Raw genomic sequence first — 106627 nt, forward strand, 5'->3', positions numbered from 1 at the left:
GTCATATTTAAAGCATTATAATTATTTCATGAACTTTGATTAAACCAATGGGATTGTAGCTAAAACGTCTTTGCAGTGCTTTGTAACACAACAGAATGCTGAAACCTGAAAGTTGAATGGTTGGGCTAAGGGCAACGTTTCTGTGAGATAGATAAAGTGTTTCTGAACATAAGGATAAGGTTATAAATTATTAACGCGAGTTACAGATTGCTAAATGAGTCTTTGTGATGAAATGTGTGCTTGCTTTTGGAGATATGAACATACTGTTGTGGAAGATGAGAGGAATAGCATCTGGCTAGACAATGGCTGACCGCTGGGACAAAGTTTACTTACTGGGCTCGCTGATCCTTCTGGTAGGCTACATAGCAGGTAATGTAATATATTTTATAATTTAGTTTAGTTATTGATATGTTAGGTTAGCTATTGTATTGCAATATAGTTCTGGCCTCAAGTATTAATATTTATCTGCATGCAAATCACCGAGTCCACTTAATGTGGGAAATAGATCCACTTCATCAACCCTGCAAGAAAATATTTTTATTGAACTTTTCACATTTTATTTCAAAAATTTACAAAGCAAAACAAAACTAACACATGTATTAACAAAAGAAAAAAATCCAAAAGAGAACAACAAGAATACCTCCCCTTAACGGAAATACAACCCAAACAAAACCCTCTCCCCCCAATAGATAACCGTGAACAATTCCTTAAAGTACAGGATGAATGGCCGTCATCTATGGTAAAACCCATTAATCAACCCTCTCACAGTGAACCTGACCTCTTTGAGGGACAGAAACTCTCTCAAGTCACCTAGCCACGCAGAGGCACTCGGTGGCATTGCCGATCTCCAGCTCAGCAGAATCCGATGCCGAACATCAACGAGGCGAATTCCAGGGCATCGCCCCTGCACCCATCCTCAACTCCAGCTGGTCCGACACCCCTAAAATAGCAGCTAACAGACAGGGCTCTAAATCAGCATTTAGGATTGCTGATATGGTGCTGAAGAAAGGCCCCCAAAAACCCACCAATTTGGGACAGGACCAGAACATGTGAGTGTGTTTTGTGGTCCCTCTCGAATACCACTCGCACCTATCTTCAACCCCCACAATAGATCAACTCATTCTGGCCATGGTGAGGTGTGCCCTGAACACCACCTTGAGCTGGATCAAGCTCAACCTCGCACAGGATGATGTAGCATTCACCCTTCGGAGGGACTTACTCCATACCTCCTCCTCCAACATGGGTCCCAGCTCCTCCTCTCACTTAGCCTTCACCTCTTTCACCGAAACCTACTCTTCCCCCAAGATCCGTCCATACATCTTGGATGCGCTGCCCTCTTCCGACCCCGCACAGGAGAGTATCCTCTCCAATGAAGTGGACGTTACTGGGAATGTCGGAAATGTCCGCCGAACAAAGCCCAATACCTGAATGTATCCACCCCCCCCCCACCCCCAAGTCCTGTTTTCTCCTTCAACTCTTCCAAGCTGGCAAACAGTGCCTTCAGAAACAAATCCCTCACCCCCTCCTCCAGCTCCTTACCTTTCCGCCCCTCAAATGTGACATCCAATTTCACTGTCTCAGACAAATGGTTCCGACAGATAGGAACCCATGTTGACACTGCCCACAGTTTAAAACCCTGACAGAGTTGTCACCATATTTTCAAAGTGGAGACAACCATCGGGTTTGAGGAATATTTCGCCAGAGCAAATGGCAGAGTCGCCGCCAGCAGCGTATTGAAGCTAGACCCTTTACACAACCCCAATTGCATCCGCACCCAAGTACCAAGTAACTTCCTGGTCACCACACCACCCTGACACCTTTTGCACATTGGCTGCCCAATAATAAAACATCAAATTCAGCAGCTCCAGCATCCCAAACACCCCCCCCCCCCCCGCCCCCACCCAGCCTGCCTCTCCCTGTGTAGGACCCCCCTCCGAATCCGCTTCTCCCCACCCATCTGAAACCCGCCAAGAGCCGCTCCATCCCCTGGAAAAACAAGAAGCATCTCAGCAGACCAATTATATCTACACAGGAGACATGGACAGCGACTATGAGGGGAGCACTGTAGTAGAATCACTGTGCACTGCTGAGCTGGAACAGGATAAGTAGGCGGAGGAAGAAAAAGAGGTTGCAGCACCAGAAGACAATAGTCTCTGCCATCCGCCACACAGGCAGTGCTCCCAGATTTTCATGGCCCTATATTCAAGCAAAGAACTATTTCAGAGAATGATAAACTCTTGTTGTGAAAACCCAAATGGTTCACTAATGGCCTTTAAGGAAGGGGACCTGCAGTCCTTACTCAGCCAGTCTATATGCTTCTCCAGTGAATGTGGCTAACTCTGAACTGCCCTCTGACCTGGCCCCACCAATATTTCCTTAGGACAACTGGGTACAGACAATAAATTTATTGTTAACCATATACTAAAAAAATCACTTAACTCTATCAGCAATTAGTTCAGCAGAACAATCTACAAAGAGTCAATTCACTAAGTGCCCCTTCTTCTATCCAGTGCGGTACTGGAGAAATAATCCTTTAACAACTGACCTTCCTAACTGAAGGAGGGCACCTCGACACAGATAAACATGAGGCAACAAAGCTGGGTTGATGACAGGTTTCGGCAGTGCGTGCAAATAAGCTAACTTCATTGCTAACTTGACAGTGGTTTATTCGTCAGCATGCTTTTACAGCCAGTTTTTCAACTTTGTTTTAACTGTTTCACTAATGAAGTAACAATTTAGTGCATTTATAATCCTGGAAATCAGAACAATGTAAAATCGGAACAGAATTTTTCATTTATATCAATCTTAACATATTCCAATTAGCTACTTACACACATGCCCAGAGGTCTTGTGGTGCCATGGGTCGTGTCCCTGCCTCTGAGCCAGAAGCTCTGGGTTCAAGTCCCACCCCAGGACCAGGTGGCCAAGGAAGGTGTGTTCATAACACATCCAAACAAGGTTGAGTATCAACTGCAAAGTTCTTCCAACACACCAATGGATGGTGGGAAGAGCGAGCGAGACCTCTGGTCAGCCATGCTTGATGCAGGGCAGCGCTCAGTGACCAGTTCCGGGCATAATTAGCTATAGAAACAGACGGAAGTCTGCCTTAATGCACCACTAGGTGAGGGAATAGAATTGGAACACATGACAGACTAGATTCAAATAGTGCGTCCTAAAAGGTCAAAAAGTAAGGAAAACCTTTGTTTATATTGCAGTTAATGGGAATATTTCACAGAACTGTTCTGACTTTCAAACTTCTTCCTGGAGGAATCTTTTACAAAGGTTGGACCCCAATGTCCAATTTATGCTGCTCACCCGCAGGAACCCAGATTGTGCCCAGCCTGTCAATAACAACAATGACATTCAAAATTCAAACTTTAATGGAAGTCTGCCCACCAAGCTAATAATGCACGGGTACAGGTAATCTGACAATTTCAGATTTTCTTCGTGAACTCTTGTAAGATATACCGACAAGCAAGCCGTAAAAGTTATTCTTTGTGTGCCTACGGTGCAAAATTACAATAAAATTATTTTAACTGTGGGCAGGTGTTAATGAGGTATATTGGAAACCCACCTGTTGCTATGAAAATGGTGTCCAGCCTATTGTAACCTCCCAAATGTCCCTCATATAAATCACATTTTAGGTGGATTATTGGTGGAATGAGATGGAAAATCCTATAGCCCAAAGGTCGCCCATTGACAACACATGAATGCCGGGATTGCCTCGAGAGGAACTCATGTTAAGAAAATGGGGAGCTCCTGGTGTAAGCTTTTCTTGTTGAACTCAGGGGACCATTCTCTTGAACCTCTCCTGCCTCTGGGTGTTCCCGCTGCAGGGGCATCCACACTCAGGCCACCAGTGAATTTGCAGTTGAATCCCGATAACATCATTGGTAGCTAAAATTTATTTGCAAAGGTCTTGTGGCGCAGTGGGTAGTGACACTGCCTCTGAGCCAGATGATCCTGGTTCGAGTCCCATTTCAGGACTTGATTGCCAAGGAAGGTGCATCCATTACGTGACCAAACTGGTTGTGTGCCAACCTGCAAATGCTTCCAAACATGCCAATGGCTGGCAGTAAGAGCAGGTGGTCAGCCATGCTTGATCTAGAGTGGCACCCTACACGCTCTAAACCTCTGGTGACAGACTAGCAACCTGCTCCAAGAATAACTATCTATGAAAACAGAGGAAAGTCTGTCTTAGTGCACCACCAGGTACAGGACGAGAATTGGAATGGATTTATATGCACAGAACGTCCCAGTTTTGGGTGGGTGTCCTTGCTGTCTGCTCAGACAATGTCAGCCTTGGCTCAGTGGTCGCACTCTTGCCTCTGAGTCAGCAGGTTGCGTGGACTGTTTTAATTGTAATACAAATTATAAGATTGTCATGTTTCAAATGTATAAAGATAAAAATTGTTGGGGAGGTTTTCAGGCCACGTTAGCAGTCAATGGGAACAGCGTCGCAAGTGCAAAATATGGAGAGGATCGGGAAATACGATTCCCACTGGCAAGATCACATTTTCCGATTTCCCAGGCCGCTCGTCATTGACATAACGGGAATCTCGCCATCGAAGGTTGGGAAACTAATTTAATCATTAGCGAGCCCTTCCACCAGGACTCCCCCCCCCCCCCCTAATACCAAATATTCATCAGTCGCCACCGTGGCATCACACTGGCACGATTTACAACAGCTGCTTAAAACTGAGAACCTGGCGACCTCACCTCCAGAGCGGATATCGAAGGTGGCTCAGGTCGCCATCAGGATGTCATTTGCAGAGGGGGCACCGGAAATGACATGGGGGACCCAGATAAGTGCAACTCGGGACTTGAGTGGGGGAGTAATTCAGTCTTGGTATCTCGGTAGGCGGGGTCGCTCACAGGCCTCAGCAGCCCTTCATTGCTGGAAGCCTCAAGGTTTACAGGGGTCTGCTGGTAGCGCCTCCAGAATCCTCCGTGCTGGGCTTGTGCCGATATAACTGCTGAGGGATTGCCCATCCAGAGTGGCAGCTGGAACGTGAGTGGGAGCAATTCAATCCACATGGTAAACACAGGGGACAACAGTGAGGTCCCTGGGTGGGGTCCCCTGAGATGACAGGCTGCATGGGGGACTCTGACAAGGGGTCGTTCCCAGCCTCATGAAGACTGAAGACCTTCACACACTGCAGTCAGAATGAACCCCTACACTCAGGCTGCACTTTGAAGTCAGAGGGCATGAGCTGTCTGGAAGTCCAAGTTTGGCTGTTAAATTTGGAAGGCTCATTTAATCTGCAGCCCATGAGAGCTGGGGGAATGAGAGTGCCATCTAAGGATGAACAAGACTGCAAATTGCAGTCTTCTCATGCATCAGGTGTGCCTCATCTCCCACATGGGGGAAGCCAGTTACCTAATCAGCTCCCTGACCTTCCCTTCATGAGTCAATTGTACCAATATAGTCAGCATTGCAATGCATGAGTGGGTCACTGATCGGCACCCAATGTTAACTCTTTGGAAGCATTGAACCCTAAGGCTAATACTCATGTCTCCATAAGAGAAAGGTGCCACAGGTGTGGACCCAATGCAAAGTGTTCTGATGATTTTGTTCATCAGTCAGAGATGACATGTGGAAGCGTCTCGTTCCCCCATGAGGTTAGAACGCAGGTCCATTGAATGCACTCAGCTGCTCTCACTCCTCATCCTTGGGGTGTCACACAACCTGCTGAGGCTCTCAAGGGCCAAAGCGCTTCATTGAGGTGGAGTTGAGAGGGGCACCCATCAGGAAGTGGCTATTGTGTGACGGGAGAGAGTGAGGCTCATTGGAATAGTGCTCACAGAGGGGGAGGCACATTGGTGGATGTCCCAGATCCTGAGAGGGCTGTGGGTCAGGGCATTGTCAGGACTCCTCATCATTAATTGTAATGTTCTCTTCCTTTCAATATTTAATTTGGGAGAATCATGGGGCCAGTTGAGCTGATAATTCTTTTGATTGCGATCAAGCAGCAGCAGCAACATCGACCTGCTGCACGCAGCCAGGACCAGCGTCCTGCAGAGGAGGGGAAAGCAGGGCCCATTGATCTTCCCGGAGCAGGGTGGCAGACAGCGGAGCCTTGGAGGAGACACCACTGGCCATGGGTATTCCACCACAGAACTACCTACCTCCAGATATCAGAGATTCAGTGCTGGAGAAGTCACCCTGGGTGGACCACCTGTACTACATGATACAAGAGTTGGCACCACATGGACTGAGAGGTGATCCATTACCTGCGACCCTTAAAGTTACTGCTGTTCAGAACTTCTTTGCCAGTGGCTTGTTTCACGGCTGCACGGGTGACTGTGTGGCCTCTCCCAGTCGGCAGTGCACAAGTACATAAGGGTGGCCACAGATGTGCTATTAGCGAGGGCCCCAAGTACATCAACTTAAACTGGGACCAGGCAAACCAGGTCGGCAATGCCATGGGCTTCGCCCACATTGCAGGCATGCCCCAGGTCCAGAGTGTCATTGACTGCACCCACATGGTTCTGTGTTCCCCATGTTCCCCATGGTTGCATGGGGTGACATTGGGAACCACAAGGGACGACTCCCTCAATGTCCAGATCGTCTATGACCACGCGATGTGCATCATGCAGGCATGTGCCCGTTTGAGTCATGAACTTAACCATGGAGCAGACATCCCCTGCCTTGGAATGCACATCCTGCGCCAAGGTCTCCGCAGGAGACTCCACCCTCGCAGTGTTGACCTTGTGGCATTGGAGTGATGGCACCATCTCCTCGGACAGAAGGTGATGGGACTCCTCCAGTCAGCCTTGCAGTTTGAGTAGGGATACTTTCATCCCTTCTTGATGCTCACGACTCTGCCTCTGCAGATTCAGCAGCTCTGGAACAACCGTACTCTGGGGCACTTCATTGGCAGAGCCCTGAGCTCCAGCATCCCTCCAAGTACCGGATTCCTGGAACATTCCTTCCTTCACCTGTTGTGGATCTTCAGCCGTGAGGTACTCACCAGTGAGTGACTCAAAAAAACTACCTATGCTTATTCCCACCAAGTTATGGAGAGCACGGTGGCAGCTGCGATGCCTCCTCGAAGCTTGTCTCCGAGATGTCTCCCTCAGAGCTTCTCTGGTCTGTGGTCTCCAGAGGGTGCAGGGATGGTCAGGGCTGGTCGACTGATTGACCTGCAAGGGAAGCAAGATGTCATTAGTACATCACTGGGGCAGACTGATGGGGGAAAGTTAACCTCACGTGAGGCTTACACCATGACTACATGTGTTGAGGGTTCTCACTTTTGTCTGGTGTCCCCACCTCACCCTCTGCACAGGTGCTGTCCTACTCCTTGCTGGCCAGCTCAAATCCTTGTTCCTCAAATGGGGTTAGGGTTTTCAGCTCAGGCATGACTCCAGCAGGCTGTGTCCGCTCACACCGGTTGTTCTCGGGTTTGTCCTGCAATGAGACAAATGGGGAGAGTTTAGGCAGGAATTCTGCCAGGTCAGATGGTGATGAAGTCTGTGAGAGGTTAGTGGGAGTGTGGAGGGGAGGAAAGGAACAGATTATCTACTGGGGGGGATAATGGGGAGCATGAGGGATGGGGCATCATGACAAGTGTTGGGATCCTGTGAGGTGGCTAGGCAAGAGATCACCATGGAGGTCTGTCTGGTGTGTGAAGAGGTGCAGCTGGAGACATGAGGAGGCAGACTTACCCTGACCGCATGAAGAAGGTTATTCATCTTCTTTCAGCACTGTAGCCCCTTCCACTCACTGTCATGGCCATAGTCTTCCAGGCGGGGTTGGTTACCTTGCCTACTGGACGTCTGGCTGATCACAGGTACAGGATGTCAAACATCTGCTCAACACCATCCAGAAGTTTGGTGAGGGCTCCCTCCGTGAAATGTGGTTCTGTCTGCCCACCAGCTATGCCCCCGACTGGACTTGAAACAAGTGCTGGGAGGGTGTTTAAAGGATCGCCCCACTGATTACAGAAGTTAAGTTTTCCCGGGACATGAGATTCAGAGGCAATTGCCACGAACATGGCGTGAAACACATGGGAAAAATAGGTGTTCATGAGGCTGAATATATGGCAGGTTTTCCCATCGTCAGCGCCGGCAGGATTCTCCCCGGTTTTCTCACCAGGACTTACACTTTGAAAAAATATCGGAAAATTCCGCATTGTGTCTTTAATTTAGGGAAATGGAAGAAAGAAGGAGGCAATTTGACCTATTCTGAATTCTGCAATTAAAGGGAGACCAAGGTTGTCTTGCTGTGAAGAAGGTGCAGGGTATTCACACCTATTTAAAAAAATGACCTGGGCATCTGTGATGATGATGGATAGACTAGTAGTTTCCAAGTCCCAGGGAATGTCAAGTTGTGAACTGTTATACTTGAAACTCTCTATTTAATTCTAAGGTATAATAAAGTCAGTGTCTAAAAGATAGCAAATCAACATTTCTCCCTGGATACAAGGTCCATAAAATACACATTAACATGATATTGGGCTTTGAGAGTGGAAGTTTATCCTGAAGATATCCCTGAATCCCATAGCTCAGTCTGCAAGGTTCCAAGAGAGAGAGCAGGGATATAGAAATAGCAAGTCTATATGGTTCACCATGCAGGAATGTGGGTGGGAACTCCTGCTCAGATTGAAGAGACATGGGGTGGGTTTCTCCGTCCCACCCACAGATTTCTGGTGTGGCATGCCGTCGGGAATTCTCCGTTTCACCGGCTGGTCATTGGTGTTTCCCATTGTGGGGCAGCCCCACACCGTCGGGAAACCCCCGGGCTGCCAACAAAATGGAGAATTCCTGACGGCGGAGAATTCAGCCCCAGGTTCATCAGGATTTAAATGAAACCCGAAGACTCACCTAGCTTTATCGAAAGGGAAGAAACTTTAATTTGCCTTTCACTGTAAGAGTCAGTTCATGGAGTCAGAGTGACATCAAAGCGGTGAGCGCTGGCTGAAATGCAGTCCCACAGCCAAGCCAATATCTGGCAATTGCCCCCCCACCCCCACCCCACCCCACCTGCGCTTCCTCTGCAGCCAACCCAGACCTACCCACCCCTCACATCCTTCTGACAGAGCACCGAGGCAGGTTGTAACATTGTGAACAGGTGTTTAATATGAAAACATATATACAGATTTGTGCCCTAGCCCTATCACTAAATTGTGCCCTGCACGCATGCCAACTTATCTGGTGTCTAATTTTTTGGCCTTACGGGCCCTAATGCTGTGTCTAGGTGGAGCCCCAGATAATACAGCAGGGGTGGAGGTGGCCTGCTGTGATACTAGCCCAACGACCTGGGTCCGCTTTGGAAGCGGTCATCTGAATGGGCCCGGCTGCTGCTCGGGTATCCCAGGTGGAGTGGTGCCACCCTGTTCTGCCCGCTGCCCACTAGATAAGCCCGGGACAGGAAGGGGAATCCAAGGTACTGCAGTGTTCCGGCACCTCCCCTGCTGGAGTCACCAGCACAGGCTCCATCAGCTCCTCCTCGCTAGGGGTGCCTGATAGCCCCCGAGCTACTCCATGGGATGGGGATGCAAGCGGAGCTATCCCCTGAGGTTCCCCGCCACCTGGCACTGCCAGTCCTGGAGGCTTGCTGCCATCTCAACCAGGGTCTGCATTCTCATGGCCATGGACCACAGGGAGTGGACCACCTACTTCTGGGACTGCACCACATCACCCATTGACTGTGCCACCACCTTCTGGGTCAATGTCACATCAGCCAGTGACTATCTCTCTCTGGGACTGGATCATCTCCTTCTGCATCTGTGCCACGTCGGCCAGCGCCCGGACAATGCCGTCGACGCTCTCAGCCATGGCCCGCTGTGACTGTGCCACACTCAGGTGCGCAGCTGCAATGTCCAGATGGCTCTGTCCTGGCCTCAGCCTCAGCGGGTGTACAGAGAGCCCCAGGCCTTGGACATGCTGATCGATGGCCAAAATCTTCGCTCCCCCAAAGCCTCCACCGCGGACGGCACCCGTGCCGTGTTGGCCTGGGTGACAAGCATGGCCATCACGACCTCCTGCAACCAGGGCCTGCAGGTGCTGGATGCTCACTGGTGACACCTCATGTCGGCCCTGACTCTGCAACTCCATCTTCAGGACCGATGGGACTGTCTGTTCTAGAAGCCTGAAACCCAGCTTGACAGCAGCTGGTACCTGGGGTCGGCCCGCCCTCCGACCGTCCTCCCCCTCGGGAGTTCCTACATCCATCTAAACTACTGGAGCATTTGTCTGATGAGCACTAGATTGTCTCCCAGGAGCCTCATCACTAAAGTGCCCAAATGAGGTGAGTGTCTCTCGGATGGGGAAGGGTGTTGGAGACAGCTGTGATGGGAAATCGGCGTTATAATCACACTCTGGCTCTGGGGTGTCCTGGGTCTCAGGCATGTGGGTCAAGTCTGTGTTGGTGTCATCGTCGCAGCTCAGCAGCCGGGGCTCTGACTGGCTGTGGCTGTAGCTGGGGGCGAGGGAGATCAGAAGGGCCCACCACATCAGAAGCAGGTCCTGCAAGACATAAGACAAGATGCATGATTAGACTGTGGGCTGGGGGGTACTGAGGGTGTGGGGGTGGTGCAGTATTAAGGGTGATGTGGGCGTGAGAGTGCTGTGAGGGTGGTTGGGGATGTGAGGGTGAAGTTGGTGTGTGAGTGGTGTAGGGGTGCAGGTGGTGTGTGGGTGCAGGTGGTGTGTGGGTGCAGGTGGTGTGAGGGTGGTATAGGGGTGAGGGTGGCGTTGGGGGGGGGTGGCACACGTGTCATGGTGAACTGTAACTCAGCAGGGTCTCACTTCCTCACCCGAGGCCGATCTCCACTTTGGTGACTGCCCTTTCCTCAGGTCCGCCGACCATGTCCAGGGCCCGCTGCTCTGCCCCGGTGAGGGGCCACAGGTCCTGCGGTCCCACTCCAGTCTTCTCTCGCTCCCTGCGGTTATGAGTGGCTTTTTACTGGGGGGGGACGGGAAACAAAATGCACAGTGTTAGACTGTCTGACACACGCAGCCCAGGGGGTGGGTAGCTGGCGGCTTCAGTGGCCAGGGCACCCGGCCATGGCGGCTGATGTGAGTGCCGGCATGTGGGACAGGGCTGGGGTTCACCCATCTTCCGGGTTGGGGGAGCGGTTGGGGTTACGGGTGCGTCGGACGGTGGTTGGTGCCTGGGGTACAGTGCTGTCTACTAACCCTGGCTGCCCTAAGGAGACCATGCAGTTTTTTACGGCACTGCAGGCCGGTCCGGATGGTGTTACCCGCGATGCTGACGACCTCTGCCACCTGCGCCCAGGTTGGAGTACAGCGGCAGCTGGCAACCTCCTTCCCGGGCCGAGGTACAGGGTGGCCCGCCTCTTCTCCACGGCGTCCAGGAGGGTCCCAAATTCTGCATCGGTGAATCTTGGGGCCGCTCTCCCTGCTGCCACCTTGTTGGCTGGGATGGTGTGTGCGGGGCGTGAAATGTATATATGTGGCTGCAGCTTGTCAGCCTCCTGAGTGTCAATTGCGAAACCGGCAAATCCCACACCATCTCTCATTCGAATCGATTGTGTTCCACATGGCGCCGGTGCTAGTCCTTTAACAGTCGCTGAATCGGTCCAGGTGTGGCATCAGCTTTGCTGTCGTGGAAGCCCACAAATCCTTCCCCGGCGTCAACACTTAGTCTCAAGAATGGAGAATCCCAACAATGGTCTTTTGAGCCTGGTTCCATTCTGGGATCTTCCCAGCCAAACCAGAACACAGCTCCCTCTCAAAGGGTTTTCTACCTTGTCCTAGTAAGCTATCTGCCTTTGGTTGACTGCCTAGCTCTTACTGAAATTCACAGTGTGACCAACAAATTCATGCCCATAGCGGGAGATGGGTCAGTCCTCGTGCACTGACTCTCACTGTGGGAGTTGGATCCTCACATTCCTTTATTTCCTCTATTAGCTCTTCGGATACTGGGGGTTAGTTTTGACCTCAGTGGCTCATCACACGTGGCACACAGCAAAAACATTTCTTGACCATCAACGCAGGACTCCTCTCTACTCCCCCATTTTCCCCTCGCTCTGACACTACATACTTTAAATATCTGAACTCACCAACACCTAAGGTCTATGTCTCCATGTCCAGCGTTCTAGCTGACAGCTACTCGGCCCATCCCGGGTTCTGGTATGCACTGCACACATTGCTCCTTCTGCGAGGTGTCTCAATACCGTGTGTAAAGCAATCATTTAATCTTTGTATTGACAGTGACAGGAGGGAAAGAAGTAGGTTTCTCTATAACATATATACTTGAAAAAGAGAAGGTTACAGGGCTATGGGGACCATGAAAGAGAGTGGAACAAAGTGAATAGCCATAATCATACCAAGATAGCAAGTATGATTAAAAAAATAGTTGTAAAGCATTTCCAGGTGTAGTATTCTTTGTTTCTGCAAAGAGTTCTGATCTATTAGAGATTAAACAAGCCATGTAAACCGACTGGCAATCCATTTGTGTTATACGTTTGAAAAAAATAGCAGCAGATGATTTTCAGACCAAATTTTGTTTTTAAAATCTCTTGATTTATGAGGCATGGGGTTGGCAAGTCTGATAACTGTGGAACACCTTTACCAAACTGAAAGGGCCATAATCTGCTGTTAGTTAGAGTTTCCCTTACATGTTTCAGCTTTTATATTTTTTGCTTAGCAACCCAGTGAAAGTGTGCGAGCTGATGATGTCCCAGTGAGGGATACTGGGACCTGAGTGAGCAGGACAAGAACAGTTTGTCTGCTTCATTAAATCAGATTGAAGGATTGTGAAAATTAACAACCCTGAGAAGAACATATAAAAAATTTAAATTTTTTTTAGATTATCCAATTATTTTTTTTTCCAATTAAGGGGCAATTTAACGTGGCCAATCCACCTAACCTGCACATCTTTGGGTAGTGGGGGTGAAACCCATGCAGACATGGGGAGAATGTGCAAACTCCACACGGACAGAAGAACATGTAAATTAGTATGTGTGGATTTAATGTCAATTCAGATACAGAAAGAGAACTAAGGGAAGGGAAAGTAAGATTGGATAAGTAAGAAAGAGGGAGAAAAAAAGAGAGGAAAAGCAATTTTCAAAAACAAAGTTTAACATTTAAAATTTTTATTCCCCCAACAATTAAAACCTGAAGCAATGAGGCTTGTTGCGAGATCCAAACTTAGCATATCGATGAGCGGGGTTCAGGAACTCCAAGGCCCAATAGCCGTGGGAGTTTAGAGCATGTGCAGGTGGAGTAGGCAGCGTCTGCACAATCCGGCAGTTAAAGGGATTGGCTTATCCTGACTGCAGTGCACCTGCATGAGGGAAAGATCACAAATCCAGATCATGTGACTGGGAGAGGAGAATGATAATCAAGAAGACTCCCAGACAGGGGGAGCTCCCAAAAAAGGAGTCCCAGACAGGGGACAGGGTGAAGAAGGTAGGGAGCGATCCCAAAAGAAGAGTTCCCGCCTGGGGCACAAAATCCCAGACAGGGGGTAGAGTGACATCTTTTTTAAATTTTAAGTGTCCATTTTTTTTCTAATTAAGGGGTAATTTAGTGTGGCCAATCCACCTACCCTGCACATTTTTGGGTTGTGGGGGTTGTCATAATATACACCAGTATATCATGGTGCAGATACACACACACTGATGGACACACAGCAGGACCAATTAACACACACAACACCACAGCCAAACACCAGTTGGAGCACACGCACTATAAAGACAGGGGGCATCAGAGTTCCCGCTCATTCGAGATACAGCCTCCTAGTAGGACAGAGCTTACAGCTTACAGATCTTCACCATGTGCTGAGTGCATAGACTGGTTAGGACAAGGCATAGGTCTTTAGTACAATCTAATATCGTGTTAACCCACAGAAAGTATGTTCAACGGTTTCTGACTTAATAAAATAGTGTTGCACTATTTTAAGTGTTGGTGGCCTGTATGTGTTCCACGGATCCAGAGCACCCAACACATCAGGGGTGAGACCCACACAGACACAGGGAAAATGTGCAAACTTCACACGAACAGTGACCCAGGGCCGGGATCGAACCTGGGTCCCCGATGTCGTGAGGCAGCAGTGCTAACCATTGTGCCACCGTGCCGCTTTGACAGGGGAAAGTCTGAGAAAGAAAGAGAGGAACAAAGAAAGAGGCTTCCAGCAGTTAATTACCTGTAGTTGGCTACAAGGCTAACAGTAGAGAGTAACAAGGCTAAAATTAGAGAGACAGAACTAGGACAGCAATGTTTGGATATTTGAGTTTAACCACGCATCGGGCAATTTTCTGAAGTTATTGTAACATTTGCAGAAAAGTAATGACTGCACATTAGCCTCATTGTTATTTTGACAACAAATTATGATCCATAGATGAAGAATGCCAACTTGTTTAAAAAAGGAGAGAAAAGAAGTTTATTTCAAAAGAGCACTGTAACTCCAAATTTGCACAATGGCAAGCCATTCAGATAAATCCATTCAGTGTTTATTCATTAGTGGTGTAACACACAATTTCAGGTATAATTGTGAGGTGTTTGAACATTTTTACAGTGATGTTTCATTATCCCCCACATTTTGTCATTTTTTTGAGGATCACGGGAAGAAAACCTTCTTGGATTGACACCTTGGCAAAAGAATTGATTCGTGCAATGGATGTGAATGTTGTTGTTGTCGATTGGATTATTGGTTCGACAGCTACATACCATAATGCAGTGCAGAATTCCGCTCTGCTTGGATTTAATGTTTCTACCCTCATAGTAAACTTGATTGTAAGTATCTAAATAAATATGTTAACTGAAAGTGTATGTCCAAACAAGCAGCTATGTTAACACCATTTTAAAACATCGTCAACTATGGAATATCATACTGAAACCAAAGTACTGCACCAAGTAGTCTATCCAGTGAAAATGATGGGGACAGGAACATGTCGAAAATGTGCCGGCTCACCCTCACCCACCCGCCCTGTTCCAGTCAAATGACTGCAAGATTATTATCTGTTTCCCTGAAGATAAAATTAATTTACAGCAATACCCCCCTAAAATGGTGGTTTATAACTCTGATCTCTGATACATTCAGAGGCATAGTGGCACAGTGGTTAGCACTGCTGCCTCACAGCACCAGGGTCAACGGATTTGATTCTGGCCTTGGGTGACTGTGTGGAGTTTGCGCGTTCCAAAGATGTGCAGGTTAAGTGGGATTAAAAGGTTGTGGGCTTAGGGCGTGGGATTGGACCAGGGTCAGCGCAGGCTCGATGGGCCGAATGGCATCCTACTGCACTGTAGGGATTCTATGAATTCTTTGGATTCTATGGATATATATTGACCCAGCTAACAGTATATTTGTAAAGTGTTTTTGCACTGGCTTTACTTAGAGTTCAATGAAATGTCATAGATTTGCTCTTGTGCATCAAAACTTTATATACACACACATGTGTAAAATATTTTGTTATTTGCTTGCTGTCTTTCCACTTCAATTACCTTAATGCTGCACATCAAATCCTTTGCAAACTTGGATCTCTAACTTACCCTCAATTTCCACTTTGGCAATTGTGTTTCCGAAACAAAAAATCCAACTCCCCTGTTCCCAATTCAACACCATAACCCTCCCAAAGTACAGTGCTGTCTTATCTCTGTAGCCTTCACTAATATTACATCCCATTCCATACTTTTTGGAAGTCTAATTTAGGTTTCCTACATATCGCTCCTTCTCTCCATTCCATCACCAGTAACAGAGCCTTCAGCCTCACTGACCAGAACAATATCTTCAAGCACCTCTACCTCACAATCTATATATTCAACCACATTTTTGGTCGTATCTACTAACTTTATGACCACTCCTCACATTACGTTTTCCTCCTTGAACACTGTTCCACATTCATAAAAGCTATTTTCAGCATGCAGCAAAATCATAAAGATCTTGATAAATTTCAGTTCATTTTTAAATATTCCTTTTAAAATGATTAAGTATAAATGAACAACGTCTATTTTTTCAGTCACATGGAAGCACAGAGGACTCTTTCCATCTGATTGGGGTCAGTCTAGGGGCGCATGTGGCCGGATTTGTGGGTCGTATGTTCAAGGGAAAACTAGGACGAATCACAGGTAACTTTACACATAGAAAATCTGATTAATCATTTTTTCATGAGAAAATATGCGACTGATTCCATTTCTTTCCTCATTTTAAATTTCATCCAGATTACAGGTACTCATTTCCAGACAAAACAAAATGGGATATGTGTGCCATGGTCTTTGGGCTGTTGACATCTTCAGGATTACTAAAGTGCTTGGCATCCAATAAGTTAGTTGTAAATTGTTGACGCTGTTGTCATGTAGGCAGTTGCGATAATTTGCATAATGTAAGCTACTGCAAATGGTAATGAGATAAATGGCAAAGGATTTTAGACCTATCTATTGTTGAGAACATGGGGATGCAGCATCTTTACCCAAGAATGATGATGTCCCAGACTCTCAGATATTGAGACTCGGATATTATTATAAGGAGCCGTACAACATTACACACAATGGCAAAGATCAGGAGACCTGGGGCGAAATTCTCCGTTATCAGCGGAAAGTCCGGCGATCGGCGCAAAAAACGGCGCAAATCCGACTTGCGTCACGTCGGAAAAATGGGTCGAAAGTCTCCGGCCAGAAATGGGCTAGCAGCGACGTAACGGGATCCGCGCTTGCGCAGTGGTTCACGCCGTGCAGCGTCATACGCGCCGCACGGCGTGACGGCTCATAAGGCCGCGCTGCTCCCCCCCACCCGACCGGAACACCCGACCGGATGGCTGGCCGCCGCTCAGCCCCGAGATTCGAGTCACGGGATGTGGAGGCGCTCCTGGACGCGGTGGAGCAGAGGAGGGACGCCCTGTATCCCGGGCACGGCCGCAGAGTTGCCCCACGCCACAGCCGGCGTCTGTGGAGGGAAGTGGCAGAGGCTGTCACCGCTGTGGCCCTGACACCACGGACAGACACCCAGTGCCACAAGAAGGTGAACGACCTCGTCAGAGCAGGCAGGGTGAGCCTCCCCATATCCCCCCTCCCCCATATCCCCCCTCCCCCATATCCCCCCTCCCCCATATCCCCCCTCCCCCATATCCCCCTCCCCCATATCCCCCCTCCCCCATATCCCCCCTTCCCCATATCCCCCCTTCCCCATATCCCCCCTCCCCCATATCCCCCCTCCCCATATCCCCCCTCCCCATATCCCCCCTCCCCATATGCCCCCTCCCCCCATATCCCCCCTCCCCCATATCCCCCCTCACCATATCCCCCATATCCCCCTCCCCATATCGCCCCTCCCCCATATACCCCCTCCCCATATCCCCCCTCCCCCATATTCCCCCCTCCCCCATATTCCCCCATATCCCCCCTCCCCATATCCCCCCTCCCCCATATTCCCCCCTCCCCCATATTCCCCCCTCCCCCATATTCCCCCCCTCCCCCATATCCCCCCTCCCCCCATATCCCCCCTCCCCCCATATCCCGCCTTCCCCCATATCCCCCCTCCCCATATCTCCCCTCCCCCATATCCCCGCTTCCCCATAGCCCCCCCTCCCCCATATCCCCCCATCCCCCATATCCCCAAGTGAATCCAGCCCTAACCTTAACCTCGGCAATGCACGCGCAACTGATGGCGTGCATTCATATACCTGCCTAACAGTGTTGCCTTTTACCCCTGCCACCCCCCCCCCCACAGGATAGGCGCGCACACAACAATAGGGAGCATGTGAGGACAGGAGGAGGCCCCGCTGATGAGAGGCCACTGACCGAACACGAGGAAAGGGCCCTGGAACTGGCTGGCGGACCTGAGGACCGGGAGGTTGCTGATGCAGAGGTCGGGGGCGTAGTAGCAAGTGAGCCACCGACAGCCCGTCCCCATATCCCCCCTCCCCTACATCCCCCTCCCCCATATCACCTGATCACTGCCTGATGTCTAACCATGCATGCTTCATTGTGTATCGCAGGACCAAACGTCCAGGCACCCATCCCCGCAGATGCAGACCGCCCGCAGGATGCCCCTCGGAGGCCACGGGAGACGGAGAGACAGGGACCCTCCAGCATGCGACGCCCGCAGGATGCCCCTCGGAGGCCACGGGAGACGGAGAGACCCGGACCCTCCAGCATGCGACGCCCGCAGGATGCCCTCGCACACCACGGGAGACGGAGAGACCCGCACCCTCCAGCATGCGACGCACGCAGGATGCCCCTCGGAGGCCACGGGAGACGGAGAGACCCGGACCCTCCAGCATGCGACGCCCGCAGGATGCCCTTCGCACACCACGGGAGACGGAGAGACCTGCACCCTCCAGCATGCGACGCCCGCAGGATGCCCCTCGGAGCCACGGGCGACGGAGAGACCCGAACCCTCCAGCATGCGACGCCCGCAGGATGCCCCTCGCACACCACGGGAGACGGAGAGACCTGGAGCAACAGGGAGACGATACCCCCGTCACATGCGGGAGCGACCACCCAGCGACGAGGGGGGCAGCCACAGGCCCCCGTCACATCCGAGCCAGGACACCACTACCCAGGATACCACTACCCGGGACACCACTACCCGGGACACCACTACCCGGGACACCACTACCCGGGACAGCACTACCCAGGAAGACGAAATACCGGACAGTGACTCCGAGTGGATGGGTGGAGACGAACCCCCACCCCAAAGTGCCATGGACTCAGAGTGGGACGAAGAGCACGACACAACGCCACTGCTGTCACCAACACCGTCCACCATCGCAGAAACACTCACCTCGGTTGGGCACTTTAGTGATGAGGCGTCTGGTACACTCACTGGTGCGCACAACACAGCTGTCCCGGTACAGCAGGTGGAGGTAGGAGCAGCAGAGGGGCCGGGCGGTAGGAGGGCAGCCCAGCTCAAGCGAACATCTGCCGCCCAGATGGATCCCGGGTTCCTGCAATTACCACACCCACACATAGATCCGATGCAACCACCGACCCGGAGACGAGCGAAGAGGGTGACGCGTCCAGGAGCTGGGAGTGGTCCCGGTCATGCGTGCCACCCAGGCCGACACCGCACGGGTGGCGTCCGCGGTCGAGGCAATGGGTGCGACGGTGTCAGACATGGGGAACGGTTTGCGAGGCCTGCGGCTTTCCGTGCAGGCGGCGTCTGTGGCTCAGGACATGGCTGCCCTCTCACAGGAGGCCATGAGCCAGTGCCAGCGCCAGATGGCAGAGGCGCTCAACGCCATAGCCCAGTCTCTGCAGGCCATAGCCCAGTCTCTGCAGGCCATGGCCCAGTCTCAGCAGGCCATGGCCCAGTCTCTGCAGGCCATCGCTGAGGGCATCGGCGCCAGTGGCCATGTGCGAGGTGACGTCGCACTGTCACAGACAGGGTTTGCCAACCCCCTGGGCTCCATGGCTGCAAACCTGCAGACCCCTGTCGATACCAGCAGGGGCCTCCAGGACTGGCAGCGCCAGATGTCGGGGGGGCGTCGGATGGCCAGTCCGTTCGCATCCCCCACCCATGTAGAGGCCTGGGGGCCATCGGGCACCCCGAGGGAGGAGGAGTTGGTGTGGTCCGTCCCGGTACCCCTGTAGGGGAGGTCCCGGTACACCGCGACACCTCGGACTCCCCCCGCCCCCCCCCCTTCCGTCCCAGGTGCATCGGGTGGGCAACGGGCAGGACAGGCTAGCAGCTCGCCATCCTAGTCGCCCGGGCCGCAGCCTGGCCCATCTAGGCCAGGACGCCCCAGGAAACGGCAGCCAAAGGGATCCAGTGTCAGAGGGCAGGAATCACAGGAGTCCACCTCCAGTTCTACTGTACCGTCCGGGGAACCACGTAGACATAGTCAAAGGGCCTGTAAGGCCAAACAATTAGACACTGAGTAAGTTGGCACGGGTGCAGGGCACAGATGAGTTTTAGGGGCTAGGGCACGTGCATGAACTCCTTTGGTTATTAAAGTCAATGTTACACCTACAGAAGCTGCCTTTGTGCTCTGTCCAAAGCGTGCGGGGGTGTCATGTACGTTGAGCGCAAGTGTGTGTGTGAGGGGTGGTCTTACCTCAGCCCCAGGTGAGTCTGGCCCCTTCCCCCTGGGCCGCCATCAACATCCCCCGGGCAGAGGACGGGACCGTGCGCTGAAGTGTCACAGCCGCATGCAGGGATGGTCCGGGTGGATGGTGGTACTGTGGCCATGGGTCAGACATAGTCCAACGATGTAGAGCCAGGAGCTCACAGCAGGGCGGGTTGTCATCATCCTCCATGGCCTGCAATAGACACGCGTCCACCCGCAACTGTGTGAGCCCGGCCCGTTGTGCCGCAGGTGGATCGGCAATGGGGGGGGGGGGGGGGTGGTGTGCATGCGGGTGGGGTGGGTGGGGTTGGGGAGGGGGGTGAGGGTGCTGGGTGGGTGGATGGGTGCGGGGTGTGGGTGGTCGGCTGTTGCCATGGTGTGCGGTCTGTGGCCATACTACCCGATTCCCACGCCCATCTAGTCAGTGAAGCGGGCGGCTATCAGTCTGTCCCGTGCCCGCTGGGCCAGCCGGTAACAGTGGACAGCCACCCGCCTGTGTCTACCCCGTCTGCCTGACCATTACCCCCATCCCCCTCATCTGGGGAGGACTGCGCCTCTTCCTGCTGCTCCTCCACTCCGCCCTCCTCTGCCTGCGGCACATCGCCCCTCTGCTGGGCTATGTTGTGCAGGACGCAGCACACCACAATGATGCGGCCGACCCTATCTGACCGATACTGGAGGACGCCCAGGCACCCTCCAGATCCAGGCACCTGAAACCTGAGGAGGTCCAAACACCTGAAACGCATCTTAAGCAAAAGCACCTCTCTATCACTCCCCTTGTCGCTACATGGGCATCATTGTAGCGGTTCTCCGCCTCATTGCGTGGCCTCCGTATAGGCGTCATCAGCCACGATCGCAATGGGTAGCCCCTGTCGCCCAGCAACCAGCCCCTCAGCCGGGGATGGCGTCCCTCGTACATGCCGGGGATGGATGACCGCGACAACACGTATGAGTCGTGTACACTGCCTGGGTAACGGGCGCAGACGTGCAGGATCATCATGCGGTGGTCGCAGACCACCTGTATGTTCATCGAATAGGTCCCCTTCCTATTTGTGAACATGGCCCTGTTATCTGCAGGTGGCCGCACGGCGACGTGCATCCCATCGATCGCGCCCTGGACCATGGGGAACCCGGCCACGGCAGAGAAGCCCACGGCCCGGGCTTCTTGGCTGGCCCGGTCCACGGGGAAGCGGATGTAGCGGTGCGCCATGGCATATAGGGCATCTGTCACTGCCCGGATGCACCGATGCACCGATGTCTGCGATATGCCGGACAGGTCCCCACTCGGTGCCTGGAATGACCCCGTTGCATAAACGTTCAGGGCCACCGTAACCTTGATGGACACGGGGAGAGGGTGTCCCCCGCCAGTGCCACGCGGTGACAGGTGTGCCAGCAGGTGTCAGATGTGTGCCACGGTTTCCCGCCTCATCCGGAGTCTCCTTCTGCATTCCCGGTCCGTGAGGTCCTGGTATGACTGCTGGGGCCGGTACACACGGGGCGCCCTCGGGTGCCTTCGTTGCCGTGGGGCCGCGACGTCCTCCTCCCCCTCTTCGTCCTGTCGGTCAGGTGTCCCTCCAGCCTGGGCGGCTGCTGCCTGTCCCTCTGCGGCAGCCTGCGCCGCCTCTCTGGCACGCTCCTCCTCCTCATCCAGGGCAACATAGACATTAGCGGCTGCCGCCACGGCGGCCAACATCGCTGGATGATCGGAAAACATGACGGCCTGGTTGGGGGGGGGGGGGGGAGGGGAACGACGACATGTCATCATTACCCATATCCCCTCCTCCCCCCAGCCAGGTGGCATGGACCGCATGGGTCCAACTGTTGGAGGCTGGCACCTTGCCAGGTGGACCAACTCACTTGCCATCACATCCCCCTCCCCGGCACGGGCCCCCCCAACCTCCACCCCGGCACGAACCCGCCCCCACCTCCACACCGGCACGGACACCAACCTTCACCCCGGCACGGACCCTCCATCCCCCTCCCCGGCACGGACCCCCCCCCCCCCAACCTCCACCCCGGCACGGACCCCCCCCCATCCCCATCCCCGGCACGTACCCCCCCCAAACTCCACCCCGGCACGGACCCCCCCCCAACCTCCACCCCGGCACGGACCCCCCCCCAACCTCCTCCCCGGCACGGACACCCCCAACCTCCACCCCGGCACGGAGCCCAACCTCCACCCCGGCACGGACCCCCCATCCCCCTCCCCGGCACGGACCCACCCCAACCTCCACCCCGGCACAGACCCCCCCCCCAACCTCCACCCCGGCACGGACCCCAACCTCCACCCCGGCACGGACCCCAACCTCCACCCCGGCACGGACCCCAACCTCCACCCCGGCACGGATCCCCCTCCCCGGCACGGACCCCCCCCCCCAACCTCCACCCCGGCACGGACCCCCCCCAACCTCCACCCCGGCACGGACCCCAACCTCCACCCCGGCACGGAATCCCCCTCCCCGGCACGGACCCCCCATCCCCCTCCCTGGCACGGACCCCCCTCCATCCCCATCCCCGGCACGGACCCCCCCCAACCTCTACCCCGGCACAGACCCCCCCCCAACCTCCACCCCGGCACGGACCCCCCCCCAACCTCCACCCCGGCACGGACCCCAACCTCCACCCCGGCACGGACCCCCCATCCCCCGCCCCGGCACGGACCCCCCCCATCCCCCTCCCCGGCAAGGACCCCCCCAACCTCCACCCCGGCACGGACCCCCCCAGACCTCCACCCCGGCACGGACCCCAACCTCCACCCCGGCACGGACCCCCTCCATCCCCCTCCCCGGCAAGGACCCCCCCAACCTCCACCCCGGCACGGACCCCCCCAACCTCCACCCCGGCACGGACCCCAACCTCCACCCCGGCACGAACCCCCCATCCACCTCCCTGGCACGGACCCCCCCCAACCTCCACAACGGCACGGACCCCCCCCCAACCTCCACCCCGGCACGGACCCCAACCTCCATCCCGGCACGGACCCCCCATCCCCCTCCCCGGCACGGACCCCCCCCATCCCCCTCCCCGGCAAGGACCCCCCCCATCCTCCACCCCGGCACGGACCCCCCCCAACCTCCACCCCGGCAGGGACCACCCCCAACCTCCACCCCGGAACGGACCCCCCATCCCCCTCCCCGGCACGGACTCCCCCATCCCCCTCCCCGGCACGGATGCCCCCCATCCCCCACCCCGGCACGGACCCCCCCCACCCTCCACCCCGGCAAGGACCCCCCCCAACCTCCTCCCCAGCACGGACCCCCCCCCACCCCCCTCCCCGGCACAAACCCCCCCATCCCCCTCCCCGGCACGGAACCCCCCCAACCTCCACCCCGGCACGGACCTCCCCCCAACCTCCACCCCGGCACGGACCGCCATCCCCCACCCCAGCACGGACCCCCCCCCAACCTCCACCCCGGCACAGACCCCCCCCCCACAACCTCCACCCCGGCACGGACCCCAACCTCCACCCCGGCACGGACCCCAACCTCCACCCCGGCACGGATCCCCCTCCCCGGCACGGACCCCCCCCCCAACCTCCACCCCGGCACGGACCCCCCCCAACCTCCACCCCGGCACGGACCCCAACCTCCACCCCGGCACGGAATCCCCCTCCCCGGCACGGACCCACCATCCCCCTCCCTGGCACGGACCCCCCCCCATCCCCATCCCCGGCACGGACCCCCCCAACCTCTACCCCGGCACAGACCCCCCCCCAACCTCCACCCCGGCACGGACCCCCCCCCAACCTCCACCCCGGCACGGACCCCAACCTCCACCCCGGCACGGACCCCCCATCCCCCTCCCCGGCACGGACCCCCCCCATCCCCCACCCCGGCAAGGACCCCCCCAACCTCCACCTCGGCACGGACCACCCCCCAACCTCCACCCCGGCACGGACCCCAACCTCCATCCCGGCACGGACCCCCCATCCCCCTCCCCGGCACGGACCCCCCCCATCCCCCTACCCGGCAAGGACCCCCCCCAACCTCCACCCCGGCAGGGACCCCCCCCCAACCTCCACCCCGGCACGGACCCCCCATCCCCCTCCCCGGCACGGACTCCCCCATCCCCCTCCCCGGCACGGATGCCCCCCATGCCCCTCCCCGGCACGGACCCCCCCCAACCTCCACCCCGGCAAGGACCCCCCCCCCAACCTCCTCCCCGGCACGGACCCCCCCCCACCCCCCTCCCCGGCACGGACCCCCCCATCCCCCTCCCCGGCACGGAACCCTCCCAACCTCCACCCCGGCACGGACCCCCCCCCAACCTCCACCCCGGCACGGACCCCCATCCCCCACCCCGGCACGGACACCCCCAACCTCCACCCCGGCACGGACCCCCCCCAACCTCCACCCCGGCACGGACCCCCCCCAACCTCCAAACCGGCACGGACCCCAACCTCCACCACGGCATGGACACCCCATCCCCCTCCCCGGCACGGACTCCCCCCAACCTCCACCCCGGCACGGACCCCCCCCCCATCCCCCTCCCCGGCACGGACCCCCCCCATCCCCCTCCCCGGCATGGACCCCCCCCATCCCCCTCCCCGGCACGGACCCCCCCCATCCCCCTCCCCGGCAAGGACCCCCCCCCAACCTCCACCCCGGCACGGACCCCCCTCAACCTCCACCCCGGCACGGACCCCAACCTCCACCCCGGCACGGACCCCCCATCCCCCTCCCTGGCACGGACCCCCCCCAACCTCCACCCCGGCACGGACCCCCCCAACCTCCACCCCGGCACGGACCCAACCTCCACCCCGGCACGGACCCCCCCATCCCCCTCCCCGGCACGGAGCCCCCAACCCCTCCCCGGCACGGATGCCCCCCATCCCCCTCCCCGGCACGGAGCCCCCCAACCTCCACCCCGGCAAGGACCCCCCCACAACCTCTACCCCGGCACGGACCCCCCCCAACCTCCACCCCGGCACGGACCCCAACCTCCACCCCGGCACGGACCCCCCATCCCCCTCCCTGGCACGGACCCCCCCCCCCAACCTCCACCCAGGCACGGACCCCCCCAACCTCCACCCCGGCACGGACCCAACCTCCACCCCGGCACGGACCCCCCCATCCCCCTCCCCGGCACGGACCCCCCCCATCCCCCTCCCCAGCACGGATGCCCCCCATCTCCCTCCCCGGCACGGAGCCCCCCAACCTCCACCCCGGCAAGGACCCCCCCAACCTCCACCCCGGCACGGACCCCCCCCCCCAACCTCCACCCCGGCACGGACTCCAGCCTCCACCCCAGCACGGACCCCCCATCCCCCTCCCCGGCACGGACCCCCCCCCCACCCCCCTCCCCGGCACGGACCCCCCATCCCCCTCCCCTGCACGGACCCCCCCCCAACCACCACCCCGGCACGGACCCCACCCCAACCTCCACCCCGGCACGGACCCCAACCTCCACCCCGGCACGGACCCCCATCCCCCACCCTGGCACGGACCCCCCCCAACCTCCACCACGGCACGGACCCCAACCTCCACCCCGGCATGGACACCCCATCCCCCTCCCCGGCACGGACTCCCCCCAACCTCCACCCCGGCACGGACCCCCCCCCCACCCAACCTCCACCCCGGCACGGACCCCCCCCAACCTCCACCCCGGCAGGGACCCCCCCCAACCTCCACCCCGGCACGGACCCCCCATCCCCCTCCCCGGCACGGACTCCCCCATCCCACTCCCCGGCACGGATGCCCCCCATCCCCCTCCCCGGCACGGACCCCCCCCAACCTCCACCCCGGCAAGGAACCCCCCAACCTCCTCCCCGGCACGGACCCCCCCTCCACCCCCCTCCCCGGCACGAACCCCCCCATCCCCCTCCCCGGCACGGAACCCCCCCAACCTCCACCCCGACACGGACCCCCCCCCAACCTCCACCCCGGCACGGACCCCCAACCCCCACCCCGGCACGGACCCCCCCCCAACCTCCACCCCGGCACAGACCCCCCCCCCAACCTCCACCCCGGCACGGACCCCAACCTCCACCCCGGCACGGACCCCAACCTCCACCCCGGCACGGACCCCAACCTCCACCCCGGCACGGATCCCCCTCCCCGGCACGGACCCCCCCCCAACCTCCACCCCGGCACGGACCCCCCCAACCTCCACCCCGGCACGGACCCCAACCTCCACCCCGGCACGGAATCCCCCTCCCCGGCACGGACCCCCCATCCCCCTCCCTGGCACGGACCCCCCCCCCATCCCCAGCCCCGGCACGGACCCCCCCAACCTCTACCCCGGCACAGACCCCCCCCCAACCTCCACCCCGGCACGGACCCCCCCCCAACCTCCACCCCGGCACGGACCCCAACCTCCACCCCGGCACGGACCCCCCATCCCCCTCCCCGGCACGGACCCCCCCCATCCCCCTCCCCGGCAAGGACCCCCCCAACCTCCACCCCGGCACGGACCCCCCCCAACCTCCACCCCGGCACGGACCCCAACCTCCACCCCGGCACGGACCCCCCATCCCCCTCCCTGGCACGGACCCCCACCAACCTCCAACCCGGCACGGACCCCCCCCCAACCTCCACCCCGGCACGGACCCCAACCTCCATCCCGGCACGGACCCCCCATCCCCCTCCCCGGCACGGACCCCCCCCATCCCCCTCCCCGGCAAGGACCCCCCCCATCCTCCACCCCGGCACGGACCCCCCCCCAACCTCCACCCCGGCAGGGACCCCCCCCAACCTCCACCCCGGCACGGACCCCCCATCCCCCTCCCCGGCACGGATGCCCCCCATCCCCCTCCCCGGCACGGCCCCCCCCAACCTCCACCCCGGCAAGGACCCCCCCCAACCTCCTCCCCGGCACGGACCCCCCCCCACCCCCCTCCCCGGCACGGACCCCCCCATCCCCCTCCCCGGCACGGAACCCCCCCAACCTCCACCCCGGCACGGACCCCCCCCAACCTCCACCCCGGCACGGACCCCCATCCCCCACCCCGGCACGGACCCACCCCCCCAACCTCCACCCCGGCACGGACCCCCCCCATCCTCCACCCCGGCACGGACCCCCCCCAACCTCCAAACCGGCACGGACCCCAACCTCCACCACGGCATGGACACCCCATCCCCCTCCCCGGCACGGACTCCCCCCAACCTCCACCCCGGCACGGACCCCCCCCCCCCATCCCCCTCCCCGGCACGGACCCCCCCCCATCCCCCTCCCCGGCACGGACCCCCCCCATCCCCCTCCCCGGCACGGACCCCCCCATCCCCCTCCCCGGCGAGGACCCCCCCGCCAACCTCCACCCCGGCACGGACCCCCCTCAACCTCCACCCCGGCACGGACCCCAACCTCCACCCCGGCACGGACCCCCCATCCCCCTCCCTGGCACGGACCCCCCCCAACCTCCACCCCGGCACGGACCCCCCCAACCTCCACCCCGGCACGGACCCAACCTCCACCCCGGCACGGACCCCCCCATCCCCCTCCCCGGCACGGAGCCCCCATCCCCCTCCCCGGCACGGATGCCCCCCATCCCCCTCCCCGGCACGGAGCCCCCCAACCTCCACCCCGGCAAGGACCCCCCCCCAACCTCTACCCCGGCACGGACCCCCCCCAACCTCCACCCCGGCACGGACCCCAACCTCCACCCCGGCACGGACCCCCCATCCCCCTCCATGGCACGGACCCCCCCCCAACCTCCACCCCGGCACGGACCCCCCCAACCTCCACCCCGGCACGGACCCAACCTCCACCCCGGCACGGACCCCCCCATCCCCCTCCCCGGCACGGACCCCCCCCATCCCTCTCCCCGGCACGGATGCCCCCCATCCCCCTCCCCGGCACGGAGCCCCCCAACCTCCACCCCGGCAAGGACCCCCTCAACCTCCACCCCGGCACGGACCCCCCCCCAACATCCACCCCGGCACGGACCCCAGCCTCCACCCCAGTACGGACCCCCCATCCCCCTCCCCGGCACGGACCCCCCCCCACCCCCCTCCCCGGCACGGACCCCCCCATCCCCCTCCCCGGCACGGACCCCCCCCCCAACCACCACCCCGGCACGGACCCCACCCCAACCCCACCCCGGCACGGACCCAAACCTCCACCCCGGCACGGACCCCCATCCCCCACCCCGGCACGGACCCCCCCCAACCTCCACCCCGGCACGGACCCCAACCTCCACCCCGGCATGGACACCCCATCCCCCTCCCCGGCACGGACTCCCCCCAACCTCCACCCCGGCACGGACCCCCCCCCCACCCAACCTCCACCCCGGCACGGACCCCCCCCCAGCCTCCACCCCGGCACGGACCCCCCCCAAACCTCCAGCCCGGCACGGACCCCCCCCAACCTCCACCCCGGCACGGACCCCCCATCCCCCTCCTCAGCACGGACCCCCCCCCCCATCCCCCTCCCCGGCACGGACCCCCCCCCCCATCCCCCTCCCCGGCACGGACCCCCCAACCTCCACCCCGGCACGGACCCCAACCTCCACCCCGGCACGGACCCCAACCTCCACCCCGGCACGGACCCCCCCATCCCCCTCCCCGGCACGGACCCCCCCCCAACCTCCACCCCGGCATGGACCCCCCCAACCTCCACCCCGGCACGGACCCCAGCCTCCACCCCGGCACGGACCCCAGCCTCCACCCCGGCACGGACCCCCCATCCCCCTCCCCGGCACGGACCCCCCCATCCCCCTCCCCGGCACGGACGCCCCCACATCCCCCTCCCCGGCACGGACCCCCCCCAACCTCCACCCCGGCACGGACCCACCCCAACCTCCACCCCGGCACAGACCCCCCCCCCCAACCTCCACCCCGGCACGGACCCCAACCTCCACCCCGGCACGGACCCCAACCTCCACCCCGGCACGGACCCCAACCTCCACCCCGGCACGGATCCCCCTCCCCGGCACGGACCCCCCCCCAACCTCCACCCCGGCACGGACCACCCCCAACCTCCACCCCGGCACGGACCCCAACCTCCACCCCGGCACGGAATCCCCCTCCCCGGCACGGACCCCCCATCCCCCTCCCTGGCACGGACCCCCCCCATCCCCATCCCCGGCACTGACCCCCCCCAACCTCTACCCCGGCACAGACCCCCCCCCAACCTCCACCCCGGCACGGACCCCCCCCCAACCTCCACCCCGGCACGGACCCCGACCTCCACCCCGGCACGGACCCTCCATCCCCCGCCCCGGCACGGACCCCCCCAATCCCCCTCCCCGGCAAGGACCCCCCCAACCTCCACCCCGGCATGGACCCCCCCCAACCTCCACCCCGGCACGGACCCCAACCTCCACCCCGGCACGGACCCCCCCATCCCCCTCCCCGGCAAGGACCCCCCCAACCTCCACCCCGGCACGGACCCCCCCCCAACCTCCACCCCGGCACGGACCCCAACCTCCACCCCGGCACGGACCCCCCCCTCACCCTCCTCCCCGGCACGAACCCCCCCATCCCCCTCCCCGGCACGGAACCCCCCCAACCTCCACCCCGGCACGGACCCCCCCCAACCTCCACCCCGGCACGGACCCCCATCCGCCACCCCGGCACGGACCCCCCCCCAACCTCCACCCCGGCACAGACCCCCCCCCAACCTCCACCCCAGCACGGACCCCAACCTCCACCCCGGCACGGACCCCAACCTCCACCCCGGCACGGACCCCAAACTCCACCCCGGCACGGATCCCCCTCCCCGGCACGGACCTCCCCCCCCAACCTCCACCCCGGCACGGACCCCCCCCAACCTCCACCCCGGCACGGACCCCAACCTCCACCCCGGCACGGAATCCCCCTCCCCGGCACGGACCCCCCATCCCCCTCCCTGGCACGGACCCCCCCCATCCCCATCCCCGGCACGGACCCCCCCAACCTCTACCCCGGCACAGACCCCCCCCCAACCTCCACCCCGGCACGGACCCCCCCCCAACCTCCACCCCGGCACGGACCCCAACCTCCACCCCGGCACGGACCCCCCATCCCCCTCCCCGGCACGGACCCCCCCCATCCCCCTCCCCGGCAAGGAACCCCCAACCTCCACCCCGGCACGGACCCCCCCCAACCTCCACCCCGGCACGGACCCCAACCTCCACCCCGGCACGGACCCCCCATCCCCCTCCCTGGCACGGACCCCCCCAACCTCCACCCCGGCACGGACCCCCCCCAACCTCCACCCCGGCACGGACCCCAACCTCCATCCCGGCACGGACCCCCCATCCCCCTCCCCGGTACGGACCCCCCCCATCCCCCTCCCCGGCAAGGACCCCCCCATCCTCCATCCCGGCACGGACCCCCCCCCCAACCTCCACCCCGGCAGGGACCCCCCCCAACCTCCACCCCGGCACGGACCCCCCATCCCCCTCCCCGGCACGGACTCCCCCATCCCCCTCCCCGGCACGGATGCCCCCGATCCCCCTCCCCGGCACGGACCCCCCCCAACCTCCACCCCGGCAAGGACCCCCCCCAACCTCCTCCCCGGCACGGACCCCCCCCCCCCACCCCCCTCCCCGGCACGGACCCCCCCATCCCCCTCCCCGGCACGGAACCCCCCCAACCTCCACCCCGGCACAGACGCCCCCCCAACCTCCACCCCGGCACGGACCCCCATCCCCCACCCCGGCACGGACCCCCCCCAACCTCCACCCCGGCACGGACCCCCCCCAACCTCCACCCCGGCACGGACCCCCCCCAACCTCCAAACCGGCACGGACCCCAACCTCCACCACGGCATGGACACCCCATCCCCCTCCCCGGCACGGACTCCCCCCAACCTCCACCCCGGCACGGACCCCCCCCCCATCCCCCTCCCCGGCACGTACCCCCCCCCATCCCCCTCCCCGGCACGGACCCCCCCCATCCCCCTCCCCGGCACGGACCCCCCCCCCATCCCCCTCCCCGGCAAGGACCCCCCCCAACCTCCACCCCGGCACGGACCCCCCTCAACCTCCACCCCGGCACGGACCCCAACCTCCACCCTGGCACGGACCCCCCATCCCCCTCCCTGGCACGGACACCCCCCAACCTCCACCCCGGCACGGACCCCCCCAACCTCCACCCCGGCACGGACCCAACCTCCACCCCGGCACGGACCCCCCCATCCCCCTCCCCGGCACGGAGCCCCCATCCCCCTCCCCGGCACGGATGCCCCCCATCCCCCTCCCCGGCACGGAGCCCCCCAACCTCCACCCCGGCAAGGACCCCCCCCCAACCTCTACCCCGGCACGGACCCCCCCCAACCTCCACCCCGGCACGGACCCCAACCTCCACCCCGGCACGGACCCCCCATCCCCCTCCCTGGCACGGACCCCCCCCCCAACCTCCACCCCGGCACGGACCCTTACAACCTCCACCCCGGCACGGACCCAACCTCCACCCTGGCACGGACCCCCCCATCCCCCTCCCCGGCTCGGACCCCCCCCATCCACCTCCCCGGCACGGATGCCCCCCATCCCCCTCCCCGCCACGGAGCCCCCCAACCTCCACCCCGGCAAGGACCCCCCCAACCTCCACCCCGGCACGGACCCCCCCCCCAACCTCCACCCCGGCACGGACCCCAGCCTCCACCCTCCACCCCAGCACGGACTCCCCATCCCCCTCCCCGGCACGGACCCCCCCCCCCACCCCCCTCCCCGGCACGGACCCCCCCATCCCCCTCCCCGGCACGGACCCCCCCCCAACCACCACCCGGGCACGGACCCCACCCCAACCTCCACCACGGCACGGACCCCAACCTCCACCCCGGCACGGACCCCCATCCCCCACCCCGGCACGGACCCCCCCCAACCTCCACCCCGGCACGGACCCCAACCTCCACCCCGGCATGGACACCCCATCCCCCTCCCCGGCACGGACTCCCCCCAACCTCCACCCCGGCACGGACCCCCCCCCACCCAACCTCCACCCCGGCACGGACCCCCCCCCAACCTCCACCCCGGCACGGACCCCCCCCCAACCTCCAGCCCAGCACGGACCCCCCCCCAACCTCCACCCCGGCACGGACCCCCCATCCCCCTCCTCAGCACGGACCCCCCCCCATCCCCCTCCCCGGCACGGAACCCCCCCCCCATCCCCCTCCCCGGCACGGACCCCCCAACCTCCACCCCGGCACGGACCCCAACCTCCACCCCGGCACGGACCCCAACCTCCACCCCGGCACGGACCCCCCCATCCCCCTCCCCGGCACGGACCCCCCCCAACCTCCACCCCGGCATGGACCCCCCCAACCTCCACCCCGGCACGGACCCCCCCATCCCCCTCCCCGGCACGGACGCCCCCACATCCCCCTCCCCGGCACGGACCCCCCCCAACCTCCACCCCGGCACGGACCCCCCCCAACCTCCACCCCGGCACGGACCCCCCCACCAACCTCCACCCCGGCACGGACCCCAACCTCCACCCCGGCACGGACCCCCCATCCCCTACCCCGGCACGGACCCCCCCCAACCTCCACCCCGGCACGGACCCCAACCTCCACCCTGGCACGGACACCCCATCCCCTTCCCCGGCACGGACCCCCCCCAACCTCCACCCCGGCACGGACCCCCCCCATCCCCCACCCCGGCACGGACCCCCCCCAACCTCCACCCCGGCACGGCCCCCCCCCCAACCTCCACCCCGGCACGGACCCCCCCAACCTCCACCCCGGCACGGACCCCCCATCCCCCTCCCCGGCACGGACCCCCCCCCCCCAACCTCCACCCCGGCACGGACCCCCCCATCCCCCTCCCCGGCACGGACCCCCCCATCCCCCTCCCCGGCACGGACCCCCTCCCGGCACTCCCCCGGAGCCCAGCCCACTCTAACAACCCCAACCCCCCGCCGCACACACACACACACACAACCCGAGACACACCTCTCCTCACGCATTCAGACTGCGGCCACGCCATCGCCTGCCCAGAGCCAACCCCCCAGGCCGTCACTCACCTCCACGCTGGTCGGCGTGACCCTGGAGCACAGGGTCACGCCGATGAAAAGGAGGTTTAATTTACGTCGATGTGAACGGTCATCACGTCGACGGGACTTCGGCCCGTCCGGAAGGGAGAATATCGGCAGGCCGAAAATCGGGTGCCTGTGCAGACCCGTGACATTCTCCGACGGCAGCGGCGACATTAACGCCCCGCCGACTTTTCTCCCTTCGGAGACTTCGGCAACCGGCGGGGGCGGGATTCACGGCGGCCAACGGCCATTCTCCGACCCTCTGGGGGGTCGGAGAATGACGCCCCTGAGCTCAGTAGGTAAGTAGGCCCACCAGTTTAGTTAGAATGTGTTGGGTCGGGGGTTGGAGTGGGCTGAGGGAATGTAGGGCCGGGGATCAGCAATCCAAAATTAGGGGGTGAGGTAAAATGCAGCTGGAGATTGAAGATTGTTACGTTCTAGTGCTTTGCAACGATTGAGTCAGTGCACCAGAGAATGTCTAGTTCATGTCTAGTTAAAGATTTATTAAATTACAATACCGTGGGAAGGAAAACAATACTAATACTACTAAACTATGAACTGTTGATAACTATAATATGAGAGCTAACACTAAACACGGCTATCCATGATGACTTCTAACCCCAGCCTCCTCAAGGCTGCAGTATCACGTGGTACATCCGTACTGCCGCTTGCTGGTTGGAGGTCTGACATGTTAACATACAGAATTGCTTATACATATCATTACAGTGATCACAGGAGTCGGTGCTGGGGATCACAGGAGTTGCAGCCTGTGGTTGCAAACCTTAGGCTCAGGAATCGTAGGGTCACTGTTGGAATCACAGGAGTCAGTGTCAGGGATCACTAGGGTCAGCAGTGACAATGATGGATGTAGCCATCTGGGATGGTCACTTACCAAGGGAACATGGACACTTGCAAAGACTCAAGGGAAATATGGCCAACACAGGATTCAGGCAAACTCAGAGCCTAAATGTATATTTGCTAACAGAGAACCAGACAGTATCGAAACCCCTAGCCGATTTGCATTCTAATTGCCCATTTCCCCAGGGCAAAGGACTGGTACTCAGGTATCAGATACAATTCCAGCCACATCGGCGCCACTCCCTTCACCCAGGAAGCCCAAACAGCCAAGATCAATGACCACTCAGAACACGCCCAGCCATCAAAGCACCCGCCCCTTTATTGAGCTTTATAGGCTCAAATCGAAGGCAGTAATCGAAGCCTGCCGAATTATTGGGTCCAAAGCTAAGGACCACCCAAAAGAGCGCGAAACCCCAAAGGATAAAGAGAGACACTGCCATGTGTTCGATCTCTTTTGGCCCTGGCACACCGGCACTCTTCGGCCCGGCCTATACCTGAAGCCAACTGCAGCACCACGACCAGTAGCAAGTTCAAGATCAACGCTCGCTACCAGACGGATGAGCCCAGCAGAACCGAAGTTACTTCTCCAGACCCAGCCACTCCAGATCCGAACAAAGGCCTTGTTCCTCTGCCAAAGCCGGGTGCCTGAAAGTTAAGTACAGGTTGTTGTAGTGTTAGGTATAATTTAGCTTGTAGTGTTTTTATGTTGCATGTGTGAGTTAATCTTGTGTGTAAATAAACCATTATTGAACTTGAACTAACTGACTGGTTGTTGGGTCTTTGATCAATATCCGGTTGAACCATGTGGTGGTATCATTTGATACCTGGCGACTCTGAAAGCAATATCCTCAGTAATAATGGTCAGACTAAAGTAGATACCCCAGAATTGGCAACATTATTGGTGACGCTGGTGGGATAGTATTCCACTCATTAAAAAGACCAACATTATTGGCGTCTCCGAGCTGAATTGGTAATTTGGAGGTGTCAGGATCCATAGTGGTGGGGGTTCAGAAGTGGGGTAGATGAGGTGATTGGAGCAGCAAGGAAGGTGAAGCTGAGAAGAGGCTGACTGTGATCACTTCCTGTAATGGGGGTTAGGTGGGACATTTTCTGATGTGCAGTCCATGATGGGTTTCTTCAGAACCAAGAAGTCTTGATGAGAGACACTTACAGTTGCATCGGCCTCTTGTCTGCATATTCAAAGGACCTGGGGCGGGATCCTCTGATCCTGAGGCTAAGTGTTGACGCCGTCGTAAAGGCCGTCGCGTTTCCCGACGGCGTCAACATGGCCTCAGGATCAGCAATTCTGGCCCCTATAGGGGGCCAGGACAGCACTGGAGCGACTCACGCTGCTCCAGCTGCCGATCTCGGCCTCAACTGGGCGCTGCCGGGTCCGCGCATGCACAATGGCACCGGCGCCAATGCGTGCATGCGCAATGGCACCGGCGCCGACACGTGCATGCGCAATGGCTCCCTTCTCTGCGCCGACCCCGACGCAACATGGCATAGGGCTACAGGGGCCAGCGCAGAAGAAAGGAGGCCCCCAGCCCGAGAGGCCGACCCGCCGATCGGTGGGCCCCGATCGCGGGCCACGCCTCAGCGGAGGCTCCCCCCGGGGTTGGACCCCCCTCGCCCCCCCCCCCCCCCCCCCCTCCACAGGTCACCCCCGGACCCTTCTACGCCGGGTAAGACCCACGTGGACAGTGCCGGGTGATTCGGGTTTTTTGTTACGGCCACTCGACCCATCCCGGCCCGAGAATCGGCAGGGGGGCCGCCTAGAGTGGCCCCCGACCGGCGCCGCGCCGACCACGCCGGCGCCAATGACGCCGATTCTCCGCTCTCTTAATAATTAATGTATCAGCATCATAAACAGAGTTTAAGTAGGTAAAACAAACTTTTACATTACAAATTTCATTTTGGGATCTAGTTTATGATTCAGGAGGAACAATGATTCAGTACAAAATGTCCCTTGGGTTATGTGTTTATTCTGGTCACCATAACTGTGCCCAATTTCAGTCTACATATTACCAAAAATATATAGGGTTCAATTCAGCAGAAATAAATATAAGCCTCTTTTGGGCACGTTTGCTGGCGTGTTTCTCAGCGGCGCGTTGGCGAGATCACGGCCTGTGTTCAATGGCTCTTAATGCCAAAATGAGCCCCCACATGAATCACACCATTCCTGTCTCCCTCACTGTCTGATCTGCCAGACTTGTGCCTCAGTGTCTTGCCATTAACAAGGGGGGGCTGCTTTTAAATGCGCCCTCACCACTCACTCCATGTCAACACACAAGCATAGCAGCGCACAGGCCCGCTCCTAGCTTTGGTGATGCCGAACTGACCAGGCTTCTCGACACATCGAGAGGCGGGGCAGCCTATTCCCCTGAGGGGATTGGAAGGCAGCAGCAGAGGCCACAATGCCACCTGGGAGGCAGTGGGGGCCCTGTCAATGCTGGCAGCACTCCAGCTGCCCCTCCATCCCATGGATTCCCCCAGGGCCCTCTGGACAACCTCAGGGAGGAGAAATCACTGGGACCTGTCATCAAGGAGACTATGGCAGACTCCAGTTCTTCTGGATCCCCCCCCCCCTGATACCGGCGCATCTCAAGGGCAGCAGGTAGAACATGGTGGCACGGCGACGCCTGTGACACCAGTAAATCAGCCAGAGCCCTCTGGATCCAGGCCCTCCAGAGGACATTCACCTAGGGTATCAAAGGGCACAGAGCACGGGAAGTAGCAGGCTGCCGCCACCTTTGATATACATTCTGGGGACACTTAGCTGTAGCTCTAGGCCATAAAAGATCAAGAAGAGTGAGGAGTCTGCATCGGGGGCTGAGTGATCACTGGTAGGTCACTATATGTAGCTAGGGGGAACGGAAATGTAAAATATTTACTATTAAAACATGTTACACCCTAAATGTGAAGCGTCTGTCACATCAATCTTCACAGTGGGCCTGTCTGCACCCCCACACCTTGTCCGCCGGGCCCTGGGCACAGTGGTCCAAGATTAAAAGCCCCAATACAGACCCCGTTCAGAGGATGGGTGCGAGCGCACTGTCAGCAGAAAGATAGGAGTCAGGCTTTATCAGATGCTGAGGAGCACCAGAGCTTTCCTCACAGTGAGTGATCATCACTCTCCTGCCTTTTATATTGACCCACTGACAATGCCAACTCAGGCCTTCTCTCAGAGTACCATCCAATGATCATGTTGCACTGGCAAGCTTTGCTCTACACACTCTCCCCTGGCCACATCAGGAGCCCCTGGATCAAAGGTCTCTGCCAGGAACATTAAGGAGGTCGTGCTCAGTTGCCCTCCACTCATCTGGACACTTAACCTTTGGCCATGAGAGGATCCTCAGTGATGAAGCCCTATTTTTTTGTATTTGATTGTTGGCAGCTGCCTGTTCAGGCATCAAAGTATGCTGGACATGCAGTGCACTAATCATCCTCTGAGACATGGCACTCTTGCCTTTGAGAAGGCACTTGAGTGTTCAGGAGCATGAAGTGCTCTCACAACTAACAAGGCTAATTCCTCATTTGAAATAGCCTTCAACTGTGAAGTTAGAGGCTGCTCACAGTCAAAGGGGTTGAAGTTGACTCACAGGAGAGAAGGTGTAGCAGGGCTCCGTACTGGGAGGGTTTGGTAGGACAGACAGGCTGCAGCTGTGGTTGTCCCTGTTATGGGTCTCCACAATATTTAAAGATGGCTTGAAAGCCTCACAGATGCAAATCCCTACCCCGCCCCATGCCCGAGGGCAGCAGCTCCGGTGCCCTTGAGCTGCATGCTGGAAAATGGAAATGGCTACTCCCCTCCTCACTTCCCCTCAGTAGCCATTACGCCAGCTTCACATTTTTGAAAAGGAGTACCAAACGGCGCTCGCATGACTTCCTGCTGGGAGGCCGCTGCATTTGACTTCAATCTTGTTAATGAGATTGAAATGAATGCAAATTAGGGTAATGATATTCTCGCCATTTTGGGGCGAAATCCGGAACTTGCCATCGGGAGTGGGCCAGGTGAATCACAAAATGGTTGGTGCCCAGTGCAAATATCGATTTTGCCCTCGCCCGCTATTCACCCGGCGCGCCCGGATTCGTGCCAGACGCAAAGTGGTTGATGTATCACGCCCATAGAGGCATTGGAGAAGTTGCAAAAACATTTACAAGGATGTAACCAGAACTGAGAGGTCTATCTACCTGGAAGGATTGAGCATGCTCTTCACTAGAATAGAGAAGACTTATTAGTGACCTGAATGGGAGAGATTAAAAACCAGGGATCATAAATATAAGATTCTAACTAATAAAACCAATAGGGAGTTCAGGAGAAGCTCCTTGAAATGATTAGAATGTGGAACTCACCAGCAGAGGGAGGAGTCGAGGGGACTAGTGTTGATGCATTATAGGAAAGCTAGACAAACACAAACAAGAAAAGAATAGAAGGATAATCTAATACAGTGACGTGGGAGTAAGCAAGAGTGGAACCAACACTGGCCTGGATAGGCTGAATGGCCTGCTTCTATATATGTTTAACGTAATTAAATATAACAAAATGATTTGTCCTTCCTCCATGGGTCTAGAAAAGCAATTATCCTAATTTTCCATTTTTAGGTTTAGATCCCGCTGGGCCCAAGTTTTTTAAGGCAAGTATGGATGAGCGGCTGGATCCTGGTGACGCAGTCTTTGTTGAAGCCATTCACAGTGATTCTGATCGTAAGTTTCGAAAGTATTGTTCTCCTCCCCTTAGTACAGTCTAGAAGATTGCATTTAACATTTTTCATATCAGGAAAGTTTGGGTGTCCGAATAAGTAACCGCAAAGACTGCAGTATCTTTGGTAAAAGAAGAAATTGGGGTACCTATTTGTCTTTCCCCTGTATGGTAATCTGATTAAATGGATTGCTCATCCATTAGAGAACCTTTTTCACATTCATTCCATTCAGGTAAGTGAATGGTGGGCAAGACTGGAGGGAACAGAGGCACATGATCTTGTCCCTTCCTTTCCGCACATCTGGATCACTATCATGAGCCTGCCAGTACCTTTCACCAGAAAATTCCAGGAACCATGGTAACTAAAGTGGCCGAGAGGGAAATGGAGGCCCTCCACCCCTGGTGGATCAAAACCATGTTCTGCAGGAATCACCTTCTGCAAAAGCTGCATCAGTGTATTTGAAGACTTGTACTTTCAAGTTTAAAAGAGCTACTAAACAGCAATCTCAACTCTAGATTTTAAAATGAATGATTCTTATGGAATGCAACATGGAAAATTAACTCTGTATAGTAGGCAGATAACTGCAAATTTTAAATTGTCAATCCCTGATATCATTCCTTTTAACAAAACCCCGATATTGAGATGAGTGTGTGTAACAATTTCTTTTCTCTAATTTTCTAGCCAGTAGCTAATCCAGTATTCATGCATCGTTTTGATAATTTACAGGCTTTGGGATTTCTCGGCCAGTTGGGCATATTGATTTCTACCTGAATGATGGAAAAGACCAACCTGGTTGTGCTCGTCCCACTTTATCCTCAGGTAATATTTTAGAATTAAATAAGAATGGTTTAGCCTCACGGACATGATTTATTCAGTTACTTGCGATGAAGAAGAAGTGTTATTCCTGAAGGATTTTATGGATTCAAAAACACATGGGATAGAATTTTAAAGATGGCGAGTGAACGGCGCTCGCCAGCTTGAGAGTCCGTGCCAAAGGCATCCACCCACTTCTTTTATTTGCTGAGGCATGTTCTGCAAAGTTTCCTCCTGCTCCTACCGGCTACAAATAAAACATAAACTCCAGTAGAGTAATGTGATTTTACAATCTGCATTACACTTCTTCAACTAATTGTCATCTTTGGCTTAGAAGTCCACGGTCCTTGCGCAGAACAAAGAATTGAATGTAAAATATGCAGTAAATGTTTGAGTATGGTGTAAACATCTGCCTATGCTACATCAAAAAATATCAGTTCAAAGTACTTACGTTGTCAACAACATTGAGGAAAGAGAGGCAAATAATACACTAGAATTTTACATATGTGTAGCAATACTAACAGACAGTCATCAAGTATATTTGGATAACAGTCCTTCACCCTTCGTAGTTGTGGACAAAGTAATCGCACATAAATACGTTTAGCATTCACCCCATTCATATTGCCAATAAAAAATTTTAGGTTATCTTTCCACTGTTGTTTCATAATTCATTGGTTTTGATATATTTTGTTTTCACTTTAGTTAAAGAAGGCAAAGTTTACATCAACAAAGCGAGACAAGCTTAAATTGTTGCTTGATATAGCCAATTGGTCTTTTTGGAGGCATTTTGGGCGGGATTCTCCACTCCCGCGCCGAAGTGGCCGCGCCGGCGTGAACGCCGTCAAGGTTCACGACGGCGCGAAACAGCCCCGGTCCCGACCGATTCAGGCCCTGACAATAGGCCAGGATCGGGGCCGCGTCATCTACACGCGCCAGGTCTTGTCGCCCACGTAAAGGCATAGATGACGCGGCCGGCGCCGCATAACGGGCGGCATCCGCGCATGCATGGTTGCCGTCCTCTCTAGGTCCGCCCCGCAAGAAGATGGCGGACGGATCTTGCGGAGCCGCGGAAGGAAGGAGGTCCTCCTTCAGAGAGGACGGCCCGACATTCGGTGGGCACCGATCGCGGGCCACCCCACATTTGAGGTACCCCCCGGTGCAGGATCCCCCCTCGCCCCCTGCAGGCTGCCCCCCCCCAGCGTTCACGCACTGCTCACGACGGCAGCGACCAGGCGTGGACGGCGCCGGGGGGAACCCGCCGTTTTGGCCTGGCCGCTTGGCCCATCCGGGCCTGAGAATAGCGGGGGTGCCGGAGAATCGCCATCTTGGGTGTCTCCGGCGATTCTCCGGCCTGCGGCCCGCGAAACTCGACCGGGCCGTTCCTGTTGCTTGGGAGAATCGCGTGAGGGCGTCGGACCGGCGTCCCAGGAAATTTTGGTGGCCCAGGCGATTCTCCCAACCGACGCGGGAGTGGAGAATCACGCCCTTTGTTCCTGCATCCATGCAGTACCAATTTTGACCACTAACTCTTGTTAGTGTGCTTACTACAGTTTATTTCTAAACTTGGAACACAAGTGACTGATTACAAGGATAAATTATACAATTCTATTTAAATTCACAAGTATCATGCAATCCAAATATCTTTTTATTTTATATTTATTTGTATATAATCCCAAACATCTTTTCTCAGGTTTTAATTGTCTTATTTTAATTTCTATTTGTTTTTCTTTTCTATGGATGGGATTCGCTATTGCGAGACCACCCCGCTACCGCTAACGAGCGAGGACGGAGAATTTGGCACACAGCCAACTCTCCCATTCACTGCAGTGGGTCCGGAGAATCCCGCTGCCGTGAATGGGTCCCACGGCGGCGCTGCTGCCTCACAGCACCAGGGGCTGGGTTTAATTCCGGCCTTAGTTGACTGTGTGGAGTTTACACTCTCTCCCCGTGTCTGCGTGGGTTTCCTCCAGCTGCTTCGGTTTTCTCCCACAGTCCAACGATGTGTAGCTTAGGTGAATTGGTCACGCTAAATTGCTAAAGCATCCTATCAGGCTGCATCACAGTCCATCACACGAACCTGCCTCTCATCCATTGACTCCATCTACACCTCCCGCTGCCTGGGGAAAGCGGGCAGTATAATCAAAGATCCCTCCCACCCGGCTTACTCACTCTTCCAACTTCTTCCATCAGACAGAAGTCTGAGAACACGCACGAACAGACTCAAAAACAGCTTCTTCCCCACTGTTACCAGACTCCTAAATGAGCCTCTTATGGACTGACTTCATTAACACTACACCCTGTATGCTTCGTCCGATGCCAGTGCTTATGTAGTTACATTGTATATGTTGTGTTGCCCTATTATGTATTTTCTTTTATTCCCTTTTCTTCTCATGTACTTAATGATCTGTTGAGCTGCTCGCAGAAAAATACTTTTCACTGTACCTCGGTACACGTGACAATAAACAAATCCAATCCAATCCAATCCAATCCCCTTGGTGTCCAGGCATGTGCAGATCAGGTGGGGTTACGGGGTTTGGGTGAGGAAGTGGGTCTAGATACGGTGCTCTTTCAGAGGTTTGGTGCAGACTCGATGGGCTGAATGGCCTCAATCTGCACTGTAGGGATTCTATGCTCCATGACAGAGTATTCAGCCCTGTAGCTTTTTCCTTTGTACTATTTTCTATTTTTAAAAATGTATGTTTCTTTTATATCTCTAATTGTGATCAACTCTCTTTATTTTCTATTGCCTTTTTTGTTCATTTTACTAGTATAACTAGCGATACTAATGGGTTGGTTTGAATAATGATTAAAAATATAGGAATCGTACAGCAGACAGGATTATGTTCATGTTTGAAGGTGTTTGAGGGAAGATATATAGGTTTACTAATACTAGAACATTTTATCCAATCATCTTGTAAATGACAATCTTGTTGACCAATTGAAACCAGCCAATTTCTTATTGGTTTATAACATTTGATGACTTAATTGTAATTCAGATGTCATGGAATCAAGGAATATTTTGGCCATTAGAATATTTTTCAATTATCAACCTCCCCCCCACCACCCCTGTGGTTGGGGTACAGATTCCAAGGTACGGTCAGCTGTACAGAACCTCACCCAAGTATTTGTTCTTTGGGTGTGAGCCTGGATATCAGGTGTAGGCAGATAATCTGGTTTGTGAAGGGCAAAATAGCTGGAATTGATTCGCTTCTCGCCCATGCCTTCTCACATGTTCGTACACGTACACTCCCCAGCTAGAGGATGATAAGGAGTAGCAACCCAGACTTTCTTGTTCTCGCTAGCCCGAGGGTCCTGAGGCCACTTCAAGCATTTCAATTGCTGGCCCCTGGCTCAGACAGCCTCTAAGTTCTACGTAGCTCACTATCTCATGAAAATTCTAAGTGAAGCTAAAAATCACACTTTTATTTAGTTCAATTGTTCAAACAAAGATTTCCCAGATCAATTATCCTCCTATGTTTTATTTGACAAATTAGGGTCATTTTCCAAAAGAAATGTACATTGTGCAGTAATTTAAGTAAAAGAGTGTGATGAATGCATTACGTTATTTAGTTTCAAAATAATGGTGTGACCATAAAATACTGCTACTGCATAAAAATGTCTCTCTTTTTTTGCAGTGTACAAGTACTTAATCTGTGATCACACCAGAGCAATTTATCTGTATATCAGTTCCATCAAGAATCATTGTCCACTGGTCGCTTTCCCTTGTGAGACTTATGAACACTTTGCCAATGGGGAATGCATCGATTGCTATAATCATTCATTGCAGAGCTGTCCACGCATAGGTACGGAAGAAGTACTGACATGTTTTATTAGTACAATAAACAAAAACAGAAAATGCTGCAAATACTCAGCAGGTCAAGTAACATCTGGGCAGAGATTTAGCATGTTTCCGGTCAATAACTTTTCATCAAAACTGTTTTATTACAATATGTTTACTAATAATATTGTATCATCTCTCTCACAAAAATCATTCAAAATATTTAATTAACCAGGGCGGCACGGGTGGCACAGTGGTTAGCATTGTTGCTTCACAGCACCAGAGACCCAGGTTCGACTCCGACCTCAGGTGATTGTCTATGTGGAGTTTGCACATTTTTCTCGTGTCCTCCGGGTGCTCTGGTTTCCTCCCACAGTCAAAGATGTGCAGGTTAGGTTGTGATTGCCTATGCTAAATTGCCCATAGGTGGGGTTATGGGGATATGGTGAGGGATTGGGCCTCGATAGGGTGTTCTTTCCGAGGGTTGGTGCAGACCCGATGGGCCGAATGGCCTCCTTCTGCACTGTTGGGATTCTATGATTCTGTGTTTTGAAGAAGTGTCATATTAAGATACAAGACGTTAACTCTGTTTCTCTTTCTGCTGATGCTGCGAGACCTGCTGAGTTTTTCCAGCACTTTTTTTCTGTTATTATTTCAGATCTCCAGCATCCGCAGTATTTAATTAACCTACTTCTGAACAGCCTGCATGGATTCCATTAAGAAACGCGGGTTAGGCTGCTCTATCCAAGTACCAATAGATGGTGCATGCATGGAACATGTCCCATTTATTGGTATCCAAAAGTTGCATAGGAGCCCTTTGGACATTAGAAATACAGGAGAATGTTTTAAACATACTGACCATCTGGAGTTCCCATATGCATTGATTAATGCTGCCACAACCAGCATGGAGCTCCTACTTAAATGAGGAAGGATGAATGTAAGATTACCTCCTGCCTTATTTTACACTCACTTTTAGTGACACTCAAGAAAAACACACCTTAAGCATCTAGCCCTGCTTAGACTGAGAATCTGAGAAGGGTCAGGCAGCAAGATGGAGAGTAAAACTCAGAGTCCATTTTTTGAAGGCATCTGGCACCACCATTAATGAATGTTCAGGAAACTTGTTTCTTTGCTCCAAGTGGTGCTGAACATGATGTCTGCAACTACATAATGAAGTGCCTGTTCCTTCCATCATGCAGCAATGACTTGCACGCTGACTGAACTGAGTGATGTCTCCTGTTGTTGGGCTGGACTGTGCAGATGATGCAGCGGTTTAATTGGCTGGTCACTTTTGCTTCATCTGAGAGCCATCTAGATGCTGCCTGTGTGGATTGCAGCCGACACAGATCCGGGACTGAATCCCCCTGTTGTGGTGGCTGATAGATATTGCTTATAATCCACCCTTGTGTTTCTTGAACTGCCCAGCTGTCCTCTCCTGCTCTCTCTAAAACTGTGCTCTTGTAGAACACACGTTAGAAATACAGGAGAATGTTTAAACATACTGACCACCTGGAGTTCCCATATGAATAAACAACTTTCAAACTACATCCCTCTGTGCTTTTTCAGAAAGGTGAAATTACTTGAAACGACCCACATCTGTGTTAATCAGTCAAGATTTGAGATTCCACCCAAAGGGTATAATAAATCTAGGTTAATGCATCTGCCCTGGTATATTAAGTATTTATAAAGAAGCAGCAAAGATAGAGGGAATGGGAAAGAAGAAGGCAGCAGCAGCAGCCCAGGGGTGGGGGGGGGGGGGGGGGGGGAGGAACCAGAAGGACTCTCAGGGTTGTTAATATATATGTATAATATGTATAGGTCGTTGCTATAAAATAATTGTATATTGGACTGTTAAATCATATTTTTGGGAGAGTGTTTACCTGAGACAAGGCAGTTGCCATTTAGTTTTAGTTTCGTTTTTGTTATGTATTATTTATTCTTTGTTATAAAACAGGTCATTGTTATTTATACTGTTATATTATTGTGTAAAGGATACACAATGTACTGTGATGGTTGACCAAAAATTTTCAATAAAATATTTTTTTAAAAAAAATATAAAGAAGCAGCAAATGGTCAGAAAAGAGTCCACCATGGGTGGGATTTCTCCCATTCGGCGGCAGAGTGTCCACGCCGTCGGAAACGGGCCGCTAGGAGTACCAATTCTGGCCCCTACAGGGGGCCAGCACAGCGCTGGAGCGGTTCACGCCGCTCCAGCCTCCCATCCCGGCGCGAACTGTGCGCAGCAGGATCTGCGCATGCGCAGTGGCGCCGGCGCCAACACATGCATGCGGGGTGGCCTCCCTCAACGCGCCGGTCCTGGCGCAGCATGGCGCAGGAGTTTCAGATGCCGGCACGGAAGAAAATAGGCCCCGAGGAGCGAGAGGCCGGCCCGCCGGTTGGTGGGCCCCGATCGCGGGCCAAGCCCCATCAGAGGCCCCCCGGGTTCGAGCCCCCCCCCCCCCCCCACCCACAGGCCGCCCCCCAACCCTGTGCGCAGAGTTCCCTCCGGCTGCGACCAGGTGTGGACATCGCCGGCGCGACTCTGCGATTTTAGAGCGGCCGCTCGGCCCACCCGGGCCGGAGATCGGCTGACCGGCCACGTACAGCGGCCTGCGATCGGCGCCACGCCAAACGCGCTGGCGCCAATGGCGCTGATTCTCCGCTCTGCAGAGAATCGCATGCCGGCTTCGGGGCGGCATGGCCCGGTTGCGGGGATTCTCCGGCCCGGCCCCGAGCTGGGAGAATCCCGCCCCATATACTCCCAGGAGACCACTCAATTAATGTCAACTCAGAACATCGCTACCTATGTGTCATGATATCCATATTAACATATCATGGTGCAATCACACACACACACTGATGGACAGGTAGATGGACCAACCAACACACACACAACATCACAGCCAATCACCAGTGAGAGCAACACGCACTATAAAACAGGGAACACCACAGTTCCCACTCATTCTACCAGGAGATAGCTCAGAGCACAGAGCTCACAGCGTGCCACCCAGACATACACCATGTGCTGAGTGCCTCACTAAGATAGTGCTAGGGCTGGGTCCAACAGATTAGCTGGTGAAGTACGAACCACAGCCAGAAGTTAATAGTTATTATTGTACAGAATAATAAAACAGAGTTGTACCATCTACAACCGTGTTGGTTTGTTTGTGTATCGGAACACCCAACACGACATTATGAATATGCAACAATTGTAACACACAGAGTTAATTATCTTAAAACATCTCTGCAATTGCTCTCCCTTCCACTGAAACAATTACTCATTCCATTTGATAGTTTATACAATATAGCAAAAATTATTTCTACAGCAATTTTGTCATTCTTCCTGTGAACATCTTATGCAAATTTAACTTTGAAACAGGAATCACCATGTCTATTTGATACAGTGACTAGAGACAGGACTGAAATTCTGACATTTTTAAAAAAACGTTCCCTTATTAAGGGATGGATTCTTGCCCTTGGCGTTGTTTGATTCCAAGCATTTTGAAACGTGCCATTTTCTAATTCAGTAATTGTCACTCGGCGATCTTTAGTAACATTATGGCAGCAATATTAATTTTCTTAGGTTTTAGATCGTTAAATAATTAAGTGCTGGAATGGATAGGAGTGAGGACTTGGGGGAGATTTTGACTGTGCAATAGGTTAAAATGGACAAAAGCAAATCAACCACCTATTTTGCATCTCTGCCGATTTTCATTCTTTCCATTGAAGTTATTGGAAATAATGTCAGGAGAGAAGTAAAACAGGCTACCATTTTGCAGTCACCGGTTTTTCCACAATTGCACAAACTAATTTTTGACCCATTCAAACATCTATACATTTTATATAATTCCGTTAGGAAATCTGTGTAAGATATAATATTAGAATGTTTTCAAAACCTAGACTTTTGGAGCGTGCGGGTTTGAGTGCAGATGTGCAGCCAAAGGAAGTTAAGGTGTACCTGATGACATCAAGTGGTTCGCCTTTCTGTGGTAAGTGAGATGTTCCTCCACGTGGATGTATGCATGTTCTGTCATTCCAAACTTGAATCCATTTTAATAATAGAGGATGATGGTGCATCGCAGAGGCCATTATAGTGCTGATTACCCTGGAGCCAGTGTGAACTTAATAAGCTTTCCTTCTATGATTTATGGTGTCATTTGAACTCTTGATTGTGTTACAAACGTTGTAATGTAGTCCCAGCAATTTATAATCCATATACAACTCAGATGGACCACTGGGACTTATTGATTCATAATGCACCGTGACTGGTGGGTAGTCCTTTATTTATTATACCCGCAGAGTAGAATCTCAAACAACTCATTTAGACACATCAGAGTAGAAATCAAAATTTCCATCATTTTTTGAAAGCTATTTGTGGTTTCTGACTATAAATTGCTGCTCAGGGCATTATTCATAATATTTATCTTTTAATAGGTGGTGCATGTATAAATGTTAGGGCTCTGTCCAGGATTTTATTGGCACAGTGGGGCGAGTCACTCGCATAAATGGTCTGAACATTGTATATTTCGCAACATGCCTGTACTTCCTAACATCTAATAGCTCACCCTAGAGGTGTAACAGGGGGCTGTTCCTATCACCTGACTTGGATCTTTTAAATTGCTTCAAAGATGGACTGATAAAATATTTGGCAAGAAGAAGGCAGATATGAATCATTTAACATCATAGGAATAAAGAGAGCGACAGTTATGATTGGATTTGCTTATTAAAATCTGTTCAACTCTTCTCGTGCTGTAATAAAAAGCAGTGGGAACACATCAGTGGTTTGCTTTACATGAATAAAATAATTCCAACTTTACCCCTGTATGCTACTGCTGAACCTGACTGCTTTCTGTTTCCAGACCCCACTGGTTTCCTGTGACTCTGGTTGAATTTAACCCTAAAATCACTAAACATTATTTACCAAATCATTCCTACAGTCCTGCCGGCTTCCATTTTAATCACAAACTTTTTGGGGTGTCAGAAAAGACACCCACCTGAGACAGGTATGGGCCTCGCGAATACAAGCAAATTGGCATTCCACAATAAAATTAGGACCCATGCATCATGTTAATGTGATCTTGCAGGTCTTACACAATTCCCAATGCACCAGTAAATCAGGATTGGTCGTCTTTTTTCAGGGAGATTGAGGGAAGGATTAACTCATTCATATGGGGAGGGAAGGTGGCCAGAGTGAGAAAGGTGCTGCTACAGAGGGGAAGGCAGGCAGGGGGTTTGGGTCTCCCGAACTTGTTGTACTACTACTGGGCGGCGAATGTGGAGAAGGTGCGGAGCTGGGTCAGAGGGGTGGATTCTCAGTGGGTCAGAATGGAGGAGAGTTTGTGCAGGGGGTCGGGGCTGAAGGCACTTGCAACAGCGCCGCTCCCGATAGCTCCAGGGAAATATTCAGGGAGTCCGGTAATAATAGCTTCATTGAAAATCTGGAGGCAGTTTCGCCAACACTTCGGGTTGGGGTTAGGGTCAAGGGAAATGCCGATTCGGGGGAACCACAGATTTGAGCCAAGGAGGTGGGATGGAAGTTTTCGGAAATGGGAAGAGAAGGGGATTAAGACGCTAAAAGATTTGTTTTTTCGGGGTCGGTTTGCAGGATTGAGGGAGCTGGAAGCAAAGTATGGGCTGGAGCAGGGAGAAATGTTTAGGTACATGCAGGTTCGGGATTTTGCCAGGAAGGAGGTACAGAGCTTCCCAGAGGAACCTGCCTCCACATTGCTGGAGGAGGTGTTGACGACAAGGGGACTGGAGAAGGGGGCAGTGTCAGCGGTGTACGGAGCCATTTTGGAAGAGGATAAGGCACCACTGGAAGGGATCAAAGCAAAGTGGGAGGAAGAGCTGGGAGAGGTTATAGAGGAGGAGGTCTGGTGTGAGGTGCTCCGGAGAGTGAATGCCTCCACCTCATGTGCGAGGTTAGGGCTGATACAGCTGAAGGTGGTATATAGAGCGCACCTCACGAGGGCAAGGATGAGCCGATTTTTTGAAGGAGTAGAGGATGTGTGTGAGCGTTGCGGGGGGGGAGCCCGCGAATCACGTTCATATGTTTTGGTCCTGTCCAAAGCTAGGGGAGTACTGGAAGGAGGTGTTTAGGGTAATTTCCAAGGTGGTGCGTGTGAAACTGGACCCGGGTCCCCAGGAGACCATATTCGGGGTGTCGGACCAGCCAGGGTTGGAAACGGGAGCGGAGGCAGATATCATAGCCTTCGCCTCGTTGATCGCCCGAAGGCGGATCCTGCTGGGATGGAGAGCAGCCTCTCCACCCAGTGCCCTGGCGTGGCGGGGGGACCTGTTGGAATACTTGACCCTTGAGAAGGTTAAGTTCGAACTGAGGGGAAGCTTGGAGGGGTTCTACAAGTCATGGGCACTATTTATTATGCACTTTCAAGAACTGGACAACATTGAACATTAGTTGGGGGGGTGGGGTGGGGGGGAGGGGGGCTGTGTAGATTAAGGGTGACTATGGGTAGTCCCTGATTCCTTTTTGTCATTTGTTTATGTAAACATGTGGGCTGAGGTTTGGGGGTTGGTGGGCGGATGGGATCATTGTTATTGTGGGGATTGACATATCTTGCTGATTATTGTTTATTGTTGATGGGTGTAAATGTGAGAGAAAATGTGAAAAAGGAGGAGAATAAAAAATAAAAAATAAAAATAAAAATCAGGATTGGTCTTCCGGGAGCACTGAAGCAGGATTTAACGCGGCACTCACATAATGCATTTGGTTCACAGGATCAGTATATTATTGTGTTGTTTGAATTACCAGGAGAGTTTCCAGCTTCCAGATTGAATCTTCTCATTTTTCTTTTGCCTTACATCCCCTCAGTAAGCTCTATCTATTTATCATTAGGTACTATTATTGCCAGTTTCATTGCGAGGAGGAGGGAAAGGAGCAGCAGCAACAACAGAAGCAACTGGGCCAGTTAGTAGATGGGAGATGATGGGGTTGTTCTTCAAAGACCATACCCAACTCAGTTTTGGTGCACCTTGTGGTTGAGCTTCTCCGTGGAGGCTGTTGTAGACCTTCCCAGTCTCTTGCAAAAAGGCCTGCTGCCTTCCGGACCTGCGGGCCCTTCTTTGCCAATGGGTTTCAACTTCATGCCAGATGCTAAAATATTGGTCATTATCAGACCTGTCCAGAAAGGTATTTCTGTTCTCCCTTCCAGAGTCATCACATTACCATCCCTTGCCAAAAAGATGTGTGATTGACCATTTCTGAGCTTTTTCGAATGGTACCTTTGACAGACCCACTGCCACAGCAGCACGTTGTGTCAGGGTCATTATAAGAAGAACGTGTACTTTGGGACTGCACCTTATAAGCAATATTGGGCTGGATTCTCCACTTCGCGATGCCAGAAGTGAGAATCGCGATCAGGTGGAGAATCATGCAAAATGGAAAAAAATCTGTTTTGTGCCTGACGCTGAATCCTGAATCTGGTCCCTTGCTGGTGACAAAATTGAAGTTTGTGCCCCACGCTGGCGGGTCCATGCAAAATCATCATTTTCCTGGATTTTAATATTATTAGTCGGTTGGAGACTTCATGCTCCACCCCTCCACGATGCTCCACCCCTCTTAGATGGCGGGTGCAAATTGGTGCAAGTATTTACAAGTGGGACCTGGGTGCTATGGCTGTTGAGGGGGAGCGAGAAGGTAAGAAAACTCTTAAAATCTCTCCAAGACTGTTGGACTTGCTGAGAGGCAGCTACCTGGATCGGTGGGAGTAGCGGGGAACTACTTGGTGCCAGGTCTGTGGACTCAGGATGTCCCCCTTGGGATCGGGTTGGCCTGGCACAGATTGCCATTGCTGCAGTATGTGATTTAAATGTATCCCTTTGGTGCTACTTACAGGCCCCTGGCTGCTCACTCTGCTGACTGCTCACTGTGTCCTGCGAATGTTTACAGAGCCTCTGGTCATCTGGGAACCTACCCAGGCTGCCTCTTTGGAAATCCTCAGACCCCAGCTGACCCATCAATGGGCTGGGTTGTGGTCAAGCCCAATCAGTGACACACCAAGTGCTGCCACTCCTCAGTCCACTCATCAGAAGCTCAGCCCCACTGCAGGGGATCAGTGGAATATCAGAGCCCACCCCAAACAAAGGACACATGCACCATGGCCTTTGGCACCCTCCATAGCACACTGTCCCTCTCAGGGCAGAGGCTGCACCAGTGACGCTAGCAGTAGGCCCACCCCTCAGGACCACCAGATGTCTCCAAGCACTGCCTGCCCACAACGCCCCTGCTCCCATTCATCCTGCCCACGGTCAGGTTGTCACAGGATGGGGATATTTGTGGAGCGTCCTCCTCCAGTGAGTTGTTTAATTCTCCATGACCATTCACGGCTGGATGTGGTAGGACTACAGAGCTTAAATCTGATGTGTTCATTGTGGAATCACTTAGATCTGTCTATTACTTGCTGCTTATGCTGTTTGGCACGCAAGAAGTCCTGTGTTGTAGCTTCACTAGGTTGACACTTCACTTTTAGGTATGCCTGATGTTGCTCCTGGCTTGCTCTTTGCACTCTCCATTGAACCAGTGTTGATACCATTGCTTGGTGGTAATGGTAGAGTGGGGTATATGCCGGGCTATGAGGTTACAAATTATTGTTGAATACAATTCTACCGCTCCCACAGTGCCTCATGGATGATCATTCTTGAGTTGCTAGATCTGTTTGAAGTCTATCCCATTTTGCCAGGTGGAGTGCCACACAACAAGACGGAGGGTATCCTCAATGTGAAGATGGGACTCTGTTTCCACAAGGACGGTGCGGTGGTCACTCCTACCGAACTGTCATGGACAGATGCATCTGCAGCAGGCAGATTGGTGAGGATGAGGTCAAGTATGTTTTTCCCTCTCGTTGGTTCCCTTACCACCTTCTCCAGTCCCAGTCAAGCAGCTTTGTCCTTTAGGACCCAGCCAGCTTGATCTGTGGTGGCACTGGCAAGGCCTGGATTTAGGCCCGATAAAATTGGACATCTTAAATTAAGAATTGGACACTTTAAATCAAACTGCAGTCAACCTCAGGCAGGCTGATGGGAATTTGGACGTGAACAAAGTCAAATGCACAAAACAAAAGGCTGGACCTGCCTTGTCAATCACACATCAGGAGATAATCGGTTCCATTGATATGCATTGACTTGTTTTGGGTTGCCTAGATCAAACCAGACTTTTGGGCACCCATAATTCCTACTGTTACCTTATATGGCACCAGGTGTGAGCAACACCACTGGAGATGGACACCTGGGGCCTGACCCATCAAATCCATTGGGTGTTAGGACCCCCTCCCAAGTCCTCATTGGCCGAAGGCCAGAGAGATTTCTGGAAAGGCATGAAGGGAAGGAGGGATAAAGGTAGATGCACAAGACACACCCCAGCGAAGACACGGCATGGGGGTGATCTTGACCATTCTGAAGACTGACCAGAGAAGGAAGGTAGCAGTCAGCGAGAGCCACCTTCGCAACGACGGCCCTGAGGAACACATGCCTCAGAGAATCGGACCCGCGACTCGATGAGTTCATTGGCATGGATAGCATCACGAACCTTGAGAATCTTTAGTGACTGTTATTGGGTTAATTTAAGGGTTAGTATTATCATACTGAACAAACATGGTTTGATGTTATACTTGTGTTGTCCTTTGCTTGCTTCGTCAATGAAGACATCAGAGTAAAACTTTATTAATATACCGATTGAAGTATCTGAGATTTTACAGATACACCACCGAGCCACCCTTGGTGATGGACATTGAAGTTCCCCACCCAAAGAATATGTGGTATCCCTGTGACCCCCATGTTTGTGATTGTTACTGGTCTGCCCTGACAGAGTGGTGAACAGCACGTCAGGAGCAGCGCAGCATTGTGGCAGTGTTGAACTCACCCTGAAATCCCTTGCAAATTGAGAACCACCTTGTGCATGCCACTCTAGAGCAATTGGACTTTAGACTGACACAATTTCATGCTGGCATGTCACAAGATTGGAAGGCATGATGGGATGCCTGCGGACAGCTGTGAGATGCAGATGGCATTAACGCCACCAGCCAGCAGGGATGACTGACCTTCTATTAACCCGCCACTGGGAGAATTGCAATGTGATTTTATGCCACCTGGGGTGGAATTCTCCGCAATCGGCACGATGTCCGCCGACCGGCGCCAAAACGGCGCGAATCAGACCGGCATTGCGCCGCCCCAAAGGTGCGGAAGTCTCCGCATCTTGAGCGGCCGAGCCCTCACCTTGAGGGGCTAGGCCCACGCCGGACTGACTTCCGCCCCGCCAGCTGGCGGGAAAGGCCTTTGGTGCCCCCGCCAGCTGGCGCGGAAATGACATTGCCGCTCACGGCATCCCCGCGCATGCGCAGTGGAGGGAGTCTCTTCCGCCTCCGCCATGGTGGAGATCGTGGCGAAGGCGGAAGGAAAAGAGTGCTCCCACGGCACAGGCCCGCCCGCGGATCGGTGGGCCCCGATCGCGGGCCAGGCCATTGTGGGGGCACCCCCCGGGGCCAGATCGCCCCGCGCCCCCCACCCCCCCAGGACCCTGGAGCCCGCCCCGCGCCGCCTTGGCGCCGTTTTGGGCGCCAGTCGGCGGACATCATGCCGTTTCGGGAGAATTTCACCCCTGATCTCCAACCTTTTGGCTCCTGCTAGATTCTCCCGCTACCGCCTGCACCAAACCCACTGCAGGCGGGAATGGGGGGTGGGGGGGGGGGGGGGGAGGGGGGGGTGTTCCACCCAATGTGTTTCACTTTTCACCCAGAAGGCGGCAAAAGACGCCATGGGCGAAATTCTCCCGAAACGGCGCGATGTCCGCCGACTGGCGTCCAAAATGGGGCCAATCAGATGGGCATCGCGCCGCCCCAAAGGTGCGGAATGCTCCGCATCTTTGGGGGCCGAGCCCCAACATTGAGGGGCTAGGCCGACGCCGGAGGAATTTCCGCCCCGCCAGCTGGCGGAAACGGCCTTTGTTGCCCCGCCAGCTGGCGCGGGAAATGACATGTCGGGGCGGCGCATGCGCGGGAGCGTCAGCGGCCGCTGAAAGTTTCCCCGCGCATGCGCAGTGGAGGGAGTCTCTTCCGCCTCCGCCATGGTGGAGACCGTGGCGGAGGCGGAAGGGAAAGAGTGCCCTCACGGCACAGGCCCGCCCGCGGATCGGTGGGGGCCCGATTGCGGGCCAGGCCACCGTGGGGGCACCCCCCGGGGTCAGATCGCCCCGCGCCCCCCCCCCCCCCCAGGACCCCAGAGCCCGCCCACGCCGTCTTGTCCCACCGGTAAATAGGTGCTTCAATTTACGCCAGCGGGACAGGCAATTTATCTGCGGGACTTCGGCCCATCCGTGCCGGAGAATCGAGCGGGGGGGCACGCCAACCGGCGCGGCGCGATTCCCCCCCCCTGCCGAATCTCCGGTGCCGGAGACTTCGGCAACCGGCGGAGGCGGGATTCACGGCAGCCCCCGGCGATTCTCTGACCTGGCGGGGGGTCGGAGAATGACGCTGCATATCTGTAATCAGGGCCGGGATTCTCCCCTACCCGGCGGGGCGGGGGGTTCCGGCGTAATGGAGTGGCGGGAACCATTCCGGCGTCGGGCCGCCCCCAAAGGTGCAGATTTCTCCGCACCTTTAGGGGACAAGCCCTCACCTTGAGGGGCTAAGTCCGCGCCGGAGTGGTTGGCGCGCCGCCGGCTAGCGGGAAAGGCCTTTGGTGCCACGCCAGCCGGGGCCGAAGGGACTGCGCTGGCCGGCAGAAGTTTGTACATGCGCGGGAGCATCAGCGGCTGCTGACGTCATCCCTGCGCATGCGCAGGGGTGTGTGTCACTTCCGCATCGGCCATCGCGGAGGCTATGGCCGAGGCGGAAGGAAAAGAGTGCCCCCACGGCATAGGCCCGCCCGTGGATCGGTGGGCCCCGATCGAGGCCCAGGCCACCATGGGGGCACCCCCCCGGGGCCAGATCGCCCCGCACCCCCCCCAGGACACCGGTGCCCGCCCACGCCACCAGTCCCGCCGGTAAGGTAGGTGGTTTGATTCATGCCGGCGGGACTGGCATGACATTAGCGGGACTACAGCCCATCGCCAGGGGGGGGGGGCCCGCCAACCGGTGCGGCGCGATTCCCGTCCCCCGCCGAATTTTCGGTGCCGGAGAATTCGGCGGCCGGCGGGGGTGGGATTCATGCCGCTCCCCCCCCCCCCCCCCCCCCCCCCCCCCCCGACGATTCTCCCGACCCGGCGGGGGGTCAGAGAATCCCTCCCCAGGTTACAGGCTTCCCGACAAATCAATGAATATCGCAGATGGCCTCACATGTTTTGTGTAGTCAACAGAGATAAATGGTTGCTTGAGGATGTGGAAGGGAGATGGTCTCTAGTCGAAGAGCTGCATCATGCAGCTACCTCAGGATCCAGGCAATTTTTCCTTGCATGGCCAGGGAAGGAAGAATCATTGAAAAGGTCTTTACTGTTGGTGGTGGATTTATGGAACTCTTGGAAAACTGAGGAAGGCACCTAGAGGCGCTGGTTTAGCTCACTGGGCTAAATCGCTGGGTTTTAAAGCAGACCAAGGGAGGCCAGCAGCACGGTTCAATTCCCGTACCAGCCTCCCCGAACAGGCGCCGGAATGTGGCGACTATGGGCTTTTCACAGTAACTTCATTGAAGTCTACCCGTGACACTAAGCGATTTTCATTTCATTTTCAAAGTCACTGCTCGGCGAAATGAGGATACGGGAACCCTTTCAAAGCTGGAAGCAACTGTGGACTGTCTGCTAAAAGGACTGTAATTCAATGGGAGTGTGATGGGTACTAAGTATACAACGGTAATAGCATTTCCCATAGTTAAGGTATAAATTGCCTACAAATAGGAAATAGTGTTTAATCAATATTGTTTTTTAGTCATTTGTGACAGTAATTGTTTCAACATGAAATCTTGTCAGGTCATTATTTCAGGCAGTAACTGGAAATTTGAATCTTTTTAAATAGATATACCTTTGTGGAAATCATAACAGTAGTGACCTTTCCTTTTAAAAAAATAATGGGCTGGATTCTCCGATTCTGCGGCTAAGTGCCGACACCGGCCTGGGAACTGTGGCATTTTATGATGCCAAAATCGGCAGCAAACACTCACCGATTCCGGAGCCTGTGCCGGGTAAAACTCAGACGGAGAATAAGCGTGTCCGTGGCCGCGCATGCGCTCGGGGATGACCTGCAGCAGTTGCGCCGTACAACATGGCGCCGGCCATGTGTTCACCTGACCTGCCAAATACGGCCCCACAGGACAACTCCTGGCCACCCCCCACCAGTCCCCTCAGCTCTCGTGGAAGCCCCCCCCCACCACCCCCCGGCCAGCGGCATGGCTCCCGGCCAACTGTGGCGGCGCTGGACACAGTCTGCGGCCACCACGCCGGGTTCCTGACCGCACAGGCCACATGTCAACCAAGCAGTCGGGAACCTGGCACATCTGGGGCGGAGCATCGGGGGAGGGCCTTCCGATGACTCACCAGCGGCGTGCGGCGCGCGACGTGATGTCGCTGATTTCGAGGGGGCAGAGACTCAAAACCAGCGTCAAGTGGCTCCGCCCCAATTTGGGTGTCGGAAGGGATTCTCCGCCCGATCGTCAATTACCATATTGGCGTCGGGCAACGGAGAATCCCGCCCACTGTTTTTTCCAATTTTAAAAAAAATTTAAAGTACCCAAGTATTCAAATTAAGGGGCAATTTAGTGTGGCCAATTCACCTACCCTGCACATTTTGGGTTGTGAGGTTGAGACCCACACAGACAAAGGGAGAATGTGCAAACTCCACATGGACAGTGACCTGGGGCCAGGTTCGAACTCGGGTCCTCAGCGCTGTGAGGCAGCAGTGCTAACCACTGTGCCACAATGCCACCCCTAAATGTGACCGTTCAAGATGTGCAAACAGTTTACATTTACCTTTCAAAATGTTCCAGACTCCTCAGCATGGTTTCCTTATCTTCACAAACACTCAAACCTGGCATGGCTTTTTATTGTGTTCTACAATGACTTCTTATCCAACGCCCCCAGTGCCACATGTATCCCCTTTATATATGTGCAGTCTATCAAACAATCAATGTGGTCTATTAAGCCATTAAAGCTCCAATTCTGACTTAACTATTTTGGAACATGAACTCTTTCCTAAAACACTTAGATGTGTATGATCTGATTATGTTTCTCTTTGCAATCCATTGAAATAAATTATATATTTGTAATATGTTTTATTGTCTTCTGGACTACTTGCAATCTGTGGTTGCACTGACGCTTTCAGAGCCTCTCTATGTTTGGCAACCAAGCAGAAGTGATGGTGTTTTCCGATCTGTGTTTGATGAGGGCATTTTGATGTATTATGTTGTGAGGGGTATATTAATCAAGTTTCCTACAGAACGATACTTTCAGTAGTCTTTTCTTAGCTAGATTAGATTGGAAAAAGAGTATATTCTGAGTGCATTATGCACTTTGTTTAACAGCTGGGTGAGCTCCCGAATGCAATATGCATTTTGGAACTCACTTGTAGGGAGCCTCGCATCCTGTAGAGTTTAAAAGTCTAGCTGGATCTACTGCGATGTATGTTTCATGGAGGTATGATTTCCATCGGAACACACTGAAGAAACAGTACAAGTTCCATGGTGCCAGACACCAGTGTGTGTTACTGTTAGAACTGGTGTGTCTCAGGCAGAGACAGATACCTTTGGTATCAAAGACCACATAGAAAAGTAAACCAAACTAAATGGGAGGAGGTGGCAACCCATGTTATTGTACATAATAACTCCCAAAGGCTATTGGTTCAGGTGAAGAGAAAGTTCAAGGGTTTCAGTTGGGCTACGAAGCTTAGTTCAGGCACCACAACATTCCCTTAAGTAGGATACTAAAGTGAACATGGTATCTCCCTCATAGTGATGGTGGAAGTTGCAAAGACCCCTTTTGTAACCTCCCTCTAAAAGGCCCGAGTCACCCTCTTAAAAGGGTTTCCTGTCTTCAATGTCCAACAGGTGATCCCTTCTAGCCCACAGATGATCCCTTCTAGCCCTTACATAAGACAGCAACATCTACACATATGTATCGGTGAATATAGGAGCCCTTCTCTCCTGAAGCTGCAGCTCCTTCAGCTTCTCTCAGTTGTAACGCTTGCTGCTGAGAAAGTGACATCCTCCTTGAACCACCACATAACTACCACTGCTTCAAAAGATGTCCTGAATGAGGCTCTTTCGCAAGGCCTCCAAAACCTGCTTGAGGCTATTTGGTTTGTGATGACACCAAACCAGTAGTCCTTTTGAGCTTGTGCCCTGCACTACAATGAAGGGTAATTGATGTTGCTATTTCATCTGTGTAAACTAACAATGAGCTTGTACCCTCACTCTCTTCATACCGGCAGCTCTTCACACTTTGAGATCAGAAGCTGACTCCTGAACAGCTGCTTCCCTGAAATAAACATCACCCCAAGCCTCTGTGGGTCCAGGGGAACTTTCCCAGCCACCCATCACTAAAACATGTCTCACTCAGGAAATAGCTCAGGGAAGAAATGGACTAGGATCAAGAGCAATTAGCTTGCACAAAGAGGGTAAACATCATTTTAAGATGTATCAGTAGATAATATGAATTGATTTACTGGCACCTTTTAGCGAATGTCATTCTGTAAACACAGCTTGATCACATAGAGTCTTGAGTTAGGTTCTGTGTACGCCTGCAAATTTTGAGAGTTTGATGATAGCAGGGAAAGAGTAAACATCTGTCTTAAGAAGGAGATTGGCATGTCTCTGACAGGGAGTGATTTTGTGAGGAGATGGATATGAAGGGACTGCGCTACAAATTACATCCTCCATCTGTTTACTGTTGGCGATCCTTTTCCATGTCCTCCCTGTTGTCTGTGTATGCCCCCTAAACCGTGCTCTGTCTTCATCATTGTCTCATCTATGTTCCTTGAAGCAGCAAATCTTCCTTCATTGACTGTCATGTTGCTGCAACAGGCTGCAACGATTTTGGAGAGTCTCGATGGGCTGTATTTCAGGGCTACACCAGATTTATCGATGAATCTAAAATTACATTCAGAATATCTATAGTTTGCTCTACAGTGACAAGAGTGTCAATAGATCTGTCTGTGGAAACCTTATTGGCATCGCAGGGGATAGAGCTGATCACAAATCAACCATCTCCATAAAAGACTGCCATGAGCACTGGCATGGTAGATTGCCGCAGGATGAAAGCAGTGTGACAATTTTCTATGTAGTGTGCATTCGCATACTGGAGAAAGTGACTGGAATTGCAAACGAGCTGCACATTAATCAAATGTAAGCTTTTCTTTCCTGTTTGTATTTGTGCACTCATCCATTCTGTCACATATCTTTGCACCTGTGAGTAAGTACCCTGCTGGCCTATGGGACTACATAGATCTTTCTTTGTTTACCTGATATCATTGGGAAAGAAATAGATTTCATGGCCCACTCATACAGCATCAGTCTGGGTGCAATAATGTACTACTGCTGGACTTAAGACCACCAGATGCTGTCTAGAACGAGCTAGCTTCAAAGAAACCCAAACACAATGGTGAGGTTGTCCTGGTGGAAACAGGCCACAGGTCTTCAATTAGCAGTTGATAAGTTGCCCAATGGCCTCCTTGAGGTAGCATTGTGTTCTGAAGCAACAAAGTACTGGGAAATTTAAGTAACGCTTTCATGATCTGAAAACCCAAGTGAGTTGGTACCTGTGTGCAGGGGAGAGATTCCTTCTGTTATGTCTCACCCTAATTTTCAACAGTTGGACCCTTTCTATTTCCTCAATCTGCCTCCCCTTCATAGCACAGGCACAGATAGATTCCCATTGGAAAATCCATGTCCCCGGTGCAAAAGTAAACTTTCTGCAAAACTGACGAAACAGCATGACAAAGATCCTAACAAATCCACCATATCACCACTGTTCCGATCCCATTTGATGTTATAACTGGACGGGAGGATCCCAGAATAGAACCCTGGCACAAAAAGAGCGTGAAAACCTTTTTAGAAAATGTGGAGGAACAATCACAGGACCACTAATTCATTTTAACAACAAGTAAAAAAAACATTTATTGAACATGAAAAGTTTGATCATGATACTATACTCCTTCACTCTCACTTAGCTTCACAGATATATGCAAAGTTAAAGGTTAACATGGGTTACAAAACATATCGTAGGCTATAATGATCTCAGTAACATACAGTACCTTTAAAAACATAATCTGGCTGTGGTAAGGCACACTCTGCCCTGAGGCCAAGTGATTTCTTTTTGTGGATTTCTCCTCAAAATCCCCTAAATGATTGTCACATGAAAAGATCCAAACTCCACTCAGGGAAAAAAACATGTTTTAAAATCTTCTTTCACAACAATACTTTCCATCAGCATTTTGCATTAAGACTCCAGTCCAGGTTTTCTAAACTACTCTTTCAAACAAAGCTTCCGCCCCACTTTTAACAAAAAATCAAGCATCCAGGCTTTACATCTCTCCCTTTGGGATTTCTTTGTCTTGCTTGTTGCACAAATTTTTCATAATTGTTTTAACTATTGAGTCCCAGACTGTATTAAGATGGCATCAAACTTTTGATTTACCTCTGAAGTCTGCTTTCCCACTTTAAATCTGGTTACAGAAGCTGTCTCTTTAACTCAGCCTTCTTCTCAGCTCTGCCTGTCTTTGCTGAACAGTTCTCTGTTCTAGAACAGTTAACCTCCAGCTTCTTGGAAACTTCTCTTCAGGTGGCACAAAGGTTAGTACTGCTGCTTAGAGCACCAGGGACCCGTGTTCGACTCCGCCCTTGTTGACTGTCTTTGTGGAGTTTGCATGTTCTCCATAGGTGTCTGCATGGGTTTCTCTGGGTGCCCTGGTTTCCTCCCACAGCCCAAAGATGTGGAGGTTGGGTGGATTGGCCATGCTAAAATTACCCTGTGGTGTCCAAAGATGTGCAGGTTAGGTGGGGTACAGGGATAGGGTGGGGGTGTGGGTCTAGGTGCTCTTTCAGAGGTTCAGTTCAGACTCCAGTGGGCCTAATGGCCTCCTCTGCACTGTGGGGTTTATATGAATTCTATGGATATGTATTCTTTAGTTTCCTGAACAAGCTGGACTTCAGCTCTCTGCACTTTTTTCTTAACCATTACTCAGTGATATGGCTTTCTTCTAGCAAAGCTGAGAGAGATGTCCCCTCTCTCGCTTGCTAAACCAACAGCAAACAAGTTCAGCTACAACTGAATTTAAAAAGCCATTCTACCTTAAAAGGGCCCTCAGTTGTGAAGCAAAGACTTCACCTTCTCCAAGCTTTTATTTATTCTTCATGCCACAACGTTCTCTAAGCACAATGGAAGCACAGTTGAAACCGAATAAATCCCCCATAACATACAAACACCTTTTTCCAGCATGAATCTAATTACAGATTTGTGCCTTCTTCCACAGAAACATTAAATTAAACCCATTTAAGACTGTACCTTATTTCTGATATTTACCAATACAAATATAAATCCCTTAAAACTACATTTGTTTTTCTAATACCAAGAAGTAAAATTGATATGAAGCCAAAGCAGAAAAAATTCTAAATTGTAAAAATCAAAATGGCCTCTTCAATGCACCTTGGTATGTGAGAAAAAGTGGCAGGGAAATCAAAAGAAAATCTGTCCATATAGTGTGATTGACCAACGTTTCGCTTCTTCTCCCACCAGTGAAACATTTTCTCGTAGAAATAGTTTTTAAACAGCTCGGACCTCATGAGCAGCGTATTGAAATAAAATTCCTGAGCAACAGCCAATTGAACATATCAACTCTTAAAGTCAAAATGTAAGTGTTTCATTTGCCCTTTTTTAATATACAACGTACACTTATTATTGCATGCTTGCTGGAAAGCTGAAGACGCTTGATTTGAACTGTAACCTCGCCTTGTAAAGGATTTGCAATGTACTTGCGACTTTGGATGTTAACCAGGCAGCTCCATGGAATAAACCAATTCAAAAGCAATAGCTTTTGACAGAGCACCAGTAATATGCTAACCTGCAATGAATGCTAATTTAATTTTCACCAGGTTTCTGCTGTGATACGATAGTTATTGTAGTATTAATGTTGGAAGTGGAAAATACACCAATAGCATATTCAAACATTTATGACAAGGATGTAATACGATAAATATGTAAGCATGTAAGAAATAGGAGCAGAGTAGGCCATTTGGCCCCTCAAGCTTTCTCTGCCATTCAATAAGATCTTGGCTGATCTGATTGTGGCCTTAACCCCATTTTCCTGTCTGCCACACATAATCTTTGACTCCCTTGTCGATCAAAAGAAATGAAATGGTTCAGATGAAGTGACAAACTGGAGTGAAGCTCATCATTGAGAAGCAAGGGTGAATGAGGACTTCTAACTCCCGCACCCAATGGAAAGTGGCAGAGCGAGAATAGATTTTACTGTGAATTTATCACTCTGTGACCATTTTAACTGTTTCCTTGGACAGTTAAGGCACCTGGCTCAGGTAAATTTGGTCCAATATTGGGATAGATAAGCTATCCTAATGTGGCACAAATTCATTGTAAGTGTAGTGTAAGCCCCATTTATGTCAATAAAGAGTGCTTCCACCACACTTCTGGCCAAGTTACAGTGACGGACGGAGCAGTGGCTGCTCTGAGGAAATGACGAACAATGGCATATTCAGAATTTCAGCCAAAGTCACAATTCAAAAACAACCCAAGCACAGCTTGTGCATTTCTTATCTCACAACCAACAGGGACAACTGTAAAGAAAGTTCAGAAAAATAATTTGTTGAAGCGTTCCTCCAGGTCTCTCACTTTTATGTTTTCCTTATAGACCTAATCAGCAATCAAATGGAAGAACAATGAGAAAAGTCATATCATATGCCAGGTTTGAGAACATGAATGCCATCACTATTCGACAGTCGTCAAATTGGCGTAGGAAAAGATATGCAATTCATTTCGAGAAATTACGCATTAGGGAGCTCCCTCTGAATGACAGGTAAACTATTTCCCCTGTTGCTCGGTATGATATCATAATGTAATCTTTTCCCCTAAACTTTCTTGCCTTATTTCCTTAATGAATTAACTAATTTGGGGCATGATTCCATGGAGTAAGCAACTCTCAACTAAGTGGCCACATCTGGGGCGGGATTCTCCAATAATGGGGCTATATCCCCACACCAGTGTAAAAATGCTGGCGAATCACTCTGGACTTTCCTTAAGAAAGTCCTGAGTGATTCTCCTACCAGCAGGGGGCTAGGAGGGCCCCGGAGTGCTTCTTTCAGCTCTGGCTGCGGATACAGGGTCCCACACTTCCGCTCGGGAGTCCGTGCATGCGCACGGTGGCAGCCTGCAATAACTCTTTCCTAACATTTGTCCGTGGGACATGGCAGACACGGACCGCGGAGCAGCACCAGAAATGTAGACTCCTCCGAGATCGCGCTTACCCGCGGGTCTGTGACACCCGATCGCCTCCCTGGCCGTCCATGAGGCCCCCCCCCCCCCCGGTGATCGATCTTCCCGCCCTACACCAGGGCGGCCACAGACTGAGTCATCGCGGAGGGGGCCTCTGTCAATGGCCCCCTACCCGCGCCATGTAGTTCTCGCGTGAGAGACTCCCGAGCGATTCTCTGAGGATGGACCGGAATTTCGGCGTAATCGCACCGATCGCAATTTCGGCACGGAAGCTCGGAGAATCCAGCCCCTGATATGTGAAAATTGGTAGTCTGTTTGACTGCGTTGGAAATTATTTTGAAAATCCAATCCAATCCGCCTCTGACATCCATATCTATGTATTCTCCCACAGGACTCATAGATCACATAGAATTTACAGTGCAGAAGGAGGCCATTCGGCCCATCGAATCTGCACCGGCCCTTGGAAAGATCACCCTACCTAAGCCCACACCTCCATGCTATCCTCGTAACCCAGTAACCCCATCTAACCTTTTTGGGCACTAAGGGCAATTTAGCATGGCCAATCCACCTAACCTTTACGTCTTTGGACTGTGGGAGGAAACTCGAGCATCCGGAGAAAACCCACGCCGACACGGGGAGAACGTGCAGACTCCGCAGACAGTGACCCAAGCCAGGAATGGAACCTGGGACCCTGGAGCTGTGAGGCAACTGTGCTAACCACTGTGCTACCGTGTCACCCACTCATTGGATAGTATTAATTGAATGGTAGCTCAGTTGATTTTTCCTCTCCCTAGCCGAAGGACACTGAGGATATTGCTGCCCCAATAATGGTCTTTACAGTACAATATAGCAGCACTGACTGAATTTATAGAACTATAAGGGAGCTCGTAATGATGTCCTTTGTAGTTTCGCACAGTTGTTGATTTTATGCAACCATACAATTGTTAGGAAAGAGTTATTATTCCCATTGCTTAAGTTAGAATTGGAGCTTTAATTTTTTAACAGACCACACTTATTGTTTGATAGACTGCACACATATATACATGTATAAAGGGAATACAGATGGCACTGTGAAGGATTGGAGAAGTGATTATTGAACATAGTAAATTTGGAGTCGACAAAGTCAACATTTGCTTTCCAGTTCTCATTATAGTGCTGCCTTCGCAGCTGAACAAAATCACGTGATTTTTCTATCAGATGTGGCTCCCTGATCAAAGCAATATTTTGAGAAATTGGCTCTTCTGTAGATGATGAATGGGATCAATCCTATTTAACCCGGAGATGAGGTTCTGACCACATATTCACTCCATCCCAAGGCCATCTATTTCCAGTTTCCTGCACACCTGCCTCAGCTGGTTGGCTGTTGTAGCCCTCACCCATACCTTTGTTACCTCTGCACCTGACGATTCCGACGCTCTCCTGGTTGCCTTCCCACTTTCAAACCAAATGAACTTGATCTCATCCAAAGCCCTGCTATCCATATGCAGATCCAAATTAAATTCCATTCATCCATCATCCCTGTGCTTGCTGGCCAACAATTTCTGACCAACTTGTGGTTAAATAGCATCTGGAATGTATAATTCTCACCCATGTTTATCAATCCTTCCACGGTTATTTTTCCCCTCCCCATCTCTGTCACCTCCTTCAGCTCTATAAAGTTCTGCAAACTCGTTACCTCTCCATTTCTGCCCCCATTCACCCACCATTGTTCTACCACTGGGGATCATGCCTTTAGCTGCACAGATGTTAAGCTCTGGAATTATTTTAAACCCCTCTGTTTCTATCTTCTCCTTTAAGATGCAATTTTAAACCTACCTCTTTGACCAAGCTGTGACCAGTCATCTGTCCAATAGCTATTTAAGTGGCATAGTGTCAAATGTATTGTGATAAGGGGCGTCATTCTCCGCCGGCGGGAGTCTCCGTTTTGCCGGCGCCCAGGGGTTTCCCGACGGCATGGGGCTGCCCCACAATGGGAAACCCCATTGACCGGCCGGTGTAACGGAGCATCCCGCCGGCGGGTCGGGGCAGAAATGTGGCGCGGCGGGATGGAGAATTTCGCCCAAGGTTCTGGTGAAGTGCCTTGGGATGCTTTACCATGTTAAAGGTGCTATAGCAATGCAAATTGTTATCCTTTTTTATTGGCAATAGTAATCTGATCAAATGTGCACTATTAGTAGTAAACAAAAATCATAAGGTACCAATCTTGCGCGTCATGAATTTGGGAAATAATACATGCTATTTATGCAAATAATTCTCAATCTCAACCATTTTGTGATGAAATTTGGTGAGTAGAATTTCATATAGTTACACACAAAAGCAGATGCCAAAAGAAAAGATTATAATGAGAGTTAAAGAAGTCCCTCCGCTGCGTATTAAAAAGGCAATTTCTATGTTATCAAGATAAAAAATGCTGGAAATAGTCAGCAGCTGCTTGTGCCATTACCAGCCCCTTTCGCCTTGCAATACTACCCTTTTGTCATTCAATCTTGTCCAACTCATCACAGACCTTTTCCCTTCGTCTTTCTCCCTTTCCCCACTTCGTACTGGCCCTAGTTTTTCACCTTTCTCACAAAAGGTCTACCTCTACAGATGCAACCAGACTTTCTGAACATTTCCAGCATTTTCCATTTAACTTTCATCCTTCCAGTGTTCACATTCTTTTGCTTTTGTATTAACTTTTAACTGTGAACTGCACGGGTTTCCTCCGGGAGCTCTGGTTTCCTCCCATAGTCCAAAGCTGTGTAGGTTAGGTGGATTGGCTATGATAAATTGGCCTTTAGTGTCCAAAGGTTAGGTTGGATTACAGGGTTGCGCGGGAGTGGCCCTAGGTGGGGCGCTCTTTCAGATGGTCGGTGCAGACTCGATGGGCTGAAAAGTCTCCTTCTGGACTGACTGTAGGATTCTATAACAGCAATGGTAGCTATAATGCACAGTGTTACCCAAGATGCTATCCAGTCTAACTGCAATCTTCTTTCCCTTTTAGTGAGAGGCCACCCCGCTGTATCAATAACATTGTCATAGAAAAAAATATATTTTTTGAGCAGTTTGGGAACTGTTTTTAGAAGCAGAATGTCTACATCTGTTACTTCAAGAACAAAGCTGCCAGACACTACTTTAAAGATGAACACAGTCGGATTAAAAATGGAAAGTATTCCTTTCAAAGGAAAACAAACATCCAACCACACCTTTTACAGTGAAGGTTTGTCGTGTAGATTATGAGCAAACAAGAATTCTGAATTTGGTCATTTGAATTGTATATAACGTTTGTTACAATTTACTATAACATGCTGTAATATATACTTCAAACAGGTTTCAGCCAGCAGAATAAGCTTATTTAATTTGATTTCCCCTCCAAAGACCCTGCTCAATTACCCTCACTCATTCATCCTCGATTTAATAAGGATACTGGAAGTCCACACCGGGTAAATTAAATAAAGTTTTATTTATAACATAATATATACGCTGCCCGGTAGATCCCTACTGGATCCCTGTTTTGATTGCTGCCTTATGGCCAACCTTTAATACATAGGTTTACAGGGATCCCTCGCCCCTGGGGAAGGGGCGGGAGATGGGGGGGGGCGGGGGGGGGGGGGGGTTGGGGTTGGGGATCCTACTCTGCAAGGACCATGGAGAAGATAGTCATTCCCACCCCATAGGCCCCATTATTATATTCGATAATCATGCATATTGGGCACTTCAACCATTTGAAGCGTCCAAAGATAGGACAGTTGAGCATGGCCAATCCACTAACCTGCACATCTTTGGACTGTGGGAGGAAACCGGAGCACCCGGAGGAAACCCACACAGTTACGGGGAGAAAGTGCAAACTCCCCACTGTCACCCAAGGTTGGAATTGAACCCGGGTCCCTGGCACTGCAAGGCAGCAGTGCTAACCACTGTTCCACTGAGCTGCCCCTACGGTGCAGACCCAATAGGCCGAATGGCCTCCTTCTGCACTTAGATATTCTATGATTCTATGATTTAACCTTTCCAAGAATATTGCTTCCCTCGTTGATTTCTGTGGGGCCACAGAGTGACTTCTCTGGGAAAGCTGGTAGGCTTCAATGTCTTTAAAATATGGACATCTTTTTTTACCAGTGATCCGCTTTCCCCAGTCAACCTGGCTACGAATGACAAAGCTGGCATGAATATTAAGTATAAATGTCAGTCAAAGATCGCAAGTAAGCTTGTGTGCTTAGAATAACTCAAATTTGGTTCTTCCTTTTATTTTTATCTTCATCTTGACTTCATCCCCTTCCAGAGTAAAGGATGGAACATTAGATTAATGAAGATTAACAATAATCAGACTGAAAGTTTTGATTTTAAAAATGGTACAATAGTGTTAGCTGCAGTATAACATTAAACATATATGTCTTCTTGTCATAACTATTGTAAAGGTATGTCCTTTAAAGGTAGTTCCTGAATTAAAGTTGAAACCTGCTTGAAGTTTATAGCATTTTAACATCTTGTACGAAGGATATTGGATGCATTAGCATTTGCCAGCACACATTTCCATAATACAAAGTGCCACATTATGGTTAAAGATTTGAATAATTATTAGTAACTTCTGAAATTTAAGAAGAACCTGTAAATGAGTAAAATATATAAAAAGAGCAGAAAATGTTGGAGATGCACAGTTGTCCCACCAGCATCTGAATCGTGGAGACCGTTCATCAAAACTGAAAAAGGAAGGCGAGTCCCTTGAGAGGACTGACCATACAAAAGATGGGAGGCACGAGCAGCAAATTCAACAACATTTCCTTTAAGGCTCTCTGTGGTCTCCAGGTCTGAACACTGATGTTAGCAACTTCATGTCGTCACAGAATCCTTGCGTGTGTGTTCCATTGTGGTGTGAATCTTGTGGTGCACTTGCCCCAATTCTCTGAAGCAGCGGTAGAAACATGACAGAAGTGCAGATATGGGAGAGGGGGCGTAAATATTTCCAACACAGAGGCTTAAAAATGCAGGTGCAGCATCTTTACAGTGTAGTTACACTGTTTGTTGGGCAGGAGTGTGGTGCTTTGGAGGCTGGGATTCTAGTAAGTGTTGAGGGTGCTGCAGGCAATGAGTCAAATAGGGGAAGGACTTGTTAGTTGTTGCACTCAGTTTTTGGATGTAAGATCAGGGTGAGGGGGGAGGGATTTTGGGCGTCAGTCCTGCATCTAATTCCCCTGAATGTCAAGGTCTGAAAATACAAAGACTTAAAGAATTGAGGGTGTTTCTGTTGGAGAAGATTACTGAGTGATTTGAAAGAGGGTTTTAATATGATGACTGGATGGGGCAGAGTTATTCGAAATTCCGTGGGCTGGAGGGTGTACGGGTGTTGGATCTCGTTCAAAGGTACTCGGTGTCTGATTAAGGGACATGGCATTGGCAAAAGGAGTAGATGCTGAAAGCCACTCCCCTAGCCCTTCCTAAGAACCCCCTCACCACCCTGTCTTACTTGTGCCTGGTCCCTCATAGGTTCAAAGACCTAAACGAATGTGGTGCCAGCAGCAGCTAACACTTACCCAGTGTCACAGTTGAATAGAGAAGGGGAGGCAGTGGCATAGTGGTATGGTCATTGGACTAGTAATCCAATGCTCTGGGGACCTGAGCTCAAACCCCACCAGGGGAGTTGGTGGAATTTTAATTTAAAAAAAACTGGAATGAAAAGCCTCATGACAACCATAAAACCATTGTCAATTGTGGTAAAAACCCCTCTGGAAATCTGCCATCCTTACCTGTTCTCCAGCCCCACACCAAGGTGCTTGATGCTTAAATGCCCTCAGGGATGGGCAATAAATGCTGGTCCAGCCAGTGATCCCCACACCCCATGAAAGAACAAAAAAAGTGCTGCTGGCCTCTGATTGGTTAGCAGCTCTTGGTGGGTGGGACTTATACCACCAGGCCGTTGATCCAAGGGGAAGGCCCATCCCGGGCATGTCAAGTGCCTGATTGGCACAAGACGCTGTTGAGCTTCTCGGAAAGAGGTGACGAATAGGTCTCGCCGATTGAGACCACCGACACCACCACAAGATTCTACTCATGGAAACAGCAGACCATGTGGGATTAAGATAACTGCTCATAGAGAGAAACATCAACATGGAGTACTTGTTTGTGGCAACATGTTAGTGTGTTGTAATTTGTACGAGAAAAAAAATCACAATCTGTGAATAAGAAAGTTACATTCAGGGGTATCTTTCATCGGAATCTACTCTGATTTAAAAATTCGAAATCTTTTTTCAAACTGCCCCATGACCTGGCCCCTCCCTATCTCTGTATTCTCCATCAATTCTACAACCCTCCAAGATATCGGTGCTCCTCTTATTCTGGCTCTTACGCATTCTCTTTTTAAAAAAATATTTTATTGAAGCATTTGTGGTTTTCACAATTTAACATATTGACATTTATAAAACAACCGCACGGGTCGACGCACAAAATGCCCCCTAAAATAACAACACACAATAAACCACGTACCCCACTTTTCCTGCCCTATCCCCAATTACCCATATATTAAATTCCCTGTCCTTATTTAACATTACCATGCCTTCTATTTTCCTCCCCCATCCCCCCCGCCCACTTTTTCCCTTTCCCCCCTTACTGCTGACGTTCAGTTTTTGTTAAAGAAATCGATGAATGGCTGCCAACTCCGGGCGAATCCCTGTATTGATCCTCTTAAAGCAAACTTGATTTTCTCCAGACTGAGAAACTCTACCATATCGCTGACCCACACTCCTGATTTTGGGGGCTCCGAGGCCCTCCACCTCAGCAAGATCCGTCTCCGGGCCACCAGGGCGGAGAAGGCCAGAATATCGGCCTCCCTCCCCACCCTTTGCCCCCGGATCTTCCGACACCCCAAATATTGCTAATTCTGGACTCGGAGTTATCCTACCTTCCAGGACTTCCGACATAACGGGCTAAATTCTCCGTTATCGGCGGAAAGTCCGCCGATCGGCGCAAAAAACGGCGCAAATCCGACTTGCGTCACGTCGGAAAAATGGGTCGATAGTCTCCGGCCCGAAATGGGCTAGCAGCGACATAACGGGATCCGCGCTTGCGCAGTGGTTCACGCCGTGCAGCGTCATACGCGCTGCACGGCGTGACGGCTCATAAGGCCGCGCTGCTCCCCCCCACCCGACCGGAACACCCGACCGCAACACCCGACTGGATGGCTGGCCGTCGCTCAGCCCCGAGGTTCGAGTCACGCGATGTGGAGGCGCTCCTGGACGCGGTGGAGCAGAGGAGGGATGCCCTGTATCCCGGGCACGGCCGCAGAGTTGCCCCACGCCACAGCCGGCGTCTGTGGAGGGAAGTGGCAGAAGCCGTCATCGCTGTGGCCCTGACACCACGGACAGGCACCCAGTGCCACAAGAAGGTGAACGACCTCGTCAGAGCAGGCAGGGTGAGCCTCCCCATATCCCCCATATCCCCCCCTCCCCCATATCCCCCCTCCCACATATCCCCCATATCCCCCCTCCCACATATCCCCCCCTCCCCCATATCCCCCCTCCCCCATATCCCCCCTCCCCATATCCCCCCTCCCCCATATCCCCCCTCCCCATCCCCATATCCGCCCTCCCCCATATCCCCCCTCCCCCATATCTCCCGCTCCCCCATATCCCCCCTCCCCCATATCCCCCATATCCCCCCTCCCCATATCCCCCCTCCCCATATCCCCCCTCCCCATATCCCCCTTCCCCATATCCCCCATATCCCGCCTCCCCCATATCCCCCCTCCCCCATATCCCCTCTCCCCCATATCCCCCCTCCCCCCTATCCCCCATATTCCCCCTCCCCATATCCCCCCTCCCCCATATCCCCCCTCCCCATATCCCCCCTCCCCCATATCCCCAATATATCCCCCCTCCCCCATATCCTCCCTCCCCCATATCCTCCCCTCCCCCATATACCCCCTCCCCCATATCCCCCCTCCCCCATATTCCCCCTCCCCCATATTCCCCCTCCCCCATATTCCCCCTCCCCCATATCCCCCATATCCCCCTCCCCATATCCCCCCTCCCCCATGTCCCCCATATCCCCCTCCCCATATCCCCCCTCCCCATATCCCCCCTCCCCATATCCCCCCTCCCCATATACCCCCTCCCCCATATCCCCCATATCCCCCTCCCCCATATCCCCCCTCCCCATATCCCCCATATCCCCCCTCCCCCATATCCCCCCTCCCCCATATCCCCCCTCCCCCATATCCCCCCTCCCCCATATCCCCCCCTCCCCCATATCCCCCCCTCCCCATATCCCCCCTCCCCCATATCCCCCCTCCCCCATATCCCCCCTCCCCCATATCCCCACTCCCCCATATCCCCCCTCCCCATATCCCCCCCATATCCCCCCCATATCCCCCCTCCCCCATATCCCCCCTCCCCCATATTCCCTCCTCCCCCATATTCCCTCCTCCCCCATATTCCCCCCTCCCCCAAATCCCCCCCTCCCCCATATCCCCCCTCCCCCATATCCCCCATATCCCCAAGTGAATCCAGCCCTAACCTTAACCTCTGCAATGCACGCGCAACCGATGGTGTGCATTCATATACCTGCCTAACACTGTTGACTTTTACCCCTGCCCCCTCCCCCCCCCACAGGAGAAGCGTGCACACAACAATAGGGAGCATGTGAGGACTGGAGGAGGGCCCGCTGATGAGAGGCCACTGACCGAACACGAGGAAAGGGCCCTGGAACTGGCTGGCGGACCTGAGGACCGGGAGGTTGCTGGTGCAGAGGTCGGGGGCGTACTAGCGAGTGAGCCACCGACAGCCCGTCCCCATATCCCCCCTCCCCTATATCCCCCTCCCCCGTATCACCTGATCACTGCCTGATGTCTAACCATGCATGCTTCATTGTGTATCGCAGGACCAAACGTCCAGGCACCCATCCCCGCAGATGCAGACCGCCCGCAGGATGCCCCTCGGAGACCACAGGAGACGGAGAGACCCGCACCCTCCAGCATGCGACGCCCGAAGGATGCCCCTCGGAGACCACAGGAGACGGAGAGACCCGCACCCTCCAGCATGCGACGCCCGCAGGATGCCCCTCGCACACCACGGGAGACGGAGAGACCTGGAGCAACAGGGAGATGACACCCCCGTCACGTGCGGGAGCGACCACCCAGCGACGAGGGGGCCAGCCACAGGCCCCCGTCACATCCGAGCCAGGACAGCACTACCCAGGACACCACTACCCAGGACACCACTACCCGGGACAGCACTACCCAGGACACCACTACCCGGGACAGCAGTACCCGGGACAGCACTACCCAGGAAGACGAAATACCGGACAGTGACTCAGAGTGGATGGGTGAAGACGAACCCCCACCCCAAAGTGCCATGGACTCAGAGTGGGACGAAGAGCACGACACAACGCCACTGCTGTCACCAACACCCTCCACCATCGCAGAAACACTCACCATGGTTGGGCACTTTAGTGATGAGGCGTCTGGTACACTCACTGGTGCGCACAACACAGCCGTCCCGGTACAGCAGGTGGAGGTAGGAGCAGCAGAGGGACCGGGCGGTCGGAGGGCAGCCCAGCCCAAGCGAACATCTGCCGGCCAGATGGATCCCGGGTTCCTGCAGTTACCACACCCACAAATAGATCCGATGCAACCACCGACCCGGAGACGAGCGAAGAGGGTGACGGGCGGCTTGCGGCGGCTGCGGTCGCAGGTGGAGGAGTCCACCCGCGTCCAGGAGCTGGGAGTGGTGCCGGTCATGCGTGCCACCCAGGCTGACACTGCACGGGTGGCGTCCGCGGTGGAGGCAATGGGTGTGACGGTGTCAGACATGGGGAACGGTTTTCGAGGCCTGGGGCCTTCCGTGCAGGCGGCGTCTGTGGCCCAGGACATGGCTGCCCTCTCACAGGAGGCCATGAGCCAGTGCCAGCGCCAGGTGGCAGAGGCGCTCAACGCCATAGCCCAGTCTCTGCAGGCCATGGCCCAGTCTCAGCAGGCCATGGCCCAGTCTCTGCAGGCCATCGCTGAGGGCATCGGCGCCAGTGGCCATGTGCGAGCCGGCGTCGCACTGTCACAGACAGGGTTTGCCAACCCCCTGGGCTCCATGGCTGCAAACCTGCAGACCCCTGTCGATACCAGCACGGGCCTCCAGGACTGGCAGCGCCAGATGTCGGGGGGGCGTCGGATGGCCAGTCCGTTCGCATCCCCCACCCATGTAGAGGCCTGGGGGCCATCGGGCACCCCGAGGGAGGAGGAGGTGGTGTGGTCCGTCCCGGCTCCCTCTGTAGGGGAGGTCCCGGTACACCGCGACACCTCGGACTCCCCCCCTTCCGTCCCAGGTGCATCGGGTGGGCAACGGGCAGGACAGGCTGGCAGCTCGCCATCCCAGTCGCCCGGGCCGCAGCCTGGCCCATCTAGGCCAGGACGCCCCAGGAAACGGCCGCCAAAGGGATCCAGTGTCAGAGGGCAGGAATCACAGGAGTCCACCTCCAGTTCTGCTGTACCGTCTGGGGAACCACGTAGACGTAGTCAAAGGGCCCGTAAGGCCAAACAATTAGACACTGAGTAAGTTGGCACGGGTGCAGGGCACAGATGAGTTTTAGGGGCTAGGGCACGTGCATGAACTCCTTTGGTTATTAAAGTCAATGTTACACCTACCGAAGCTGCCTTTGTGCTCTGTCCAAAGTGTGCGGGGATGTCATGTACGTTGAGCGCAAGTGTGTGTGTGAGGGGTGGTCTTACCTCAGCCCCAGGTGAGTCTGCCCCCTTCCCCCTGGGCCGCCATCAACATCCCCCGGGCAGAGGACGGGACCGTGCGCTGCAGTGTCACAGCCGCATGCAGGGATGGTCCGGGTGGATGGTGGTACTGTGGCCATGGGTCAGACATAGTCCAACGATGTAGAACCAGGAGCTCATCGCAGGGCGGGTTGTCATCATCCTCCATGGCCTGCGATAGACACGCGTCCACCCGCAACTGTGTGAGCCCGGCCCGTTGTGCCGCAGGTGGATCGGCAATGGGGGGGGGGGGGTGGTGTGCATGCGGGTGGGGTGGGTGGGGTTGGGGAGGGGGGTGAGGGTGCTGGGTGGGTGGATGGGTGCGGGGTGTGGGTGGTCGGCTGTTGCCATGGTGTGCGGTCTGTGGCCATACTACCCGATTCCCACGCCCATCTAGTCAGTGAAGCGGGCGTCTATCCGTCTGTCCTGTGCCCGCTGGGCCAGCCGGTAACGGTGGACAGCCACCCGCCTGTGTCTACCCCGTCTGCCCTGACCATTGCCCCCATCCCCCTCATCTGGGGAGGACTGGGCCTCTTCCTGCTGCTCCTCCACTCCGCCCCTCCTCTGCCTGCGGCACATCGCCCCTCTGCTGGGCTATGTTGTGCAGGACGCAGCACACCACAATGATGCCGACCCTATCTGACCGATACTGGAGGGCGCCCCTAGAGAGGTCCAGGCACCTGAAACGCATCTTCAGCACACCAAAGCACCTCTCGATCACTCCCCTTGTCGCTACATGGGCATCATTGTAGCGGTTCTCCGCCTCATTGCGTGGCCTCCGTATAGGCGTCATCAGCCACGATCGCAATGGGTAGCCCCTGTCGCCCAGCAACCAGTCCCTCAGCCAGGGATGGCGTCCCTCGTACATGCCGGGGATGGATGACTGCGACAACACAAATGAGTCGTGTACACTGCCTGGGTGACGGGCGCAGACGTGCAGGATCATCATGCGGTGGTCGCAGACCACCTGTACGTTCATTGAATAGGTCCCCTTTCTATTAGTGAACACGGCCCTGTTATCTGCAGGTGGCCGCATGGCGACGTGCATCCCATCGATCGCGCCCTGGACCATGGGGAACCCGGCCACGGCAGAGAAGCCCACAGCCCGGGCATCTTGGCTGGCCCGGTCCATGGGGAAGCGGATGTAGCGGTGCGCCATGGCATATAGGGCATCTGTCACTGCCCGGATGCACCGGTGCACCGATGTCTGCGATATGCCGGACAGGTCCCCACTCGGTGCCTGGAATGACCCCGTTGCATAAACGTTCAGGGCCACCGTAACCTTGACGGACACGGGGAGAGGGTGTCCCCCACCAGTGCCACGCGGTGACAGGTGTGCCAGCAGGTGGCAGATGTGTGCCACGGTTTCCCGGCTCATCCGGAGTCTCCTCCTGCATTCCCGGTCCGTGAGGTCCTGGTATGACTGCCGGGGCCGGTACACACGGGGCGCGCTCGGGTGCCTTCGTTGCCGTGGGGCCGCAACGTCCTCCTCCCCCTCCTCGTCCTGTCGGTCAGGTGTCCCTCCAGCCTGGGCGGCTGCCACCTGCCCCTCTGCGGCAGCCTGCGCCGCCTCTCTGGCACGCTCCTCCTCCTCCTCATCCAGGGCAACATAGACATGAGCGGCTGCCACCACGGCGGCCAACATCGCTGGATGATCTGAAAACATGACGGCCTGGTGGGGGGGAGGGGAACAACGACATGTCATCATTGCCCATATCCCCTCCTCCCCCCAGCCAGGTGGCATGGACCGCATGGGTCCAACTGTTGGAGGCTAGCACCTGGCCAGGTGGACCAACTCACTTGCCCTCCCATCCCCCTCCTCAGCACGGACCCCCCCCCAGCCTCCACCCCAGCACGGACCCCCCCCAACCTCCACTCCAGCACGGACCCCCCCCAACCTCCACCCCAGCACGGACCCCCCCCCCAACCTCCACCCCGGCACGGACCCCCCCCCCCAACCTCCACCCCACCACGGACCCCCCGCCCCAACATCCACCCCAGCACGGACCCCCCCCCAACCCCCAACCTCCACCCCAGCACGGACCCCCCGCCCCAACCTCCACCCCAGCACGGACCCCCAACCCCCAACCTCTACCCCGGCACGGACCTCCCCCAACCTCCACCCCAGCACGGACCCCCCCAACCTCCACCCCAGCACGGACCCCCCCCAACCTCCACCCCGGCACGGACCCGCCCCAACCTCCACCCCGGCACGGCACGGACCCCCCCCCCCAACCTCCACCCCAGCATGGACCCCCCCCCCCCAACCTCCACCCCAGCACGGACCCCCCCCAACTCCCAACCTCCACCCCGGCATAGACCTCCCCCAACCTCCACCCCGGCACGGACCCCCCCCAACCCCCAACCTCCACCCCAGCACGGACCCCCCCCCCCAACCTCCACCCCAGCACGGACCCCCCCCAACCCCCAACCTCCACCCCGGCATAGACCTCCCCCAACCTCCACCCCGGCACGGACCCCCCCCAACCTCCACCCCAGCACGGACCCCCCCCCAACCTCCACCCCGGCACGGACCCCCCCCCACCTCCACCCCGGCACGGCAAGGACCCCCCCCAACCTCCACCCCAGCACGGACCCCCCCCCAACCTCCAGCCCAGCACGGACCCCCCCCCAACCTCCACCCCAGCATGGACCCCCCCCAACCTCCACCCCAGCACGGACCCCCCCCCAACCTCCACTCCAGCACGGACCCCCCCCAACCTCCACCCCAGCACGGACCCCCCCCCCAACCTCCACCCCGGCACGGACCCCCCCCCCCAACCTCCACCCCACCACGGACCCCCCGCCCCAACATCCACCCCAGCACGGACCCCCCCCCCCCAACCCCCAACCTCCACCCCAGCACGGACCCCCCGCCCCAACCTCCACCCCAGCACGGACCCCCAACCCCCAACCTCTACCCCGGCACGGACCTCCCCCAACCTCCACCCCGGCACGGACCCCCCCCAACCTCCACCCCAGCACGGACCCCCCCCAACCTCCACCCCGGCACGGACCCGCCCCAACCTCCACCCCGGCACGGCACGGACCCCCCCCAACCTCCACCCCAGCACGGACCCCCCCCAACCTCCAGCCCAGCACGGACCCCCCCCAACCCCCAACCTCCACCCCGGCACGGCACGGACCCCCCCCCAACCTCCACCCCAGCATGGACCCCCCCCCCAACCTCCACCCCAGCACGGACCCCCCCCAACCCCCAACCTCCACCCCGGCATAGACCTCCCCCAACCTCCACCCCGGCACGGACCCCCCCCAACCCCCAACCTCCACCCCAGCACGGACCCCCCCCCAACCTCCACCCCAGCACGGACCCCCCCCAACCCCCAACCTCCACCCCGGCATAGACCTCCCCCAACCTCCACCCCGGCACGGACCCCCCCCAACCTCCACCCCAGCACGGACCCCCCCCCAACCTCCACCCCGGCACGGACCCCCCCCCCACCTCCACCCCGGCACGGCACGGACCCCCCCCAACCTCCACCCCAGCACGGACCCCCCCCCAACCTCCAGCCCAGCACGGACCCCCCCCCAACCTCCACCCCAGCATGGACCCCCCCCAACCTCCACCCCAGCACGGACCCCCCCCCCAACCCCCAACATCCACCCCAGCACGGACCCCCCCCCAACCTCCACCCCAGCACGGACCCCCCCCCCAACCCCCAACCTCCACCCCGGCACGGACCCCCCCCCCCAACCTCCACCCCGGCACGGACCCCCTCCCGGCACTCCCCCGGAGCCCAGCCTACTCTAACCACCCCCCCCCCCGCCGCACACACACACACACAACCCGAGACACACCTCTCCTCACGCAATCAGACTGCGGCCACGCCATTGCCTGCCCAGAGCCAACCCCCAGGCCGTCACTCACCTCCACGCTGGTCGGCGTGAGCCTGGAGCACCGGGTCACGCCGATGAAAAGGAGGTTTGATTCACGTCGACGTGAACGGTCATCACGTCGACGGGACTTCGGCCCATCCGGAAGGGAGAATATCGGCAGGCCGAAAATCGGCTGCCTTGCGCAGACCCGTGACATTCTCCGACGTCAGCGGCGCCATTAACGCCCCGCCGACTTTTCTCCCTTCGGAGACTTCGGCAACTGGCGGGGGCGGGATTCACGGCGGCCAACGGCCATTCTCCGACCCTCTGGGGGGTCGGAGAATGACGCCCAACATCTGCAAATCCCTGCCAGAATTCCCTCAGTTTCGGAAATGCCCAAAACATATGAAGATGGTTGGCCGGGCTACCCCCACACCGCCCACATCTGTCCTCCACCTCCTCGAAGAACCTACTCATCCGAGCTACCGTTATGTGGGCCCTGTGGACTACCTTGAACTGAATCAAGCTGAGTCTAGCACAGGACGAGGATGCATTTACCCTTTTCAAGGCTTTTTCCCACAGTTCAGTTTCCAGCTCCCCTCCCAACTCCTCTTCCCACTTCCTCTTCACCTCTCTGATCGGGGCCCCTTCCCACTCTAACAATTCCCTCGAAATGTCCGAAACCTTCCCAACTCCAACCCCTGTTTTTGACAGCACTTTATCCTGTAGTCCCCTCAGGGATCCCTTCAGAATTTGTGTTGTCCTCGGGTGACTCAACCAGACAATCCTGAAGCCACAGCTCTATAGAAATATAAATCGTTGTTCTTAATATTGATAAAGAGGACACATCTAAAATCCTTAAGTTAACTGAGCTGCTGTATATTTCAAACATTTTATGTTTTTTGTAACGACCAATTCCCAGAAATTTCAGTTCTTTTGTTTTTATTGCCCTGCTCTCCGGTGCCTCTTTCATAGAGAAGGAAACTTGCTGGTTTCTTTCTGGCTATCGATTTTCAGTGTTCGTTCTTGCCGAATGGAAGAGCCCTCTTCTTTTGATGGTCATAGCTAACATCAAAATTATCCTTTTTCTTTGAAATGTATTGTTCATGTTCTAGTACATTGTGGACTTTCAGTCAATACTTTATTTTTTTAAAGACGCAAAATGCTACCAAAAGATGGCTGCCCGAAGATCACCTAGCTTCTCTTGTGGATTTAAACACTCACCTGTCTCAAGAGGGGAAATAATGGGAGCTTTCCAGACTGTCGTTGGTTCAATGACTATTCCAGAAACTAATTCAAAAGGGTAATTTCAGAATGAAGGCGTCCTTCAGATACAAAAGCATTGGGCTGGATTCTCAGTTTCTACAGCTATGTGTCGGCTGAAATGGTGAATTCACGGGTGTTTTACAATGCCAGAATCGGCGCCGAAGCCTCACGGATCTCAGCCGGGTGTGGTGCTGCTGGACACAGTCCGCGGCGACCACACCGGGTTTCAAACTGCTCAGACCACAGGTCAACCGTGCGGTCGGGAACTCGACCCAGAGGGGCGGGGCACCGTGGGAGGGCCTTCCAAGGATGGGCCAACGGCGTTTCAATGGCGTGCGGCACGCGACACTATTATGCCACTTCTGAGGGGGCGGAACATGGCTGACCGCCGTCAAACCAGCGCCGGCCCCGATTTGGGTGTCGGAATGGATTCTCCGCCCGATCGCCGATTACGATATCAGCTTCGGACAACAGAGAATCCCCCCACTAACTGTCTCAAACCTAAAAGGTGTGAAGTGCATTATTTGCCTAAACAGCCACCTTATTCAAAAAAGGACTTTGGGCTTATGGTCACATGGTAAGGCAGCCAGGTCTGTTTCCTGTCATTCTGTCACCCGTCGAACCAGCTGCATATCAAATAAGCAGCTAAAGTAATAGACAAACATACCTCGAAGGTGGAGAAGGACTCTGCACAACTATTCCAATTCAAGTTAATCTCAGAACCAACGTCCTGGAAAGTAGACCACAAGAGGCTTTGCGGTTTACTGAAAATCCTCCGCTTCACTTATAGTGCTTTAGATCAGTGACTTTCAAAGTCGGGGGCGCGACCTGCGGGTGGGGCGTGGGCGTGTGTCGGGAGGGCCGCAGAGTCGTCCATCGCGGCGCTCCTGATTGAGCAAATTCGCGCGCAACAGCCGCAGCAGCCGGCTTTTAACTATGCTGGCTGCGAGCGGCCTTTTAACATATAACAACATGCGGCCGCACTGCACGTGCAGGCCCACTCACTGGTGCACATGCGCAGAGTTTTGCGCATGTGCAGTGCGGCCACATTTTTAAAATATGCTAAAAAGGCCGCTCACAGCCAACATAGTTAAAAGCCGGCTGCTGCTCACTCTGCCCGGTTCGGAAGTGCTCGGTTCTTCTGAACGAAGCTAAGGCCGAGTTTCCCCCGGCAACGAGCACCATCGGACCCACCCGCAGAGATCCAGCGCCATGGCCTCCACCTCGGAACTCGCCTGTATCTACAGCGCGCTCATCCTGCACGACGACGAGGTCACTGTCACCGAAGACAAACTCAATGCCCTGTATAAAACAGCTGGTGTACCATTGAGCTTTTCTGGCTTAGTCTGTTTGCCAAGGCATTGGCTAATATTGACGTCAATAGTCTGATCTGCAACATTGGTGCTGGTAGCAGTGCCCCAGTTGCTGCAGCAGTTTCCATCGCTGACCCTGTTGCTGCTGAAGAGAAAAAGGAAGAGAAGAAACAGGAAGAATGGAAGAGTCTGACGATGACATGGGCTTTGGTTTCTTTGATTAAACGTGCCGTGCAGCAACATTGTTACAATTTACAAAAAATAAATAAAAATTGAATAGAAAAGCCAGCTGCTGCGGCTGAAGACCGCAAATTTGCGCAATCGGAGACGCAGATTTTAAAATTCTATGTAATCTTCCTGCCTGAGAGCAGGTCACGGCCCCCGAACGTCGCCATCACGTGTTTTGGGCATGATTGCGATTCCTCCATTTTGTCAGCAGCAAACAAGGTAAGAGAAAATGGTGGGTCGCGAAGGTCGGCCGGCGTGAGTTGCGAAGGTCAGCCGGCGTGGGTCGCGAAGGTCGGCCGGCGTGGGTCCTGAAGGTTGGCCAGTTGGTAAAGGTGGGTCCCCGGAAAAAAAGTTTGAAAAGCACTGCTTTAGAGGAAACATAGACTCACCTAAGAAAAGGTCTGCCGTGAAGGAGAGACTGAGACAATCCTGCATTGTAATTGTATTGTTTTTCCCTCATCTGTATTTAATCATTGTGTGTGTGAGTGATGGTGGGGATGAATCCAGTGAGTGGGATGTCAAGTTTTAAACATCTGGGGCATGTGTGTGACAATAAATAACTTTCCTTACTTTTAAATTCACAAAATTCTTGCTGCTGGAATTATTTAAATTGTGACAATCATTATGAGGGCAAGAAATCACAGATTCTTCACATACAACACGCACTGATCGTGGGAAGTAAAAATATCCTTAAATTCAGTCCGTGACAGTATTTAGAATGTTTTGTCCATAACGTTGGGTAATATTTTCCCAAAGTGTCAGGTTCAGACTGAAAACCAATGTGTATCGCTCCAGATGCACAAATGAGTTTTCACTGCAGATGTTCTGGCACACACTGCATGCGGAATCTGGGGCATGGTTTGTACCGCCTGTCTGGCGGGGTTGGGCCTGCGAGAGTCGGCAAGGCCAGTCCCACAGAGATTGAGCGCACCCTGATCTGTGCGAAAAATAAACTCCCCCCACACCCCCCACATTCCCCAACTACACAGGGACCAGGGCACCATCCCCACCATGCACCACCCCACCACGCACCCCCCCCCCCCCCACCATCCGTGCACAACCGCCCAACACGTACACTCCACTCCCTCCCCCCACACCAAATACATACCACCCTCCCCCACCACGCAAGCAACAGGGCACCCTCCCAAACAAGCATCATGCACCTCCCTGCCACCTTCATACAAGCATCAGGGCACCGCCCCCACCATTCACAGCATCTCCCCCCACCACACCACACCCCCATAACACAGGCTTCTGGGCAGCTCCCCCCCCCCCAAGCAATCATTATGGCACCCCGCCAAACACGCACATTCCCCACCACACACAACCCCTCACCACGCACACCATCCCATAACATGCATATCACACACCACACACACACACACACACACCACACACATACCACTCCCCCACCACACACACACATACCCACCCTGCACACACCCACACCACACATATCCCCACCACACACACACCCTCACCACACATATTCTCACCACACCCACCCCCACCATGCACACCCCCACCACACACCCCCCCCCATCACCACACATATCCGCCACCACAAACATACCACCCCCCACCACACACATTCCCACCACACACACCCCACCACCTCCCTATCACCACATATATCCCCCACCACACACACACACCACCATGCCCCCTACCACACACCCCCACCACACACACCCCAACCACACATACCCCCCACCACACACACCGCCATGCACACCTCTCCCCACCACCCCCACAACAAACACACCACCCCCACCACATACACAACCCCCACTACAGACATACACACACACCCACACACACACGCCCCACCACACCCCCACCACACACACACCCACCACACACACCACCCCCACCACACACACCACCCCCACCACACACACACCACCCTACCACACACACACACACCACACACACCACCCCCACCACACACACACACCCACCACACACACCACCCCCACCACACACACACACACACACCAACCCCACCACACACACACACCCCACCACCACACACACACCCCACCACCACACCCCCACCACCCCCACACACACCACCCCCACCACACACACACCACCCCCACCACACACACCACCCCCACCACACACACCACCCCCACCACACCCACACCACCCCACCACACACCCACGCACACACACACCACACACACCACCCCCACCACACACACACACACACACACACACACCACACACACCACCCCCACCACACACACACACACACACACACCACCCCCACCACACACACACACCCACCACACACACACCCACCACACACACCACCCCCACCACACACACCACCCCCACCACACACACACACACACCCACCACACACACACACACACACCCACCACACACACACCCCCCACCACACACACACTCCCCCACCACACACACACTCCCCCACCACACACACACTCCCCCACCACACACACACTCCCCCACCACACACACACTCCCCCACCACACACACACTCCCCCACCACACACACACTCCCCCACCACACACACTCCCCCACCACACACACACACACCCCACCACCACACACACACCACCCCCACCACACACACACACACACACACACACACACACACACACCACCCCCACCACACACACACACACCACACACACCACCTCACCACACACACACTCACACACACCCACCACACACACCCCCCTCCACCACACACACCCCCACCACCACACACACCCCCACCACCACACACACTCCCCCACCACACACACACTCCCCCCCACAACACACACACTCCCCCACCACACACACACTCCCCCACCACACACACACTCCCCCACCACACACACACTCCCCCACCACACACACACTCCCCCACCACACACACACACACCCACTACACACACACCCCCACCACACACATCCCCACCACACACATCCCACCAAACACACCCCACATCCCACCACACACACCCCCACCACCCCCACCCCCCCACACACACCCCCACCACACATATCCCCACCACACACAAACCCGCACCATGCACACCCCCCACCACACACACACACACCACCCCCACCACACACACACACCACCCCCACCACACACACACACCTCCCACCACACACACCACCCCCACCACACACACACACACACCACCCCACCACACACACACACACACACACACACACACACACACACACACCCACCGCACACACACACACCCACCCCACCCCCGCCATCTCCCCCCACCACACACACCCCCACCACACACCCCCACCACACATGTCCCCACCACACACACCCGCACCATGCACACCCCCCACCACACACACACACACCACCCCCACCACACACACACCCCCACAACCCCCCCACCACACACACACACACCCACCACACCCCCACCACACATACACACACACCATCTCCCCACCAGACACACCCCCCCACCACACACACACACACCCACCACACATATCCCCACCACACACACCCACACCATGCACACCCCCCACCACACACACACACCACCCCAACCACACACACACCCCCACAACCCCCCCACCACACACACACACACCCACCACACCCCCACCACACATACACACACACCACCTCCCCACCAGACACACACCCCCACCACACACACACCACCCCCACCACACACACACACCCCCACCGCACCGCCCACCACACCCACACACCCCCACCACACACCCCCACCACACACACCACCCTCACCACACCCCCACACCCCCGCCACACACACACGCCCACCACACCCCCACCACACACAAACCCCCGCCCACCCCCCCCCCCCACCACACCCCCGCCACACACAACCCCCCCCCACCAACCCCCAGCCTGGCTCGACCCGGACCCCCACCACCTTCGAAATCACCTTTGCCACCCCCACCCAGAACCCCTGCAGTGCCGGACATGACCAAAACATGTGGGTGTGGTTTGCTGGGCTTCTCGAGCATCTCCCACACCTATCCTCTACCCCGAAAAATTTACTGAGCCTTGCTCCGGTCATATGCGCCCTGTGTAAAACCTTGAATTGTATCAGGCTTAGCCTGGCGCACGAGGACGACGAGTTTACCCTACGTAGGGCACCAGCCCACAGCCCCTCCTCAATCTCTTCCCCCAGCTCTTCTTCCCATTTCCCCTTCAGCTCATCCACCATGATCTCCCCCTCGTCCCTCATTTCACTGTATATATCTGACACCCTACCATCCCCCACCCATGTCCCTGAGATCACTCTGTCCTGAATCTCCTGCGTCGGGAGCTGCGGGAATTCCCTCACCTGTTGCCTCGCAAAAGCCCTCAGTTGCATGTATTGAAATTCATTCCCTTGGGGCAACCCATATTTTTCCGTCAGCGCTCCCAGACTCGCAAACATCCCGTCTACGAACAGATCTCTCAGTTGCACAACCCCAGCTCTCTGCCATGCTCCAAATCCCCCATCCATTCTCCCCGGGACAAACCTATGGTTATTTCTTATCGGGGACCACACCGAGGCTCCCGTCCTTCCCCTATGTCGTCTCCACTGCCCCAAATTTTTAGTGTTGCCACCACCACTGGACTTGTGGTGTATTTCTTCGGGGAGAACGGCAACGGCGCCGTCACCATTGCTTGTAGGCTGGTTCCCTTGCAGGACGCCATCTCCAATCTCTTCCACGACGCTCCCTCCCCTTCTCCCATCCACTTACACACCATTGAGATATTGGCGGCCCAGTAGTATTCACTTAGGCTCGGTAGTGCCAGCACCCCCCTATCCCTGCTACGCTGCAAGAACCCCCTCCTCACTCTCGGGGTCTTCCCGGCCCACACAAAACTCATGACACTTTTCTCAATTGTCTTGAAAAAAGCCTTCGTGACCATCACCGGAAGGCACTGAAACACAAAGAGGAATCTCAGGAGGACTACCATTTTGACCGCCTGCACCCTACCCACCAGTGACAGGGGCACCATGTCCCATCTCTTAAAATCCTCCTCCATCTGTTCCACCAATCTTGTTAAATTAAGCCTATGTAAGGTTCCCCAACTCCTGGCTATCTGAATCCCTAAGTACCGGAAATCTCTTGTTAACTTCCTCAGCGTTAAGTCATCTATTCCCCTGCTCTGCTCCCCCGGATGCACCACAAACAACTCACTCTTCCCCATATTCAATTTGTACCCCGAAAATTCCCCAAACTCCCTGAGTGTCTGCATTATCTCAGGCATCCCCTCCACTGGGTCCGCAACATACAGCAATAAATCATCTGCATACAAGGATACCCGGTGTTCTTCTCCTCCCCCGAGTACTCCCCTCCACTTCCTGGAGCCCCTCAGTGCTATGGCCAGGGGCTCAATCGCCAATGCAAACAGTAACGGAGACAGGGGACACCCCTGCCTCGTCCCTCAATGAAGACGGAAGTAATCAGACCTCTGTCTGTTCGCACCCCCACCATTCGCACCACGCACCCCTGCAGCACACAGTCTCCACCACCATACACACCCCCCACCATGCACACACCCCCACCATGCACACCCCCCACACCATGCACACTCCACACCACACACAACCCCCACACCACACACGCCCCTGCCCACCATGCACACCCTCTACCATGCACCACTGTCCCACCACGCATCCTCCCACCATGCACACACCACCACCGCCACACACGCTCCTCAAAACACATCATCCCACCCACCAGCCCTCATGCAAGCAAGAGGGCAACTCCCCACCTCACAAGCATCATGACACACACCCCCATACAGGCATCAAGGCATCCCTCCACCACACATGCATTGAGGAGAGCCCCCGCCCAGGCATTGGGGAACATGCCCCCCCCTCACAGGCATCAGGAAGTGCTCCCTCACACCCCTGCCTCCCCCACATGCATCACCCCCATCTCTCCCCAATTGGGCTCCCCAGAGGGCCTACCCCTGGAGCTTCCCACTTGCAGGTTGGCGCTGCCAGATTGGTACTGCCAGGTCGACACTGCCAGGTGGCAGTTCCAGGCTGCCAGGGGGCAGTGCTAGGGCACTGCCTGGGCACATCCGTCACCACCCGGGGTCTGTACTTACCTCTGCAACCCTGGCATGATCATTATGACTTTGTTTTTGAAAACCAGCAGTGAATCACGCCGGCATGCAATCACACTGGCTGAGTGGGGCAATACATTGAGGGTTGAGTGGAGCCGCTAATAAGATTAAAATATATTACAATTTATACTTGCGCCCATCCTGGCTGTGAACCTGATCACGTCATCGGAAGGGGGTTGGGAAGATCGCGTTCAGAAAATTCACTGGCGCAAATCCCGGTTTTGGCCTCTCACGAGATTTAGCAGCCAATACGGGATTTGCACCTGTGGCTAGTGCGGCCATTAAACCATGGCCATTGTATTTGTAACACAAAATAAGACAATAGGCATGGAAGGAATTATAATAGAGTATTCAATATTTATGCCTTCTAGATGGAGCAAAAATTCGGTCTAATGAAAAAAATCACTTTAGTAGCAAATTAAAACTTGTTTTAACCAGTCAGCCAATGCCTGCGCCTGGGACGAGGCACTAGCTGGGATGTCAAACTGACACATGCCCCCTGTGACACTGGCATACATTGGTGCAGCAGAATCTGTGCTGCAAGTCCCTTTCAAGCATGAGCTGTCTATAAAAAGATCAAAAATAAACTCAGTAAAAATATCAAAGGAATTTGAAAGAAAACTTATATAATACAAGCTGTTCTTTCTCATGAAAGGCAGAGATCAGTTCACTCAATGTTATATGGACTAAATGAACAAGCAGGTACTTACAGTATGAAGATGGGATAATCGCATTGCTTTCTAAATAGCAGAATTTCTGCTGTGAGGACATTTCTTGGCCATTGTTTTGTGGATGGGGACATTTGCCCATATTTCCACTTCCTAACATCCCAATTGTGCATATTTAAGAGGTATTACAGAGATTAAAATTGGGCAAACGTTTGTGCAATTTTCTTGTTTTCTCCCCCATTCACATTTCACCTGATAGGTCTTTCTGTTTGCCCTCTTAGTGTCTTAGAGCATGTGATGAACTTCTGACCACAAATCCGCACTGTAAAAGACTGTCTATTTCTACTTCTAATACTGTCCTGGCTCAACACATCTGTTGCTGAACTCTTCCATCCACGTCTTTGTTACCTCTAGACTTTACTATTCTAATGCACTCTGACCTATCCCCTACATTCTGCCCTCCATAAATTTGGGATCATCCAAAAATCTGCAGATCATCCAGAAATCCACGTTCAACTCTCATCGGCTCGAATCTTTCAGGAACAGCAATCTCCATCAGTTTGCCCATCTGCTCCGACTTTCCTGCGCCTGCTCTGCATTTCTGGTTGCAACCTCCCACCCCGGCATCTCCAGAAATGCGAAGTGTACCTGAAATCTAACAGCTTCTTCGTAGCGCTGGATCATCAGGGAGGAAGTTAAAACACACCTTTTTACAGCACCAGCTGATAAGTGTAGACTGTCTGTCATAACCCCCTCGAGACCCAGGGGGAAACTATTATTGGTCTCCCCGTGGGGGTTGTCAAGACGAGCTTCCCTGGGAGTGGGCAGAGACCCACTCAGCTGCAGCTCGTAAAACCGAGCATAAAAGCCGGCTCGAGCAGGGACCAGCGGGTTGGTTGTCCCAACGGGGACTGTGATGTATAAATAGTTACTGCCGTGGACAGACATTATGTTTAGTTAAAATAAATCTTGTGATTCCTACCTCTCGTTTTCTTGTTCATTAAACTATCACAATGAAAAGCTGAGACATTTAAACAGCTTTATAGTATGAAAGCGCGTGAGTGAATGTACAGGTTAGTAAGGGAGTAGGGTAGGTGAGGGGAGTGGTTCAGGGGGTAGGGTCAGATTGAGTCAGGGTGGTCAGGTCAGATCAGGTACAGTCAGGTGTTAGTTAAGGGTCAGGGGTTAGTTAAGGGTCAGGGGTCGGGTGGTGCGATTGGTGACGGTCGAGGGTGTGGTAAACCACTGTGTTCTGATATTAGAGGTTGAACCTGCACTACAGGTTCACCTGGGCCCCTGCATGCTAGCTCCGCCCAGGAAGGGGAGTCAGAGTTGTCAGTTACCTAACTGAGGAGTTAAACTAGGATTTATCTGCCTAACATTTCCTGGGTCACTATGCGGGTATCCAAGTTGGAACTGTCCAAAGTCTCTGACTCTACATTTTTTGAGGATCCCGGGAAGCAGGGAATTGCTCATTTGAAGTTCAAATTTCCTGGGCAATTCCCATGGGGTAAGCATGAGGTGTCCCGGTGGGGAGTATCCGAGACCGGATGATCGGGATCAGCAAGTCCAGTTCAGCTGTTACCTCTGTGCCACTGACATATATCAGCCCCCAGTTAAGGAACACTTTCATTTTAAAATGTTCATCCTTGTTTGCAAATGGCTCTAGCATGCCTAACTCTGTAACCTCTGTCGTGTTAGGTACACTGGTCGAACACTGGCTGCAACTGGATGCAGCTTAGATCAGAAAGATACTCCAGACGTTAGTTCAATCAGGTTTATTGAACTAATAGCACAGTTAGTAGAGTTCTCTGTGAATTTGATTCTCTGCTAACTTAAGTGTGGTTACTCTGTCCGACTGAACCAGACTAGCTCTTAGCCACGTGGTGGAGGTGTGAGATTGTAACAACACCCTTGACTGACTCTCTAGATGTTCATCAGTGGAAAGAGGTGGTGTGAGTGCCTCGTGTCTTTTATCGTCAGATCCCACCCCTGAGTGTCCTGCCTGCTTATTGGTCATGTCCTGTTCTCTGTGTCCATTAGCTGCTTGTCTGTATATCATTATGTGTGTGTCTGCATATCATGATAATCTCCTCTGGTTGTACAACCCTCCAAGATATCTGCACTTCTCGAATTGCAGGACACTGAATCAGCTTTACGGTATTGTAACCCTATCTCTGACCCATGTTCCTCTGAAGCAAGGGTTGCCTGCAGACAGACTGGGCTAAATTATATTTTTACAAGAACGATGCACTGTTATTCCTACAAGTACCAGTGGGTGGCGCATGAGTAACAGTTGCTTGGTGCTGCTCAGGTGAGCCAGTTTTACTTTGCGATCATGAAGATAGCAACACATCACCAGAGAATAAGAGAAACTGGCCCTCAAATCTACAGCCTTTTTGGTCTACTACTTTGGCAGGTGCCCACCACTTCTTGTGTTTGGTCCCTTATAGAACAAAGAACAAAGAAATGTACAGCACAGGAACAGGCCCTTCGGCCCTCCAAGCCCGTGTCGACCAGGCTGCCCGACTAAACTACAATCTTCTACACTTCCTGGGTCCGTATCTCTCTATTGACATCCTATTCATGTATTTGTCAAGATGCCCCTTAAATGTCACTATCGTCCCTGACAATATCCGCGTCCATCTTCGGGATGATGGCTGGTCTGCAACCGCTGTTGTCCTTCGGCAGGTGGCCTCCTGGTCGTTCCTGGTTCGTCTACCAGATGGCTCTATTCTGCGCCGCAATCGACGCGCCCTTCGTCTCGTTCCACGCGCGCCACGTGATCCATCAGTGTCACCTCGCCCTCCTGCTGACCCTGCCACGGACTATGCAGAGCTCCCTGTCACTCTGCCTCCCCCTGATTTTGACGCAGTCCAGCCCGCTCCTGAACCGACGGCTCTCGACCTACCCTTGAGGCGGTCAACCAGAATTCGTCGCCCACCTCAGAGACTAGATTTATGAACTTTTTGAATTTATGGACTCTCTGAATTGTTTTGTTGCTTTGTTTGATCGTTTCCCTAGTTTGTATATAGTGTTGATCTCGTTACTCTTGTTGCATACTGCTTCTCTGCACCAGGCATCTTCCCATGTAAATAGCTTAGTTCTCATGTACGTAGTCCTGTAAATATGTCTTCGCACCCCACACGTAGTTAGGAACATTCTCACCACACATTATTTATTGCCACACACATACATTTTTTTATAAAAGGGGGGATGTCATAATATACACCAGTATATCATGGTGCAGACACACACACTGATGGACACACAGCGGGACTAATCAACACACACAACACCGCAGCCAATCACCAGTTAGAGCACACTCACTATATAGACAGAGGGCATCAGAGTTCCTGCTCATTCGGGATGCAGCCTCTCAGAAGGACAGAGCTTACAGCTTACAGCACAGATCTTCACCATATGCTGAGTGCATAGACTGGTTAGGACAGGCATAGGTCTTCAGTTTAATCTAACATCGTGTTAACCCACAGTGAAAGTATGTTCAACAGTTTCTAACTTAATAAAATAGTGTTGTGTTATTTTAAGTGTTGGTGGCCTGTATGTGTTCCACGGATCCAGAGCACCCAACACATCAGGAGGCAGACCATGGGTGCTATGCGGAGGGCATGGCATTGCCTGGAGATGGGTCTTTTGTTTGGGGTGGTACTCTTGGTGGGCTGTGAGGTGAGCACTGCTGCTCCTCCTAGCCCATAAGCAGTGTTGTTGCACAAAGGAGTCTTCGGGCTGGATTTTACGCTCGCCTGTCAGGAGACATGCAAAAATAGGAGGAGTGCCCAGCCCACCACCATCCCCACCCATCCCTGAGCTGTCCCCATAATACATTAGGTGAGCAGGAGGCAAAATCAGCAGCCTGTCCGCCATATGTAAATAAAGAGTTAAAGATCAATTGATCTGGAGAGCCATGTTGAAAAAAGAAGGGAAAGAAAGGGGCGGGGGGATGTCCCACTCCACCCTCACTTTGTTTAGCCCACCACAGCACTTTGTGTCTTTCTTTCCAGGGTGAGGGGTAAAATCCAGCCCTTCACCTCCTGTCGTCTGCCTTGTTTCCTGCGACCAGAGTTGAAACTGTAACATTGAAAAACATATCCTCTTTAAAATATTTAGTGAGCAACTGTCCTTGGAGTAGTTGGTTGCCAGCACCCTCCATTCTTCCCCCCACCTGCCCCTTCTCCATCCAGGATCCATTAACATCAAAAGCGGGCAGGTGAATAAAAAAAATAGAAATTAGGAGCAGGAATAGGCCTGTCGAGCCTGCTACACTATTTGATAAGATCATGGCTGATCTGATTGTGGCTTCCCCACTACTCGCCTGTCAACTCCCTATAACCTTCTGGCTCCTTGTCATTCAAAAATCTATCTAACTCAGCTCTAAAAATATTCAATCATCCGATTCCACATCTGAAATGGGAGATCCCTTATTTTTAAACTGTGTTCCCTCATGCTAGTCTCGCGTCAAAGGCGAAACATCGGGCAGGATTCTCCGATCCCCCAGCTGCCTGTTTCTCGGCCCTACGCTGTTTGCAGGCAAGATGCTGTCCTCCCACTGCTCGTCAATGAGGTTTTGCATTGAAACCACCCAGAAATGCTGCGAAACCCGTTGGCGGGGGTGCACTTCCAGCGGGAAAAGTGAATCCCAATGACCAGAAAGTTCTGGCCATTATTTCAGCAATTAACCCATTAAATCACCTCAGGATCTTATGTGTTTCAATAAGGTCACCTCTCAATCTTCAAAACCCCATCAGGTCCAACCTTTCCTCATAAGATAACCCAATCATCCCAGAAATCAGTCGAGTGAATGTTCTCGGAACTATTTCTAATGCAATGATATACTTTCTTAAATAAGGAAACCAAAACTGCACACAGTACTCGAGATATAGGGCGGGATTCTCCCATCCCGCGGCAGAGTGTCCACGCCGTCGTAAACGCCGTTGCGTTTTACGATGGCGTGAACGGGCCGCTGCCAGGACTAATTCTGGACCCTACAGGGGGCCAGCACAGCGCTGGAGCAGTTCGCGCCGCTCCAGCTGCCGATCCCAGTGCGAACTGGGCACCGCGGTATCCGCACATGTACAGTGGCGCCGGCTCCAACGCGCACTTGCGCAGTGGCTTCCTTCAATGCACCGGCCCCAACGCAACATGGTGCAGGGCTACAGGGGCCGGCACGTAGGAAACGAGAACCCCAGCGAGAGAGGCCAGCCCACCGATCGGTGGGCCCCGATCGCGGGCCAGGCTGCATCGGAGGCCCCCCCCCCCCCACCCCGGGGTTGGCGCTCCCCTACCCCCCCCCCCGCCCCCCCCCCTCCCCCCCCACAGGCCGCCACCGACCCTTTCACGCTGAGTTCCCGCCGGCTGGACTCAGCGTTTCCACGACGGCCGCTCGGCCCATCCCGGGCCGAGAATCAGCGGGCCAGCCGCGTAGAGCGGCCCGCGGCTCATGCCGCGCCAAACAGGCCGGTGCCAATAGCGCCAATTCTCCGCTCTGGCATCGGGGAGCATGGCCTGGTCGCGGGGATTCTCCAGCCCGGCCCCAGGTTGAGAGAATCCCGCCCATGGTCTCACCAGCAACTGTAGCAAAACTTCTCTACATTTGTACTAGATTCCCCTTTCAATGAACATCAACATTCCATTTGCCTTCCTAGGCACTTACTGCACCGACATTCTAACTTTTGTGATTCATGTACTCTGGGGCGGGATTCTCCGACCCCCCGCCGGGCCGGAGAATCGGCGGGGGGCGGCGTTGAACCCGCCCCGACGCGTCTGCCGGATTCTCCAGCGCCGAATTTTTGGCGGGAGCGGGAATCTCGTCCCACCGGTCGGGGGCCGATGACAGCGGCCCCCCCCCGGCAATTCTCCGCCCCGCGATGGGCCGAGTGGCCGCCCATTTTCAGCCGGTCCCGCCGGCGTAAATTAAACCAGGTTCGTACCGGCGGGACCTGGTTCTGCGGGCGGCCTGCGGAGTCCTCGGGGGATGCGGGGGGATCTGGCCCCGGGGGGGGGGCCTCCACGGTGGCCTGGCCCGCGATCAGGGCACACCGATCCGCGGGCGGGCCTGTGCCGTGGGGGCACTCTTTCCCTCCGCGCCGGCCGCTGTAACAATCCGCCATGGCCGGCACGGAGAAGAACCCCACTGCGCATGCACTGGGATGATGCCAGTACACGCTGGCGCTCTCGCGCATGCGCCAACCCCACCGCTGCCGGCCTAGCCCCTGAAGGTGGGAGGATTCCCCACCTTCTGGGCGGCCCAAAGCCAGAGTGGTTCACGCCACTCCTTGCCGCCGGTACGGCTCGCCCCGCCGGTTAGGGGAGAATCCCGGCCTGGACTCCCAGATGTCTCTGTACCTCAGAGTTCTGCCATCTCTCTCCATTTCAATAATGCGCTGCTTTTCTGTTCTTCCTACCAATATTCCATCGGTCAAACTTTTGTCCATTCACTTAACCTATCAATATCCTTTTGCCAACTCATTGGATGCGATTCAGCAGACTCAAGTTAAAGTCCGCTGCAGCTGTCAAGAAACATCCTAGCAGATCGGGGCGCCATTTTGACTGGCAGTCAAATCTTCCACCACTACTCCCTGACTTTCAGGCCCCCTCTGCTCATTCCACCCTCTCTTTCCCCAACCCAACCTTGGGGAGGCCCCTGGGAAACCCTGTCACTCCCTCTACCTGGCAAGCCCCCCCCCCCGCCACCTGATCCCTGGTAATGCCACCTGGTATCTGGGCACCCTGGCAGTGTCACTCTGAGTCCCATAGCGTGCAATTAGCCAGGTGTTTCCCAGCGTTCAGTGTACTGAGAAACACCACGCTATCGAACAGCCATTCAGCTAGATTGAGGGCCGCAGCGGGGAAGGCGCGGCCGAGGCCACACTTAGACCTTTGTCCCGATCTCTCAAACCCCTGACGTGACCCCAAACTGCTCCCAAGCCCCAATTCACTGATAAAGGGTCCTCAGGCACTCCCCCCCCCACCCCGCCATGCCATAGGCACTGCAAGGGTGCCAGGCCCATGGTGTCACCCTGCTAAGTGGACAAGTTCCTGGGTGCCTCCAATCCCCTGGGAGATTGCTACATGTGTCATTCCATCTGGTCCCCATTTGTGGGGACCAGCACTGAATGGCATTTGTCCAAGATCTCCAAGGTGAGGTGGTTAGATCCCATGTCTCGGGTAGATCGTGGGAGTGCATATTAGAGTGAGACTAGCTGTCACACTCCAATATGCAGATTTGCCAAAACGTGATCCTGCCCACAATGGGAGGGCTTCACATCGCGACATCTCGCAAGATTGCATAGATCTCGCGAGATGTGGCAAGCCGGTTAGATACCGGAAGAGAGATCACAAGCCACCAACCAGTCGCATAACGTGGCCAGTAGATCTCGCGCTTTGTGTCATTAGTAAATTTAAGTTAAGTTAATATTAAATTAATAAAGTTAAAGCAGGTGAGGTTTAAGTTCGTGATTGTTTTAAACTTTTAATTCCCACTTAACCCAAATCCATAACTTTTGGGAATTAGAAATCCCCATAGTTACAATCGACTATTTTCACCGATCTTTAGTAATAATAATTATTAGTGTCACAAGTAGGCTTACATTAACACTGCAATGAAGTTACTTTGAAAATCCCCTAGTCGCCACACTCCAGCGCCTGTTCGGGTACACAGAGGGAGAATTCAGAATGCCCAATTCACCTAACAGCATGTCTTTCGGGACTTGTGGGAGCAAACTGGAGCACCCGGAGGAAACGCACGCAGACACAGGGAGAACGTACAGACTCCACACAGACAGTGACCCAAGCCGGGAATCGAACCTGGGACCCTGGAGCTGTGAAGCAACAGTGCTAACCACTGTGCTAACGTGCTGCCCTTGTGCTACCATGCCACCTTTATTTGATTTAGTAAGAGGTTAGGGCAGAATTTTGGGTTATTCGGGTGATGCACACCGAACCCAGAAAGCACATGAAATCACGAGAGAAGATGTCAGGCACACATCCCCACGCCATCGCACCTTTTGCAGTCTTTCAGTCGGAGGGCATTTGCAGGGGTTGGGAGCGTGTCTGCCGACAATTAAGCTGCAATTAATCCCATTATGGAATGAATTAAAAGAGGTTTTATGTGTCCCATTCACTTTTACAGTTGGCAGCTGCCCAATTGGTCAGCCGGCCTTCATGTTTACACTACAACCTGAAATGTTTGGAGTCAAATAACATTTTAAAAGTTGTCTGGGGACTGAGGTTTTCTGCGTTATGCTGCCAGGTTTGAATGTGCTGCCTACACACAGTTTGCTGCATTTTTTCACCACATTTAATTTTTCGAGGTCTGCAGCTCCCTGACACAGTTCCACAGCAGCTGTTGAACTTGAGGGTACCCATTAGAAGTGCCAGACTTCACCCTCCCTTTTCTTGGTGCCCACCCTTTTCCACCCCCAGCCCCACACACTCCCTTCCTCCATCCCCTTTATTTAAATACATTTATTTCATAAAGGCGTGACCTTTATTTGGTCATCACATTCCAGGACCAATCGTGGCCGGAATTGCATCTGCATCTGCTTCTGGGCCTGCTGTGTGCACAAGCCTACGAGTGCAAAATTCAAACCATATTGTTGGAATATGATTAGCACTGATGGACTACTAACATTTGGTTAATACTGCTCCACACAGCTTCATCCCTTCCCTATCTCTGTAACCACTTCCAGTTCCAGGACCCCTCCTCCGATCAAGCTGTTTATTTGACTCCAGCCTCTTGAGATTCCCCTCTCCATTCACACACCGTTGGTTGTTGTACCTTAAGCCTCAGTCTCCGCAAACAGTTCCATATCACTGCCTGTCTATCATTTTTGGATATCTGCTTTTAACTCATCCTGAATTGGCCTCCTCAGGCATTATTTGGCTCATGGAAGACAATCATTCTTTCCAGCGAGGGATAGCCAACAATAATCATAGTTCAAATGGCTGCCTGACCAATGCAGGAAGGATAAACCTGATATAATGGTGGGGGTGGCGAAGGAGAGGTAGACACAGGAGCACATTTATCACAAACAATGTTTGAAAGAGGCAGATGTCCCTGTAACTTTTAGTTTGCTACATAATGCGGTCACAGTGTGTGAATGTCAGCAAGAATTATTACCCTTTTTATCCATGCGCTAAATCAAAACAGCATAATAATCTCCAACAGAGTCACTGACTGAAATAATTACAAGATATGTAAATATTGATTTGTAGCAAATAACCAGTAATTGTAAGCACATAATAAACACATTAGCTCATTTGAAAGCTATGTAGGTCATCAATTTAAAATTATTGCAGAAGTAAATCTTTATGTGGAATTGTTGGAGCTTATAATGCTTCACTGCAGGGTGTCATTAAGATAGAGACCATTGTACCTTCGAAAGAAAAATTGGAAACATATTTGAAGAAGAAGATACAAGGATCTGGCAAGCGAGCAGGCGAGTGTGACTGGTTTTAGATTGCTCTGGTAAAGGGGCAATGCAGATGGACCAAATTGCCTCTTTCTGTATTACAAATGGGTACGGTCCTACTTTATCTCAATACCTATGTAATTCTTGTCTAGTATTTCTGTTGATTTAATTTTCTTCAGTGTGTCTAAAATGCTAGCCTTATTTTGCTATTATACATTTCATGCTTTATTTCTACTGAAAATTAAAGGCCATCTATTCAGTGGTACCCAGGAATAGAAATTGCTCTGTCAGTAACATTCTCCTACTTAGTTATCTTCCGCAGTATCCATTTGTTCCAAAATATATATATGAAAGACAGTCAAGCCCTACAATGCATTCAAAATCAGATGCAGTGTGCTACATCCTGGTGAAGACAACAGTGTTTTCTTAATACTTACTGTTGATGTTCAATGTTATTGTCTCTAATGGCGATTTAATATTTTAATCTATGTTCTCCCTGCCCCATATTCCGACCATTGACAACCAGTTTTCTCACTTTGGGCAGGAATTTCTGTCCCAATCTTTGGCCTTTAATGGACCTTTAGATTGGGGGCTTACTGGCTGCTGTGTTTAAACAGCAACCAAGATCAGAAGAACTAGGAGCAGGAGTAGGCCATGTGGCCCCTCTAGCCTGCTCCTCCATTCAATAAGATCATGGCTGATCTTTTTGTGCACTCTGCTCCACTTACCCATCTGCTCACCATGACCTTTAATTCCTTTACTGTTCAAAAATCTATCTATCTTTTCCTTAAAAACATCCAACGAGGTGGCTTCAACTGCTTCACTGGGCAGGGAATTCCACAGATTTATAACTCTTTGAGTAAAGAAGTTCCTTGCCAATTCAGTCCTAAATCTGCTCCCCCTTATTTTTAAGCTATGCTTAACCCGCCAGTGGAAACAACCTCCCTGCTTCTATCTTATCTATTCCCTTCATAATTTTACACGTTTCTATAAGATCCCCCCTCATTCTTATACATTCCAATGAGCATAGTCCCAGTCTACTCAGTCTCTCCTCATAAGCCAATCCTCTCAACACTGAAATTAACCTCGTGAATCTCCTCTGCACCCCCTCCAGTGCCAGTACATCCTTTCTCAAGTAAGGAGACCAAAGCTACACAGAGTCCAGGTGTAGCCTCATCAGCACCTTATACAGCAGCAACATAACCTCCCTGTTTTTACTCCATCCCTCCAGCAATGAAGGGCAAAATTTAATTTGCCTTCTTAATTACCTGCTCCACCTGCAAACCAACGTTCAGCAATTCATTCACAAGGACACACAGGTCCCTCTGCACAGCAGCATGCTGCAATTTTTTACTATTTAAATAAAAGTCCATTTTGCTATTATTCCCACCAAAATGGATGACCTCACATTTACCAACATTGTACTCCATCTGCCAGGCACTTGCCCACTCACTTAAACTGTCTATACCCCTCTGCAGACTTTCAGTGTCCTTTACCACTCATCTTAGTGTCATCAGTGAACTTTGACACATTACACTTGGTCCCCAACTCCAAATCATCTTTGTAGATTGTAAACAACTGCCGTCCCAAAACTGATCCCTGAGGCATACCACTAGCCACTGATCGCCAACCAGAAAAACATCCATTTATCTCCACTGTCTGTTTTCTGTTAGTTAACTAATCCTCAATCCATGCTAATATATTACTCGTAACACTGTACACCCTTACCTTATGCAACAGCCTTTCATGAGGCACCTTGTTGAATGCTTTCTGAAAACCCAGATGCGCCACATCCACCAGTTCCCCGTTGTCCATCGCACTCATAATGTCTTCAAAGAATTCCAATTAATTAGTTGAACATGACCTGCCTTTCATGAACCAATGCTGCATCTGCCCAATGGGACAATTTCTATCCAGATGTCTCACTATTTCTTCCTTGATGATAGATTCAGGCATTTTCCCCACTACAGAAGTTAAGCTAACTCGCCTATAGTTAAAGGTATAGATCGCACAGCCATTTGTCAATACTATTGTTGCAGGCCTCTCAAGCTGGTGACCGTGTTGGATTGCAATTCAAAGCCAATGAGAAAATTGACCCGGGTGTAACACAGTTCTGCTGAAGACCAACTTCACCCCCACTTACTTTAATATTAATACCAAAAGAGCATACATGACAAATTAGAAGCTCAGTGGAGAACACAAGGGAAACCCTGAATTGGATCTTGCTCTTTTTTAATTGATGACAAAAGGAAGTTACATTCTTTCTCATATTATGTCACATTAAAAATGTCCAGAATTTACACAAATATATAATAGCAGTATTAAACTCCAACCTTTCTCAAACAGAAATCATATTGGAATGCTAAGATCATAAGAAAGATCATAGGACCTAGGCCTTTCTACCCATCTAGCTTACTTTTCCATTCAATAAGATAATGGCTGATCTGATTGTGACCTTACCTCCACTTTGCTTTCTGCATCCCGCCCCCCCCACCCCCCCCCCCCCCACGCTCCACGCTTGGCTCCCTTGTAGATCAAAAATGTACCTAACCCAGCCTTAAATATATTGAATGACCCGGCTTCCTCGAGTCTCTATGGAAGAGAATTCCAAATCCTTGGAGGGAAATTCCTCCTCATCTTAAGTGGGAGACCTTTGTTTTTAAACTGCATCCCTCTCGCTAGATGCCCCCCACAAGGAAAAACATCCTCTCAGCACCTACTTTTTAAGTTCCCTCAGAAACTTGGGCGGGATTCTGCGGGAATCGACGGGGCGGGCAACTCCAGCGCGAAGGAGTGGCGGGAACCACTCCGGCGTTGGGCCGCCCTGAAGGTGCAGAATCCTCCGTACCTTCAGGGGCTAGGCCGGCACCGGAGTGGTTTGAGCCGCGCTGGCCGGCGGGGAAGGGGCTTGGCACCACGCCAACTTGTGCTGAATGGCCTCCGCCGGCTGGCGCGAGTTGGCGCATGCGCGGGAGCACCAGCGTGTGCTGGCGTCATCCCAGGGCATGCGCAGGGGAGGGGTTCATCTCCGCGTCAGCGATCACGGACTTTTACACCAGCCGGTGCGGAGGAATAGAGTGCCCCTACGGTACAGGCCCGCCCGCGGATCGGTGGGCCCTGATCGCAGGCCAGGCCACCGTGGGGGCACCTCCCAGGGCCAGATCCCCCCGGCCCCCCCCAAGGATCCCGGAGGCCGCCTGCGCAGCCAGGTCCTGCCGGTAAGGACCTACTCTAATTTACGCCGGCTGCACTGGCCGAAAACGGGCGGCCACTCGGCCCATCGCTGGCCGGAGAATCGCCGGGGGGGGGGCGCTGCTAGCGGCTGCCGACCGGCGCGCTTCCCGCCCCCGCCAAATCCCCGGTGCCAGAGAATTTGGCAGCCGGCGGGGGCGGGATTCGCACTGCCCCCCCAGTGATTATCCCTTGGGCGGGATTTTGCGGGAATCGGTGGGGCGGGCAACTCCAGCGCGAAGGAGTGACGGGAACCACTTCGGCGTCGGGCTGCCCCAAAGGTGCGGAATCCTCTGCACCTTCAGGGCCTAGACCGGCACCGTTTGCGTTGCGACAGCCGGCGGGGAAGGGGCTTGGCACCACGCCAACCGGTGCCGAACTGCCTCCGCCGGCCGGCGCAAGTTGGCGCATGCGTGGGAGCGCCAGCGTGTGCTGCCATCATCCCAGCGCACAGATCGGTGGGCCCTGATCGCAGGCCAGGCTGCCATGGGGGCACCTCCCAGGGCCAGATACCCCCGGCGCAGGGGGGGGGGGGGGGGGGTGGTTCATCTCCGCATCGGCGATCACGGACTTTTACACCGGCCGGTGCGGAGGAATAGAGTGCCCCCACGGCACAAGCCCACCCGCGGATCGGTGGGCCCCGATCGCGAGCCAGGCCATCGTGGGGGCACCTCCTGGGATCAGATCCCCCGAGGACACCGGAGGCCGCACACGCAGCCGGATCCCGCCGGCAAATATCTGGTGTAATATACGCCGGTGGGACTGGCCGAAAATGGGCGGCCACTCGGCCCATCGCGGGCCGGAGAATCGCCGGGGGGGGGGGGGGCCGCTACCGGCGCGGCGCGATTCCTAACCCCACCAAATTTGTGGCGCCGGAGAATTCGTCAGCCAGCGGGGGCGGGATTCACGCCACCCCCCGGCGATTCTCCGACCCGGCGGGGGGTCGGAGAATCCCGCCCCTGATGTTTCAATAAGATCACCTCTCATTCTTCTGACTTCAATGAGCATTGACCCAACCTCTTCAACCTTGTCTCATAAGAGATGATCCTTCTTTGAAATGTTTCTAATGCAAGTAATTTCCTTTTGTCATCAATTAAAAAAGAGCAACATCCAATTCAGGGTTTGCCTTGTGTTCTCCACCAAGCTTCAAATTTCTCATGTAGCTGTTTTAATATTAATATTAAAGTCAAGATATTGCTTGATCAGGAGCCAATGTACATTAGCAAGCACAGGGAAGTTGGATAAATGGGACCTGGTGGAAATTGGGACGGGGGCAGCAGGGTTTTGGGTGATTTCTGGTTTGGGAGGGTGGAATATGGGAGGCTTGCTAGGTATACCAGATGTTATCCCATCTCTTTTCATTCCCACCATATCCGACAATCAGCCAGTGCACTTAGCTACCATGCAACAGAAAAGCTCTGTAATGTAGCATTCCAATATGATTTATACCATTGCATCATGTCCTTCTTTCCAAATTTAAAAAGGTTCTTCAAAGCAGCCTTCCCAGAGCATGAAGCTGATAGTCAGACAACAGCTGTAACACTTTCGACACGTCCTTTGTAAGAACATTTCCAGATGGTCCAAACAATTACTGAATGCCTGCCTCTACCCTCTGCACGACTATCTTAAGTGATGCAAAAAGGAGCTGGGTCACCATGGTAATTAGATGGGAAGTATCTGAAGTAGTGGCTGCTGGCGAATAATCAGCGGAAAGTAAGACTCATGCCTCACATGAGCAAACAGCAAGGTTTAAAGGTCAAGCTTTTCGGTATGCTGTGTGTGACATCTTCTGCTTACTTCCAACAAAATTAGAACATTGCAATTTGTGTTGAAATAACAATCACCAAGACGTTAAAAAATTCCTTCACAAGGATCCAGCAGAGTAGAATTTATCAGGTTGCACCCCTAACAGCAGATCGATTGAACACCATCCGAAAAACAAGTTCAAATTCTGCACCTTTCAACACTTTGCTACAAAGTTCTGACTCAGCCCAGACCTGCCCCCAAAAGATCTCCCCAGGAATTTCTGAGCTAATCCTACTTATTAAGATTAAACAGTTGTTCCCAATGCAGCCAGCAGACTACTTTATAGAACATAGAACATGGAACAGTACAGCACAGAACATGTAACAACATTTACCCCAATTTGCATACAATAAGGAATTTCCAACTTTGCAGCTTTTAATGATAGAGGATTCTTGGGTGAAATTGGTTAATGCCCATAAATGGACATGAGGATGACAGAATATTAATCTGCGCCTGTTTACCACATTGCACGCAGTGCATTAAATTGATGCTGCCTGTTGCTTTAAATGATAGCTGCATGCAGCCAGTAAGACCTGTACTGTTCATTTATTGCATATATCAACAGGGGACCCACTGATATTGCAAGTCATAATGCTACTTAAGGGCTATCCACACCCCTTAAAGGTGCATTGCAACTGCAAGAAGCAGTGAGAAATTTTTGAAAAATGAATCTGGACTGTGATGTGATATTTGAGCGTCTGAATGTGTGACAAAATGAGCATAAAGGTTTGTAACAATGCACTGCAGCTCTAGATGCAAGGCATGGAAAGATGGAGATGATGTGATGGGTACTCTGCTACACAGACGAACCAACATGGTTGCGAATGGTACAACTCAGTTTTATTACTAACATTTATATACAGTGGTAAACTGGTTACTGAGGTTCGATCATAACCCTAGAATCTGTGGACCTATTCCTAATACTATCTTGTAGTTTCACTCAGCACATGGTGGATGTCTGAGTGGCTTGCTATGAGCTCTGTGCCCTGAGCTGTCTCCTGCTGGAATGCCCAGGAAGTGTTGTGTTCCCTGTTTTGTAGTGTGTATGCTCTTGCCTGTGATTGTCTGTGGTGTTGTGTGTGTGTTGTGATTGGTCCATTGATCTGTCCATCAGTGTGTATGTATGTTTGTGCTATGATGTTTACCTGAATATCATGACAGGAGAGACATTCTGTATCAACAGAGGAGCAAGAGGCCCTGCAGACTGCTCAGAAGGCAGTGGGAAATTGTACTGGTGGAGGTTAATGCAAGTGGACCAGATACCTGTTTTTCCAGATAGCCTCATTATGGGTGTTTGGCTAAGCTTCAAGTTTCAGTAATGGCTTTGCTCAGCTGGGGTCTGTTTACAAAGGTTACATTGATTGACTTATTTGAACAATTTAAGGAGGTCACATATAATTGCGTTTTATCTTAACTTCTTGCCCACCTGCCCAGACAATGGCTTTGATTCACCTGGACTCAAGAATTTAGGTGTTATTAGTCTGTGAATGTTCCCACCCAAAGTGTGGTTGCATCAGGGGCATTCATTACAGGAACTCACAAAGGTTTCTTAGACAGCACCTTCCAAACCAATGATCACTACCATCTAGACAGATAAGGGCAGCAGCCACATGGGAATACCACCACGTGGACGTTCCCCTCCAAGCCATTCACCATCCTAATTTGGAAATATATCACCATTCCTTCACTGTCACTGGGTCAACATCCTGGAACTCCTTCCCTAACAACGCTATTGGTGTACCTACACCAAATGGGCTGCAGTGGTTCAAGAAGGCAGCTCACTACCATCTTCAATGGGGATGGGGATGGGCATTAAATGATAGCCTAGCCAACGATGCCCAATCCTATGAATGATGTTTTAAAAATTCTCATAATACTCACAGCAGACAGTAATATAAAGGGCACCAGCAGACAGTTAACACAATGCAAGTAAAGGGGTCTGACATCATAAAGTTTCTCACCAAGTTCTGAGAGGTTATGCTGGATGTAGTGAGAAATATGAGGGCTGCCCTCATTAAACAAGAGGGCACCATTCAATGATAATACTGGTGAATGAGCCACGCAGTAGATAGCTCACATTTATGACCCAGAAAGATATCATCCAGAATCAGGTCCATTTGATACTGTTTTTTCCCAGTCAATGTTGTAAAGAAATAAACCTCCATAAGTACGATAAGGACAAGATCAAAGGGTGGCTCCAAGGGTAAGATCCCCTATGCCAAGCGTTCCCACTTCCATGGCCCAGTTGGGACCCAACATAGGCGGTAGCCTGTCCACCAGGTGAGATGAGGCTTACTAGCTTGCAGTTGGGTGTTCAAGCCATGGAAGTGGCCTGTTTTCTTTTAACAATCTGGATCAACCTATTTACCCAAGGAATTTGATTGGGATGGGATGAGTGGATGGGAGAAAGGCTTGAAGGGGAACAGGAACCGGACGTGACTCACACACACACGGCAGATGTCTGAACTCAGCAGAGTCATTTGAACTCAGTGCACCGTTGGAGCAAGGGCCTTATGCCCTTTTAGAGTAGATATAAATGCTCAGAAAGGGTGGAAAGGATCTGTGGAACTGTCAAACTGTCAAATTACTTAAATCCACCCCCCTCTTCTGCACCCTACCTGTTTGCAAAATAAAAGTTGAACGAGAAAACAACAGAGTCCCATTTTGGGTGGCGTTAGTGCAAGTGCCTGTTGGGGGGTGCTCAAGCCCACCGCATCCCACCTCATATGGACAGGGCATCCCCCGGCCCAATCCTTTGTGTAGGCAAAATGCCACCAGGCTACCTTGCCACTGCCAGCCTGACAGTGCCCCTGTTAGCCTGCACCTGGGTGGCACTGCTAGGATACCCCAGTGGCACTTGGTGCCAGGCTGGCAAGGCCAAGGTGCCCGGTTAGCATCAGTACCAGAATGCCACCCTGCCCTGAGGCCAACCACCAAGGGACTCAGAGCACCTGGGAGACGTCCCCCAAGTGTAGTTTCACCTGGTCCCTGTTTGTGGGGACCAGTGTTGCTAACTTTCTCCTTGGTTCAATTGCTCTGTTTTATTACCTTTGCTCTCGAGTCGCCAGGTATCTTTATGATACCACCACGAGGTTCAAGTCCGAGTAATGATCAATAACCCAATACGCCGATTAGTAAGATTTAAATCAAAGCACATTTATTATACACAGTAATCGCTACTCATGCACAAATTCTACGTCTAAGCTACTTCGACAACTAACAGGCCTATACTTAATTTCGGACTGGCCCGCCAGGTCAGGGGAACAAATGGCCTTTCGTTCGGGTTCTGAGTCTGCGGGATTCGGAGTTGGTACGGATTGGTAGCTAGGAGCGCCTATCTCGTAGCGAGCGTTGAATTAAGACTTACGGGCTTTCGGCGATCACTGCACCGGTCACGGTCAATGTTGGTTCTTGTTGCTGGGTGACCCGGGCAGGAAGAAGAGGTGAAGAGAGCTGAAGAGAACTGAAGAGAGAGCGATTTGAACTTGGGGCTCAACTCTTATAGTCCCCAGGGCGTTCCCGCCTCTTGGGGCGGACCCTGTACCTGGTCCCAAGTGATTGGACTTTGTCCCAATCGCTTGGTTCGATTTTCTCCAATACTGGAGTGGTTCCCTGATCGATGAGCGGTCTTGAGGTGCTCGTTCACCTCCTTTGTGTTGGCTCCTGCTGGCGCCGAGGAGTCTGGCTTTGCTTTGTGTGTCCAAAATGTTACTTATTGTTCCCGGGGATTGCTCATCAGTATACAGATGGCTGCTACTTTGTTATGCTGATGGTCGCTGGTATCGATGTTGTCTGGCCTTTGCAGAGGTAAATACACAGCAAACCTGCAGCTGCTGGTTTCTGTCTATGTTGGCTGACTTTCCCATCAGCCTTTGCCGTTTGCCATTTTAAATCGGGAGTTGGCCAATTTAGGTGGCTACATCAGTGCTAATCGGCGCCCAACTGGGAGCTCCTCAGCGAGGCCAGTAGATCCTGGGGGCCAGTTAAATCTGGTGTCGTCGGCGTAGTTAAGTGAGCTGTTAAGCTCACTTAACTATGCATGTCTCGATCCTGCCCATTGTGGGCGGGATCCAGATCGCGACGTCTAGTGAGATCCCGTTAGATCACATAGGGCGTAACAACTACCGGGAATTCCAGATGACGCCTGTCATGAGATCCACCGGCTGCATCCCATCCCAATTCCAGTGGGACGTGGCCGATAAATTGCGCCCATTGTCTGTGAGTTAAAAAATATTTGTTCTTGCAGTTTCAATAGATGTTTGTTGACATAACCCTAAGTCTTATCATAAGACCATAAGACATAGGAGCAGAATTAGGCCACTCGGCCCATCGAATCTGCTCTGCCATTCAATCTTTGCTGATATTTTTCTGATCCCCATTCTCCTGCCTTCTCCCCATAACCCCTGATCCCCTTATTAATCAAGAACCTATCTATCTCTGTCTTAAAGACACTCAGTGATTTGGTCTCCACAGCCTCCTGCGGTAAAAGGTTCCACAGATTCTCCACCCTCTGGCTCAAGAAATTCCTCCTCATCTTTGTTTTAAAGGATTGTTCCTTTAGTCTGAGATTGTGTCCTCTGCTTCTATGTTTTCCTACAAGTGGAAACATCCTCTT

At 53.7% G+C, this 106627-nt stretch overlaps 1 protein-coding gene across 2 annotated transcripts; it reads left to right on the top strand.

Annotated features, from left to right (window-relative positions):
• The first annotated feature begins 253 nt into the window (after positions 1-253).
• On the top strand, positions 254-66954 carry pla1a (phospholipase A1 member A). 2 transcript variants are annotated; one of them, XM_072513686.1, is made up of 11 exons: positions 254-369; positions 3216-3420; positions 14529-14706; positions 15930-16038; positions 38336-38437; positions 39160-39252; positions 42882-43049; positions 46924-47013; positions 61692-61806; positions 62821-62985; positions 66385-66954. In XM_072513686.1, exons 1-11 carry the CDS (start codon positions 303-305, stop codon positions 66461-66463), a joined length of 1371 nt encoding a protein of 456 aa, XP_072369787.1. In that variant the 5' UTR covers positions 254-302; the 3' UTR covers positions 66464-66954. The 2 variants fall into 2 exon arrangements, with proteins under 2 accessions (XP_072369787.1, XP_072369788.1); XM_072513687.1 differs by lacking the exon at positions 3216-3420 and having other exon boundaries at positions 261-369.
• Positions 66955-106627: the final 39673 nt, after the last annotated feature.

The sequence above is a fragment of the Scyliorhinus torazame genome, chromosome 8 (assembly GCF_047496885.1).
Source record: "Scyliorhinus torazame isolate Kashiwa2021f chromosome 8, sScyTor2.1, whole genome shotgun sequence".
Taxonomy (NCBI): domain Eukaryota; kingdom Metazoa; phylum Chordata; class Chondrichthyes; order Carcharhiniformes; family Scyliorhinidae; genus Scyliorhinus; species Scyliorhinus torazame.

Bases quoted from the DNA above. Each gene is read 5' to 3' on its own strand.
- pla1a (XM_072513686.1), top strand. From the start codon at position 303: ATGGCTGACCGCTGGGACAAAGTTTACTTACTGGGCTCGCTGATCCTT. The intron at 3,421-14,528 runs GTAATCTGACAA...CATTTTTTTGAG, and splicing joins CTAATAATGCACGGGTACAG to GATCACGGGAAGAAAACCTT. The intron at 38,438-39,159 runs GTAAGTTTCGAA...GATAATTTACAG, and splicing joins CATTCACAGTGATTCTGATC to GCTTTGGGATTTCTCGGCCA.